Raw genomic sequence first — 121,896 nt, forward strand, 5'->3', positions numbered from 1 at the left:
GTATTCTGCAAGAATTAGGAAGCTGATTCACTCTTCAGGTGTTTAGTTATTAATCAGAGATCATGTTATCAAATATACACTGTATGAGTTGATTTATCTAAATAGTAATATCATATTATGCACAACTATTAAAATATTCAGACAATTACAAGATAAATGCAGGAAGTCTAACTTGATAGATGACACAGTACCTGGTGTTCAGCTCAGTATTCCTCCTTGGCCTTACTGGTAGCGAGACCTGGCCAGTCAGAAACGGAGAAGATGCATGTGCTGCGTTAATGGATCATCATGCTGAAGTGTGTCCTTCAAATTCACTTTAGAAAACAGGTTGAAGTATGTAAGGTGCAATAAGGAAGTAATCGTGTAATATTGACTGATGTTGAAGGGCTTAAATGCATCGAATTTGCAATTCTACATGGCATAATAGAAATCAAGCAAAAATAGTATGACAAAGAGAGACCTAAGAGGGTACTGCCCTCACAGTTTCCAGCCCACAGAATTCGTGTCAGTGTCATAGAGTTTATCATGAAGTGAGCTCACCCAGGCAGGAGTACTAACAACGTGGTACTCTTGTCGACAGCTGCAATGTCAGTCTAAGTAATGCCACCAAATGTTGTCTCCATCAAGAAGTGAGAAGAAAAGCTGTAGTTGTTAGACCCTGTCATCCTTTCTAATCGCTTCAAGCACTTAGTTCAGAGGGCAGTTTTACTAAATTTACATAAATGTATCCTTGTATCTTAGTCCCATTTTAATGTCCTGGCTGATTTTTTTGTTGTGTTCTTGGAGATGGCAGGCAGCGTGCACACACCAGCAAGCCAGCTGTGCTGCATGGGGCACTCCAGAAGGTTTAGGAGGAGAAAGATCAGAGGAAGACGAGTGAGTGAGAAGCTGCAGTTCATTGCCAGTGATCTGTGTGGATGGAGAGGCTTCTGGGAGTTCATAACCACTGTTTTAAGTTCTGCCTAATGAAGCGAAAATTAGTTGTCTATATGTAAAGCCAGAGGTGCCTCCATGCAGCACAAGGCAGGTGTGGTGGGTCGGCCTTGGCTGAGGGCCAGGCACCCACCCATCTGCTCTCTCACTCTCCTTCCTCAACAGGACCAGGGGACAAAATAAGGGGAAAAAGCTCGTGGGTCAAGATAAATACAGGGAGATCACTGACCCGTCACCCTCACGGGAAAAACAGTCTCAACTTGTGGAAAATTAATTTAATTTATTGCTCAGGCACTGGGAGCGCCTCCTCCTCCTCTCCAGACCTGGGCACTCGCTGGGCTGTTTCTCACACATTTTTCCTCACTGCTCACCATCTCTGTGGCATTTTACTGTCTCCTAAATACATTTTCCCAGAGGCACCACGGGCATCACTGACAGGCTCAGCTGTGCCCTGCGGCAGGGCCGCGGCGGAGCTGGCTGGAGCCGGCTGGAACCGGCTGGAACTGGTGGGAACCGGCTGTGTCTGTCACAGCCCCGGGCTCTCCTCACAGCAGAGCCCCCACAACCAGCATCCAAACACACGCCCGGTGCAGCAGGACCTGGGTTTGTGGGTTGTGGTCTGGAGTCACTGCTGTGGTACGTTTCTGGAGGATTTTGGATGTTTCTGGAGGATTTTGGTGCCTGTGGAGAGGGAGCGCCAGCAGCTGCGCCTCGGCTGCCCAGCGCCGGGAAGGCCAGGTAAGCTCCAGAAGCTCCTGTCAGGGACCCACGTGTGTGGGCACGGGGGGTTTGTAGTGCTCTTTGGAGTTAAGAAGCTGGCTAAGCCATCGAATCGGTATCTGGCTCTGTTAGTTTATTCTTTCCCCATGAGGAAACATCTTTCCCCATGTCTTTCCATAACCTTGTCCTTCAGTGGCCTTGTAGTCACGACTGCACACCCACAGGTTCTCATGGACAAAGTGTTTTGCCTGTTGCCTAAATGACATGAAGTGGTTCTCAAGGATCTGCCAAAATATGGCCTTGAAATCATAATCGTATTAACATAAGCTCATATTGGTGCTGTTTCATTTTGATCTACTTATGTGGTCTCTACAGACTTGCTTTAACATTGTCTTTGTTTCGTCTGGACGTTACAGGGCGGCCTACATAAATGCCTACTAAATTTATTTTACCACTGGCATTAGTGGGATACACTACCACACAGCTCACATGCTGTGCTCACCAACATGATCATGTAAATAAACTCGGGAAAACATTACAGAAATTACTAGTGTGTTTACTTAGTATGTGTGTGCTTTCCTAGGCTGGGAGCTGTATTCCTCCCGTACGCCCTGCGGTGCCCTTGGCTTGGCGTGGTTTTGTTGCACTGGGGAGTCTGGAGGGATGTGCTTTCTTTGTGAAGTCTGAAAATTCACCCCCAGCAGCTATCGTCATGGTTGATGGCAGCACAGCTTTGCTTGGCTTGGTCAGGTGTTTGGTGGGCAGTGGATTGCTGGCAGGGTTGAGCTTGGCCCTGTGCTGGAAAGATCTTAAGGCTCAGGCTGAAAGTTGCAGGTAGAGAGATTGCCTTTGTTCCGAAACGCCTAAGTCTGAATCTGGGTTCAGTCAATAACACCTCACTGGGTTAAGTGCCTGCGCAGGGATGTAAGAGGAAAGGGGTTCCCTGGGTGAGGCATGCCCCGTCTGCTCCCTCCCTGGCAATCCAGCCTGAGGTCCAAAGAGCAGAGTCAAATGGATGACAGATCTTTCTCTGTCCTGCACAGTTGCTCCTACTCATGTTCTCTGACTGCCTGGGTAGAGCTCGGTTTCCCAAAGCATGCCTTTTATAACAGCATACAATGTATTTTTGTCTGCTGTGTTCTCTGATTTGAAATTTAATTTACAAATGTGTATTTAAAATTCAAAACCTCTTTCTCGTCCTTTCTTGCAGGACATTGTGTTGTCTTGCAAGGCAGCCCTGAGGTGACTGAACGTGATAGCATTTTGTAATTTTTGATTGAATAAGTAGACTCTGAAAGTGAAACAAACTTAATGGCTCCAGTGGATGGAATACATGATCCATGGATCATGATTTTCTGAGGAAGAAACCTTGGCTGCTTTGTCCAAATGCAGCAACTTTTTACTTCAGTAAAAAGTTTTGAAGATATAAAGGCGGGAATTAAAGGTCCTGAAATATAAAGTATTAAATACAAAATAATTCAGCAATAACATACATCTTTGTGTAGTCTTTTTTTATGAAGAAAGAACATGTCCATCATATATAATAGACTTTCAGATAGTATTAGCAGGAGCATAAACAGTGTAAACTGCTCTTCTGTATAAAAAAAGGAATTGAATTCAAACGGCCAGAGCTGTTGTTGCTCCAAAAATTATCAATCTTGAAAACTAAATAAAACAGACATACATAACAGAACAGCAAAATAAAAATTTCTTGTCTAGAGGTAATGCTCACTTGCAGCCTCACAGCTGAAGAATTATAGGAACAGCAGATAGTCTCAGCCACTCAGAGACTGCAAGTTTACATGAGAGCCAGGCTGCTTTAAACTGTTGCTTTTCAAAGCTTCTCTCCTGGCCCACATCTGCCAAAGACACAGGCTTAGCAGCCTAAGCCAGATTCTCATTAGAGAAAAAGGATAACAGCGAGAAGAGTAGTTTACAGAAGGAAAAGGATACACATCAGGGAGAGGACAATATCAGGAATTAAAAATCAATTTACGCGGTATGTGGGTTGCTCAAGCTGATGGAGATAACATTTCTGATTATTTCTTTTCTTCTGTGTCTGGTCAGGACTTCTTCAAATATCAGGTCGATGAGATCTGGATAGTGTCACACTATCTCAGGAGCTCTTGAGGATGACGTTAGGAGAAGCAGCAAATTGTTTTGAGTTCATCTTTAAATGGGTGCCTAACAAAAATCTTTTATAGCTACCCCAAAGGGATTCGTAAATAACTAACTACCACCACTATATTTTTTCAAGAATCTATTTTTAATCTTGGCATATCATCTTTGTTCCACTGATTTTTCTAGTTCATTCTCCTTTTGCTTTCTACTCATAGTCAGAACAGAGTTCTTGTTAATACTAGCAATATTTATTTGGATAAATTTAGACCTAATAGTCTTTTTATACTAAAAATTTGATGACATTCATCATAAGTGGTACCTGACCCTTTATGAGCTTTTATCCGTGCAAGAGCAGTGATGCTCAGGATCCCTTGAGCCCCAGTTGTGAAAACACACAAAGAATGAAATTATAACCTTACTGAAGCCAGTGGGAAAACACTTCCTTCAAAGGCAGGGATAAAAGATCACTATTTTGGGAAATGCTGGACATCCATAAATATAAGTGCATATATTGGGTCTCTTTTTATACATCGCCTTGAGAACTACAGTGCTATCTGTTAAAAGAGGCTACAGTACATGTTCTGTCCTCACGGGATTTCTCCCTTTCCAGCTCCCATTACAGTGCCTTTTAATAACTTTTGGAATCTGGGTAGATTTCTTCCTCTTAGAAGTAGTTTATATTTAAGACTTAGAAGCCTTAAATTTCTTACTCTTTGTAATGTATTCTGCAAAGGAGCCATATTCAGCTGACCTCCGTAGTATCGTTACTCCAAGTAAAAGTGTGGGCTAAATGAATTGTCAGGCATCAAACAACAAGCATGCACTTAAACACTGTGGATTTCATACAAATAAATGAGTGTGCACTATTCATTCTCGTACCGTGTGAACACAGCTTTCCTATATTTCTAAGATTTTTTACAAAGCTTCATGATAGTCTTAATTATTCAATACCTATTATGAGCCTCAAAGAGTGGAGCGAGAAGTGCAGTTCCTAGAAATGAAAGATGGAAGTGTTCTCTAAGCTATTTTAATGCTAATTCTTGTTCACTTTTTCGGAGCTTGAGCTTTAAACACCACAAATGTGAAAAGATCAGACCAAATTGAGAAATTTATTTTGGCCATAGACATGAAAATGTGAATTGGCATTTAATCGTGGAAAGTGATTCTGTAGCAGGTTGTTTTAGATTTTTTCCATTGGTGTGAGTCAGCGAGCTTTTATGGGAACAAAATTGCACAGTAGGCTTTAATTGTGCATAATTATTGCACTGCATGGTGCAGAGTACTATATTCTAGGCATTCAACTGCATTCTGTTAAATTTTTTTATTGAACTCTGTGAAGAAGTGTACCTGATGTTATTTGATACGTTTGTTTAATCTGCTCGTGCTTTTTTGTCTTAGGAAAATGAGAATAATTATAACAGAGTATTTTTTCCTTTTTATTTTTCCAGTTTCCAGGTGACTAATATTAGTATATGGGCTACCTGTGAGCATCTGCTAAAATTAACTGGAGTCTTATTTCTGATTTCAGCTGCAAGAATCTTATGAAAGGTCTTTGGGTTTAGGAGTGTAACTTTAAATAATACAGAGTTCAGGTTTTTTTTACATTCGTCCGTGTATTTTTAAGGCTGAATGATACTTGGTGGACTTTCATCTTGTTACTTCAGTAATCTGTAGCTGTTTCCAATTTACTATTTTTCATTTCTGAGTATTTTATGTCTGCTGGATCTGACCGGTGCATCCAGGTAGAACACAGCCTGTGATTCAGCATTAGGAAAATGTTATTTTCTCCTCTATAAGTAAGTAAAACATTTTTATCACTGTGGACCTAGTGATTTGTGAAATCCTGTTGTACTTTGTTTTTCCTCCTGCTAAGCTTTCAAGTTGTCAGGAGTGATCTGATTATTTCCCATCCTTTCACCAATAATGGAACCCAGGCCAGCACTCTGTTGCTCTCATGAATTCAGTATCACAGCTTTCAGTCATCAAAAAGCCTCTATGATGGTGCTGGGATGTGACATTTCTGTGGAAAAACAGCTTTGGATTCGGGAATGGGGTTTTTTGGGGGGATGAAAAAAAGAGAGTCTGATATTATTGTAATTACTCTGCCACAAGATTCTGTAGTTCTCTTTCCCTGCCAGGGATGAAAGTACTGTATAACAAACAGTAGCTCTAGCAGATCTTTTTCCTGTCTGTATTGATGAACTTGCTGCGGTTATAATGTAGATAACAAACCTTACAATAGTCCTCTTTCTTCTTAGCATCTTCCAGCACAGCAACTTCTGTAGCTGGCCTCAAAGAACAAACCCCAGGAAGAATGAATTTTGATTGCACCTCTGCAAAGGCTTTTTTATTCTTCTTGTTTGTATAGTAAAAATGAAGTAGCAGCAAGAAGCTTTATTTTTTTAATCATCTATTCTGTATTATTCCAAGACATTCTGAAGAATATTGTTACAGGTGGGGTGAAGCCAGGCAGGGATCTTTTCCCCCTTCCAGCCTATTTACCTACACTTGTACCTGGTGATCTATATAATTCAAAAGGAACACATGAAAACTTCTCTAATGGCTTTACAGTTCTTTCTGTAAGAACGTGTGCATTCGGGAACAATGCAGGATTGTTGGCATCCCACCCTACTCTGAATTGTTGAATTTTACCAGGGAGGTGAGCAGTGTCTCTAGCTTTTGTCATTTCTGCTTCACTACTTACATCAAGGGGAAGTAACTGTACAAACACAAAGTCCTGTCTGACGCCTGCCTTCCTACAGTGCTCTCAGGCAGGAGTGCAGAGAGAACAGACACCTCTGTGGGAGGGTGAGGGGTAACTGTTGATAGGAACTGTGAAAGGAAACATTTAAACACATTTTAAGATCTTTTGCTTTTTTACAGGCACGAGCTGTTAAGTGAGGTCTGATCCTCAGATAAATAAGGTCATTTTGCAATACGGCAGGTCTAAATGTTTATTTACTTCAAAAGCCATTGCATTTCCAGAGATAATAAAGTCTTTGACGAGGTGCCATAGAACTGCATCAACTGTGATACTTCAGTCTGGGGTTTTTGTTCTGTTTTTTTAAAAACAGTGTTGTGGGGCTTTTTTTTCTTTTACCTTGCTTTAGCTTGTAAGGGGACAGGAGGAGGAATGAGCAACAACAGAAAAGAAGAAATTCTTACTGATTATCTTATTGCCTTAGAAGACAATTTGGATGTCATCCCAGATTATACACCTGCCCCTCTAATGTACATCTGAAACAGTATTAACACCAAATCAGACATCTGTGTGCTAGATGTGTTCAGCTGCTTGCAAGTGTGCTGCTGCTGCATCTGCAGAGAACAGCCTGAGCTTCCTCCTGTGCTTAGCAAGGAATGGCAAGAGGAAAGAGCAGCCTTCCCACCCAGGCTCACCACCCAATTCAGAAAGGTCTGTTTGGCATTTCACTCTTCAGTTTTCATCCTGCTTGCTCTAACACCCATAATGTTCTCTAGCTCACATCCAGAGTCAGGTTATGCTTCAGAATTACAAAAGCAATTAAAATAAAAATGTTTTGTGGACGTACTGTTAGCTGGACAGATGCCAGCATCGAGGTCCTGATGGATCTCTGATGGGAGGTCAGGGCAGTTTTTCCATGCAGGGCTGAAGCCTGAAATGGAGAAGATCAGAATGGCCTGGCTGCAGCAGTTACTCAGACATACTCCTCTAATTGTTCTTAGCCAGTACGGTTAAATTAATTAAATTTACTTAAATACTTGCAGCCTTTCAAAGAGAGCTGAAGCTTTTTTGCAGTTCAGGTGAAATTACAGGCCAAGGCAGGATAGTGAAAAGGTTTACCGTCTTTATTTATTCATATAAATGTATTTATATTTTCGTATTTTGCTAATACTTCTAACTATAAACTAGTCCCAGAGTGGAAACACCCATTTATATTTGACATCTTTTGTGAGATAGCTTCATTTATAATGCAGAAAAAAGACTGATATTCAATAGGTCCCTCCTTTCAGGTTCCTTTTCCAAAGACTTCATTTATAGGTTGCCAGGTAACCAGAAGTCTTTGACTTTTAAATAATACTTCATACAGGTACAAAAAGTGAGATTCATTGCCATTCAGTGAGCTGAAATGGCAAGAACTATCTGAAATGAACAGTAGTCTTAGCAAACGCCTATGGAGCTGACCGCTGATACGCACGCACGCAAACGTGGAAGAAGCAATTTCAGTGGCTGTATGGATCAAATTTCAAGTACAGATAGTGTGTATTTTCCTAGCTGATTATTAAATTGAATCTGCATATTCTTACTTAAGGTCATGTTGGTGTTCAGTAGGTAAATCATATTCTTCATCTTCTCCAGGAAAACCAGGTGTGTGCTGCTCCCAGTCTGCTTTTGCTTCTCCACCAAGTTGGCTTGGGTTTCTGCAGTATGAAAGAGAGGGATAAAAAAGATAGGAGTAATTGAAATATTGTCAGCATTAACATAACCATCCAAATGTCCCTAGAGGACAGCAGCAGCTCTTCCTTCCTCCTCCTTCTACCTTCATCTTAGAAGAAGGAGCCCAGTGCTGTGCATTACCCAGGTTCACTCATGGAGCTGGGAGAAATGTGGAGTGCCCCAGAATGAGCTTAGTAACGGATCCGCCAGTTTTTCAGCCATCTACAAGGCTATGGCTCAGCTACCATTTAGGTAGCTACCTTATTCTAAGGATCTAATCCAATATAAGTCAAAGTTAAACACGTGCTTATTACTGCCCTATGCTAACTGGCATCAGTGAGAGGATGCAGTTGATTTTAGTGTAACTAAACCCTGTTTAACTAAAGCCCCCCAGTCCTGACTGTGAGTAGGGGCAGGAGAGGCCAAGCTGGGACTGGAGCCTGGGGAACAGGATCTTTATGTATCTCAAAAGTTGTTGGTGTGGCCGAAGACAGAATCAACTTTCACAGCAGTTAAAGTGGCAGCACGGAGCTAGCCTTGCCAGCAAGAAGCTCCTGCAATAGGATTGCTTGAAGACTCCACCTGCCCTAGCTGGTTTTGTGGTGAATCTTGCAAAAGAGCAGCTTTTAGTCTGCATCTTGCGGCGGTGAGCCCAAGGGGCAGTTTGCCTGCCTCGGAGTGATTGCCTCTGATTCTTGTGCCTCTCTGATGTTTACCACCAGGGCAGGAGCTGCGGTGCAGCCCTGTCAGCAGGGAGCTGCCCTGAGGCCAGTATCTTGTTTCATACAGTTCCCTGAGAGTCCCAATGTGGCAACGAATTTCAGTTCTTGCCCGAGTAGCTTTGAGTTTAAGCTCTCCATGCAACAACATCTTTCCTTTCCCTTTAGAGTCTGGCTTTTGAAAGTTTTCTTTTTCACAGTGTTTTTACTGTGGAGGTACTTCTGAGGTCATTGCGAAATATCTTACTTAAATGTTCAAACCAAATCAATTCTATTTCCAGAACTTTGTCGTAGCAGCAATGTATTAGGACAACTTAATAAAATGTTTATATCAATGTCTGAAGTTCACAGTAATCTGGGAGTGTGCAATGACATCTGTAGGATAAGTTATACAGCTCAGGACTGAAACATGACCATGGTACAAAGTATATTGTTTGGAAATCTACTGTCAGACATGAAATCCAGCTTTGCAATTTTTGCTTCAGAATTTACACTGATGACTTCTTTATTGTAAATGAGAGACACTTACATGCCATCCTTTGGGCATTCCAGTCCAATCTGAGTACTTTGGGATCAAAACTGGTGCAGAAAACACAGCCTGCGTACCAATAAAAACAGCCAGACTTCTCCTAGCAGTGTGCTTATGTTAGCTATTCAGATAAGGTAAAACTGATAACACATTTATCAGGTGTTTTGCTACATCTGTCCTTCTGATGAAGTGCTCTGAAATTATAGCATAAAGACTGCAGGTTTATTTCAGCAGAACCCAAAAGTCTTAATCCTTTATTGCTGCAAAAGCAAATAACTCTCCTTCTAATCAGCCTAAAACAGAACAGAACACAGAGAAGATGATTCCTTCCCCGCAGTCACTGCAGTTCTTGGGTAATGGGTTACCCATTTGTACCTCAGTATGTTTTTATTTATATATGTCAAACTAGGAGTAGTTTAGTAACATAAAGTAGAAATTTGGCATCCATGGCCTGCATTTCTCAGTTTGCACTCCTACCAAAACCCAGTAAAAACTCACAGATACACACCTCCCAAAAGTACCAAAAAGCCTACATCAAACCTAATACATCAATTTGCTAGAATTGCAAATGGAAGTGATTCATGTCTTCCAGATACTGGCTTCCTCCTATTAGTTCAGAAAGAGTAAGGAGATGTGGGGGAGCTGGAAAAGCTCGTTTCAACAGCTTGTTTTCATTCATAATTCAGTTGGGGTTGGACCCAAACCTGTCGAGGAATTATTGCAGTTGATTGCAGTAGGATTGTAGTATCCAGCCCTTTACTAAGCAGATAGAGAAAAGAAAAGCTTAGAAACTAAAGACAGCAATGTGATGCAATGGCATATTCCAGTCAAATCACAGCCAAATCCTTCACACCATACTCAAGTGTTAGGCTGTTTCCAGGTGAAGACAGCAAAATTGTTTGTAATGACTCAGAAATGTTCAGAGTTTCGTGGTCGATATCACAGAAAGATGACTAAAGTTTAAATAGGCAGACTTGGATGTCTTGCAGTCCACAACACTGAAAAGAGGATTTTTAAAAGGGCATCTCTAGCCCTGTGATGCTTTTTTTAAGTCGTGAAATGTGGGGTAAAATAGCTAATGTAAGAACATATTCCAAAGGCTTAAAAAACCTGACATGGGTAAGAAAGTATACTCTCAGCTTTATGTCAGTCCTGAGCAAAATAATGGAAAAGTTAATAAGGGTTTTAAATGGTAGAGATTCAAAGGACAGAAATATAATAAATGCTAATGAGCGCAGTTTTTCTGAAAAATATTGCTTATGCAGCAAACCTGATTTTGAATGAGATTATAAATGGGTTGATAATGGTGGTTGTGTAGATATTTTGATAATATTTTCCTTATATTCTGATGAAAAATTTTGCTTTCTACAGCATCAGTGAAACATGACGCATTACAAATGAGCTAATGGATAGATCTCAAAAATGAGATATCATTGCAAATTATTACAGAACTCTTAAAGTGCTCTAGGGAGATTGGTTCAGGGAATCTTAAACAAAATGTTGCAGATAGATAGACCGAGCAGCCAGGGCTAATCAAGGGTTGGAGCCAGGCATCCCCTCTGGGAATCCAAAAAACTTGGATGTATTTCAACCATCCGAAATTACTGGACATTTTCATCAAATCCAGCTGCAAATACACGAATTAAAGCCTGCGGCAGTGTTGTAGGATAAGGGGAGGGTATCCCAGTTTGCTGTATAGGTTATTTGATAATCTGAGCCCACACACAAAATGCAACCAATGCAAAAAGATAAGCTATAAAGGGCACATCTGCAGAAGAGAGAATTTCCTGGAAAACAGCAACTTTAAAGATGTTTTAGGAGATCAAGTGAAATTCAATGCAACTTGCCAATGTGATACTGTAGAAGAAAGGAGGAGGAGGAAGAAAGAAGCACAAGCTGAGGAACAGCTGATAGGACTAAGAAGGTATCTCCCAGGTGTACCATCCTGGTGACACTAAATGCAATAATGCTTTTTGATGTGAAACGCTGACTTAAAAGATGTAAAAAGCTGGATACCATGTAGAAAACAAACAAATATGACTAGAGGGCCAGAGGTAGCACCTTGATATAAATGGAAGAAATAATCAGAAAGACCACACACAGGTGACAATACATAGGTGACTGGAATAGACTGTAAGTACTTTTTCAAGGGCTGTTTAACTTAAATTAGTCACAACAAGAACTAGTGTCTGGAAGCAAAAGTCAAACAAATACAAATGAGAAACTGTACTCACATTTTTAAGGAACTACAAAAAGAAATGTAGGTGTCTTCATCTTCATCTCTTGAGGTCTTCAGGTTCAGAAGGGTATAGATACTTTAGCCAAACAGAAGCTACTGTACTCACTGAAGGAGGACTGGGTGATTGTCATGGGATCCACCTAACCTGTTCACTTCTGATCTTAAATGTAATGAACCTATGAACGAAAAAGCAGAGCTTTCATTGAAGACAGTTAAATTTTGCCTAGAGAAGTACTGCAGCATAATTCCAGGTTTTTGAAAATTGAACAAAGTTTTTGGTTCTGAATACAAATCCTGCCTTACAGTCTTGCTGTTTGCACACATCACAGAATTCTTGAGCTATTTAATACTCATTAGTGAAGCATTATTAATCCACAACACTGAAGGACAGGAGGTATAATTTAGAGAAATCCTTACGGGAAGGATCTCATGGGAGATAAAAAGGAATTACAGTGTTTCCATTTGACTAGAAAGACAAATCATGGCATTCTAATGCAGTTATTTTTTAGTGTTGCAAATTTAAAATTCTGCAGAAAACTTCGGTTTCCGATGGGTGCTATAGGGTTAGGGAGTACTTTTCATTTTTAACCTGTGTGTTATATCTACCCTTGGTCTACGGGATTCTCACCTTTTGTGTTCTATAAGGCTTTCCAGTACTGTAATGTGTTGGAGAATCACTGAACTGTTCAGCTCACTATCTTGGGATTATTTTCTTTTTTACTCACTAGCAGTTCAACCTGTCAAAACCAATTATTAAGCAATTTGTAACATAGTAGAGACATAAATGGTCTCAAAAATCTTATGCCTGAAAAAAAGAGCAATGGCTTGCTAGAGCTCCCATATCTGTAGAAATCCATAATAACTTGTTTCCCAAAGGTTAGTATACTTGAAAAGAATTTGGAAGGTTAGAATATTTGGCAATTATCCATCTGGCTTTTTTATAATCCCTCTACTGAGATAAACATTGCCATCTTGTGCAATGGCCACCTCCTCACTGTGGAGCAGGGGCGGCCTTCCTCAGACAGAAGGCCTTGCAAAGACAGTAGTGCCTTCAGCTGTGCAAACTGGTATCAAATGGAGTTGTCACTCCTGGTCAGCTCATGGCTGTATTAGACAGGTTTTCTTAGCAGAAACCTTCAAGTTTGCACTAACTGAGCCAGATCCACCATGAAAAATAATATGGCCATGTCAGTATGGCACTCCAGAAGCAGGGCTTTTTTCCTCCACTTTCTCTTAACATTTAAAAAGAGCTGACCCACCCCCCACCCCCCCCCCATCCACCCCATAACACATCCCAGGAGAAAGAGGGAAAAGCTTTATGGCCACCTGCTCAAGGAGAGAGAGAAATGCCTCTGTGCATGGGAGTCACTTCCTACATTTCTGGTAGGCATTGTAGAGAGAAGCATCTCTCAGGGACACATCCCAGCTCCCCTTGGAAGGACGTGCCTCCCCTCAGTTTGAGAAGCTGGACCTGTCATTTCTCACAGCTTAAAAGTAAGAGAAGCAATGCCTTGGAAACAGCAGTCTCCATGAGCAATGCTGCAATCAAAGTGGAAATGAAACAATGGTGCTTTACACAGCACAGTCACAGAAAGGGTACAGGCTGATACTATATTCCAAAATGTTTCAGTGTGGGAGGCAAATTATCTCAGTCAATAACAGCAAAGTGAGAAAATAAAAGAGCTTGTATTTTCACTTAACAAAAGGAAATGGATGTTTTGACCACATTTAGTGCTTCCTCTGCTGATTCTCACTGGATTCATTCCATAGTGGTGTTAAAGACATAAAGTATTTACATTTAATACTGACATTTATTTTTACTGCAGCACTACATAACTTCCAGAGCAGCAACCTCCAGTCTGGGGCTTCCTACAACCCCTGCAGTCAGGCTTGACCTCAGTGTTGGTAATACAAGACTTCACCATTTCAGGACACAAATACCAGGCGAAGCCCAAAACAGGAGAGAAACCTCAGCCTGTAGGAGTCTCTTACTGCAAATCTGTTGAGCCTGGTCTAAAATGGAAGATAACAATTATTCTCTGGCATCCCCCAAGCCTCAATGATTTGCTCACTTCTTATTTCCTTTCCTTTCCTAAGCTGTGTGTACATATACCTCACCTAGCAGAGGAGGAATTCATGAAACTCCACTATCCTACCCACTTCAGGTTTTCTGTGTGAAAAAGTGATCTTTGGCTCTGTTTCTCTAAGCATTGTCTTGGGTACAGATCCTCTGCCAAGGATTTCTTTTGGAGATGGGTGCTGAAAGTTGGAGTGTGGTTTGTTCTAAAAGTCCTGCACAGCCTCCAGAGCTACACTGCAGCTGCAGAGTCCCTGAGTCAATCATTCATTTGGAGACTCCTGTACATGTCTCACATAGATTTTGTAAATGCATTTTTAAGCTTAACTTACATGTAGACAAAACCCAAGACCAACTCTAAAACTTGCAACCACCTATATGCAAAACATTTCCTAGGGAACCTTCCTGCCTTAGCATCCTTTTAGGATTTTGATTGATGTTTTGCAGTTCCGAGTTTCTTTCTCCCTAGAGAGTCTTTTCTTCCTGTAGGTAGTATACAAGTCTGAGTTAAAACTTCGTATTTTTACAAATACCGGTTCCTTCCTCCCAGGTAGTATCTGGAGATAATATCTAGAGAGACTATCTTTCTAGGATAGTGTTTCCAGATAACTTCTACTCCTTGTCAAATGTTTATTTAGGAGCAAACCAGGCAAAGTCCATCCTGGAAGAATTATTTCCTTTGGCCTAGAGCCAAGCCTTTTATCTATTTGAATGGATGTGCTGTAAAACTAATGACTCTTGAGCGGTCTGTATTGCTAGCTCTTTTCTGTGTGCAATGATTCTTCCTGATAGCTCTTAAGTCAAAGAGAAGTTAAGACTGGAAGCTACAATAACAAAGAAAAGTCACCCAACAGTTGGGCAATCAAAGTAACATTCACGAAACATGGGGTATATCAGCTGATATATACACAAAGATTGGATTTGTCTCACCGCTTTACATGCTGTCTTTACAGTGTAGGTATTACAGCTGTTATTTGTGCTAGGAGCCCTTTTTGTCAACAGAAAGAAAGTGGTACTCCTGGGGCTGCAGGCGTATTTTACACATCTTCTTTAGAATGGCATCAGTCAGGCTGTTGTTCCACTGAGGAAGATCTTCACTGACATCAGGCAATCCTGGAGTGACAGTGTCAGATGTCAGAGCGGGCCTTGTGGCAGCAGGTTGGCGTTTACAGCTGTTTAAAGCACGTATTTTCTTAGTAGGAATAGTATGCCAAGGAACAAAGAGAGAAGCTATTGTCAAGAGAGGAGGGAATGAGGGGGAGGGAATTAGACATTCAGAGAGCAAAGAGAAAAAAGTGATAACGAAAATATTTTCCATAGAAGTGATAACTAAAATATTTTCACATGGACTTTATGTAATGCTTCAAAAATTATATAATAGCACTTGGTTTGCTCCAGACAAAGGAGTTTCTGTATTTTTCCAAAACAGAAGAGCTCTGCTTACCTGCTATGGGAAGTCATAACAATTTATTCATCATATATATATACTGATAGGTAGTCCTGTTTGTGCTTTAACAACCACTTGGACAGAATATGGTACCACATAAACGCAGGTGAAAACACCATTGAACAAATAGTTTGGGATCCCATTTCCTATTTATTTCCATGTTCAGTTTCAGGATTTGGATCTGTAAGACAGTGACAGGCACTTCCTTGTCAATGTTTAGTAGACGAATTTCAGAAGTAAAGGAAGCTACACAGATGAAGTAAGCCTAACGGCATGCCCAAAGCAAATGAGGAACCCCCACACACACACTGTCCAGGGACATCAGAAACAAGCATTGCAAGCAACGCAAACGTTAACTCCTAGGTAAAGTGTGTGCTCTAAATTTAGATTAGGTCATGTTCCCATTTGCTTGTTTTATATTTTCTCTGCTTGACTTACATTTACCAATATAGTACTAAATTGCCAGATAGTCCCATTACACTGTTAATATTTGCCTCTGCATTTCAGTGACAGCTAAAATGCAGTGAAGAAAAAATGCAGTCCTCCCATGAGTCAACACCGAGCTGGTGGGGAAATATGCCACTGCCACAGAGTTAATTCATTTACCAGTGTAAGTGGCGGGCAGGAGACACGCAGAGCTGCTGGGGACTGGTGGGGAGCAGTATTCCTGTGCCCACAGGGCCCTGACGCGAGGCAGTGTGCTTTGAGGAGCCTTTACTGCTTGTCCCTCCCCAGGCAGGATCTCCTTCCAGGGCTGGGCTATGCAGCACTGCAGGGAGGCACCAAAGCAGGCCAAGCCTGCCCCGCATCTCCATGCCATTCTGTCCTCAGGCTGTAATTCAAGGCTCTCTGGGCTCGCTTCCCCAGTCGCCTGCATGGCAATGCTTTTGCTGTGACTGGTGTGCATGGGACTTTGCATCAGACCCAGCGTGCTGCTGCTAGCCCAAGATGGCAGGCTGCTGACCTGGAGCAAGGCTGCAGTCTCCATCATTCAAGCACAGATTATCCTCCAAAGCTTTCTCAGATTTCCCTGGCTACCTGTGGGCTAGGGTGGAGGAACAGCCCAGCATGCAGCAGCATGGAACACCTGCCCCAAGAAGCCCTGGTGATACGCACTAGCCATGAGGACAGCAGGAATGAGAACAACTCAGGTCGGTAATTGGAGTCTGGTGGTTCAACTGGACAGTGACTGAAGGTTCAGTGCTTCCCAGAGCCTGTGGTGATGGCATATCCTGGAGCCAAAACTCCTGAAATTCACCCAGTGTTTTCCCTGAGAACAAGAACTGAAGTCCTGCATTCTGGCCAAATTTCAGCTCTGACAGATTTTACATGTTTTACTTAGAAACCTAGATATGGCTTTCCCTATACCTACAAATTACTATGTAATGTTAATTGTGCTGCTCTCCCCAGGGGTAGCTATACCATTGCAGCAACAGGTGAAGCACTCTGTCTTTTTTTACAGGCTATTTAAAATTGAATTTGTTGAAGTTCCTGCAAGGGAAGGAACTATATAATGCTAAAGTACATGTTCCTTAAACTGAGAAGTTGGATATTTTGAGCCTTGGCATTATGTATATATTGTAAATGAGAAAGAACAGGGTGGCAGAAGTGCTCTTGCTGTGGTGACACGCTGCTAGGACTCCTTAGAAGCAGGTCAGAAAGCTGTCATTAGCTTGCTTCAGGCTAAACCCCATCAGCTGAGTTTTGAAGAGAGTCAAAATGATTCTGTAATAGCTCAGCTGGGCATGAGTGCAAGTCCTGATGGTAATGAGATGGCAAGCACAAGAAGGAAGCAAGGAGATATTTTTTTGCTTCTCCTTGCAATAGTAAAGCTTAATATTGCTATAAAGAGATTTTTCAGGAGACTAAGAGTGAACCATCAAGATTATTTAGAAGATTGCCAGTTGGTTTGTTAGCAAAAAAAGAAGAGCATGTACTCTGAACTGCATGTGACAGCCATTTCCATAGATTATTGTCCTTGCAGATTCATAACAAAAATTAAGGAGAATTCAATTGTGAGAAGATGCATTTTTACAGAATTTCTTTCTATCTTGTAGCTTTAAGCAACTAGCTACATTCAGAGAAAGAAATCTGAAGTTCTTTTTGAGGGCAATAGCATAACAACATGCAAAAGTATGAACCTCTGTTAAAAGATGGGATAGAAAAGTATATGGCATAGAAGAGTTTTACTTGACAGCTTAAAAATATGGCATTAGAAACTAAGTATGCTCTTAAACAGGAGCTTTGAATTGTATTTTGAAGCCATTAACATCTATTTGATGACCTTAAAGGTCCTCTTCAACCAAAATGATTCTAGGATTCTATTTGGACAAGGCAGTTTAGAAGTTACACGGAGAAAAGTGAGATTTGATTCAGTGTGCTGGGGATTGTGCTACAAGGCTCACCGTGGTGATTTCTTGAACCAGGTGTTGTGCTTCGGTGCCACTGTGCTTCAAAGGGGAGTCTGAATGGATATTTCAGGAAGTGTGTTCAATACGGTTGATTCATGATTATTGAACAACCCCAGGTATGAGTACAAGTTGGGGACAGACCTGTTGGAGAGCAGTGTAGGGGAAAGGGACCTGGGGGTCCTAGTGGACAGCAGGATGTCCATGAGCCAGCAATGTGCCCTTGTGGCCAAGAAGGCCAATGGCATCCTGGGGTGTATTAGAAGGGGTGTGGCTAGCAGGTCAAGAGAGGTTCTCCTCCCCCTCTACTCTGCCCTGGTGAGGCTGCATCTGGAATATTGTGTCCAGTTCTGGGCCCCTCAGTTCAAGAAGGACAGGGAACTGCTAGAGAGAGTCCAGCGCAGAGCCACGAAGATGATTAAGGGAGTGGAACATCTCCCTTATGAGGAGAGGCTGAGGGAGCTGGGTCTTTTCAGCTTAGAGAAGAGGAGACTGAGGGGTGACCTCATTAATGTTTATAAATATGTAAAGGGCAAGTGTCAAGAGGATGGAGCCAGGCTCTTCTCAGTGACATCCCTTGACAGGACAAGGGGCAATGGGTGCAAGCTGGAGCACAGGAGGTTCCACTTAAATTTGAGGAAAAACTTCTTTACTGTAAGGGTGACCGAACACTGGAACAGGCTGCCCAGAGAGGTTGTGAAGTCTCCTTCTCTGGAGACATTCAAAACCCGCCTGGACGCGTTCCTGTGTGATATGGTCTAGGCAATCCTGCCCCGGCAGGGGGATTGGACTAGATGATCTTTCGAGGTCCCTTCCAATCCCTAACATTCTGTGATTCTGTGATTCTATGATTGAGACCTGGGCTTAGTGTATGTGTTCATTTTAAGTTACAGCTCCTTTGGCAGGTCTGGGACATAAATAAAGTCATTTCCTTTGGTGCCTCATTCCCAAAGGATGCAAAAAGGACCATCTCGTTTCAGGAGGAGACTTGCTTTACTTACTTTTTCCAGCCTGTCTAATCAGGCTTCTCTCCATTTGGGGCCACAGATGCTGGCCTTTTTTTTGGCCTCTCTAACAGCCACTGCAGTGTCAAGGGACAGAGAGAAGTGCATCTCTTTCCTCACTTCAAGAGTGGAAAATTAACTCTTTCACTTTCTTGCCAGGCAAAGTGCACTCCTACCTAGTCACAGCAATCCACAGACCTCCTAGTGCATTTGGTTTACTTCAGACAATGCTGTAACTGAGTGAAGGCTTTGAACAGCTTTAGTGTCTTTAATTTACTAAGGTGATCAGAAAGCAGGTGGTGTATTGTTCAACAATTCCAGATATGACTAAGTACGATAATTATGTGTTTTGGTGCTGTAAATTATTATGAATTAACATCAGTTAAAATCACCAGAGCAACTACTGAAGAGCTGTGTAAATGCGTGTCTTGCTCTGTAGTCTGTGTGCTGCAGGTCCTGTGAGGAAGTTAGCTGAAATCCAGCGTATTGGTGAGGAGGCTCAGGTGTTGCACAGATTTTTCTGTATCTTGGATAAACCATTTAGTCTCACTGTCCCCATTTTCTTCTCATGTTGCTTGCCAATTTGTAAAATACACTGGAAGTAGTGAAGTGCTTTGATCTATTTATTTAGACGGAATGATGTGGAGCAGAGATCGCTTTTTATTGTGTATCATGGAAACACATTTGAAATCCCCTTCTCTATCCTTCAGATAAGCAAACACTCGCAATATGATATTCCAAGAGGATGGTATTTCAGCAGGTAACGCTGCACATTGTTAAATAAAAGATGGCAGCTTTCCATATGTCACCTTTCTAGAGGTAATGTAATTAGATTAGAATTCATTACGGATATGCAGGTTACACAGCACATCCATTGCCCAGATTGCATAACCCAGTCTCTCATGCTGCCAGAAGAAAAGGAGCCAAGCAGTTAACAGCACGGGGGTTGTTAGACTGTGTTGCCTAAAACCAAACTCTTAGGGAAATAAAGAAGAAACACATTTCACACATGACTTGTACTTATTTATGTTATTAACTATCATCATAATCTGCCAAAGAAGAAAAATATAATTCAAGCATAACTCACCAGAAGAATACAAAGGGATCTTAACAGTAAAGAAGAGGCTTATTAGATTTCAGAAAACAGAAAGAAACCTTAAGTTATCTGAATGCAGTCCTTAATTATTTAAATTTTTAATGAAAAATAATTTTGGAAGCTAACATGAGCTGTCTCACACAAATTGATTTCTTAAAGCATTTAAAATCATTTGGATGCTTCACTTTTGTCTGTGTTGTTTCTTCCTTTTATTCCCACAGCACCTTCCCCTCTGCCTGTGCAGATCAGAGTAGCTGCCTTCTGCAGAACAGCAATCTTGTTTTGTTTACCTTGTGTTTCAAAGAGAATTGAACAAGCGCAGGATTTGCTTTCTCTAAACAAATACTGGCAAGACAAAGGTATCACAGCTATTCTAGGGACAAGAGGTTTGTTGAGATGGAGAACAGTAAAGACGGGCAAGAAAAAAAAGTCAATGTGTTTTTATCTGAAAAAAAAGTTAATCCTTTTCACAGCCTCATTTTCTTTGCTTTTGAGATAGCTCTCCTTTTTCATTTAAGTTTTAGAGTTTTTCAGCTAAAGGAAGCAAGAAACCAAGCTATTTTCTTTGTTCCTGTCAAATAGCTTGAACAGTTTGAGAACAGAAACCAGTCAGAGCAGTGTGATTAGTGTAGCCAATTAGGGTGGATTTGCATATTCACAACACAGCTATCGAGAAATAATTCTGCAGAGATAATGCAAGCGTGGCAATGCCTGTCTGCTAATCAGAGCACTCTGGCTCCCGTGCTATATGGTAATTGAGAAATAACCATGGAGTGATTCTGCAGATTTGGGACCCCAACCCAATCCACGTGCTGGCACTACACAGCTGGGGAAGAAAGTGCATTTGTAAGGCAGTAGCAATACGATACCCCTACACACTGGAAAAGGTTAATCTACAATCCATTTACCTTAAATGCAACAGCATCTGTCAAATGAGTTTGTTCTTCCAAAATTCATTCCAGCTACAACTTGTGCTAACTGCCACTTTCGGGGACCCAACCTCATCAGGAGTTTGGGGGACTTGGCTTTTGATGAGATGGCAGTTGGCCAAGGCCTGAGTGCCATGCAGCCCCTCCTGCCCTTCAGCTCAGCCAGTGGTCCATGGGCATGGCGTGGTGCTAGACGGCGCACTACACAAGATGCAGAAGGTGAGCTTTGCGCAACGGCCTAAAGGATGGGCGATAAATCTCTGCCGCCTTCTGCCCCAAGAGGCCTTTCACCAGGGTGTTATCCAAGGACCAGGCAAGAAAGCAAACAGCCCTTCAGGAAACTTTGTAGACTCTGTTGGATAACAAACTGCGGCAGATGATCACAGCAGCTTTATTATATGTGAAAGTGAAAAATCACCTTATATACTACAGCGCCAACAATCCGTGCTCCATCTCAGTGTTTTTCTGGCTCCCACCACCTGTCATCTCTTACCGACAACTGCATCGCTGTAAGCTTTCAGGTGAGCATGACTGTGGCCAAGCGAGTGGTGCGCAGAGCCAGCTGACACCCTGTGCCCATGTAATCTGCATCTTCAGGATGCTCTGTTTTCTCACCAAGGGGCTGTCTCCCTCCAGGAAGATATATTTTTATAATCATCTGTGATAGGGATTTTATACCTATCTCTGGAATACTCACTGCTGATTTATCTAGTCCAGTAACCTATGTAAGATTTTTTTTTTAATGGTCTCAGTCTATGAATATCCAAAATTGTCTCTTTCCTTCCTATCCCCTTTGTGGCACCAGCTCTTTATTAGAAAGTTAATAAACTTTGTGTATGTTCTAAAGATACTATTGAAAACTGCAAAATTGTGTTCTGCATTTTATAATTGGTGTGGAAAAAAGGGGGAGATCTAATCCTATTGGGCCTTCTCTCTCTTTTGCTCTCTCTTTCCCTTTTTCCCTTTCGATGGTAAGCAGCAAATTTTAATTAGCTTCATTTCCACAATTCAGTCATGCATATGTAATCTTTGTTCACACTTTTATAAAGTAAAATTAAGTGAAAGAAATTGGGTAATAATAGAAAGCTTGTCTGAGCAGAACAAATGTGAATTATCAAACATAAGCAAAGATGACTGGGACTACAGGGCTTGAAGTTGTGCAAGGTTTGAGGTGATTTTTCTGAAACAGGAATGCATAAATAATGCATAGAAACAGGTGCTGATTATCCTGTTTTGGGCATCTTTTGTTCATTACATACTTGGGCTGCTGAGGTACAGTGATAACCACTGAATGTGAGGAGACTGCTTAATAACAGCTTTCTAATGTTTCTCTTTTATCATGAGCTGAAAGTGTCACATGAGCTTGTCTAGTTAATAAAAATCACTTTGTGAACCCACTGTTCTTAGATTTGGTATTGGAGCAGATCACTGTACTGGGCCTCCCTCTTGATTATAGCTGCAAAAGCTGTTCTGCTGTTTTGCATTGCAATTTAAAGATTTCCTAATCCATATACACACCCTCTAATTAAATGTTTCCAGGGGTTACCTTGGGAGCCTTCAGTGCTATGGTTTGAAACTAAAACTAAAGAGTGCATTAAATTCATTCCCCCTGGGGTGAGACACAGGAGGGAGGAAGTACGTTTTCATCCCCTGCTACTCTAGATTATTTGAAAGCATGAACATGATCGGGATTACTAACTTTACTGGTTTTGTTATCTAACATGAGAAGATGGAAATTTAAAGGGAGACAATCGATGTGTCTAAATCTAGAGTTCAGCTTGTTTTATAACTTTTGAGAAGACTCTTCACAGTCTAAACAGTTATTTTAAGAAGCTACCGGTTCATCAGCAGCAACTAAAAACCAGAATCTCCTGTTGATGTAAATCAGTCTGTGGCTGCACAAGCTGACACAAACACTGCTGCAGCAGATGCCGAGGTCTTCATTAAAGCAAATGTAAAGTAGTGATGCATGTTGGCATTAGTGCATACAGAAGTAAAGTCTGAAGCCCAGTTAATGTTCAGCTTATGAGCAGATACTTTCTCTTCAGTGCCTGTTCACACATTCAGCCTGACCCCACCAACCTGACAGCTTTAGGAGAAACACCTCTTTTTGTCCCTGAGAAGGATCTCCTATTACAGGAAGTGAATTTCAGATTTGGGTTGTTTTCTTTTTTTTTTTTTCCTAAACCTGCTTTGCTGACAGTGAGGAGGGATAGCCAAGATTTAGGTTAATGGTTAACAGAGTAGCTATAACCACACAGAAACTCTGACTTCCTCCTGCTGGGGCCGGGACTAAAAGCTGCCTTTTCTTGCAGAAGGAAGAGGCAAGCGTTGAAAGGAGAGCAGGTCACACTGCAAAGGGCTGGAGAACGGCAGCTTCACTCAGTAGAGAAAAGAGGACGAAAATCCAAAAGGAGCAAGAGGTGTTTGCCACAAAGATAGGTAAGAGCTGAAAGACTTTCCTGCTCGGCTTATTGACTCGGTGGCTGTTTCTAACAAAACTCACAGGTGTGGCTATTTGAGACGCGTTCCTTGTACGTGACTGCTCTGACCTGTGCGTCTCGGTCAGAGGGGCAAAGCGAGAAAGGATCTATTTGCTGTGAATTTGAACATTGGAGAGGGCAGGAAGGCTCTTCCTCTATCCCCCTCCCGCTAGGGGCTGCTCATGGCAGGACAGACATCCTCTTCAGACTGTTCTCATCTCATTGACCACAGCCACATCCCTGAGTTTGAAGTGTCTCTTTGGATCAAGATCACTTTGGCCTCAGTATATGTCTGCATCTTTGTTGCGGGCATCTTGGGCAACAGCATTACCATCAAGGCCACCAGGATCCTGCAGAAGAAAGGCTACCTGCAGAAGGAGGTCACAGACCACATGGTGAGCCTGGCCTGCTCTGACCTGCTGGTCATCCTGCTGGGCATGCCCATGGAGTTCTTCAGTGCCATCTGGAGCCCCTTTTCGACCCCCAATGGCAACGTGGCTTGCAAGCTCTACTACTTCCTCTTTGAAGCCTGCAGTTATGCCACTGTGCTGCATGTGGCCACCCTCAGCTTTGAGAGGTATGTGGCTATCTGCCACCCCTTCAAGTTCAAGGCAGTCTCTGGACCCCGCAAGGTGAAGCTGCTCATCACCTTTGTCTGGGGGACATCTGTCATAGTGGCTCTGCCCCTGCTCTTTGCCATGGGCACAGAATATCCCCTGGAAACCATCGAGGGCTACCAAGGTATGACTGCCTGTGTCAAGCCTACGGCCAGACACCAGCTCCCTGAGCTGAAGCACAATATGACCATCTGTACCAGCCTCTCCTCCAAGTGGTCTGTCTTTCAGGCCAGCATCTTCAGCGCCTTTGTTGTGTACATCATAGTGCTGGGATCTGTCACCTTCATGTGCCGCAGCATGATGAAAACCCTGATGATCCACAAGGAAGGAACTGTGGCAGTGAAGGGTGGACTAAGACACCAGGAGCAGTACCTAAGGAAAAGTGAGAGCTCAGAGGGCAAGAGCTCCAGGAGACAGATCATTTTATTCCTGGGTAAGAACCCTGTCCTACTCTGCCTCCCCTCCCCTGCCCCCTTTCCACATGGGAAAGAAACCCAGAAGCCTCCATTTTATCTCACCAAGTTCCCTCAAATGGGGGATGTATGGTTTGAAATCGGTGCAAAATGAGGGAGAGGGATACTTTTGGTTGCGATGATATATTTTAAGAAACCTGATTTCCCTGCATGTTTTTGACTCACTCTTTTTGTCTTTAGAACAGGTGGGAGGGAAGAAGAAGGAAAAATCCATTTACTGTCTGCTATTTATGTTGTTTGATTATACTGCATGCCTACATGCAGCAATATGCATAACAGGGTGTTGCTCCTTGACCTTTGGGATAGCAATAGGCAATGGTTGCCTGGCTATAAAGTAGCTCTACTTGCATGTTTTCCCATTAAATTACAAATACGTGCATGTTTAGTAAGGCTCTTGATGAGAGGGAAGGCTGTCTTGCAAGATCTGAAGCTTGTCCCACTCGCTAGGCATGTCCCTGTTAATTCAGGATGCTCCCTGGAGGGTACTTATTTAGCCTCAGCAGTTATGGCTGTGTTGCATCCGAGCATTAAGAAAGCTGGGCTGGAGAGCTGATTTGGTCTGGCAAATTGCTGTTGCCCTCTTTGAACTTTTTTTCCTGGTTTTATTTGAAGGCCTATAACCTTGGAATTATGTTTGATTCTGATCTCTCTCGCCACATTTGTCAGACAAAAACTAATCAAGCTGTCATTTCACCAACTTGGAATCTTTCCGGGCTGTGATCCATGTAGTCTCCACATTTGTTGATGCTCTTAGAGGCACCCTTAATCATGTCCTGGCTGAATTACTGCTAGTTCTTGTTTTGTTGGGTTGCTTAATATGAGACTGGATATAATAAATGAAGCATATAGAGTATGAATGCATAGTAGACCTAGTGTTCTGTGTTGCTTTTTGGTGCTCTGCTTGATAGTGCAGAGGGGGAATTGAAAACTCATGGTTCTGTCCACTTCTACAGCTTTAAATACTTTTTTTTATTATTATTTTGGAGCATTCTCTGCTTCCTTATCTAGTCCTGTGTTTGCCATGGTCTATGGTTGGGACATGAAGCTGCAGGGTAAGGAGCCCAGGGTGCACCCAGCTCCTTTTCCGCTGCATCTGTATTAGAGTTGGGAACATGGTGAAAACCTGTCATACAGCCAAGGCGTATGACTCACAGGTTTGGGGAAAGGGTGGAGCTGCACGCTGTACCAGCAGAGAGGGTGGCAAAGGCTTCAAATGGGAGACGTGACACTCCTGGATGTACAGAGCTCTTCCTCATGCTCAGGGTGTACATCTAACAAAGAGATCATCTCCTCGCACAAGGTGTCTGTTAGTCTGGGACAAGAGGCCCCACATCTGGGTGATTAAAAGGGCTCTCGGTATCCTTACTCCACCAAAAGTACTATTTCTAGGGTAGAGGCTTAGCAGCTAATGCTAAATACAGCATGTTGCACAAAGCAGAAAAATAGATAAGGCTCTGCTCTTTGACTGCTACTGTGGGATCCTTAAATGTCTGTGGATCTCTCTCCCCTTGTAAATTATCATCCACAGCTACATTAAAGCCCAGTCTAAGATCTAAATCCTGTAGCAAGTTCTAGCTAGGTTGAGAGTTGAAGGTAAATTGCCACAGCTTTTCTTCCCCTCCTTGATTATTGTTCTTGCTTGGTGATGGTCTAGTGTTGAATAGGGCAGACCTAGTGCTCCTTGCAGAAGTGTTGAAAAGCTAAATGAAAGTGGTTGGCTTGCCCTTTATCTTAAGAGAATTTGCTGCCAACATCTGACGTTTTCTCTGTGCTCTCAGCTTTCTGGAGCCAGTAGATACTACCGTGAATTCCCCAAAATGATTTCAGTGGCAAGACTCTTAATATGAGTCTTGCTAATTTACTTGGGTTGGGTAATAAATTAATAAACTGAGGAGGAAGAAACTGTGGCCTGCATCCCTGAGAACAATGCAAAGCAATTTAATTTGGAGATTTCATAAGAGTGATGCTTTAGGGCAGTTTTAACCCAGAAGAAATGAACATATAAATTGTTTACAAATCGCTGAATTTAAATATAGTGATTTAGAAGAACTCTTTGTTTTTCATTTAACAGATGGGTCAAATTAAAACAAATACTTGTGCATTCCCAACATATTTCACTTTTAATGGGAAATGTAAATGACAGTAGATAGCATGATGTCTTTGAACATCTTAACAGCAATAAAAACAATTTAGCATTTTCTTCTTCTAGTTGTTAAAAGTGGTAAGTTCTATAAAACAGAGATTAAATTAATAAATCTCCTGATGATGAGAAAAAGTTAAGTAGAAGGAGACACAGGAAGGAACTGACACTTTTTTAGTGTCACATTATTCTGTGGCACTTGAGAAAATTAATGAAAATGAAATGTAAATGTTCAAAGTGAAAGACTACTTGCTGTAGGTAGTATTGACGCTTGCAGGATGGACTCCAGATGGGGTGACATCACTGCTGTGATGGAGGAGGAAGGTGACAAGGGGCCAAGTGAGGAGAGCACCACTGTGCTGGGCGGGCTGAGCTCACGTGGGGAAGAGCTTTTGTCCAAGGTTGCAAGGTTCAAATCTTTCTGCCTAAAGGCCAGACAGTCTGGTTGGGGATTTGAAGTCCTTGATGATGTCAGTTCCTTCTGTTTCTGGCTACCGTGCTACACTCATGGTAGACAGGAGGGACTGGCCCAACAGCTGCAATAATAACTCTATGCCTGGTGTTGGGGAGGAGATACTTCCAGGGGCTCTTCAGCTTGAATTTTGGTAGATTTGCCCCAGTGGAGGAATGCAAATTTGTCCCAGTATTATTGGAGAAAATCAATTCTGTCCTTATAAAGTAGGCTGTGCAGTGCTAGTCCTTCCAACTTCCTTCCCACTATTGTGGTTGGCTTCAAGAAAAACATGGGAGCACATGTAAGTCTCTGCTTAATGCATTCTGTGCTTTTGGATAGACTGGGGCATACTTCCTGCATCTCTGTGTGTGTGATTTAGTTAATCATCTTCTGAGTCATGTGGTAAAACTCCACTGCCTCCAGTGGGTCACAGAATCACAGAATGTTAGGGATTGGAAGGGATCTCGAAAGATCATCTAGTCCAATCCCCCTGCCGGGGCAGGATTGCCTAGACCATATCACAGAGGAATGCGTCCAGGTGGGTTTTGAATGTCTCCAGAGAAGGAGACTCCACAACCTCTCTGGGCAGCCTGTTCCAGTGTTCAGTCACCCTCACCGTAAAGAAGTTTTTCCTCAAATTTAAGTGGAACCTCCTGTGTTCCAGCTTGCACCCATTGCCCCTTGTCCTGTCAAGGGATGTCACTGAGAAGAGCCTGGCTCCATCCTCTTGACACTTGCCCTTTACATATTTATAAACATTAATGAGGTCACCCCTCAGTCTCCTCTTCTCTAAGCTAAAGAGACCCAGCTCCCTCAGCCTCTCCTCATAAGGGAGATGTTCCACCCCCTTAATCATCTTCGTGGCTCTGCGCTGGACTCTCTCTAGCAGTTCCCTGTCCTTCTTGAACTGAGGGGCCCAGAACTGGACACAATACTCCAGATGCGGCCTCACCAGGGCAGAGTAGAGGGGGAGGAGAACCTCTCTCGACCTGCTGACCACACCCCTTCTAATACACCCCAGGATGCCATTGGCCTTCTTGGCCACAAGGGCACACTGCTGGCTCATGGTCATCCTGTTGTCCACTAGGACCCCCAGGTCCCTTTCCCCTACGCTGCTCTCCAACAGGTCTGTCCCCAACTTGTACTCATACATGGGGTTGTTCTTGCCCAGATGCAGGACTCTACACTTGCCCTTGTTATATTTCATTAAATTTCTCCCCGCCCAACTCTCCAGCCTGTCCAGGTCTCTCTGAATGGCTGCGCAGCCTTCTGGCACATCAGCCACTCCTCCCAGTTTTGTGTCATCAGCGAACTTGCTGACAGCGCACTCTAATCCCTCATCCAAGTCATTAATGAATATATTGAATAGAACTGGTCCCAGAACCGATCCTTGAGGGACTCCGCTAGACACAGACCTCCAACTGGACTCTGTCCCACTGACCACTACTCTCTGGCTTCTTTCCTTCAGCCAGTTCACAATCCACCTCACTGCCCGATCATCCAGACCACACTTCCCCAGTTTAGCTGCGAGGATGCTGTGGGAGACTGTGTCAAACACTTTACTGAAATCTAGATAGAGCACATCCACAGCTTTACCATCATCTATCCACCGGGTAACATCCTCATAAAAGGCTATCAAGTTGGTTGAGCAAGACTTCCCGTTGGTGAAGCCATGCTGAGTGCCCCTAATGATCCCCCTATCCTTGATGTGCCTAGAGACAGCCCCAAGAACAAGTTGCTCCATCACCTTTCCGGGGATGGAGGTGAGGCTGACCGGTCTGTAGTTACCCGGGTCCTCCTTCTTGCCCTTTTTGAAGACTGGAGTGACATTCGCTTTCCTCCAGTCCTCAGGCACCTCTCCCGTTGCCCACGACTTAGCAAAGATGATGGAGAGTGGCCTAGCAATGACTTCCGCCAGCTCCCTCAGCACCTGCGGGTGCTTCCCATCAGGGCCCATGGATTTATGGACGTCCAGGTTACTTAATTGGTCCCTGACCCAGCCCTCATCAACCAAGACAGATTCCTCCTCTATCCTGACTGCAGCTCATCCATTTGAGCAGCGTAGATCAGGCTAGTCGATACTGTGTGGGTTACCTATGTTTGTTGTCATTAAAGCAGCTTTGTTCATGTTGGGGCAGCAGATCTTTGTTCTAGTGAAGGGCTACATGGGTCTGGATGGGTGTGGCCTGTCATGAATAGCAGGGAAAATATAGCTGAACTTAATTTTTTAAGTGGTTAATGGCAGTATTAGTTAATAAAATCTTCTCCGCTCCCAGCAGCGGAAACTGGATAGCTATAGTGCTGATGGAAGTACTTGGCTGATGGCACTTTGAAGAAATGTAAGCTTTTAACAGTATTTAAAACCTCATAATACTTGACCCATCCCGACAGGCATTGAGTCAGTCTTTGTGGCTACTCAATCTCGTCTTTCTCCTGCAGCTATAAAGGGCAGGGCAGTGATCAGAGGGCTACCTAAATGGTCATGAGGTGCTGCTGGGGACCTCTTGCTGCTCCAACACCTGAGCAGCTGGTGGGGTGGGCTTTGGCACCAGCAGCTCCATGCCAGCAGTGCCTGCTCGCTGGCCATCGCTACATCCTTCTTAATCTAGTCAATAATATAAAGCCACATTTATACAAAAGCAGCTGTATGGTTTGTCATCAGACTAGATCTGGCTGACCTGAACTTGTACTCTGAAACAAAGTGAGTTTTGACTATCCCAGATGAAAAATTTATTGCTTCTAAAGCTTCTGTAATATTTCCCTTGGCAGCTTCAGTTTTGTGCTTCTGCTAAAAGCCTTAATTATTTTGTATAAAGCAGCCTCAAGCCTACCACAGTAAATGCATTGAAATAAAAAAAGTTCTTTAGTGTTGCTACATCCTCTGCTTTTCTCTGTATACAAGTCCAGTTTGCCCTTTGGAGCATACTCTCCCGTTTGCACAGCAGAGGGTCCCACTGCATGGGGCTACTAGGCCCTGTGGGTTCTTTGCTGTTTGCCAGCCAGCATCTGGGCAGCGCTTTTCTGTCTCCTGACTGTGATGAAATGTCCATCCATCCCAAGCTCTTCCTTCCGGAAAAGAGAAATATCAAAGTAATCTGTCTGCTACGCAAGTGTTGAGGTAGATGCATGAAAGCACTGCTGTAGCTGCAGCATTTGGCAAGAGCCAGAGCTGCAGCTGGACCTACCTAACTGGAGACCCTGCTGCTACCAGCCTGGCTCCACAGCTCCCCCATGCCAAGCGGGGCAGATAATTCTCTCTGCTATCTCTTTCCCATCACTACAGAACTGCAGCTTTTCTGCTTTGGGACCTCTGATGTAAGATGAATTTTACCTACATGCCTGGACAGCAAATAGCCTACAGCTTCTTTAATGAGCAGGGAAGGGAATTGCTTAGCACAATCCATGGCAGTGCCTCCATCTGAGAAAGGCAGTGTGGTGGTGTTTGGGCTTTTTTTATTTTGCTTTGGTCTAACGCTTAAGTATGTCAAATACACTGAGTGTCAGCCTGAAGACAGCAGCAGTGGTGGTTTCGTGTGATGTGGTATGATACAGGTAGCTTCAAGTCTGGTCTGCTTTATAGAGCAATAGCAGCTCGAGGCTTTACTGAGACTCTGGTAAGTGCCATAGAAAGAAAGAGAGTCCCTGTCTTTAAATCCAAATAAAACAGGCAAAACAGAAGGGCTGGAAAAGCTAGACAGAAAGAAGTCAGTGACCTGACCAAGGCCACAAACACTATGGAGAGTCACGAATGCATTTGCTGGATGTTGTCCTACTGCCCCGTCTCCTGGGCTGCCTGGCCTCTCTCCTGCCACTTTTTTGGTAGTGATAGTTGAAATGATGCCAGGCTATTCTATGAGAATACCAAATACCACTGTAAACACCATGGACACAACTGTACCCGGCCATAAACTAAATCTAGATAAACTTTGAGTCAGAAATTAAAAAGACCTCTTAGAACTTAAGCTGGAGCACCATTTTTTCCCCCATATACTAGTGCTGGAGATTAATGCTTTACTCAGAATAAAGGTATTGTGTGTAGAAATAGCCTTTCCAAAGATCACTAAGGAAATTTATTTCGTAAGGTACTTGGCAAATGGGTTTTCAGGAGGCAGATTACTTCAAGTAGTTGTGAAAAATATGTGGTTGTCATCTAGAGATGACTCAGGCACAGTATAACTTGACAATGGTAGGACTTCTGTTACAGGAAAATTAGATGCTTCTTCACAGGCTGGAAATTGGCTGGGTTTTTCCTTACTGAAAAAGGTAAAGCTTGGGGATAGAACAAAAATTGAAAGAATAACCTAACTGATTAGATTCCAGAACACAGCTCCAGCCCATGTTCTTTAAACTAGGCTTCACTGACTCCTCTTGGTTCATTTCTTTAATCCTTCCACTCAGCCGCCTTTCTTCAGAGGCTTTGTTGGAGAGGTGCCTGAAGTTAAATACGTTGTAGGCTGGGTATGATTTTCATGTCTGTGTTTTATATGGTGTCTCCATCCGTGTATTTTCCTGAGCAGGGCTTCAAATTACACAAGACAAGTAGGAGACTGAATGCACTGAAACGGGTAGCGGGGGCTGAGCAGGGAATGTGAAACACTTAGACCAACAGATGGGGGTCTGGCAATTCGACTGAATGGGACACCCACCCTCTGTCACTAGTAAGATTTTTCTTTTTGATGCTGCTTTCTGGAAAAGAGAAAAAGCAAAGGATTTACATACTAGTGTTCGGTAAAATTTGCTTTCCTCTTCTCTGCAAAAGTATTAACCTGGTTTCAACAGCAAACCCGATCAATGCTTCTGAATGCTGGTAGCACAAAACCGAAGCTCAGCTATTCAACGGATGACAACGGAAAGGCTACATTCAGGGATTGCTTCTCAGGGCAATTGTGTACAAACAACCTCCTCAGAAGACCTGTGGGACTTCTGTTGTTTTTAAAAAAAATACATAGCCACAGTAAAATAGAGTCAAGGAAAACTTCCAAAATTCAGATATCTGTATGTTAAGTTTTCCCACACTGTAATTTAAAAATGAACATAACCAGAAACCAGCATAATTTTCCTCCCTATTGTACAGAAAGCAATTTATCCACTGCTGCTTTTAACTGGACTTATGTAATAGAAGATTGTGCTTTTGGCTTAAGTAGACAGTCTTCCTTTCCTCCTACGCCGAGGGATGGCAAAATGGTACAGAGAGAAAAAGAATGGAAGAATAGGGACTAATTGAGGCCAGGACCCCCAGGGTATTTAAGACCTTTGTAGTTTTAATGGAAAAATCAATGTGTGATTACACTTTGCTTTAGAGTACTTAAAAATTGCTTCAACATGAAAAGTTTGCAGCTTTAAAAACAACCTAACCCTGCAAATACTGTAGTCAGAGAACCAAATTACCACTAGTGTAATCCACATAATTCTCCATATGTGATACCCTGGCAGATGCAGTCTCTGTGGACACGTGACTACTGTCTTTGCTTCTGTGCACGAGAAGCCCACGAGGACAATAAGTGCTTTACTGGTGTTTAGTGAAAATTATGGCCATGCTTCTGTCTTTCAGCGTATGCCTACAAGTAAAGTGGTATTTCACCTGGTCTGATGGTGAGCTATAGGTGTTGGCATGCTGCTTCAGCCTAGCTCATCCTGTGGCACAGGAAGCACAAGTATCTTTCCAGTTCTCTATGCTCTACCATTTGTGTTGTCCAGAAATGAAGTGGACAGCTGAGATTTCTTAAGTACTTCTGCCCTATACTTGCCTCTGCCCAAAGTCTTTAAGCCTCATTAAAGACTGTTACCAGTGTTGGCCTTAAACTTAGTATTATTAATCTCTCTCTCTCTCTCTCTCTTACAAGCTGTAGATAATACACCTATCGGCCCTTGGTTCTTCCAGCACCCCTAGGTATATGCTAAGGAAAGGAAGGAGGGAAGTGCAGGCAACATCCCTCACTGTGGCAGCATGAGCCAAGAAACAGGCAGCTGGCTGCTACCTTTGGGGAGCTGAGGTCTGTCTGTGTCACCTCAGCTTTTGAAAAACACAATCTATGTAATGGCAAACCCTCTCTAGGGCATGTTTTCTTACAAGTAGAAGCCTTGGAAGCTGTCTCTTTCTTCAAAGAGTGGATAAGAAAGCAGGAAGACTTATTTCCACCAAAGTGGAGAAACACAGATGTAGCTCCAGGTATGAAATGAGTTGAGGGAGATAGCCCTCAGACAGAATACAGCAGCCCTACATTAAGTAACCCTGTCCCATCACTTTTGGTCTACTGCCCTCATTCTTTGGTCAAGAGACTATTGTCTTAAGCATTAATTTTCCAATTTCTCTCTGTTTTCTTGCTATCTCTTCTGAGCCAGACACCATCTCAAATGCAGATTGCTCTTGCAACTCCCCAGTTTCAGTAAATAGAACTCATTTGTGGGGAGTTCGCAGATGATTTATTGAAGTCTTCACCTGTGAAAACTGAATGCTTTATCTATTCCTCTATTGTTTCAGATTCCAATTATACTGCATTTCACAAAATTAAATCTTTTGTTTTCCTAGCTGATGTTAAGATCATTATCTTTAAACAATGACTGCTAGCCTGTGAATTTTAATGGAAGAGCGCTTTAATACCTGAGCATTTATTAGTAATGTGAAGCTTTCCGTTTTATCCTACATAACTTCTTGGTTCCCCAAAGGCAACATTTGTGTTAGAAACTGAGAACCAACCAACTGCCAACCATTAGGTTAAAGATTATTTTTTCCATTTCATTGTTGTGAGTTCCTAAACCTATAATTTTACTGGATAGGTTGTACAGTTGAAAAACTAGTAAGAAGGAATTTTAAAATTATGTTTTCCACTGAAGATAAGATTTCAACTTACATTTGGCACAATGTGCTGTAGCACTATTTTAGCCTTTTTTAAGGGCATCGTAAGCATGTTTATGCTGCTAGATGCCAGCCTTAGACTTAAGAGAGAAAGCAGTTATCCTTCTGATCTCTGTTGTAGATGCGTAAGTAATATCAAGGTCAAAATATTATGGATTAAAAGAGTCTGCCAAGAACTTCTTAATCGTATAAATAGTGACTTACAAGGAAAGGTGAAACTGAGAAAGAGGTCTGGTATTGTTATGAGCTAACTTTTCCTTGTTTCCCCTTAAGCTGTTTTTAGGGCTGTGGTTGTTGCATTTAATTCTCTCTTAAAAGCACTTACTGTGTTTGTTTTTATGAATTTTTAAAAGAAGGTATTTAAGTTGAAAGTGCAGCTTATGGGGTTAGAGTTGGGCATCTATCTGACAGCAAGTGTTTGCTTGTTACGGAAACATGTAGAGAGAGTTCTGTGAGCAGTCAAAAAACACTTGACATCCACCTGTAAACAGGTGCACATATGTAATAATTACCAGGAATTAAACTTTACTCATGAGTATGAAGAAGCACAGACGCAGAGGTGCATTAGAGAAGATAACATTGCTTGGCTATCCATCCTTGTCCTCACTCAGCAGAATTGGCTTTCTTTTCTCCTGTTTGCTTTGCTCCTCTGTATAATAATATTGCCAGCTTACTTTTGGTTGAATGTAATGATTGTGTTACGTAGCTAAAGGAGGGGCCGCCTCGTGCTCCGTCTTTTGTTTTAGTGGTATATCTAGCATGGTGCTGCTGAAGGTGATTTTGATTTGAGGAAATATTAGAAGACTGTCCTGATTACTCCTTCCTAGAAAAATCCCTGGAGTTCAGTATATGTGTACCTCTTCTATTAAATTGCAGTACCTACAATTATTCTAGAACTTATTCCATAAAGTGTAAAATTTAAATTGTGGAACTTATTGTTGTGAAGCCCAAATATAAAAGTGGGCTCCAAAAGAGATTACATGTAACCTTGAAGGATAGTGCTGTCAAGAACAAGACATAATCTCCACTTTAGAAAGTCCTGATATTGCTGAGTGCCAGAAACTCGGTGTGAATAGTACAGGAAAATCCCTCTATGATTGTTCCTTCTCCTGCAGATGTCTACGTGGGTTCATCATGGAGAGAAATTAATGGACAGATGAGTCCTAGATCTGTCCCAGTATGTCTGCTCTTAATCTGAAACTTTCTGTACATGCCAAAAGAGGCAAGTAATCAGAGTCTGCCTCCAGCCAGGTACAGGAACATGAGCTTTTTAAGACAGTAGAACAAAAAGGCGGATTGGACAAGAAAAAAAATTGATAAAAATGCGCTCCCTCAAATTGTGGTTAATTTTTTCCCACACCTCCCTGCCCCCCCCAACATAAACTTTTCAAGAAAAAAATACATTCATTACTGGGTGTGTTTTTTATCTGTGTGTGTGTGAAAATGTGTCTTGTTTAATCAGCTCTGGTATTTGTTGATTTTTTTCTTCCTGTGCCTCACATTCTGTCTCTCCAATAAAGACAACTTTTGAGCTCCCTGATTTTGAAAATAAAACTTAACTAAAATTTGTCCCTTAAAGGCATTAAGAATGAAGGTCCTTACCAACTGAGTCTCTTAGTAATGCTTAAGAATATCTGTAGAAGAGAAATTCTTGAAACTGCTATGACTGAGCCAACAATCAGAATTAAACTTTTAAGGTAACTAAAGATTGCAGTACCTCAGCCATAAGGTACACAGAGATTCAAAGAGTCTTTATTGCGGACATGACTTTAACGTGTCAGCTTTTTATCCATTAGATAAGAACTAACGTGGTATGGTGGAGGACAAACAGAAGTCAAAAGCAAGCACGCTGGTCAAGTTTGCCCTTGTCCTTCAGACAGTGAAACTGCTAAAAGCCTTCTGACTTTCTGTCACAAGTTTATTCAACAGATCTTTCTGATCAGTTGAAAGAAATGCAGGTCTAAAATGGATGTAATGGGTTGTGTCACAGGTGTTCAAAAGATGATATTTAAGTGATCTTTTTGTCTTGAAAGCCGAAATACCTGAGTTCTAGTGGTACTAATGATGACATCAAATCCCGCCCAAATGTGTAAAAGCATGTCGTGGTATTTGCAGATGTACACATACCTTTGAAAATCTTGGACAATGATTCTAGGGGGGTAACTTAGCTACTGAAGTGTAATGGATTAAAATATATCTTTTTTTTAAACTTGAACTTCTGAAAAAATGCAATGTCTAATTTCCCATGTTCACGCTGGAGAAAAGGGCTACTAAGATGACTGCAGAATGGGGAGACAAACCTTTAACAGGAGCTAAAACGAGGTTGTATTGTTTAATGGAGCAGAATGAAGAATACGGCTGGCTTTGAGTTGTCTGTAAATACATTGGGGCAGTGAGTACCAGGGGAAGAGGAAGATCTAGTTTGTACCCTGGGTTGAAAATCTTGCAAAACTGATTCAGTAACAGCCATATGCAGAGTGTGACACCAGGTATAATCAATCTGATCTCATTGTGAATGAGTTAAGCTTAGCAGTCTTGCTGTGCATCTTTAGAAACTGCAGGCCTTACGTCAAGAAGTTTGCAATTGCCTTTGTTTCAGTTGTAGGGCCAAGGACCTTCCCTCCAGCATGCACAAATACTCCTCTTCAGCTTAGAGACTCGAGTCTGAAAGTTATAGTACCCTTGATTAACTCTGAATTTACAGCGCTTTAAATCCGTGCTGAGTATGGATTTGCTAATTTGGTCTATAAAAAAACAAACCAGCAACAGAAGAGCAAAATGAGAGAGTTCTGAAACTGCTATCTGCTGGTCTGGTGGGTATGAAGGGCTATCACCCCTCAGCTGGAGCTGTCTCTGAGCAAAGCCAGAGCAGATCTGATCTCTGTGCCTGTGGAGGTTTGTGAGTGTATACCTCTTCTGTCTTTCAGTGCTTCTCTTGTGCCCTTTCTTAAAAGACTTTTCCCACCTAGTGTACTTGGAGGCAGCCTTGGGAGTTCATAGTTAAAAGTTAATGTCTGGAGATTGAAACTTTTCATTGTCTTGATTCCCTTCCGTTTTCCTGTTCCTGCTCATATACACGTCTACTGAATTCTAAAAAGCTTTTTGATAGCGACTTGAAATTCAAATGTCCGCTTTCTATTTGTCTTATGGTCCAAGCCAACATTTAAATGCATTCTTTTCTATTATAAAGAGCATATTGACAATTTAGGAAACATTGTCCTGCAGTGCAAATGCTCTGATATTACAAAATATTGCCATGTTCTCTGCATTGATCTAAATTATGGCATTGGCACAAGAACTAATAGGTCTATAGGGACCATGAATGAGTACAGACAGAAATGAGAAAATTTCTAATCATGAGAAGGACATGTTCGGGGACAGCCTTCCAAATGGAGAGCTGGACTGAACTAGTTCAGTTTCTGGGGTAGAGAACGTGATCATTTCTGCAAGTCCATGATGTAGCTGCCCATGGTGGGAGTGGAGGCGTGTCTCTGGTCATAAAGCGCAGATCTCCACTGGGTTGGAAGGAAGAGGTTATGTTTATTGCTCCTTGGTGTGGCACTGCATGACTCTCTATCCTTCTTTGGGAGGGTGCTGAACTTGCAAAGAAGGTCCAGCAAGCTTACCCAAGCTGAACGTTTTCTTGGCAAATACCTGTTGCCAAAAGGAGTCTCTCAGAAAGCTGGCCTGGGACCACACAGCTTGGTGCACACATGAGTCTCTGCCTGTAAATGAAGGATCCATTTCCTGTGTGTTTTGGTCTCTGAATCAAGGGCAAGATGCCGCCTGTGCTGCTCCTCCTCTTGCTGCTCCAGATCCACTCTGCCAGCTTGCCATGATACCCTCCTTCACAACCTACGTGGCCGTCAATCTCCCTGTGCCCAATGACTAGCATTGAAAAGCCTGCCTCTGAGTCCCTATCTCCAAGAGAGACCTGCTTTAACCTTATCAAATGGAAGTGAAATTTAAAATGACTTAATGTTTATATGCTGACAAACAGGAACATCGTCTAAATTGAATGTCACAGCTCGAACGCAGTGCTGTAGGACCAAATCATAACCTCTTGATGGCCTTCAATGAAACAGTGTTAAGTTTGAGGAGTGAAGATATTATTTTGGCCTCCCTGTATGTATGGATAGCGATCTCATTTTGAAGTTTTATACAATGAAGCTATATTTGATATTTGCATAATTCAAATAGATGAAATCCTCAAACAGGCACAGAAGACTTGATTTTATTAACTTGGGATGCAGCCATTCCCATCTCTCATGCAAATGGCAGATACCTTTCCTGTAAGTATACTTTAAAGATTCATTTCTTTCTCTAATCAAGTGGTGAAATTCTACCCACGGGAACTAGAATTGATTTCTTTTCCCTTCAGACTGAACAGCATAGACCTCATTTGGGTTAACTTTTGTCATGAAATGTAAGGTTAACCCTTCTGTGTGCTGCGAATCAGCTAAATGTGTTCTGTTTGCTGCTCCAACACACTGAAAATGTACGCGGTGCAGTCATCCTGCAAATGTAGCCGTCAGCTCTGCTAAGCTCAGGAAAGCTCTGCTGATTGTCAACGAGATCTATTTCCACTGAAACCCTGACCTTGAAAGCTGTTTTTTAAATTTCCCCCTGGGCCTTGAACGCTGTAATTGATTATGGTTGTTTTGGTTTTAGTCTTTAACAATCAAGGTGAAGAATTGCTTCCAAATTTGTTAAAATGTCAGGAGGAAGGCAGTTTCCCCACATCACATGGACAGTGTCAAGGAGCCCCAATGGACTCTTGCAAGCCTTCCACTAAGCACTGAGGTTTCTGGTTGGAAATGGAAATCAGACAGAAATGCTCCTCTCTCGGAGTTGGCACCTGTGCCTTGCTCTCTACGGGGGACCTCTTGGGGCATGAGAGAGCTCCACTGCATTAATACAATTTAATAGGCATTGGTGGAGAATTAAAGGTATCTGTTGTTGGTCCAAGCAGTCTTAGGGAATAGTCCCTCACACTATGTAGTCTGAGCCCATGGCTGGGACTCCTGTCCATAGCAGCGCTTAGGCGAATTTCCCCCTCTCCTTACTACTGAATTGTCCACATATCTTGTATGCTATTTTCTCGTTCACCTTCGTGGTAATAGAGCTCTGCATTTATTTTCTGTTTTTCAGATATATCACTTTTCACTTCAGTTGTCTTATATTAGTTGAAACTGATAGCCTGACCCCTTGGACACCGTGTTTCTCTGAAACGTTTCCCAGTGCTTTCATGGAAAGCAGCATGCTCTGCTACATTCTAATGATGAACTGCTTTAAAAACAAACAAACAAAAACAAAAACAAAAAAAGAGGAAAAAAAGGTATTTTTCTCGGTAATTTGGGATGCTTAGTTTTCTGGTTCTCTTTGTCTTAGAGCACAAAGTAGTCATTGGGAAGAGTTTTCTTCTCTACAGTGGAAGTGGATTTATGGTGTGCTCTCTGCCTCTCCTGCCCACTAGGCTGCCCTGCAGAAGAAAGCAGTAGGAGGTCAGCTGCATTGAACGGCTCAAAAAAAGGCAAGATGTCCTGGGTTTTCCTCTTGTATTAAAGGAAGATTTTCTCTGTAACTGGCACTAATTAGTAAACCCTCCCTTAAGTGTATACATATTGTGGTATTTGACCTCTAAAATTCCTAGTGTGGGGATGCACACTGGGTAGCAAGCACTGAGCTCACTCTGGTGTTTTGGTTCCATCATCAAATGTCAGCTGCCTTTCATGAATGAGTCTAAAAGTTCAGCACTGTGGTTCCCAAGAGCTACTGATCAGTTTGGCTTTACTGCTTCATTTAGTTAAACCTTGCACTGCCCTTTCAAACCTCTGAGTTGCCTGCACTGCTGGGGGACGCAAGGCCCAATACCTGATATCGGCTCAAACAAAAGAAGCAGTAGACTGAAATATACTCTGTCTCTGCTTTTCTAGGGGCTCATGTGACACCAAAATTGTGGCTTTTTGACACCAGGGAAATGGTCTATATCTATATACACCCACAGACATGTGTGTATGTGTATATATACATACATATAGGAGTATGGGCTAATTAGGAGTAGCCATTCTCATTAAACCATTTGTCATACCTCAAGGCACGTTCCTCATGCTGAGAAGCTTCCTCACACTTTGGAGTTACAGCAGCCCAGAGCACTCTCGGTTGGCAACATGTTGCATTTTACAAGCAAAGCAGCCCAAAATAATGGGGCCTGAAACAATTCCTTCATCTTTGTGTATCGGGAAAATTTGGAGGTTTCTCAGTTTTAGGGTGGGTTTTTGGTTTGTTGGTTTGTTAGTCTTCAAGCAGACTCAGCTCAGAGGGCCCCAGCTCCCATCCTGAGCAGCCACATTTTGGAAAAAGCCTCATTCAGCAAAAACCCCAAGAGCCTAGAGAGTGAGGTAAACACCATGCTTGTTGGGGTGCACCGGAGATCAATGCACTAAATTCAGTAGGAGCTAGAAGCATTTCAGACTTTTGGTGACTAAAATCTTGTTGACTGAACTGTACTGAACTCTACTTTCAAGCCATTTCAGGTCAGGAGTAATTGCCATCTTTACATCACCATTTTCAGATTCTTTATCCCTTGAAGCAACACTGAGAAAGTCAGTGTCCCTAAGGTTCAAATCTTCTTTATTTTATTTTCCTACTATTTTAATATATCAATGGTTCTGATCATTTTTGCTCAATATGGTTTTGAGGAGAAAATTCTGAGGCATGAAAAAATCTGTTTAAAGTAAGACATCATGCTTTTGATCCAAGGACTGATGTTCTATAGGAGGAACAGAAACAAAAATCTCATGATAACCCCTCTACCTTCCTAAAATAGAAAACCTGCCTAGTTAATGAATATAAATGAATGTACATTCACTTCCTTTTTTGAGGTGACTAAAGCTGATTAACATTAGGTACCACAATTTATTTAAAGCAGTTGAGTAATTATTCTGCTTCCTATCCCATGAACATGCAACTTATTTATTACTGAGGGTTTGGTTTTTTAAGGTGTATCCTTGAAGTCACATTGGGGACATATCTTTGTCATCATCAGAGTTTTAAAATACGTATTTTACAACAGGTAATTCTGGTATACAAGCAAAGAAGAAAAATTGGGCAATGCTATAGAAATTCAATAAACTGTGATGCATCATCTTACAGGAAAGGACCTGAAATCCTTAGAAGTGAAATAATGTATTGACAATTTGGGGTTGCACAAGTAGAATTCAATATTAATCATAATTAAATTAGAAATTGATAACTTCAGCAAAACAAAACAGTTTTTCATATAAAATTTAAATCAGGTGAAGCTACTTCACTTTATTGTGACAGTGGGTGGATCAAGGTGTTTTGGCTGAGAGTTATTTTCCAGCAGATCATCATAAAGTGACTTGTATGTGTTGGCCTTTCCTGTGTTGTTAGTCTAATGAGAATTTATTCTCTGCTTGATAGTAGAGGCTGACATAGCTTCTCCTGTGTTGTTAGTTATGCCAAGCAGGTTAAGTTACTCTGCCTAGGTCTATCTTTGCTAAAATTGCATCTTTCCTTCTCTCCAACCATCCATCCTCAGGACTGAGAACGACAGACAGAGAAGTGAGCAGATACTGGCAGCAGTCGGAGGTGGCCAGGAGCTGTGCAATTGTGGGGATTTTGCAGGCTTATTCCTTGTTGTCCCTTTTGTTAACTTTAACAAGCTGGCTGTTGAACAGAAATCCCTTTAACCTGGTTAAAAGTTATTCTCTAATTTTGCATAGTTTAAGATATTATCAGAGTCTTCTTTGGGCTGGGAGCACTTTAATTCCTCATGCTTGGTAATTGTCTGTAAGAGCATGTAAAATTGTGTGTGAAGGAAAAGAAACACTGAGATTGTTAAACACATTATTATTGTTTTAAATGTAGTAACACTCTTTTATATTAACTATCACTCCAGTATGAAAATTCTATTTCAGGATTAATGACTAAATCGTAGGCACCTCTAGCCAAAATAAATGAAACTCTTAGGTATTAGGTCTGCCTTCCCACAGGAACCCATGCATAGCTCTCACTAATATTTGCAAGTTCTGTGTGTGTACCCATAGAGGAACATACACCACTTAATAGCTGGGGAAAAATCAGAAAGATTCTGCTCTGGAAGTTTCTCCACCAAAGCACTTGAACCTCATCAAAGGAGTATCATGGGACAGAAAAAGTTCTGCAGCTGGTGAACTTTATGGCAAAATTGCATTTCATCCTCAGACCATCTGTAAGAAGAAAAGTTAGAATAAATCATCTACATTCTGCAGATGTGTAGACAATTCATGAATAAAATGTAATTCTGCAAGCAACCTATTATGGCTTTAATAAGTTAAAAAAATTCAAAGCAGCTAGATGCTGCTCTTTTAGAATCACCAGCTTCTGAAAACAATGGTATCTGGTAGCCTATCCTGACTTGGCAGAAGCAGTACTGATTTATACAAATGTAGGTACTTCAGTGATGTATCTTGTAATTTATCTATTACATGGTAGTACTTTGGAGCCCAATCTGAGACCAGGGGCCTACTGTATTATGCACTGTACAGACAAGAAGAAAGAATCTTTATGTCAAAACATACAGTCTATGTAGTTAGAACCAGAAAGAACGGTAAAAAGGAAATTTGACATATAGAGTTGATCTTCTCTAGCTGTTATTAACATAGCTGTTGCATATTAAGTGCATGCATTAAATATTTTTAAATTAGATAAGAAATGTTTATTTACTGAAAAAAAGTGGCCCAGCTACTTCTGAGAACTACAGGCATGTAGTGCTACACGTGACAACTGTGTAGCATGTTTTAGATAATTCAGTTTTGCAGTTCCTGAAAGGCACATCAAGAATCTGCATTGTAAAAACAATTATTTTAGTTTGAGGAGTCCACCGTTAACAAGAGCTCCAACATGTGTTGCATTTTTAAGGTGTTCATCATGGGTTAGTAGATGAAAATGAACTGCAGTCAGCTGTCAAGGGGAGATGGATTTGAGCAGCAAGAAATGCGGCTACTAGACTTTCATTGTCAGCCACCTCTGATGCTGCTGTTGGAAGATGAAGAGGATTATTTGCACCAGCTTGTAGCTGCTCAGAGGAAAAATAATTTCTGTGTATTTGCAGATTAGACTAGACATAGGCTTTGTTTCTCTGAAGAAAACTCCTTAATATAACTCGCATTGAGGCTCTGAAATGCAGCCTGTTTGTATTTCTCCCTTGGCAGTGTTAGAACACCTCATCTCTCCCTGATCTGCGTTTGAGCAGTCTTCATTTTTTCCTCTTTTAGATAAGGGACTTCTCTGCTTTAAACACTTCCTCTCTTTCTTTCTCATTTGAGCGTGGAGATCTTGGGAGGTTTTTTTTTCATCTTGAGCCTGTGCAATAGTCGAGCTATTTGCTTTACACTGTCTCTGGTTTGTCATTGAGGGGCGGTCATATTTCCAAATGGACTGACTACAGCTCTCCTGGGTGAGTCTGGTTTGTCTGATTGTGCCTTGGAGTAACACAGGGACAGCCTTCAGGCTTGTTTGTTCATAGTCCTGCACATTCAGACACATTGGTGCATTACATGTCTGTGCTTTATGCATTTAGGATGGCAGGCTTCCCATGACACGTAGGGCGTAGGCTTATGATTTCTAATAAATCTGCAGTTTCATATGCAGAAGAATTATATGGAGTGTAGAAAAATTAAGAGAGCAATGGAACTGTACAGTTTAATTACAGCACATATCACTCCACAGGAACAGCCATTTGTGTGAGTGATGTGGGTGTCACTTTAATGCTTGCTGCACAACCAAATATTTTGGACTTTTGAAAAGACCAACATCTGATGCTAATAGTCCAGGTTTCCTGAGCCCATGATACCAAGATGTGAAGAAATGAAGCTGAAAACCCTCCTTCCTTTCCCCTTCTTTACATCTTCCACCCATATGCTGGTTCTAGGTCAATCAGCAATGAACAAACGTGCAGGATCTCTAAATGGGGTAAGTGTATACAGTTTACTACTGGCACTTGATTTGAGACCAAACATGAGTAATTAATCAGCTTTTGGAGACTAATCTTCCTTTTTGCCCTACCTGCAATCCCTTTCTCTTCAGCTGGAAGAACTTTCTCTTCAGCTGGCTGATGTCTGTGAGCATGTACCTGCAGATAATACAAGAAATTGCTTTGAAGCCTTCGCTCCCTGAGTATCTTCCCTGCCTTTAATTTGGTAGTTTGTATGTGGAAAATATGATTATATAGGCTGTGATTTGACAGAGGGTGTTTTCCCCTTGAATGCCCATAAGACCAAAAGTGATTGTGAAGTGTCCACCACTTTATGCTTCAAAGGCAACTTCCTCTTTGTAGCTTATAAAATCCTATAAGCCAGGAATGTCTCATGATCATAAAATCTATGGCACTCTCTTACACCGTAGCCATAATAGTTTTTTTTACAGCTCTTGTGCATCTTGCTCAAGCAGGCAAGACGGTTGCCTGAAAACAAGCACCAAATCTGTTGACCAGAGGTATATGCATAGTCTGATTGAAGAAGAGCTAATATTGTCTGCTCTCTTGTTTTGGAGCCTAGCCTAAGAGGACTTTTTAATTCTCTGGTTGGAGAAAGAGGTGGCAGCTTCATAAAGCCATATTACTCGTTAACTGTTACAGATGAAGATAATCTGAAACACAGGAACTATTAATAACAGAAAGCACTGGACAGAAGAAGATTTTCTATATGGGAAATTGCCCATCCACAGCATACTAAAGATTTTATTCCTTTCATAAGTCAGGATTCTGACTTCAACTAAAGCTTTTACAGCTTCAAGTTTATATCCTACTGTCCAGCTGCCTCTCTGTTTCTTTTGGAGAACCAGTTAAGACTTTTCTTTTTAGAACACCTTTTCCATGTCCCAGCATCATACACCAAAGTATATGCATATACATTACTTACAGTCTGGCCAGGGTTATTTATTATTTAATCTGCTTGCAATTAGGGCTCTAAAACAGAAACTAGTTTTACCCCTTCACAGTCATGGAGCAAACAGCAATTTTCTCAGTGCTCAGTAGTAGCAAACTCTCTCCCTCATTCTCCTCTTCCTACCCCAAATCGAAAGTAAATAGGATTTAATGTCATTCCTCCAGTTCCTACCTTAAGTTGCTCTGTCTCAATGGCATCATCACTGTGATTTTATTTAACAAATTTCATTCTTTACACCTTTTGAAATAAACATGTTTACTAACAATAACTTTGCTAAATTTGTAACCCTTACACTCAGGGATTATGCCTTAAGGTCTTCTGTGTTTTTGCGATAGAAAGATTGGACAAGAACTTCAAATGGTGTAGCTGGAAGAAGAAGAACCTTTCCAGCATTTTTTTCTTTCCTTTTAAAAAGCAGCAGAAATTATTTCAATGACACACAAAAAGATTTGTGTTGCAGAATAGCTGGAAAGAGGGTTTCCCTCCATTTGTATTCATGACAGCTTCTACATATCCAACTATCAAAACCTATTATGAAGAGCTGTATTGTAGTGTAGATAGATTTTTATGCTTGTCATAATACAGATCTATAGGTAAATTTGACAATGATACATCCACTGTCATATTGCCACATTTCTTGTAGAAAATATTCTTAATGATAGCTACCAAGTTAAATATCCTTACTGTGTAAGTCTCAGTTTATTTGCTCGGTTTTAAGAAGAACATTTTAAATTATCAGTTTTTTTTCAGTTTGGAGCAAATTTAGAAACACAACATTTAAACCCAAAGTAATTTACTGGGCTAGTTACTTTCTACATCCTGTTTTTTTAGTAAGTTATGCACAGTCCGACAAGATTCTTTCTATGACTTCCCATGCTAGATTTTTCCTTCTTCCCATTTATACAAGACTTGTCCAGCCCATGTTAGCAGCTTATTCTGGAATGAATTTTGACAGGTTGATGAAAAATCACATCCGTGGTGACACTCGCTAACGCCCACTAATGCACACTAACCTCACTTCTCACATGCACAAGCCCAGAGGCGTACCAGAAATTACTGCTGTTATCCTGGAGCTCTGACTAATTTCCTTTCCAAACATAAAAATGACATCAACCATCGAATGACAAACTAGGTAATGCCAAGAGGAAAAAGAAATCCAAGTTAAAAGATGCCCCCCTGCAAGGAAAGTCCAGGAGAGTGCTGGGAGTGCTGGGTGTGCCCTGTTACAGGTGCCCTGGGGAGGTGACGGGGCCCAGCCACGCCAGGATAACTTGGTACGTGGGAACGGGACAGCTCAGCCAGCACAGGCAGTTACTGTATGTTGACTTGTCCTGTGAGAGGTTGGGGAGCCACCCAAAAAGTGCCTCTGTGTGAGGTGTGAGACAAAGGACAAGTGCTATTGCCCTCACATGGTGCTTTCCCAGAGTCAGGAGCCGAGCAGCATGACCTTTCTCTGCAGTGATTTCCAAGGCCTGGTTTTCAAACTGACACGTATTTATCTGCTTGAAACCAAAGCTTATGTATGGGCACTGCACGTTGCACGTACAAACAGCCAGTGAGGTACCTACACAATGTGGTTTGGCCGTACTGAGTTGGATCTGCCCACAACTATAAACCTACTGCATGTGAGATTTCTGTTCCATCTCTGCATCTGTTTCTGAGTTCATTCACCTTTCCCAAACACTCCCTGTCTTTCCAGGCTCTGTCATAGCTTCTGGTTTGGGTTGTGAGCACATGCAAAAATCTGCAAATTAGCTAATTGCTGAGACACAATGCATAGTTTCCATGCTGAGGGACTTACACTCTAAAGAAAAAGGTATAAATCTAGTCAGGGGAGCCTTTCTGACTCCATTTTACCAGCCTTCTTATGTGTTTCTCTTCCCAAATTGCCTTGCAGGTTAAACTACTACTCCATGTTCCCTGTCCTTCAGCCCCAAGTACAGTACATCCTATGGCAACAGTGTTCAAATGAACCCAAATTAGGTCTATGTCTGTGAGGGAGGCAAAATGAAAAGAGTAAACTAGTTTAATTACTCCCCATTCAGATGTAATTCAGTTGCATTGCACTAAGAAAAATAAATGCTGCTGGGATGTTATGAGACAATTAGTAAGATAATGGGAAATAGTTAATACCCTCATGTCTGTGAAAGAATCTTCTCCCCTCTGCTTCAGAGTAGTCTTGAAAGGATTTTCTGAATTGTATTTCCAAGCAAGACCATCTTTTCCTTTTGGAAATATAACAAAATCCTGTCGCAGTCCAAAATGGTTATTTACAGTCTGGAAATCATACAGTTCAAAGAAATCATTTGGTCCTGAGCCAGCCACAGGGCGCAGATCCAGGCGCTGTTCCTTGGGGAACGAGGAGTGATAGGTACACTTTCTCACCCGGCAGTTTTGATTGTGCCCTGAGTTTCCAAGCTGGCACATCTAAATGCATCCTTGGGCCTTTCACAGTAGCCATTCGAAACATTTCACGAATATCTCAGGCACTCAAAATGTGTCACAAGTATCTTCCTTTATTGTGTTCAAGATGGAGGACTTTTTCCTCTTCCACTGTGACAGCAAAGTTAGAACAGCAGATTTGCCAATAACTTGTCAGCTTATCTGACCAGCACCCATCAGCCGTAAAAGCACTTGCCCCCCGGCCATGGGGTCTGAGACTCGGGCTCTGATCCTGGCTCCTCTATGGATGCACTGAGTGACTTTGTTCAAGCTGTACGGTCTCCCTGTGCCTCAGACACTTCTGCACTGTAGGGATAATGATTTCTTGACTCCTTTGTAAGCGTGCCTTATTTGCTACAGTAGAGTCCCAATTATCCTGGCTTTTGTCACTGCATGAATTACCAGCTACCAGCACCCGTGGGCACAGCAGGGTGAGCTTGAGCACACGTGTAAGCATTAACGCAGATTTCCTCACTTCTCTTGTTTAGAAGTTCTTCCCTAGGGGTGAGGAGTTTGGGGATTTTTTTTCTGTGTGTTAGTCTCTCAGCTGCACAACTCCCATTAAAAGTCAACCTCCCTGTGCAACTTGATTGAAAAAAAAATCCTGTTTCATGTGAGATTAGTTTAGGCTTTTGTACTTGGTTTCCTTGGGACTCTAATGGCAGTCTGAAAAAGAAAATCACCCCTGAGAACGTCTAGCACTTTGAGTTTCACATAAATGTAATCCAATTACCCTGGTCTAGGCCATGCAGAACTATTTGGTCTGAGGTACACATCAATCTAGGAGAAGTACAATATACTGAACTGAAAAGAAGGCAGATTGGGCATATTTCTTAATAGCATAACACAATGCAATTGCCAAAGGAAAGTCATATGCTTCTGTCCTGCATTACTCAGTGCCTGAACTGAGTAATTGGGGGTGGGGAGAAGGAGTGAAGTCCTTGCAGGGAGGGATTTTAGAGGTATCTTCCCTGGAGGGTGGTTTTGTAAAGCCATACCATCTGGTGCATTCAAAATGCAAAAAGATTTGTTCTTCAGAAGTCTGAGCCAGGGATAAAAGTCCATCCCTGCCAGGGATGGCTTAGTGGTATCCAGAGAGAGGGATGAGTTTTATCACAAACAGCAAAATTCTCCTTTTCCTCCGCCTTTAACCTCTAATTCAAACATCAAATAGACTGATCTTACTGTAGCTGCTGGTTTCTGTAATGAAAGTTTCTGATGTCCTTGCTTAGTGTGAACTGAGCAACGAACTGTTTCATTACTATTTCTGCCTTGCTTCCAGGCACCTTCATTTTACACAGAGGTCAGAAAGGGGTTAAACACAAATACTGACTTTATCCCAGGCCAAGCCTGTACTGGGACTCAAACTGTCTACTCCCTCGCATGCCTTCAGCCACAGCCAGGCGACCACTGTGGTGCAGAAGCTTATGGCTGCTCTCAGTATCAGCCTCAATATTGGCATCTCTCAGGCCAGATCTGTAATGACTGAGTCCCTTTGCAGAATTAAGCATTTTTTGCCCCATGCCTTGCAGGGCAGGTTTTGAATTGCCCTTTAGAGGAACGGTTAGACATTTATCTTGCCTTGGAGACATCGCTGGCTCTGGTGACGGAAGCCCTCAGTGCACCACTGTCACAACTGAAGCTCTCTGCTGTGGCTGGAGGCCTGCAGGAGGCAGCCGCTGGCTCATGCTTGCTCCAAGCACAAGCTATTTGGGGCTTATCGGATGGGCTTAGGCTGTCCACAAGCTGACCAACAGAATATGCTGTCTAAGTAGAAGTTAAGAGTTCACAACAAAAGATGGTGAAACGACTGGATAAGAAGACATTATTGCATCCTGCCTGAATACTGAGGAATGTGATCACAGCCCCGAAGCTCCTGGCATAGCTCATGGCTGCGGGGTGAGTTTCCCTCTGGAAGCTGTCTCTGGGATCCATAAGTCAGGAATCTTGAAATACTGAGAAATTATGCTAGCTATTAATCTCTAGCTATTAGTGCCATGGATATCTGCACCTGCACAAAAGTAGCAGGACAAGCACTGTGGGCTGTGCCTGCTTTAGCTCAGCAGAGCTTAACTCTCCTGTGGCTCCCCAGGTCTCAGGTATGCTGCGTGTACCGTGACGTGGTCCCGTGGACTGCTCTCCCATAGCTGGTGTCCTGGCAGCTCAGCTCCTGGCTGTTCATGTCTGCAGAGCTTCAAACTTGTCTTTATTTTGTTAACGTGAACTTCTCTTTAAAGTGCAGCAAAACAATGTACTAGTGAGATGCAAGTGCTGCCAAACCTCTTTCAGATGTGGCTTTTTGGTCTATAATATAGATATAGATACAAAAGAAAAGCTAACCTTAATCAATTATTTTATTTAAAAACATGTCTTTCACTGGCTTTTCTTGTACTAGGAAAAAAAATCCTGTCTGCCAAGTAGAAGAAGCCTGTACAACCTCATCTTCCACAGGTACTTCTGCAAGTGAGAAGCTCGTAGAAAATAACTTCTGGTCTATTCCTTTTAATTTCTACTGCTCTTCCTCCAGATTTGTGGGTAGACTTTCCTGGGTCTTTGAAACTTGATAGCTTTAATCTCATTCCAGCCTTCCTTCAATTTGGGCACCTAATGTGTAATATCATGGACCTCAGAGGGCAGTAACTTGCTGGAAAGTTATTGGGCATCTTCCTGATGCCCTGTAATTAATGGATCCTTCAGCCTTGAGGAAGTGAGCTGGGTCCTAGTGGTGATGCTTTGCTTTGTGTTCCCTTTATTTGTTCCTTACTGATCTCTGAAATCCATTTGATGCAATATTATTGACTTCTAACAACTCACACATGAAATATGCTTTTTGTCACTAATTTTATGGCACTTGCTTGGTTAAGCGCTTACCTGGGTATAACTACATCTTTTAACATTGGCCACAGCTGCCCTGCCCATCTTATTCCTGTCAATCAAAGGAGAAGAGACAGAACCAGAGCAAGATCTGTTTTCTTATTATGATAACTTATGTGATCAGGCAAATTCATGCAAAATAGATGTGTTATGGGGGAGCAGTGATAACAGAGCCCTTGCATTGTCCTTTGTGCAGCCGTCGTAGGGCTGGCTATTATGAATAAATAAGATTATTTAAACTGGGGCTTTTTCTTGGTAAGTCATCCTTTCCTACCTTCTCTGTCTGTCCCTTCTCTTGCATGGAGGATCTTTGTGGACTTGACAGAGCTTGAGAGCTGAGGAAAGCTTGTTCAAATGTAACTTGTACAGTAGGGTTAAACACTGCTCTTTGCTTTCCCCATGTATATGTTCCCCGTAACACCTACGTCAACTGATAAAGCACCGTGTCAGTAAGGCCAAAGGAGCGTAGTCACTATCAAACTTGGGAGAATGTATTAAAGCCTCTGAAAACCTATTAAAGGTCAAGTTAGAAGCAGTGTTATTCTTCACCTGCCTATTCCTTTTAAGCTCTTTTCTAACCATCCATGTTGTAAACATCTCTGACCCAGAAGAGTGTTTCAGGCGGAAGCCAGAGCAAAACAAAAAATGTGGCTTAATTTAAAAGTCTTCCTGGGAAAAGATGTGTTGACCGTTACAGCAAAATGCCAAAGCATCATTAAATGCAGTAAATATCCTATTAATAAAACACGGTTATTTAGAGTGGTTAGCCCTAATTTGCCATGCTGTGCAAAGGTTGTGTGATTTAAAACTTTTTTCCCCCTGTCACCTTGAGTAAGGAGGACCTTGCGGATTAATGGTGAGATGGTGAAGAGGAGAACCGGTGAGAAAGGCTGTTGCTAGAATAAATTACCCTGAACTTCCCACTTTAAAAGTCAGTACTGCTGCTCTTCATCTTCCGTTTGTGGCACCCTTTCATCCTTAGCACTAAGACACTCTCCAGAGACTCGTTGAGGGCTCAGCCAGAAGGGTAAGCTCCTTTCTGCTCTTTATGTGCCTGGGCTCCTTTTGTGCGATACGGGGCCTTGAGTCATTTCAGCTGTGAGGGTCAAATTTCCCGTCTGTCTCCAGGGGCATAACACTTCTAGAAGTCACTGAACTGTTGTTGGCAATGAGCAGGAAAGGTGTATGATGTTGACGTGAGTAAATGCCAAGGCTGTAATGATACAGCTTTCCTTCTGTCTTGAGGCAGGCAGGACATTTTAAGCGTCTGTAATTGAAGGCATCAAGGTTTTACTCGGCTCTGCTTAAATCGGTGGTCTCAAGCATATAGTCCACCACAATTATATATTGCTCCATGCTTGATTTTATGGTTCTGCTCACATAAACTTTTGCTGGAGCTTTTTCAGGCATAAGTAAATCTGAAATGTACAGATCATTAGAGGAAGTATTGAACCATTTACTTGTAGAATAGACATAGATTAACTGGGAATGGATCAGTGCGCTTTTATCACATAGCATCAATAGTAAGACTGAAAATTTCTTTAGGATAAAAAAAATAATTGTTTGCAGTTACAAGGATATGCGGGACAGCGTGAGAGAGCATGGTGTGAGATGCACGGCAGCCTGCGTCCTCTAAATGGAAGTAAATATTTGAAAGCAGACTTCAGTCCTAGGTTAAGTGAAATTTCAGAAGTGAAAAAAAAAATACTGAGGGGGTACACAGGGAAGAGACTGGCACTGAGCCGTGCTTTCTCCCCTCACCTGCCCAGGTGCTGGTAACTTGTTCTCCATCAGCGAGTCTTTACCCACCAGTGTGGTGTGGGGAAGCGTTGCTCTCCCCTCCTTCCTCCGTGCTGCAATGGCAGCAGGGATCGATTCAGAGGGAGAGTCCTATGGCCTGTGTTGATTGAACGGGTCAGACTAGGAGATTATAGTGGTTCACTGTGCCTTTCTAATCTAATAACCTGCTTTTATCCAGTTACCCTCTGGACTTTAATTTGAGCTACTATTCGATCAGAGCACAAACAAATGATAGAAACCTTCAATGACAGCATGCCAGAGGAAATGCTACAAAACCAGAATTAATTGAAAATATATATTCCACGAGTGAGATGTGGACCCTTTTTCTAATAGACTTAGACTTGGATATTATTACTGAAACACTGGCAAATTCACACATCAATGTAAATTGTCTTGCTGCATCTGTCAACAGGCACCTAAAGCAGTAATAAAGGCAGAATAGCTCCTCATAAATATCCAATATCCTAATTATCAGAGCTTGACTTAACCAATGGCAGGGTAATAAAAAATGAGATTTTTTTGATCTTTTGCCATGAAAAATGCATACTTTATTCTTTGAAGACTGACTGCAGTGTCACAACTTTTGTGGCAAATAGAGCATGAAGCATATTGTCAAAAATATGGTTAGGGAATATGAAGCCACTAAATATTTTATCTTCCTGGCAATGTACTAGGAGAAAAGTATAAACCTTAAATCTATCAGGTTCCTCTTCCCACCTCCCAAACTGTTTTAATAATATAGAAATTCAAGTTCCTGAGAGAAAAGCAACACATCCATTTTCCAGTGTGCTTTGATATAGTGAGTATCATGAATTATGTAGTGTTTGCATTGGGGTTTAAAATGTCATCAGTGTATATCTCTAAGAGTTGTTTAGCAGTCACGCGTTATGAATGCCCATTTTTTTCCTTTTTACTGATCAATCAAGATGTGCTGGTTGGATGCAAACCTCTTCTGACTGGGTGTCCCAGGGGCAGTGGGAGATGGGGGGCAGGAGGGACCCCAGGGAGGGACAGGCGGTCACATCTGCTATCAGAAAGTGTCGTCCCTCCAGGCAGGGTGAGGCCTCCGCATGCCGTCCTTCTCACACAGCCGCTGCCAGCCGATTTGTCACTGAATCTCCTCCCTGAAAACCTGGCAGGACGTCCTGCCTGCCTGGCTGCAGCAGAGCCAGCGCTGGCCCAGCGGGACGGATGTCCCAGCTCCGCAGCACACTGACCTGCGGGTCAGGCAGCCCTACGGTATGACACTGACTTGCGATGCTCCTCCGGGGGTTTTTGCATGGTGCTTGCCTGTGCCCCAAGTTGAACTTCAGCCATGAAATTAACCCTATGGTAAGGAACAAGCCACGTTCTTCTCTGTAACTTACATCTCTCAAAGGGTAAGTGTGGCTAAGTTAGCCTTCCCCCTTCCTCATCACTGTGTTATGAAAATGGCATGATGCGAGACTTTACTCAGAGACCCTGTTTTTGATGGCCAGCATGGCCTTTGACTTTGCATGAGCAAGGAGATGATCTACTCTGCCTCATTTCTCATTAGTAACCCTGTCTTACCTTGCGCTGACACCTGATTTTGTCATTAATGAGTAATTGTCTGCAGGTGCTGTTAGGAAGAGGGTAGGAACTGTGACGCTGGTGGAAGCAGTAGTCCCCTGGATGTCTGCTCAAAGATTCCTTCAGCAAAACAGCTGGATAATATAGAGTTACACTTCGAAGGGAAATGGATGGAGAAGCTCCAGGAGTAACAGGATCCATCCCATTTTTTTCTTCCTGTGGCCATTGCTGTGGTCTGGAACACATGACTTGCTCAGTGAATTGGTGAAAATCAGTACTAAACCCATGAAATCTATGCAGAGCACCTGGGTAGATGCTGTAGTTCACATTTTAATTTATTAAAAGAAAACACCTTTTTACAGTGTAATCAGTCAATTCCTGCTTTATATAGGGATCTCTACACTGAAATGCTGCCTTTTCTCTCCTTGGATTCCTTGAAAGAGCCAAATGGAGGTTTCCCAGACTTTCCCCACACGTGGCTGCAGTCACAGCCTGTATCAGCACGATGGGGAGGAGAGCTGGCCTTCCTCCTGGGGAGGATGTGTGAGGCTCACATCCACCTTGAAGTCTCAGTGAAAACTCTGGTGTTCGTTCAAAGTGTCAAAATCCTGTGCATCAAATTATTTCTTGAGGAGATCTGGAAACAGGAATACGTTATATACAGATCTTATTGGTGAACTCTTCTCTTCTGGTGGAGGAATTTAAGTGCTTTGTACGATGGTGCTGGCATAAAAATGTTGCATTCACTACACTCCACGTGGTTTGAAATGAAAAGGACTTTGAGCATATAGTAATGTTTTGACAACAGTGCTTTTTGGGAGGCTTTATAACAGGGACTGTTGCTTTTTTGATGACAAAAGCTTACAGATGACTGTGTGTAAAACAGAGGAGTCCAATTTTTCACAACCTGGGAAAAAAAAGCTTCTTTTTATAACACATCGCTCGTGCTCCACGTGTGCTCACCTCTCTATTTTAAAGCATGAGAATGCGTAACAGCTAGGACAGCGCTGAGAGTACATCCTTTAGAAGGGATAGTCTATCACCTTGTCTCCGCCTTTATACTCCCTGTTGAACAAATCTGCCAACATGACACGGGATACTGATGCGCAATTTGTATGGTTATAAAAATATTGGCAGAACTCCAATGTTTTGCTATTTAATTCTTAATTTACATTTTTAATGTGCTGTGTCCTCATTCATGTTACAGGTTTTACTCTTCTATAAGTCTATAATACAATGTGTACATCTATAATAGTATGACTTTTTTTTTCCTAAAAAATACTTATGAATACTAAAGAGCTGTTACAATTGCACTGTGCTTGAATTAAGGGCTGTGCCTGTCTTTTAAAGATATGCTTCCTTAGGAAGGGAGTATGTTTGCAAAGGACAGGGGAGAGCAGAGTAGGTGTATGTTATAGAATAGGTATATTTTTAAGTGTTCTGCCTGAGCTACAGATTGCCTTCCAGTAATCAGACTGGCAAAAAAAATGTATTAAATGATGGGACTGGAGACCCAACCTCTGAACGGTCTCTCAATGTATTTATTAGTGTTCCCTCCCTCCTCCTCAACCCCCAGTTTTTGATGAGAAGCGTGACATGTTTTTTGCCAACCCACAGAAATAAGGGCTTAGCAACAGTACCTTCACTCTCTGTATCCAAGCTGTGTTTTTAAATTGCTTCATCCAGTAAACTTTTTTACTGGACTATGATTTGTGCTAGAACTAAACTGCTGGTAATTGGTTTGGTTTTCACCTCCAGAACAACTCACCCACAGAAAGCATCCTAATATGAGCGTATGTTTGTGCTGTATTCACACAAATCTTGAGCTGTTAGGGGAGACAGAGAAATGCTACGTCCATTGGGTGAAACGGGCTGAGCAGAGCGATCTGTAGCCACCCAGGTCCTGCTCTGTCCTGCCTGTCCCCCATGGGGAGCTGGGGGTGAGCAGCCCTGCTGAAGGCTCACTGCAGCCGCGAGCAGCAACAGGTACCACCTCCTGCATGGAGAAACCAGAGGCATAAGCTGCCGTAGAGGGAACTGTCTGTGAGCATTTTATTCCATTAAACAGACCGTCATTCCCAGTGATTAATGACTTATTACTTTTAGTCTACTATTAGGTAGACTTATGACTACCTAATGACAGTAGGTTTAAAGTGTAGTTTAAGGACTCTGAACCCAGAGAAATAACAGCAAACAACTTTACGTGGCACAGGCTTATAAACTTGCTGCTATGAGAAACTAGTGTAAAACACAGGAAGAGAACATGGATGTGTTCCTGAGAGCAGTGTCCGCGCAGGACACCTCAGTGCTCCCGTGCCAGTACTGTGGTTCCTATGTCCTGCAAACGCATTGGGGAAGACTTCTTATTTACAATGCTTTGCTCCAGCAGAGAGCTTTAAAGTTGCCATGAAACGTGGCAACTTTAGGGCCCCTTTCATTAGCGCACGCTTTCCCCCAGGAGGGACCATGTGTGTGCCTGTGCCGAGAGCGGGCGGCAGCCCGTCAGGGTGCAGCAAAAGCAATTTTTGCTGCGTTGTCACAGAGGGACTTGCAGGAAGACTTGGAGCAATTCACTGAGAGTAGGAATTAGACTGGAAACAAGTTTTTACATATGCATGCAGACCCATGCATTTTTATGAGGACTCATTAAGTTGTGGTCGAGATAAAAGGGCTATGGGGAATGGGAACCAAGTTGTTCAATGGAAGAAATAGGATATTGATTTGATTTAGGGCATATAATGAACAGTGTTGAACCAACCAACTCCTCTTTGGGAGGGGCTCCTGGGAGAACTTTCTTGAAGTTTAAAGCACGGATTTTGTTCAGGGAACCTGGAAAATATAGAAATACTTCTAGTGAGGCTCCTCACTGCTGCTGAGGAGCTGGAGACCCCACAGGGCACAAGCAGAGGAAGGGGAGAGAGTGAGCAGAGGGGGATCTTTAAGGAGAGAAGCCCACAGCCCTGCAGTCTGGTTCAGCTCTCACTGAATCCCAGGGTTACCTGTTCATCCATATCTGTCTCCTCCCTTTAAAATCTCTTAAAATCTCTGTGTGCAGATTACAGGGTCTATGGGCCCGTGAGAGGGGTGGGAGCTGGGAGCAGAAGCCCTCTCAAGTGTGGGGGGAGCAGAGGCGAACCGGCCCTGGGATGGCTGCCACTCGCCCATTCCCCATGGGGAGAGGGATGACACGAAGCGATGCTTTGGGGCAGGAATGAAAGGGGATCCAGGTGCCCAACCAGACCCCAGGGCTTTTGTTGTTGTTGCTATCAAAGCGCAACTCCCAGGGCACACAGAGCACTTGCATGTACTGGAGACAGAAATGCTCAGTGAAGCTTGGACATCTTTGGAAGTAAGACAAATCTGATCAACCCAGTCCCCTCATGTGGCACTTACGTGCCAAAGTTAGACCAAGCCTTGCAGTGTAGGGGAGACGCACAGATGCATGTTTAAAATGAAATAAAGGCATTCAGGAGAGCGCTATTGTGAGCATTGTGACTAATTTGTGCAGTCAACAAAACACACCTGCACCCTCTACATTAACGTATCTCTCACTGAGCTTTCAAGGCAGAAAAATGTCTGCAGAAACTTGTTTGACCCCTGGGTTATTCTGTATTTGAATGTAATATTTTATGGTCACAAAAATCTGTGATGAGCCAGTGTACTCTGTGGGCTTGTTTCATGAGCCTTTTTCTCAAACATGCTAAAGTTTGGAAGAAAGTGTTACTGTGTCATTTGGGGGCATTTTGCTGCTAAATGTTGTGTATGTGAGAATTGTAAAGTAAAGCTCTTGGTAAGTCTCTTGTTCTGAACAAATATTAAAAGCTGAAGTATGATTTAGGAGCCCAGGCAACTGGTTTCTTTTACTGAAAGATATTGATGTTGGGTGTTTGCAAACAGGAATAATGCTTGCTCTTGCAAGTAGTCCCACTGGTTCCTTAGTAGGAAGCTCTTTGCGGGGCTCTAAACGTTTTCTAGGATGAGGAGCTTACCAAGCAGCTCTTCGAAATGAGACTGCTGTCTCTAGATCTGTCTCTAAGATACCTGCATGTTTTTAAGCTGATGTGTTTACCTAAGAGGCACATAAAAAAAGTAATTAATCTACTCCATTTTGAATTCGTAAGACTGTGCATTCTGGACAACTTTGCTTGGATCACTAGGGATCTGTGATGTGTATCTTGGACCCTAAATGCTCATTGAATGGATTTATATTCCTAACTAATCATTTAATGCTTTCTTTTACAATGAGTAGTCACAATACTGCTAAAACAAAATGTGCGTGGAGGTTTTATGTCCTGATTTGGACTTCTCTTGAATCTACCAGCCTTTCAAAGGCATTGGTGGGGAAGGAATTGGGGCATCCTCTAACTCACAAGAAAGAGGAGTTTGCCATCTTGGTGGCACTTCGTGTTTTTGTTCTACACGTATGAGATGTTTATGAAAAGAAAAACCATTATGCAAGAGAAATTACCCAAGCCCCAATGAAAGCCTGTTCTCTCCTGTGTGATTTCATATAGTCACACTTTCTTCAGAAATACTAGTAGATTGTTTGGGAATTCTTTAAAAAGTGTCCCTTGCAATGGTTTTCCTCTTAAAAGCAGGGTGAGAGCGCACAGCAGCACACGGAAGAACTGCGAGTGAGATGCTGGAGAAGAGCTCTCTGCAGACCCGCTGGTTTAGAGCACCCCCAGCACTGCTGGGGGGGGTCCTTGTCTGGTGTGGGACACCCCACCCCGCAGCGCCCCGCGTCTCGCCTTCTTCCCGGCGTGAGAGTTCCTAAAACGTGGGGTAGGTGGGGAAGCACAGCAAGCACAGCCCCTGCAAAGGACGCTGCTGTCCCTGCTCCGCCTGGTCAGGCCCTGGCGAGGGCTCCGCGGCGTGCGGCCGGGCAGGGGCCGGCTGCCAGCCCGGCGCTCGGCAGCGCATAGAGGGACCGGGTGCTCACCCGGCGGCCGCCCGGGGAGCGTTCGGGGCGGAGGGGGATGCGCTGGGCAGGGCTTATACCTGCTCCTTGTGCCTTCTCCGAGAAACTAGATGGGAAATGCCACCCTCGGCTCCCGGGATAAACGCTCTGTTGCTTCCTCAGAGCTGCCTAGGGTGTAATAAACTGCTACTGCAGGGAGTCCACCGAGCGCTTTAGTTTTAATTCAAAAGATGTCTTTAATCTTCCTGTTGCTTTGTGAAAGTTGTAAATTACACAACCCTGCAGAAAATTATATGTAAAGTAGGATTATGGTCCTCATTTTTATTATGAAACTGGCTCTGTATGGTAAAAACAGATGCTCACCATGACTTAATTTTTCATTTACTTTCCGATTTACATTTCACGTATTAAATTCCTTAAAATCCGGGTGGATTATTGTAATTTGGATATTCCAAATTTATTTATAAACAAACTAGCTAAACAGATGCTTTAGACACCAACTATAAACGACCATGATAGTTGGGGCTGCCGTGTACGTGGAGCAGCCTCAGCGTGCCGGAGGCTGTTCCCACGCACGCGGCTGTACACAGCACGGGCTGCTGGGGCAGAGGCTACAGGGAGACAGCCACAGAGGTGTGGGGCAGCAGGGTGCTGGGTGCTACAGCCACACCGCAGCAAGTGGTATCCCCACAGCTCCTGCTGCCCAGCCCTCAGGGAGCTGGGACGGGATTCAGGGAAGGTCAGAGTCAGATTTTGAAGCAGCGCTGCGGACTTTTATGGGAAGGCTGTACTGGGGGTGAAGAGGGCACAGCGAGACCATCTCAGAAACCTGTAGCTGGCTGTAACGCCTGCTGGTGGTGGCAATGCTGGGGTAGGGCAGTGCCTTGATAATGTTTAGACTTCTACTGTGTTCTTACTGAGTTCTGCATTTCTCTGCACCCTCAGCGTTTACTGCTTTGGGGTTTGCGGTAGCTCTGACAGGGGAAGGAGGGTGCGATAGGTGAGCTGAGGGGCAGCGGAGCAGGCCTTCCTGAGGGGTGAACTTGAGGTGGGAGTGGGAACAGAACATCAAGGGGAGGGGAAGGAAAATTGAAAATCCTGACAGGACTTTCTCTGTTTCCCTGATGCTCCAGATCCCTGCAGGCAGCAGCGGGTGGTTTGGGTGGCATGGATGCTGCACTGGCCAGTAGACACTTCCCTCTGGGAAGTTCAGCCTCTCCCTGCTGTTGCTGTCCAGCTAGCGTTGGACTTATGACACTAATTTGATCTTTGGTTTAGAATGAAAGTGAAAAAAACACGTCCAAGTACTGTGCAATGCCATTTGCTTGCTAGCTTTGTGGGGCTGCAAACTGGGTGCCATGGTGCTGCAAGGAGAGAGGAAGGGGGAAGAGGCTCAGTGAGGACATAGGGATAACTCCCCGCAGCACAGTGGAGGAGGAGGGATGCCCTTCCCTGTGGAATGTCCTGGGTGAGACCCAGTGAGTACTCACATGCTGTGCCCACAGCTGCCCACAGCACTGCCCTGTACCCAGCCCATGCTGGGGCCAGGCTGCACAGGATCCCCATCATTTCTCCCTTGCACAGCATGCTTTCCCCCTACTTTCTGTTCCCTGTCCTGTATTGTAACACCATCTCCTGTGCCCTGAGGCTTACAGCTCCTGCCTCTGAAAAGCACAGAGAAGATGATCAGGTTTAGGTGATGGAGGAAGTGTAGCTGCAAATCATGAGCAATGGTGAAATCCTTGGCAGTCTCTGAGCCAGAGGGTCCCAAATGGCACCTGCAAAATCTGCCAGAGACCGTTGCTGTGATGGGGATGGATGAGGCTGGATCTGCCTCAAGTGGCGAGTGGAGAGCTGACTTATGTATCTGTGTCCCATGAATAGAGAGTCATATGAACAGCAAGGAGAAACAGAGGAGCTAGACAGAAGTGAGGAGGCTCAGTAGGACAGGAGAGGAAGCGGGGGAAATGAGGAGGAAATAACTAAATGCAAGAATAGGGGAAGATTTAGTATAGCACATCAGGCACTAGCTCAAGTAATGTGAAGATTCTCAATGACACTCTGAGATTTTAATCCTAAAATAAAATAATATAAAGTGGTGCATTATTTCACTGCGAATGTTGAGGGCTCAAATGTTTCCTGACTGTTAGGGATTTTGGGTTTTTCCCCCCCCTAGGTTGAAGTTTTTGTATTTAGCCTTTCCCTTCTTTCCTCTCACTTTCTCCCTCCCTTCCTCACCCCTACTTCCTCTCTCTCTCTCTAATTTAAGCAAAATTGGTTCAGCTGTTTTTGATTTATGCAAGCATGGGGAAAATATGTTTTTCCCATATCTTCAGAATAAAATATGTGCACACTCATAAGTCTAAGCTGGCTGGAACTAGCAATGTCAAATTAGCTTGTTTATAGCCCTCACTGGGGAGTTCCAAGTTTTGGAGAAAATTGGTTCCATGTGTTTAAGTTCTGAAGGTGCTGGAAGTCAGCATTTTCATGTACACACATTAGGTGGGGTTTGTTTGGGTTTTTTTCTCCTTCCTTTAATGCTTTTAACCTGAATCAGCTTTGAGCATTTAAGGATGCATTGCTAGGAGACTTACATTCAGTTCAAGTTGTCTTGCTAAAGCACTTTGGTCACACATGGGTGCAGAAAGTAGCACACTTTCCTTCCTTCTAAATAAATGTATGTGAGAACCAAAATGCAATGGGGAATCTTGAATAATGCAAGCCTGGTGTTTCTAATGCAATGTTAACCATGGGAAATACTTTGTTTTCAGAATGGTTGGAGTTGTTTCAAAGACCTCTGTCACAACGTTTACGGCAGCTGCTGAATGATACGCTCTGTAGCACATGGTATCAAACAGGTGTACAGTAATCTATAAGTGCTTTAAATGCACCCATGCGTACCACCTCGTTGTGCCTGCGTGCTCTTGGGGAAGCCTCGTGGGTACCAGCCTCCTACCTCTCTCTGGGGTTGAATTTGTCCCTGCAGTCCCAGCCACGGCCTCAGCAGCCCAGGCAGAGTTCAGACCCTGCTACACTCCGCTTCAAGTCTTGGACTCACTGTTAATACAGATCCTGCTTTAGACCAGTAGTGGCTGATGTTAACTCTGGGAATAGAGTGCTAAGAGCCAAGGGCTGAAAATCACAAGCAAATTAACCTAACCTTAAAGTCCTTACCCAGCCTTTTAGCAGTTCCTGGCCTACGTGCTTAGAAAGGGCTTTGCTGGGTGAAGACCTGCTTCCTCCCATGGCCATGCTGCCAGCGTGCGAATGCTGCTGTCCCCTCCCAGCCAGCACTGCCTCTCTCCAGCCGGAGCGCTTGGGCTTTAGGACCACAACCTTTTGAATGTTAGCATTTCCTTATTTTTGTCTGCACGCATTATTTTTTTTCCTCTCCTGTTAAAGCTGATCCCTGTCTGCCTTCCAGTGCCAGCAGGTAGTCATACAAAATTTAACAGGGACCCCTATTTGCACAAAATAATTCACACCTCAGAGCTGTTTTCACTGGAGAGGAGGAAAGAAGAGGAGTTGGAGGCTCTCTCTCTTCCTCACCACACTACCCTTCTCTAGCCATTGAGTGGAGCCCCTGATGCCTGCCCCTGCCCTTTCCCTCCCCACAGTCACCCAGGAGAGATGAGGAAAGTGGGGAGGATCACTGCTGGCACACGAAAGGAAATGCCAGGCTTCAGGTATCTGGTGAAAACCCCTGTAAAAGCAAAGACAAGTCCCAGGAAGGATGGGGTTCAGGATCTGAGGGGCACAGAAGACATGCAGCGGATGCTGGGCAGGACAGGGTGTCCCCATCCACGCACACTTCAGCGCCTGCTCCCAGGCCCTGGGGAAACACCTTTATGCTGCAGTGTTTAACCCAAGTGGCTGCATTTGCGTCTCTGGGAAAGTGATCCAATTCTGTGCTGTATTAACGTACCACACCTCTAATGTAAAATCTGATAGTTAAACTGTGCCTTGGAAGGACAGCTCTTTAAGTCCTGGTTGGATGTATTTGACTCATACATAACAGCGGTTAGCCCTTCGGCATAACCCGCTTCTGAGCAAATGTATCCAAAATCCCTCTCTATCATTGTTAACATTTATCATTGTTAATGAAATTACTTACTTAATCATCTTAACCTTGATGCTACCCTGGATAAAAGACCTATGATATATCTGTAAAGGAATAACTACACATTTGATACAGTTGAAAAGATAGCATTAATTTATTTTGGTCTGATTTATGATTGGTACTGCACAGCATGAAGCACTCTGTGCTGCTCTGTTCATCACTTAGGGTCCACAGGGTAAATAACTGCTGTACTCGCCATCCCAGAAGCTGTGTGTGTGGCACAGTGTGTGGTGTTGCGATTTTGGTTTCCCAAAAATATGTGTGTGTGAGCAATGAAAAGGCAGCTGTGTTTGCAGCCACAGGTGTTTGCGTAATTGCCCCTGCGGAGTGTGTGTGCGTAACAGCTGCCGTGGGTATCGGTGTGCTCCTCGCGTGGGGAGACGCTGAGCCGAGATCGGTCTGAGAGGGTGTGCAGCAGCGGGGAGAAGAGCCCGAGGGCCTTCTGGAGCACCAGGTATCGACTCCATCAGAACGACAGTAAATGTTTAATCAGGGTTTTACGCACTTCTTTTCTTTTAAGAGAAGTCACCTCTGAAGTCTTTCCCCTTTGGCCAACAGAACGACTGTTCAGGGCCCAGATTTCCCCCATGAAGATGCCCATATTTAAAAGCTGCTGTAATTGTGCTGGGCAGTCTGACAGTGAAGCAAGATACACTGTATTATTTTTGGTTCTTAATTTTAATTTGACTTTTTCAGCCATACCTTAATCACGTTGTGCATCTCCAATCTACAGAGAGGACTGGATCATTAGGATAATTAGAAGCCGTTAAGAGTATAGGATAGTATCACTATAAACCCATACAGATGTTCTGTATTCTTCAGGTCTCTGTCAAAGGAGGAAATTTAACGTATGTCAAATCCTATCAGTGATGTCTACTGTATTCCTGTAGTGTATAGGAAGCTTGGAGGGAGTTGTCATGCTAGACTTAGAATATTTTTTCCTTCCTTGTTTTCCAGTAAAAAAGTGTTTCCTTCTTAAAATCAGTAAAGATACTTTTCTCTCGCTCCATTACCCCCTCCCAGTATTTGGACTCAGAGGTATAAAACCAGGAGCTCTTGCCAGTTGTTATTTCTCTCTGAATTCCAACTTGCCTTTTTGTCTCCTGCACTTATTCAGCCTGTGATCATCAATTCTGCATTACACGAACCTGTCTAACCTGTCATATTTTACTCCAGTAAATGGAAGGGATGGCTCTGTGTAACCGTTCCCATCTGTGATAGCTCTGGCACGGGGACTGAACCTTCTACACCCACACGTCCAGGCTGGGACAACTGTCCCCACAATATGGTCACACTTTGAATGAGACTTATACCTGGGTGACCCCTGATATATCCACATTTATTCTGTGGATAAATCCAGGTCTTGGTGATTTTATACACCATTTTCAATGAAAATTTTTGTTATTTTTTGAGAGAAACATGGTTGCTTTGTCATGTTGCAATAAATAATTCTAGACTGCACTGTTTAGATTTTGCCTCCTTCTCTCTAATGTGTATTTTAAGGTTGTTGTCATTTTAGATAGCATCTCTGAAATAGATTTCCAGATGATCTGAATGGATACCAAAAGGTATTTTAAGTCTTAATGTTAGATTTGGTTCATATCTTTCACTCACTCTCTCTTGCTTGAAAGATGCTTTCAAAATCAGAGCTCTGGTCCTATATCTGAATGACTGGCACAAAGATTTAATAATCTCTTTTGTCTTTATGGCAGTTCCATTTGTAGCAATTTAAGCATCAGTCTCCAGTGAGCCTGAGTCAAAAACTTTATTTAATATGAGGCAGCTAAATATAATTTCCCATTTCTTTGATCTCCCCTGTTTTAATTTGCTTCTTATCAGGTACCTGTAGGGCTAATAGATACAGTTGATGGTTTGCTGCTTACGGAAAGATCTCGTTTAAGCTGCATGGATTATTGTTGGTGAGATATTGCAGTATTCTTCTCATTACGGATATGGTAGTATAGGTTAGAGATGTTGTTGCTAACAAACACCCTGCAGCTGTTGTGGGTAAGTGTTTTGATTCTGAATCTCCTTCCAGAAAGTTCAGTAAAATACAGGGTAAGGATCTGATGAACAACATCTGAAGTAAGTGCCTGTTGGTTAACACCAGGGTTCCTACCTCAGTCACCTTAATGGGGCCGTGGAGGGGTGCTGAGTAACCAGAGGCACGCCAAGCTGTCCTGATGACTAGGAAGATGTGAACACAAGCACAACATTTGCCTTTTGCTCCGCAGAAGGGCAGGGTTAGGATCGAGCTTCTCAGGCTCCCACACCCTCTGCCTGGCCCAAGGTGCTGGTGTGCTGCTCCGCGGTGGAGGCTGATGCCCCCGGTGTTACGCTCTGGGAACATTCATGGTCTGTAGTATTAGCTGTGAAGTTGCAGAGAGGGCCCCCTTTCTTGAACAGTGTCAAATTTGGGTGTAAGCAAGGCAAGGATGAAAGAAACTCAAAGAACTGAGCTGGGTGTCCCAGCTGCCTGCACTCACCTGCGTGTCTCCTCAGCCAGGACCAACTTTGCAAGCAAATTGCATCCTGAAATGCCTTTTGTGGAGTTAGCTGTGGGAGAGAGGAACATCCAAGCCTGTGATTTTTCTTCTGCATCACTGGTTACTCTAGAGCAGCAAGAGGCAAATAGTGCCTCAAAATCCCAGGAGGAAAGCATCTCGGGAACAAGTGTGAAATGCAGGAAGGACGAGCCAGGCTCAGCTGATGTTTTGTGCTATTGCCTGTGCCCACTAGAGATTTAATGTGCTGTTTGCATTTCCCTTTGCCTGAAGATGAGTGCTGAGAATTGGTGATGGTAGCCCAGTCCCTTTGTCCTCCTCACCTGTGGAGACCACCTGAGCTTGTATTTGTAGAAGAAAAAAGCAGCCAGTCTTTCATCTTGTGGATTTTGGTGCTTCTGTTCAATAGTCTGATAAGGACCTTGGTGCTTGTGAAGTAAAGACCAGGTGTGCGCATGCACGCACAAGTACATTATACTAATTAGAGGCAATTTAAAAACCAAACTCTTCTGCACTATTTAAAACACAATAAACAGCTTTGCTCCCTAAGTGTTAATCATCTCCTGCTGTTCACTCTCTGAAGTTAAAACCCTCTACTCACTTCAAAACGCTCTCTCAGTAACTGTGTGTGACTTCGCAAAAAGGGTTTTGAGGACTTCAGTCTGAGAAAAAGCAGATGTGTTTAGGAGAATAAAATCACTAAGGTCTTTGGATCTACAAAGAAACTCCAGGCAAGAGAAGGAGAAGAAATGAAAAAAACCCTAGTCAGCGTAAGTGGAAGTGCTCTAAAATTAGGTTTCTCAAGTTTCCCTGGAATACAGCGCAGGTGCCTTGTGGGTGCCCACACGCCTGGGAGGAGTGCAGCAGAGGAGGGAGAGGAGGTGTTGGTCTGTGTGTGCTTTGAGGATCCCCAGCACTCGGGGAGGAGAGGGCTGTCGCTTTACCTCAAGTCCCAGTGTGAGAGCAGGCACATCATGCTCTAGGTCAATTATGTGAAAGCTGTACACTCCCAACACGTTTCATCATTGGGAGGCAATGGATTATCTGCTGTACAGATGCATGTACCCATCTCCCTGCAGAGAGGAGCCATGCAGCTGGGGGTGTGGGGTACTGCTGGGGGCCTTGAACCTTGTGTGGGGTGAGGCTTGCAGGTGGCTCCTGCCAGGCAGAGGGAGCCAGTCCCTCCCAGCCTGGCTCTGTTGCTTCCTGCTTTCTCAACCACTCCGAGGATCGGATCCTGCCACACCATCACCGCTGTGAGATGGAGTGTGTTATTAAGCTGAACCTAGAAATAAAGAAGGGGTTGAGAAATTGCTACAATCACTGACCCATGCATTTATTATAATTGAGTCCATTAGCCTTAATTTTATAATTTCTAAATTAACTTTGCACATTTACAAATGGCCTTAATTGCTTGATGGAAGGAGTTAGGCTTTAACAAAGCTAAATGCATAAAAACTGTATCAGTTACATCAGTATCAGTGGATTCATTTGTGATATAATGCTGCCAATTTAGATAGAGCAAATTGTTTAGAAAACGCATTGTTGAAGCATCAAAGTTACTTTAAGTCATTCAAGCTAGTAAGAAAAAAAAACAGAACTCAACTGGGTATTTCCACATGCAGGTTCCTCCCTATGCTGAAGCCTTTGTGCATGTTAAGCAGCTATTTTAAACACTATTTTAGTGCTTACAAAAGGTGTTAGTGTGCAAACATCAAACCTGAAATTACCTCTCTTGACTAACAGTAGCCTCTCTATATCAAAGTCCTCATCCAGAATTTGGGGTCATTCTCTGGAATTTTGATGCCAATCTGTGAAGAAAGTTCAATTTTTGTATTATAATCTTCAGTGTGGCTTTCTTTTGGACAGGCTGGAAGGATGTTCCAGTTTCTAGTCCCATAGGCTGGTGAGGGAATGACACTTAGATAGGAGCTATTTAACCTACAGATGCATATTAGAGGTTTTGGAAACCATGTTTTTACGGGAAAGTGCTGGAGAGCAACCAAATCCCTAATCTTTCTTTATTTGTAGCAAATCTAGTGAATAAAAGAAGGTTCCTCCAGTCCGTTAAGAGATGTGAAGTGACGAGTGGTTTCAGGGGGCTTATATGCTCTGCCTACTGGAGACAGCTGTAAGGAAGTAGATGATAAAAAATCGGTTGTCTTTCAACTTGTGTTTGGATTTTTATTAATTCACATAAATGCAAAAAACCTCCACCCCTCTTAAAAACCTTACTTTCCTTTTGAGTATGATGCTGAGACTTGAATTCATTCCAACTGGCACGTTACCCCAAACAGCTGTTGCTGGTGTCCATCTCCTGACATGAATCTTTTCAGAATGTTTTCCTCATTATTGAGAAATGCCAAACTCTAACACTGAAATGCCTTTGTTGCCAATGACTGCAAGGTGAATAGTTTAATATTTTCCCTGAAACTTTGACGTTTGGTCTTCTTCACAGGTAGCATTTCCTGAAGGCACTGTGAAGTGTAACCAACTGTATGAAGGATCAGGTACTATGGTCACAAAATTGCTGCTGTACTAAACTTCTGAGCGCAAGATGTTAAGGCTGAAATTTTACTTTTGAATACTTTTATTCCAAGTAAGAAGGGATATGAGTTAGAAGTTGTAGTTCTCTCATCTTTATCTAGAGGAAGTAAATTGAGGGGAGTAGAAAAACAAGGGCTGGAAAGTAATTTATTCAAAAGAGAAGAGAATTTTATATATTTGGGGCTATTAATATGCAGCAGTGGCATCTGTGCTTGAGAAGAAAGTGAATATAGAGACTTCAGCAGACAGCTCTGGTACAACGTGGGATGTTATGGTATGTTTGATTGTCAGTAGTACTCCGTGACTGACATCGAACTGGGACAGGCAAGACCAATTTACACATGTTTTTATTTGAAGATGGCAAATGTTTCTTTGCAGATGTGGATGCTTTGACTGAAGCTTAGAAATGGAAGGCTCTTAATAAAGTAGGCAGCATCAAGAGGTATAGCTAGATTAAGTACTTTTTTCCCTTCCATCTTCCATTTCAAAATATCAGTGCTTTCCTCCTCTTCTGCACTAGGATGAACTCCCTCCACCTTTCCTCCCCTTACTCTCTCAAAAGAAACCCACCTCTACCAGTAATTTGATGGTAGGGTGTTGTTGAAGGAAAGCAGCAGAACCAAGGCTGTGACCTAGTCTGAATTTCCAGATTATTGGCTATTTTGAGATTGGGTCTCTGTGGCTACGTCAGAAATTTCCCCTGTGACTGGACTATCTTTTCCTGGGGAAAGTTTTGTTTAAAACTATACATGTATTTCTATAAAAACTTAGGTTTAATACATATTTTTTCCAAGGTCGGGAGTGGAGAAAACAAACCCCAGATAGAGAATCCTCTGGAGTTCTGGTCCCAGTGGGACCTAGGTTATTTTCAGAAAATATGGACCTGTTTAATGTGATTTTTATTATTGTACTTTAAACAACTTACTTTGTTGCTTACTCAGTTGGTTATGAATCTGAAATACCTCTGAGAAAAGGGGGAAAATAAAAAAAAATAACCTCAAAGAACCAGTGTATGGGGAATAGAAAATATTTCAGATGGTGGTGATTTTAAAGATGTCACCCGTGAATTGTAGCATTCAGGTGCAGGTGAGCTCTGGTGCCCTTCACATTTATGGTGCTACATTACTAATAACAGGAGTCAGAGAGGGAGCTGAGGAAACCTTTACAGAAGTAGCTCGCTCTGCTGTCACTGTACCAATTTCCACCGTCTAACCTTTCACCTCCATGGCCTCCCCTAGATGCTACAGTCCTCTTATGTGCAGGATGGCAAATATTTCCCAGCATGCAAGGATGTATCCCAAGCCCATTAAATCTTTCAGCTCAATTCTTTTGTTGGAGTACCTGGCCTGGAGGTTACAGCATTAATTTTTTCTAAGGCCACTGAAGGCCTCTTCAGTTACAAGTACTGGAAGGAGTCTAAGAGTCCATTTAAACTGTGCATGACCCTTTTGTCTCGATCACTGTCTGACTTCATCTGACTTGGGTTTTCCTGTATTTTTGTTAAAGATTGCAATGTTAAAGGCTACAAATATTAAAAGTTTAGAGAAAAGGGAAAGTGACAGGTTGCAAAGGGTCTTGTTGAGGATCTGTAAAATCCAGAAAGGCAGTTTCTTCCTTTTTTTTTTTTCCTTAGAGGTAAATGAGCAATAAGAGATAAATTAGATGGACTTTTTGAAGTTTTATTGTACTCCTCCATTGAATAAAAAGCATATGCAGAATTACAGGAATCTGGGCTCTCTGAACAAGACCTATGGAGAGCTGTCATGTGAAGACGGTGTAGAAATGAATATAGGTGGTAGTCATGACCTAACTGAAAGCTACCTTTTTGATTTGCAAGAGGTTGCAGTAGAGATGATAATGTTCAGGCATTAATGGGAGATTTGTACTGCATCCTTTGATGTTTGATAACAGTCAACATCCTTTTATGTCTAATAATATAGAAACAGCAGCCACAAGCTGTGACTGAATCCTGGTAAGGCCTGAGCCATAGGGCTGAGCCCATCCTCCTCCACCCTGCAGCTGTCCTGCCCTACTGAATCTCCTCTGCCTGATGCCTGGTTCATGCAGAGGTTTGTTAGCTCAGAAGAGCCCATGGGTGTGTAAGTTTGGTCTCCCCATGGCAGTGATGTGAGCTGGAAACCCCACAATTAAATGAGGGAATTTTGTACCCCAGCCAGACCTAGAACCACCTAGAACCACTACCACACAGAGAAGAAATGCCATTCTCTTCAGTGAGGCTTGGAAAAAGCTGGTACTGTGTTTTGTGAGGCACTGGAGGTGAGGTGCTTTCTGGAATTCACCTCCTTAGGGGATTTTGGGGGAAAATAAAAGCCCCTTCCTGGATCCCCAAGGGACTGAGTCCATGGATATGAACCCAGTTCATTTCAGACTGAGGAGTCAAGGTAACCTCATGGTGCCCCGTGTCCTCCCATGCCCGTGACATCCCAGAGTAACCCACTGTGCTAGGGTTGGGCACCAGAGCTTGGCGGGGCTTTGCAGCTCCTGTGTGACACCAGCAGTGAGTGTTCCAGGCATGAGAGGCCTTCATATCCTCTATCCCATAAGACCTATCCCAGGTCTTTTCAGATAAGAGTCTGCCAACCATAATCTTTGTGATTTAAAAATTTGGATTTTAATAGAGCACTTGGTTCTCATGCCGAGAAAACAGAGGGGTCCATGACAAGTATGTCTGCTGTAACCTCATGACTTGTTGTTCTGGTTTCGTGAGGATAAAATTTATAGAACCACTTTTCTGTTCCATTTTGTTTCAGTTTGTGGCCAGCTGTGGGATGGTGATCAAGGCCATTAGCAGTGAAAGCCAGGGCAGCTGCCCCAGGCTGGCCCACAGGTGTATTCTGTGACATTAACGTCAGGGTCACTATAACATGGGAAAGCTGCTGGGGAGGGGTGGGCTTCTCCTCCTTGCCATCACTCTATGAGCAGAGTATAATTTTGTGTCTTTTGTAGTAGTCTTGTTATTGGTTTTTTTTTTTTTTTTTTTTATTAACTATGTTTAAATTTCAATCCACAAGTCTCCCTCCTTTTCCCAATTCTCTTTCTCAGTTGGGGAGGGGAGATTGGGTGATAGAACAATGGGTTATTGTTTAGCCCTGGGTGTGAGCTAAAAGGAGACACTTGTAGAGGGCAGAACTGGAGATGAGCTACCTACAGCTACAGGGGTTTCCTTCAGGCCTCTTAGCAATGAGGCCAATGTGATCCAAGATTAGCATTCCTGAGAAGTTGCGGTAATGGATGCTTTTTGTGGCAGTGGGGTTTCCTCTGGAATATGGTGGGGACTTTGGGGGCATTCAAGAAAGGGACTCCCATGGCAATGATGTCAGGATGAACACAGAGATGGTGCGGTTTGGTTGCATGAGGGTATCAGAATAGCCTCCTTATTTATCCCAGCATAATGAAAGTCGAGAGGGGATGTGAATTGCTGTCTATAAATACATCGGAGAAGTAAACACCAGGGAGAGAAAGGAGCTAGTTCAGCTAGAGGACAGTGCTGGCACAAGAACAAATTGGTAATAAACTGGCTGTGAATAAATTTCAGATGGAAATTAGAAGCAGCTTTTTAATCAGTAAAAAGGTGAGGTTCTGGAAAAGCCTTTCACTGGGATTTTGGGGGCAGATGGATCTTAATCAGTTTATTAAAGGGATTGTGTGATGTGCTTGTCTCCAATATCAAGGGACTGGGCTCCTTGACCTATACATCCCTTTAGTGCTATGTTCCTACATATTATATTTAGTAATTCTCTCTGAATTGCTGAAGTGCACTGAGGACAGAAGTGCTGTATTCTTCTGATGCAATGTTATTTTTCAAAAGTATATCAAACTGTAAATGTGCAGGGATAAGGGTAGTGCTGGGCACCTTTTTATTTAACCTACTTTAAAATGAAACCTGGGGACTAAATGGCTTTAGTCACTCAGAGGACATTGGCCATATCTCTCCCCACTCTATAACTAATTTCATTTCTGAAGCTTGCGCTTCCAAAAAATATTGGCTGCTTAGAATTGGAAGTGTTAGAGGATGTATAATATTCAAGGTTACTATATGATTAAGGACAGCAAGCTGCCATCGCACACACAAGGTGTTAGCACAGCCTTGTCCACAAAAAGACCAGAAACTAATCATTACTGCTTGCTACTTCCCATAGTGGTAGACACTTCAAGCAATAGAGAAAGCAATTTCTTACCTAGAAATTGTTTTACCCTTTTTCCTTTGAACATCTAGAACCATCACTCTCAGGTCCCTCCCTTCTGACTGATTGATTGACAGTTGCAATGGGAAAAGCAGTTGTTGGCTAAAAAAAGCCCAGACCCCTCTCTAGTTTTGTGCTTGGGAATGTGAGTTTTAAAATGAATCCTGTGAGACTAATTGAATGTGATTGGCATCTGCCACTGGTACAGTGAGGAGAGGAAAGACCTCCACTCCTGACTGGGAGAAAGCCAGCACCTTGCAAAAAGCTATTCTTTTTTCCATCATTCATCTTCTCTGTGAGTTGACACAACAGCTAAATAACAGAAAACAAATTCTAGATTCTGAGTCTGCTTTTTGAAATGCTAAAACCAAAATCAACAGCCTAGTTCTTCCTAGGCTAAAAGGTCTCAGCAATTAAGTCAAACTATGATGAATGTACGATAATGCTGAAATTCCAGCAATGATTACTGTGTAAACATTATAAACAACTAGTCTGAGGGAATAATTTGTTTTGCATTGAAGGGAGTGCTCTAGTTGTGACTGTCAGCAGAATCTAATACTGGTCCCAAAACTCATTTTTATTTTAAAAAAGGTGTAATAAGAAGATCAAAGAATGTGAGAGAAGAAAGAAATCTAAATACAACTGCATATAAGCTCAGAAAATATCCTCTGCATGAAGGATGTGCAATCATAAAGTGCAATTTGTTTATGTAGGTTTTAAAAGATTTTGTGCATCTTATTGACTGTTGTGTGTAACAAAGCGTTTTGTATTTGAGCACTGAATTCTGCTTTGCACCCCAGTGCAGGGAGAAGCATGGTGTGGTGCAGGGTTGCTCATGTTGGCAAGTGTAAAAGTGGAGGGTCTTGTTCACGCAAGTTGGATCTACTTTGTGTCCCCAGTCAATAATTGCCTCAAATTTTGATGGAGCTCCGATACATCAGATTTGTGACATGTGCCAGTTGCCTCTGCAACACATACAGTGCAGCTGCTCCGCACATGTGGAAAGGTCTCTCAAACCTTAAATATTTTTTCTAATGTAGGTACAACTCATTTCATTACCTACTAGACCAAATTCATGTGTTTTGAGCATTTTTATTTGGTGATGCTGGTAACACTCTTGAGTCCTTTACTATCTGCTCTGTGCCCTTAGCAGCCTGACCATGCAGCAACAGTAAACTGAGCTGGTATAAGAGCCCAGCTGAGGGATTTTGACACAAGAAGTTATTTCTGAAAAACATGACGTTGGAGTAATCTACCATGGAGCAATCTCCTGCTGCAATGGATTTTCCCTGTCCCTTGGCAGAGGCTTTTTAGGAAAAGGGAGTGAGTGGGTTTCAAAGTGTTGCTTTGAGGGCGCTATGGGAGAGGTGCTGCTGCAGGAGGGGATGGAGAGAGGGTACCGCAGGGACCACAGCTCCCACCACGTGAGCTGCTCTGCCCCACATGTGTAAATTCCCAAGGCAGGAGTTCATCCTGGAAAATCACGAATGATGGTTGAGGCTTTATTGGGCTTTTGATTTTCAGAGGGAGAAGGATCAGAGAGGAGCTGAGATTTCACCTGGGCACAGGGCCCTGGAAATGAATGCTCGAGGATGGTCAGCAAATGCTGTGAAGCTCACTGCTCTTGGAGACACTGTCCTCTGGGTTGCTGTTGCTCTAGTTAACCCCTACTTCCTTGAAGTATATTTATTCTGTTTTCATTTCAGTGGTAAAGAGTGGCAGTATTATGAATGTGCAGGACTGAAGCTTATTCATAGCAGCTCTGGTCATGTAACAAGGTGCCATGTTGTAGGTACAACAAGGAATTTGAAAAAGGAATGTAAGCAGCCGAATACTGCAGAAATTTCTATAGGGATTTGAAAGGTTTCTGGAGTAAGCTGGCTTCAGTTTTGCAGATGTTCACAGTGTGAGGAGGCACCTGGGACAGAGCACAAATTGCTAATTAAAACCAAGAAGAATATAAGAAAGCGTGATGCTCTGAGCAGAGGAGATGTGGACACCAATGTCTCATCTGCTAGTGAGGAGCCAATGTTGAGTAAGAACAGGCTGCAAACTATGTCCCAACTTGGCATCCCTTCTCTTATTTGGTGTAAGGGAGAGAGAAGCAGGAGGGTGAGGTGTTCATCTCAGCAGCCTGGGAAAAAGGTCTGTTGAGCACTTTGTGTGGATGCAAGCAAAGCAGAGCAATGTTTGCTAAGGCTGAAGAACAAAAGAGCAGTGTGTGCTGTATACTGAGAGCTCAGGTCAGTCCCAGGCATTCAGTGAGGATGAAGCCCAGGTTGGCCAGCCACGCTGGAGGCAGGACAGGAGGCTGAGCTGTGTGCCAGGGAGATGGGCAGTGAGGCGGCAGGGTCTGGAAGAGATCAGGAAAAGAGGTGGTGGTGAGAGGGGGACTTCAAGTTTTGCTCTAGCCAAACTGCTTGCAAGCTGACAGCTGGACATCCAGGGGTACGTCAGGGAGACAGGCTGAGCCTCTCGCTGTGACACATTGAGACAGGTCTGTAACGGAGAGGCAGATCTGAGTTGTCAGCATGGAAATGGCAGCTGAATTTGTGCTGGCAGCAGAGGGGGGACCCAGCACCAATCTGTGCGATCCTATAGGAAGGAGAGTGAGGAATTAATTGTTCCGGTGATTAAATGAAGCAGGAAAAAAAATCATAGAGGCTGAGCTGCTTGGGGGTGTGGAATATTTTCCATTTAGCAGAACACTGTAAGATTGAAAATATTAATTTTGCATTTTAAAAGGCCTTTTTGGGAAATGCATGCTCCAGATAACCAACAGCCTCACACTTGCTAGGACACAGCATCCAAAAGGACTGTCCTAACCTGAAAATCCACCCTGCTACCAAAGAGCTCTTTCCCATCATCAGCAAAACCAATATGGCACAGCTAGAAGTGCTGTGGACAAAACTTCAAAACAGAACTGCAGAACAAATGTTTTCAACACGCCGACTTGTTGGGACCAGCTCTGATGATCGTTTATCTTCAGCTCACCTGTGCAAGGCTGCCCGCAGCAAACTTGGTGGGCTGTTTATGCCCTTGCAATAATGGAGATTTTATTTTCATATAGCAGGAGCTAAAAAAGTGGAGAAGAGAAAAATTGCATGGTTGGTAAAACACCCAGCCATCGCTCTGCTGCAAGTACTGCAGTCAAACACCAAAGCCTACGGATGTATTAACGGGGAGGCAAAGATCAAGGAGTACTGGCAGAGCAAATAGTGTGGTGGCAGCTGTACACAAGAAGGCAGGCTGCTCCTCTCAAACTGTAATCTAAAAACAGAAGAAATGCCCCTGCATTGACAGCAGGTGTGTTTGTCACCATTCAGTAGCATGACGTGGCTTTTAGCAGTGGCATGTTGTGCTTGCAGCTCTTCAAAATCCTATACCTTGTCTTGCCCTAGGTTATATCTCCCCGTGCCTGTACCCACAGATCCCTGTTACTTTTGGCAAGTGGAACGATGGCCAGGAGCTGGCACGTGCTGAGCTTCTGCACATGCCGGCTGGGTACTAAACCCTGTGCTCGGCTGTCAGACTCGTACGCTGTAGAGATCTACAGCAAACCGACACACGCAATAAGGAGAGGGAGTGCTCTGGTGTCTGGGCAGGGTCCTGCCAGTGCACCAAAATTCCCAGCTAAACAGGGGAAATGGGTGGCCAGGTGCCCTGGGCCAAGCAGGGCTGTGGGCAGGATTCCTTGCTGAGCTGTAGCATCTGGATGCTGGGAGGAAATTTGCCTCGTGTATCTTCTTGTGACGCTTGGCTTTGGATTTTTTTTTAACTTTTTGAGTAACTTATGATAGCTGTGTAAATTATTAAAGCCAATTAATGCAGAGGGCTTGCTTGTGAGATGGCAGCATGGTGGTGTGCTTTGGAAGATGCACGAGTCTGGCAGTAGAAGGTGAGTTCCCCAGCCGTGGCCAGCAGGAAGTAGCAAGGGATTAAATGGGTACTGCTGCTTCCTTCTTTATGGCACTAGGACCTGCCTTTGGCTTCAGTATCTTGGTGTGAAACAAACCACAGAGGAAGGGACACTGAGCTGAATGCAATCTGTCCCCCAAACCTGCTGAATCCATCAAAGGTGGAGCAACTGAGACCAAGAGCAGCCAGAGGCTGCAAGAGAGTTTTAAGGCCAAATCCTATGACTTTGGGAGCATCATTATTGTTTCAAAGCTATTTCTTAGAAGAAGGAATTCACAGAAACCCAGATGTTTGCATGCAAATCAGTCTGTCAGAGGAAATCAACAGGAAATAAAAGGCTCCTTTAGCATTTTCCCCTCTGACCCTGTTCTTCTGTCCTGGCACGATCTATCGCTTGGAAAGGCTGCAGAGTGCTTAGGTCTCCCTTGCCACAAAACCCAACGCGGTTGCCATATAATCAAACAGAAGTGCAGCAAAAATGTTGCCGAACTACCTTGTGATGGTGTCGTTTACTGGGGAGGGAGCAGAGAAAAACCTGTGAAAAGCAGTCACTTCAGCAGTGGCGAGAACTGTGCGTACAGTAAAGGGATGAAACTGTCATTATTAACCTAATGGTTGCATTGCTGGAAGATTGCAGGATTTTTTTCTATAGCAATGCCAGCTGCTGGTTTTATTTACACTATCTTAATTTTTTAATACCTCTTGTTACGTTCTCTTTTATAAAGACACATGTGAGGCTCCCAGCAGCATTAGCTCAGGGACTGTCTTTTTATATTTCCCATGTGCGGTTGCAGACTGCCATGGAAACAATTCCTGGTCCAATTGGAAGACCTTTTTTTTCATTAAAAATAACTTTCTCCTGAGTCCCCAGTTATTTTTATTTTTAAATATTTTGATGTGTGGGAGAAATTTTTATAAAAAGTATCAGCAACTGACTTATGGAATGCAGTTTTAATTAAATTGCAGAAACAATATCTGCTGCAGTACTAACAAACTATGTTATTAAAGTAATAAAAGTGAAAGAAACAATTTATTGAGCACAAACTAGAGGAAAGCGAGAGCAGAAAGATGGCTAATGAAAGGCAAGTAAGGGTTTGGCAGCCCTCTACAGGGCAGAGTGGAGCTGGCAAAAGTCCAGCTGGAATACGTTTCCTAATTAACTTTAATTCTCCTCTTTTAAATTCAGACCGGTTTGCAATATTGTAGTTTCTCTGTCCTGTGCGTTTCTCTTCCTGAATTCTTCTCCTGAGCAGGAATTTTACACTGAATGGTGAGCGAGTAAATAAATAAATAAAATCAATAGCCATGAGCCATTTCGGTTTTCAAGACTACAGGATACGCTTTTAATGCCCCTCTCGGAGCTCGGCGCTCAACTGCGGGAACTTCATTAACACGCTCATTAGCGCTATCTGATTCACTGCTGCAGCCTCTCACTGGGAGCTGCGAGCAGCAGCTGGGAGAGCGGATCAGCTTGAGCTAATGCATATGTTAATAACACTAATGTTGTAGCATTTGGTGCTGCTGAGAGAGAGAGACAGTAAAATATCTGCGCTGTCTCCTGCTACACTTAAAAAGAAAAAAAGACCAGTGCAACATAAAATAAAGCTATCTGCTAGGAATGTTTATAGTCAGTATTTATAGATTAGTGCAGTATGTTGGAAAATCAAGCGCTACAATGCACGTATGAAGACCCATTCAATGAATTATTCAGGAAGATCTATTGTGAAGTGCTCCACTCACAAGGAAAGCAAACGAATGTTTCGGAAAGTTGAACTGAATCCGCCACCTCTGACCCACCAGCCTTGCTCTGTCAATAGACCTCTGCTAGTGTAAACTCAGTTTTCCAGCTGCTCTCTGCTCATTGCTGGTGGTGGCACGAAGGAGGTGCCGCTGCCGCAGCTGAACCCTGGGGTCATGCTGGAGGTCCTGAGAGGAGTCAGACAAATCAGCAGCTCCGTGGTCAGTGGGGAGATGAGCCAGGTTGCTGTGCGCCCTGTGCTTTCGCTGTGCTGGGTGAAATGACCAAAGCAGGCAGAGAAAGTCAGCTGTTCGTATCTCAGCAGCGTTGTAGGCTTTCCGGGTTTGTGGATGTGTGTTGGCCTGTTTGAGTCCAGTTTGCTGTGCATTTCAGTGTCTCCATCATGGAAGGTGAAACTGGGATCCAAGGTTAAGGGTCTTTTTGATTCACACCTGCGACGCTTCTTGGCTTGTGTCCTTTTCGTGTGGCCCTAATTAGTAGGTCGACACGGGGATCAATGACTAGTGTCTGGTGTCAGGGGAGTTTCTCCGCTCCTGTTTCCCACTCATTAAAATCATATCAATGTTGTGTTAGCAAATTGTGCCCTTGGACAGCGTGGGAGAGCTCTGTCGACAGTAAATGCTTATGAAGGGGACAGGATTAACCATGATGAATAGCTTAAAAAGGTGGGTTGGCTTTTTAATAAAAAGATCTTGTACATGCTGCCTTATAAATGTAATTTAATTCTGGTATGAAAGGTGGTCTCAGTGCCTCTGTACATTCACCAGGGCTAAGATACTGTGTAATGTGCACCTCAACTCATAAATAAGTGAAACATTAATTTTGCATTAACTGCTTAAAGCTAAAATAGGTTTTCACCCCTCTTCACCTGACTGCAGTATTGCCACCTGGTTCCTCTTATTCACATGGGATAATTTTCACTTCTGGCCTTCAGTGTATGCTTGAACATGTGGATTTTCCATGCTATTTACTGTGGTTTTGTTTTCCTGCACATAGTCTCTGTTAAATGCTGATACATTTTCAATTATTTTTTTAATCTGATAAAGCTTTCACCTAATTTTATTTGAGCTAATAAGCAATTCACCCTTCCGAACTGTGTTTTCAGATCTTTTATCTGGAATCCTGATCTCCATTGCAAACACTGCTTTCTGCTCACCCGCTGAGGCTTTGCACACTGAGATGATGTACAGCACGCTTGAGTGACTCCGTGATTGTAGACTTGAAAAGTAGTTGGTCCAGCACTGTGTGTTTTTTTTCCCCCTCCATATCTTTACATTCCACATTTGAATGATCAGAGTGCTGTATTGATATTACAGTGATACTGCCTTTGTACCCACAAAGTCTTTTATTGCTGTAAACGAAGGATGCCCTTCAAGTTGCAGTGTGGTGACAAACCCCCAGATATTCTGTAGAGCTGCGGTATGTGAGGAGCTCTATGTATGACTGAATAAGGGGGATGTAGAAAGCCTGAGCTCCTTGCTTCTAATAATTCACACCTGGTCTGAGCGTCATTTTGGTTATAACCTGTCAGGAGAAGGCTTGGCCAGTGGTAACTCTAAGTCAACAGCAAATTCCCTGGTGACCTGGATATGCTTGTACTGGTACAGAGTGAATGAGTTGTGTTTAATGGAAATTATGGGGGATTTCCTATTTTCTTTACAAAGTGCTCTGATCTTCCTCATCATTCTTACATGGACAACTTGCCTCGTGCTTTAACTGCAAGCCCAGTTTGTGTGCTGCACAGGTGGGATCTCTCTCTCTCAAACTGTTGATATTTTCAATTTTCTTTTCCGTGCTCTGTAATTACTAAGTTACAATGAGAGCCAGGACGCCCCCCCCGGAGCAGTGAGAATATTCATGGCACGAGGGTGTATATTGCATGCGCTGACCTTTGCTATCGAGAGGACCCGCACGGAAGGTCAGAGTTGCAGAGCTGGGTGCTGCCGCTCCCACCCATCAGAAGGTCACTGCAGTGTGTGCTGCGAGCCCTGCATCCGAGCCACCAAGCTGGGGTCGGTTCACTGGGGTTTTTGTTATGCCCCATCCTACACATACAGCACCGCTGTTACAGCCAGCGTGACTGTAGCATGTTACAAATTACCTACTGTTTCTGACACTTATGGGGACCTTGCATACAAAGTAACATCACGGAGCCAATTTTTACTGTTGAATCAAATCCCTTAGAAACTACTTTCTAATGGAAATGATAATGAAACTTTAATTATAACTGTACTACTTGGTTCCCTGAGCGTACACATCCCATTAGATAGTTTCTGCTAAAATAGTGACATCTTTCAAGCTCATTTCCAAGCATATTAGGAAAAAAAAAAAAGGATGATATTTTACCTGTGACATGTTACAACTGTTGGTATTTTTTCTGGGTTCATCAAAATCTCATTAGCATTAATCAGAGATGTGACCAGAGAATAATATAGTTCCTTGGGTTGTAGACTGAACAGAAATATTTGCATGAGCCAGAAACATATTTTTTGATGAAGTTTTAGATTTTTAATTTTTAAAGAATTTTTCAGTACAGCAGAAGGGCTTGTACAGATAGTTGTTTGGGCAGTGTGCAATACAGGTTTTAGTCAGGCGATTAAGCATATTGTTCCCATGTGACTAGTAAAGGAAAAATATGGTGCAGCCTTTTCTTTCCTCACTTATAGCTGTATAATTTTGCAAAAAGGGATATTTAACTTATTTTTAACAAATGAGCCATTCCATTAGCTTCAGTTGCAGGATCTGTGGGTAGGACTAGCCATTGTTGCAATTCAGAAACGTGCAGCGGGAACTAGACTACATTAACCTGTTTATTAATGAGATTATTTGTAGAGTAGCTGCAAAACCCCAGATCTTTTCTGCGTGAGAAGCACCAGGCAGTTTAATGGTTTGTGGATTAAATGCAGATGGCCATGTGTCTCTGGTAAGAAATAATCCAGGATTATTCCAGAGGTCGGAGTGTGCTGGAATCTGATCCCTCCTGGCACAAACGGCTTGTGCTCGGCTGGGGTGTCCCCTCAGGCCACCTTCTCCTTGGTGGCTCGGCACATTGAAGGGCTGCGTGCATGGAGGCAAGAGCTGGCAGAGAGATAAACAGGTCTTGAAAGGGGTTCGTCTCTCAGCCTCAGGACTTTGGGGTGTAACCAATTCATGTAACATCACCAGCAACAATCAGCAGCTTTCATACAGGCACCTCTGCATACTGGTGCTGGGATGCAAACAGGCAGGTTAGCCCAAGGCACTGCCTGCTCTTGGGTGGTCTGTCCAGGGTGGCGGATGGCGGAGTCCAGGTTTTAGAACCCAAGTCTTTGTCCTTTTCTATGTGGACTTGAAAAAGAAGAAGAAGAAAAAAAAGTGGTGCAATCTTTCTGATAGTGCTGGCTAACAAGGACGGGGAGAGGCCTTTGCAGCATTACAACACTGGAAAGTTAGGAGAGATTTTTCACTGTTGATTTTTGAAAAGGGGAAGAAAAAAGGCAGCCGCTGCAGTGCAGGAGAGTGTAAGAAAGACCAATGTTCTTAGTTTAAAATAGCCCCAGAAAGCAATTACTCTTCTTGTGGGAAGTGCAGGATTCCTGGGTACTTCTTAAGCCTGTCCTGCAGGTACAAATGTGCCTTTTAAAGTTTAACCTGCTCTGTGAATCCTGTTGGGAACTCTGTTTTCTCTCCTTGGCTTTGTTGCTGTATCTCCAGTTTGTCTGTGTGAGCAACGCCAGATTGCAGTAAAGAAAAGTTGAAGTTACAACTTGGAATAAAGCCTTCTTCCCTTTGTGAAGCAAGGGGCTTGCTTTTTAGAGATAAGGTTAGCACCTTCGGCTCCAGCAGTACCCTCAAGTTAACAATTAACATATCTCAAACACAGAACTAGGGGAATGAGGATGGTGCTGGTAAAGGGAAAGGTACTGGAGGGATGCCCTGATATATGCTTTGACATGACAGCATATATCAGCTGTGAGCTGAGGGCCTGATCTGTTATTTAGTGCCTACAGTAACTGGGTGTTACTTGAGTGCTTTCCCTCTGCTTTCATTTCAGCTTTGTATCCCAGCTATTAATTTATATAAGATGCCAGGGTCAGGAGCAGCAAGGGAAGATAATTAAGCCTAAATACCTTACTATGGGGTCAGGCCTTTGCTCCTTGCTGCTAAGCAAAGTGACAGAGGAGTTAACGCATGAGCTGTGGGACAAGGTAGAGGCAGTGTTTCCAGATGTGTATTACTTGTTCTGTGTGTACCAAACCCAGCCAGTGAACAGTCCAATCTTTCCATATTTGAAAAAAAGACAAGACAAAAAAAGAGAAAATAAAAAACCCCTGTGTATGCTGCTCAGGTGAATATTTTAACATCTGGAATAGCAAACCTGTGTAGATCTGGTTCATCATCTTCCTAATAGGAACCTTCCTTGATGAGCTAATTGGTTGCAACACAAAGTGGCTACATGAAATCGGTGTAGCAGGTTGCTGCACAGTGGCTGCATGAACATCACAGCTGTAACTGCTTCAATCATCTCACTTCACAGTGTTGCATCTTCGCGGGGTCTCAGAGCCCCTGGACCACTCCCTGTCTGTCGTTATGCCCCCCCTGGCTCCAGAAGGGGCCCTCTCCCCTGAGGAGCGTGCGGGGCAGCAGTGTGGCCTCGCTCCTCGCTGCCCTGGCCCTAGAAACAGGCAGCTGTCTACCCTCAATGCCTCTCGTTTGCACAGGCAAGATATGAGTCTATGTACTGTCCTTTTAGACAGAAAAAAAATCTCTGCATGTGCAATGGATTTTATGTCTGCATCATCTCAGGAGTATGGGGTTAGTCATCTCTGTTGTGCCTCTATGTGTAGAGAGATCGGCACACAAAGACCAGGAGTTCAGGGAGAAGGGGCAGCTATGGGCTCTCACTGGGGTGCAGGAAAAGGTGGGGAGGTGCAAAGCAGAATTGCACACACTGCGATCCTTCTTTCATCGCTTGTGCAGAACCAAACCTGGAGAGGAATGATGTCTAAATGATACCAGGTAGGTCCAGAAAGGAGCGAGACAAAATCAGAGGGGGGATCAGAAAGGAAGAGGTGCAAATTCCCCCTGCCTGGACGTGGGGGAGTTGGGTGCCCAGTATGGTGTGCACCCAGGGCGGCATGCACCCCGCACAGTGTGCCAGGTGGGGAAGATGAAGAAACAGGAGCACTCCCAGAAGAATCAGCGACCAACTTTGCGAGCTGTCAGGGCCCTTGATCCTCCCCTGCCATATGTTACAGGGACAGCCCGTCACCCACGGAGCGGTGGCATGTTGCAGTGGGGATGTCCCTGTGCGATGCAGTACTTGGTACGGAGCCTGTCCTCTGCTTTGCCACCACAGAGACTTTCCTCTGGGAACAGAGACTGATCCCGAATGAAGGCGCTTTGTTACTTTATATATATTGGAGGATTTCTCATTTAATAATTTTGTCCTTAACATGGTACTGTTCATCTGTGCTTCATGATCTCCGAATTTCAAATGAACACGCCCTACGGAGCGCCAATTTGCATGGAAATCCTTACAGATCTGGAAGTGCTCTTTGAGTCTGCAGTTTGACTTTCTACTCCAGAGACTTCCTTCAAACATAACTCTGTACAATTCCAGTAAAAAACCCAATACTATGACATTTTGTTTTAAATTAGACTCTAAGGCCCAAGCTTTAGAACTGAGTCAGGCCAAGATCTTTAAGGTCTCTGTACCTGATGTTATGAGCCTAAATCCACGCTTACAGATTTACCCCCGTGCCCCTTCCTGCCCCACATGCAGGCACCAGCAGCTGAAAAGCCCCAGCACCAGCAGCCTCCCTCCTCTTCAGGTAACAGCCTGGAATACAGAAAATCGCTGCAAAACAAAGCACACAATTTATTATACAACCTCTAGATTGCAATTTAGAAAACAAAGTGAAGGCCACCTTCTTTTCTGGCTCCCTAAAGCTACTGTGAAGAGAGATATACTTTGTCTTAACAAAATATCTAATCTTACCTACAGTGTCCCTGTTTTTAATTGCTGTGATAGTATGGGAATAACGGAGAAGAATACCCACCTGTAGGTTAGGGACGAATCAAGGCAAACCCACACAGCTTTCCAGGGAGGCTCTACAGAGGCTGCAGGAGCTGATTTCAGAAGTACTGTGAAAGTGAAACCTGATGAACTGGAAGGACAACCTGGTTACAATGCCAACAGGACCAAGATTTTTGAGTTAAAAGAAAAGTGTGTATTGGTGCACAAGCAGATACAAATAACCAAAGCCTCTTCATTTGAAAGCCTGCAGAGGAATATCTTTCTAAGGTTCACTTTTATAAGCATTAAACAGTTTTTGGCACTTGTGATAATCGCAAGGTCCAAAAAACCAAAGGTAGAAAATTGCCTTTTTCTGGGAAAGAGCACTGTTAATATTGAAATCATTAAAGCAGCCAAACTGTGTGAAGGGCATCTGTATTCCCTTTGGCACATCATGACTACACTTCGATCAATGCAAGCTACGTCTCCAGGTTTTCTTTGTCTAAACCAGCTTTGATCAACTCAATTGCACAAATTTCTTCAGGCTGCCTCCGTAGTAAGGATGTGTGTGCTAGGCTGGTCGCTGGTGACCTGTCATTATCCATATGACTCTTATGATGAAGAAATAAGATTTAGAAATGAGGTTTTTGGATGAAGAAATAACATTTAGCTCTCAGTGGATTCAGCAAAAGGACACAATTGAATCGTTGCCTGTCACTGGAGCTGCTGGGATTTATTCCAGCCAACGGCACGGGGTACCTGCTCCTTCATGTGGCCACTGGCAAAATGTGGAAACTTCATCCCTTTTCAAGAGGGGAACCATAAATGAAAGACTGATGGTTAAATGGAAATGCCTCCTGCAGTCATGGGCTGAGCAGGCTGGGTCCAGCCAGGTTTGGCAGCCCGGGGCAGGAGGGGAGGTTTCAGGGGCTGCAGGTTTGGCAGGGGCAGTGGGTCCCTGCAGCACCAGGAAAGGGGGAGAGGGGCCTGTAAAGTGTGGGAGAAGGAGAGGATTCAACAGGCAGAAAAAAACATCTGCTTTTAAGGGGAGGTTCATCTGATGAAATGCTTTTGGCTTTAATCTTCTGCTTGAACTGGTGACTTCTTTTCTCTCCCTCGTTGCTCTCCCCAGTGGGAGCAGGGTGCTTCACAGCCGGGCGGCCGAGCCTTTCCCTCTCACCTGCCCCAGGCAAAGCAGAAGAGAAGAAGTGGGGAAGGACACAGGAGATGTACAAAACTCTGGCATGCACGGGGAGTAAATCAGGGCGTTAAACAAAACCTCTGCTCTCAGCTGGCTAATGTTTCAAAGGAAAGCATTTCAAACGCCGAGAGAGATGGTGCAGTTAGCCGGTGATGCAATTACATGGCTGTAAGCTGTAGAAACTCTTTCAATGTGGCACATATTAAACCTTTCAGAGGTAGTGCTTTGATTTTTAATTTTACGCTGTTGGCAGGCAATCAGGGTCTTTAATAGTATGGAGGCCAGAGGGAAAATGTTTCAAAACAGCAAGGATCTTATCATAGTGTGCAATTAATGAATAATTATTAAAAACCAGAAATAGCTGGAAGAGCAGGCAAGAGCTGGCAATGCAATTCTCTGGTTTCAGGCCTATAATGAAATCTCAAGAGAGGGAAGTATGATATGCAGCTTCGTGCAATTAAAGCTGGGATTTTTTCCCCCTAGTTGAAAGATCAGTGATCTTGAAAAAATATACCTGTCACTTGGTTTTGTTTTCAAGTCATTTAATTGTCAGAGTAAAGCATGTAACATCTAACAAGCACGGACACATTCTTCTGTAAATTATGGAATTTTGGGGTTCTTTTTTCTTAAATACTAAATTATGATTTTGGTTTTTTTTTTGAGATGTTTGAAAAGAAGGCTGTCAGCACAGTCTGAACGTGTTAACCATGGGAAAGGGCTGCAGCAATGCTTTCCCACTGCTCTGGCTTGTAAGTTTGTCCAGGAAGACATCAGAGCTGAGGACAGACTTCATGTGGACATCCAGGTCTGTTTGATGCTTTGCCACAGGCTGGTGCTTTCTCTGTGATGTTGGGGAAATTTCTTAACACCTGTGGTGTCTTCCTATTTCCAATCTGTCAAAAAAAAAGAAAGAAAGAAAAAGTACCTGTTGCATTCTCTCATGCAGGTCTCTACAGTTTACCTGGGCGTTTGCCCGTTTCACCTGTTTTCCTGTGTTCAGGCCGGAATTACCTTTCTGCCTTGGGTCTGTATCGTACCCAGCACAGCACAGCTCTGATCTCACGGAGATAAAGCAGCTCGTTGTCCTTGGTGCCACTGCTAGGGAGTCCTAATTGTACACGTTTGGATGCGAGTCACTTGTTCACCCGGGGACACATGCATCCCCAGCCTGGTGCAATGTCCTGGTCCTGACGACTCAAACTATATGTGAATTAGGAGGCAAGGACTGGTGTCTAAAGAGCCTTGTTGCTCTACCAAGCCAGGGAGTGCTGACACACATTGTGCTTAGCTTTGGCATGATGTAAGAGCCCTTCAAACCAAAAACTAGCTTATGGCCTAACGAAAATAACAAATGTTAAACTCCTCCACCAAGGAGGCTTTGGAAGGAGCAACCATGACCTTCAAATTCAAGGCTTTACGTTTTTTTTTCCTAAAGTGCAGCTGTGGCACTGTGTGTTATCACTGGCCTTGTTTTCCTAATCAAAAGTGAACTTACGGTTTGCATTTTCACTTGGAGAGAATAGGACCTTCCTGCTTGGAAGTGGGAACAACTGTTTTGCTTTTAAAGCTGCGTAACAAATCTAATAGTTAAAGGTATAACACTTGTGTTTTGTCACTGAAATCCATTAGTCTGTGGCACAGTGAGAGTGGCTCTGGCACGCAGGCTTGAAGATGCATTTGCTTGAGCAGCCTCTTCTTTTGAGTACTGAACCACATTTACTCACCGCTGTTTCATTATATATGAACTAAACACAGAAAAAGTTATTTACAACTATCAGGCATTTCTACATGCAATATTAAGAGAGGTTTTCCATTAGCTATGAGACAGAACAGCTTAAATTGTCTGTGTGCAAGTGTGAGTGTGTGTTTCTTGGCTGCTAATATCTTGCATTCACGTCTCTGGTGTTACTCCTGTTGTATGGGCACACTGCAAGAGTGTAAGATGTTGCACCCTTCTGTACCGGTACGCTCTAGTGCATGGCTGGTATTGACAGGAACAAACCGTGGACTGCTTGGTTCTGCACGGAATGGGGAAAAAACTCTCTTGGTTCCTTGGAAGGCTTTCTGACTTGAGCACACTTTTGCATATTTATTCAGACACTTTGATTGCCATGGTGCATGGCAGCTCTAAAGAACTTCACGAGCTAGAATGTGCTTCAAGAAACAATTAGGTTTCCCAGACACATTACAGTGAAAACCAATGGCACACTGTTGGGGAGGATGCCAAATTGTCTGGTGGGGTGCGAGCAAAACCCAGAGTGGATCAGCATAAACAAACTGTGGCATTTTCTTGAAACTGTTTCTAGGAGACAGAAGTCAATCTTCACCACTGTGCCTGGTTTCTCTGTGCTAGTGTTTTGTTTTCTGGCCTCGGGGTTTTTTCTGTTTCTCTTTTCTCCCAAACCTGATGCCTCATCTTTGCTCCAGGGCGCTGGTAATATGGCATAAATGTTTGCTGGCTTGTGAGAGAGGCTCCCCAGACCCCTGTCCTGGCTCGGCACAGGGACTTCCCAAGGAGATGTGGGAGCGGGGAGCCTCGCTGAGCTTTGCCAGCCACTGGTGCAGGGAAGCTGCTCCTCTGAATGGACAGCTGCAGGCATTAGGAAATGGGCCTGTTTTGGTAGAGGTTTTGCTGTCCCTGACCCTATTTCCAGGCAGGGCAGGTGGGTGCAGCAGTGTCCCAGACAGTGTTGCGTGCCCATTAGTGCTGTGGTACCAAACAGGAGCGGTGTGTGCTCCGCTCTGCACATCACACTGGTTTTGGGGATGGTCCCCGCAATGTTTGGCTGCTGCCTTGGCCCTGCAGCCTGTCAGCCTGGGGAAGTGCTTTAAGCCTTGCTTCCAGTTCTCACCAGGTCATGAGGGTGGAGACCATAACTCTTCTCCGGGTATTTGTCTCAGGTATAAGAGGTACCTGTGGCTCTGGGGCTTGCAGGAAATATTCTTTACCACAAGGCGTGCTTAGTGCTCATGAAAAGCAGGTTGCTAAAGTTCATTTGTTCCTGAAAGACCCTCTGAAGGCAGTAGCTTTTCTCTTTCTTCTCTCTTAAAAACATCGAGGCAGAATGTGCACCAATGGAGTTCGTTACAGTGTCGTAACTGGCTTCAGCTCCTGTCATTAATTGATAATCTTGCCGGATCTGCTATAATGCAGTGCCAGCTCAGCAAGCTCCAAGGAACTCTTGGGTAAAGTGCTCTCCATTTTGAGACCGTTGTCGGCAGCGTATCCCTTGATTTATCTCCTATTTCCAGGTGTGGAACTAAATGTAAACTGTCGTTGTAAATCACTAATTCAAGCAGAGTGAGAGAACAGTGCACAGTTTGCATATTTCAATACCACTTAATTAGGAAAAAAACATCCCTTGTTCCGTACAAATGTACAGTGCAAACCCTTTCTCTTAATGCTTCAGATGGGTAAAATGTCCTTTTGAGTCCCACATGTCTAATGCTGCTGCTTGTCTTGTTACAACAGACTTTTAATTTTGCCCCTGGGACCAGATGGGGAAGTAGCATTCTTTAAAGCCCAACCCAGTGTGTGTCAGTCTGGGAAAGCATGCCTGCCTGCTGCTGGCACGTACACCAGCACTGACACCTCGTAACCCAGCCTTGAGCCTGCTGACCTTACTTATTTATTTTTTAATGAAAAAAGCTTTTTGTGCTTGCTAATTGTGTAACTGCTATTTCGCATCCTAGTATTCCAGATGAGGTTGAGCTATGTGTCTTCTCTAAAGGTGTTTTCGTCTGACTCTTGTTCAAAATCAGCTTCCTACTGTGAATTGTGCTTCTGCATGACTAGACTTTCTTCTCCACCAGCCTCTTATTTCCTTGAAGCCACCTCCATGGAAAACAGAGTCATTTACTGGATCAGTGGGAATAACATTTTCTTGTGGCACGCCGCTTTGGAAAAATAAGTGATTTTTGATACAATCACTGCCTGCAACCCTCCTCTCTTACCATTCCCCTCTCCCCTTCTTCCATTACCCTTTACGCTCCTGCTGCGCTGCTGGATGACTGCACCTCCAGCATTTGCATCTTGTCCCTCCCTCTGCTCTTCGTCTTGGCAGTATAAATTGCTCCAGCAACCCCATAATTTTGATCTGCAATCATTTTCTCCACTAGTTTATGGCAATGCATCCGCTTTCTTTTTAGACTGGGCTGACTACTGGGGTACTGGTCCCGGAGTATCTTTGGAGCTGAGAGATTTGTGAGCTGCCAGGTGCACCAAAATGTGGATTTAAAAATTAAAGCCAGAAGAGAGAACATCCCTTTTAAGAAAACATCCAACTTTTCCATTCCTGGTTTTTTTTTTCCTTTCAGCACTTGCCAGTTGCTATTTACACACAAACTTATACACGCACTGTCCTTTTATAAAATGAAATATCCTGCTTTAGAAAAATGAGCGAACAAACAATAACACCATCTTTTGATTTATTGGTGTGATTTTTTTTTTCCAAAGGTGATCTCTAGCAGGCTTTTCTATTGTGGCTAAAAATATTGCATTGTACATAAGATTTTCTTGTTCAGATCAATTTGCTAAATTTTCATTTAGTTTCAAAGTGGTTCATTTCGTTGAGGCTTCATTTTGTTCAGACTAGCAACTCGAGAGGTTTCCTGTAGCTTAGAGAAGATTGCTTTTGAATTGGTACATTATTCAGTCATGAATTGTTTCTTTAGTACACAAGCAGCTGAGCGGGGTTTTTATTACAAATAGGAGTTTGAGTGCAGAACAACCACTATTTTGGCCAAATAAAGAATGTAAAATTAAGCACAAGTCTTCATAGTACACTGTGATGCTTTTCTACACTGTGTGCATCGGGGAGTTTTTTAAGTACTTAGCAAAACCCTCCTGCAGGGCATGGTAATATGATTGACTGCACACAGGATTTAAAAAATAATACAGTATATTGTAGAAATATGGCTACACTAGTAAGAACTGAAACCGTTTTCCTATTATCAGAAGAGGCAAGTGAGTAAATTTTGGTGTTTGTGATCAGCTACTAATTCAATGGGTCTTCAGCTGCATTCAGCATCTGATCCTATTGCGATGTTCTGCGTGAGTGTAACAGGATTTCTGCAGTCACGGAGGTAATGAGGTGGTGTAGGGTAGCAGAGCAAGTGCAGTCCCAGTGTTATGCACCAGCCTTTTAAAATATGGTTTTCCTCCGTGTTGTTTCTTGTTTACCAGTGTACATGATTGCTTTTACCTACCTTGAATTAGTTTCCACCTCCACAGGATTTTTTTGTCTGATAAAGTTAACGTGGGTAAATGGAAAGCAGTAGGAAAGAAATGTCTGGTTTTTGAAGATTCTGTCTCTGGGTTTAGGGAGAGTCTGTAGATGGAAGATTCTTGTAGCAAATCAGGTGACATTAATGGCTTAGTGTGTGGCAGCAAATTAGAGGACCTTGCATGGTCCAGCTGCCTTAGTAAAGAGATCGAGGATCCCATCAGTGCCCCAAAGCAGATCTCCTGATGGGTTTTGCTGTGCAGTCTTTACTGGTGCTGTCACCAAAAATCGTTTTCCCTGACTTCAGAGGTGGAAGACAGAGTTTGTAAGGGCAGCTGCCCTGGGTTCACTGTAGCACGAAGTCTAAGCCCTTGGCTCTCTGACTTCAAGGAGGTAAGAGTCCATTTTTGCTCTGGTATCTTAGGAGAGAACTGCTTGTCTTTTGCTACATGACTTACTGGTTAAAGAAGCTTATTGCCACGTGAGAAGATGATTTAGACTTTTTGTTTTAATCTCTTAATCTTGAATATTTTAAGAAAAATTAGTTCTGTTAGCTCTTGGGAGTTATGGGTTTCACTCATTAGTAGGTGAAAACCTTACAAAGCTCAAGAAGAAGGTATCTAAAAATCTCTCTTCTCAAGACGTCTTAGTCCATTGGTCTGAGTAGAAAAACTTATTTCCAAGTAAGAGACCATTCTGGAAAGAGGATGAGAAATGAAAGTCTAGTGGATATAGCTATGTTAAAGGGGGCAGAGCCGCTATTTAATTATGTAGCAATGTCAGAAGCAGTAGGATTATCTATTTCTGTCATGGTATGGGTCAAACTGAAGACCAGCAGTTGAATTTAAGGTGCTATATAAATGCATAGGGAAGTTCCCAAATGCTTATAATTGCCCTCTCAGTTGCTATGAATACTGATATTTAGTGATCTTCTTTCTCTCTTTCATAGTCATATATTTATTATATGTGAAAGGGTTATTGTAAAAGTCTTTTCTCCATCACTGTGGTCCTGTGTGCCCAAAGTTGGAGGCAGCTGCATGAGGCTGGAAGAAGAAATGTGTTTTGTAATTTACAGTAGGGGAGATTTAGTCCTTGCTAAAATCCCCTGCAGCTTCACTGTGCTCCAGAAAACATCGTATTTATCACCAGATTCCGGAATTTACATTAAAAATGACATAATTGAATCAAATGCATTGCCACATCTTGATTCTTCTTTGTTTATAGGATTTCCTCTAAAAAGTACTGTTTTGTTCATGTATTTTCTAGGAGAGAGGGAGAGAGTAAGCTGTCAGGTAGTTGGAGCTCTGGCTTAATTAGTTTTCTCAGGTCTGCAGTAATATCTTACAGTTCTTAGTGTTTCTTGGAAAGGTGCTACAGAAGATAGAGCGAGCTGCATTCTCCAATTCCACCTGGAATACTCTAGTTAGCTGTGGATTCACCTCAAGGAAATAAAAGAGAGTTAAAAGGCCAGCAAAAATGTACCCTGTACGGCTTGGATAAAGAAAGGAATGTGCATTAGTGTTTTTTCTGAAGGTAAAAATCATTGTAAGGGGGTTTACTTCAGATGAATTATATCTAATAAAATGAGCTGACATCTTTTACTGGTACTGAGATACAAGATTGAGATCGCACTTGTGGCGGAGAGGGAGAAACGCTGTCTGACGTTTGCTGTGACCTATTGCTGTATGCTGGTGAGCTGAGACATTTTGGAAGTCCCCAGCGGCTATCTGAAAGCAAAGTGCAAATATCACAGACCGACACAAGGCTCCCAAACCAAACGGTGTCCACGTGCTCGGCGAATCCATGTGCAGGTGTTTATTTGAATGCCATTTCGCAGAGCACATTCGCCGTCTCACCTGATATGGGGAGACTTGGAGTCTCACAGGCTCTGAATTAGGCTGCTGCCAAGGTTGAGGCGAGGGGGAGGAACACTCCTTATCTTGTATATATATTCCTTGAAAAGGTTTGAGACGGGAGGTTTTGACATGTTTGCACTCATTACGATTCTCTGGACAGCTCTGAAATGTAAATAAAAGGAGATTCAGGTGTTAGCAGAGAAGAGACTCTGCTGAAATGGAAATACTACTGCTCCCTGAATAGCCTTCTCGGAGGGACGCTGTGAACAAGGAGTGTTTGGCCAGGACATTTTTCTTAGTGTGATTTCGAGTAGCTTCACCACTACCCAAGGCTTTGATCCAAATTATCAAACGTTAGGCCTAATTTAAGGAATAAACCTGCCTTGTGGTGTAATAGTTCCTCTATATTTCCCCCATTAACATGATAACCAGGACATGCTTCAAGGAGTCAGACTGGAATTCAGTCTTCGTTTACCTGCAGCATTGGAATTGCTGGTACTGGGGGTGGCTGAATGAGAGACTCCCCCTCTCCCCACCCTTCCAAAAGACAGCTGTCTGCTGCCCCAGAACACCTCATTTCATTTCTCACGACACTGTTGCCAGGCAAGAAAGTCTTCCTCGCTCTCCTGCAGATTATGATCTTCCTTAAACCTCAAAACAAACTGGTTCTGAAGATTTGTGAAACTTCAGCTTTCATTTTGACTGCATTCATTTATTGTTTTCCTTCCAAAAAGAAGAGGAATCTGTTCAGAGCAGAAAAAGGCTCGCTGTTGTCAGAAAGAGCAGGCTGTCGGTGTGTTTAGAACGTCGGAGTCCTGCAGGCAGCTTTTCACCTGCCCATGCCAGATTTGTAGTGGCTGAAAATAAATATTTGTACTGTGTAGGTGCTTTCCTGGATGATTTTACCTAAGGATTAGCTCCTGGGGACTAGCAGCTCCCACGTGCTGGTTTGGGGTGAGACCTGTTTGTACCCACAGTTTGCTGCAACAGCCCCGTGCCCCCCACTGCTCTCTTATACCTCACTGTGCCCCCGCTCTGCAGCATCCACCTGCCTTTCCTTCGGCAGAAACACACCTTCTGATCCAGACGGCCTCACCCACATCAATAAATACATAAAATATATTGCATTGTGATAGAAGAGTTGTGAAGGCAAGCCCTACGCAGTGGGGTTAGCTCCAGAAACAATTCGGGTGGCGCACGTAACCATTATGGGGAGACTGTAAATCAGGGTGGGGGAAGAAATGGGAGGTTTGATCCAACGCAGCCCTCTCACTCTTTTTCCTTCCATCAAGGGAAAGTGAGGTATCAGTATCTTACTGGACTGACACAGTCACTTTCCTTGGGGACAGAGGAGAACAATAAATTGGCTTTCAGTCCCAAAGCTGTCGGCCTTAGTGCCACTGGTTCCACATCTGCCTTGGTGCATTTCTGCTCTTCCACTCCCTGGGTCCTGCTTCCTGCTGCGGGTTTTGGTGCAGAATTTGGATAACTGCACGTAATTTTTATGGCAATTTGCTTTGGTTTCTCTTCTCACTGAGGGTGCTGAACATAAACTCCACAGCTGGCAAGCATGATCTTCCTACCATTTGTGCATCAATAATTCCATTTTCGTCTCACTTGCTACAAAACAGCAAGTTTTCTTTGTTTGAGGGGTTTTGGTACAAAAATCTGACTTGGAGATTGATAAGATCTCTCTCTCATTTAGGAAGAGCTTTGCTGATTCCCCCATGATAATCCATTCCATATAACATATAGCTCAAGCTTGTCTTTCTAGCGGAGCTCACGAGCATCTTATGTATCTGCCAAGCTAATATCTCGTCTTTCTGTATTTGTATTCTGCAGTTGATTGTTCAATGATTTCTCCTGCTGAATTGCAATAGATGAGCTGTTTAATGTTGCAATGGCTGATTTCATAATGTAAAAACAAAAAACCTCTCAATTCCAAATTGTGTTTGCTAGTTAGAACGCAGGATTTAAATGAGATTTATATCGAAGATGTATTTTTCCCATTGCTTCACCAATGCAGAAAGAAAACAAGTCTTCACTCTTTCTAAAAGAAAAATCAAAGCAACCATGGCAAGAACTTGTTTTGCAAGGATGGAGCATCGATAAAAACTAAACTTGTTCCCTTTTACACATTTGTGTTCATATTAGTGTTTTTTAAAAATACTTTCTCAATGCAGAAATAACAATTTCCAATAAGCATGGCTTTTCTGACAGCTGGAATGTTAAAATTTCTAAAAATGAGCAGTTCAACATACATTTATTTTACCATGGTATGTCTTCTGGCGCTGAGTCTGTGTATATTTCCACAATATTCTTGATCTTCTTTTTGCAAAGTGGCCCTGATTTAAAACTTCTTTTATGTTTTTACCGGAGAATTGTTGTAGTGAATGGAAATGAACGACTCAAAAGCAGATGCTGGATTTTGTAGCTTTTATTGACAAACTGCATGAGATGATGGGCACCTAAATGAACACTCGGCTGTTGCTTCAAATGCCAAGTTGGTATTTACTGTAAGGCGCAACGATTTCATGGCAGTTTACCCACCTGCGTGAGGGAAAGCACCAAAGAGCACAGGGGAGTATATGAAATTCTTCTATTAGCTTTTACGTGTCGCGGCAGCCTTGGCTGTGCAGTGACCAGTTTGCTTTGACCACAGAGTTGGGGTCCCCAGAAAAGCGTTGCAGTCTGTTGGCACAGTGACCCCAAAGGCTGACCCTTTGATCCCTGCTCAGCACGGTGTGGGGTTGCTGCTTCACACTCCACTTCAAAATGAATTATCCAGTTACAGTATCACGGACTAAACCATCTTTCTGTGTGAAGTTGTGCACATTTAAGACTGAATGATAGCTGATGAAGTTTGAGATCAGAAGATTAAAGCTGAAGAGCAAGATAAACTCGTATTTGAAGAACAATTTTTAACATAATGAACGGAAGAAATAAATGACCATTAAAGGTAGGAACTTGTGTAGGGAAGATTTTCAAAGGTGCTATTGTTGCTGCGTAAGAGTGGCTATAAATGTGTTACGCTCTCCATAATAATTTTTAAGTATGTGATGGGTTGACCCTGGCTGGAGGCCATGTGCCCACCCAAGCTTCTCTGTCACTCTCCTCCTCAGCTGGACATGGGGAGAGAAAATATAATGAAAGGCTCATGGGTCGAGATAAGGACAGGGAGATCACTCAGCAATTACTGTCACGGGCAAAACAGACTCGACTTGGGGAAAATGAATTTGTTACCAATCAAATCAGAGTAGGATAATGAGAAATAAAACCTAAATCTTAAAACACCTTCCCCACACCCCCACACCCCTCCCTTCTTCCCAGGTTTAACTTCACTCCCGGTTTTCTCTACCTCCTCCCCCCAAGTGATGCAGGGGGACGGTGAATGGGGTTGCGGTCAGTTCATCACACACTGTCTCTGCTGCTCCTTCCTCCTCAGGGGGAGGACTCCTCACACTGCCCCTGCTCCAGCGTGGGTCCCCCTGTAGGGCCACAAGTCCTGCCAGAAGCCTGCTCCAGCGTGAGCTTCCCAGGGGGTCACAGCCTTCTTTGGGCATCCCCCTGCTCCGGCATGGGGTCCTCCCCAGGCTGCAGGTGGGCATCTGCTCCACTGTTAACCTCCATGGGCTGTGGGGGCACAACCTGCCTTATCATGGTCTTCACCACGGGCTGCAGGGGAATCTCTGCTCCGGTGCCTGGAGCACCTCCTCCCTCTCCTTCTTCACTGACCTGTGTGTCTGCAGAGTTGTTTCTTTTGCATATTCTCAATTCTCTCTCGCAGCTGCTGCTGCACAGCAGTTTGTTTTGTTTTGTTTTGTTTTTTTTCTTTTTTTTCCCCTTCTTTACTATGTTATGCCAGAGGCGCTACCACCATCACTAATGGGCTTGGCCCTGGCCAGCAGCTGGTCCATCTTGGTGCTGGCTGGCATTGTCTCTGTCGGACATGGGGGAAGCTTCTGGCATCTTCTCACAGAAGCCACCCCTGTAGCCCCTCCACTACCAAAACCTTGCCACACAAATCCAGTACAAGGTATTAAAACTACCATGATTTCTGCTGGTAATGTATGAGCGTGTATGGCCTTTAAAAGTGTATCATGACTAATCACTGTTTTGCAAAAAGACTTCCCATGTTCAGTAATGATACTTCTGTCATGAAACTTCCTTGAGTATTTTTAGCTTTTTCTAGTGTTTGCACTGTGAAATGGCAGTATTTAAAAATATTAGAGAAGCAAAACTTGACCCTGCTAAGAACTGAAGATAATTGTCAGGTATTTTAAATTGCTAAGAAGTAAAACTGTTAACACTTGTGTCCTCACTAATTATATTCTGCATAGCTGCGTTCCCCTGACAACTGATGCATCCAGTATCACTCTACCTAATGGCTGAGGGCTGTGAAGTGACAGTGCAAAGCAAAAATAGCTCATTCCTCTGAAGAGCTCTGTTTGCCATTGCTTGTGGAGAAGTGTGTGATGGGATCACCAGAAGCTGTTACGTTTTAATGCTGCAGAGTCAGAAAAGATTTTACTGTAGTGCCCTGTCAGTCCCAGCTGGATGGATCAATGGTACGCAGCCTTGAAACTTTGGTTCAGCTCCATGTAAGTCTCTCACAGTCTTCTTGTTTAACGAGAATATTCGTGTTTCTCAACCCAATACACAGTTTATCAATCAGTTGTAGAGGACTGAAGTACAACGGAGACTGAAGCATCATCGCTCTGCAGGAAAGTGCAGGTATTCTTCTGGGCAGGTTCCTTCAGCATTAGTTTCTGTTAGAGATCAGGTTGCTGGAAACACAAAATTCACCTCACCCTTTGCCACAGAGTAGCTGACATGATATTGCTGTGCTGCGTCCAGCCTCAAGCAGCTCTTTTTTGCCAGTCAAGGAGAAGAAATGTGTGCAGCAGAGCAGGGAGGACCTGAACTGAGCAAACCGTTGGGTGATGCAGGGATTTCAACCAGAGAGAGGAGCTGTGGGCACGCTGTTGTTCTGTTGTGTCGTTGATTTGACCCAATGACACAACACTGGGCCAAAACCTCTGACAAGCCAATCTGGTCTCAATGGTCTCGTAGAACCCTTAAGGGTATCTGAGGTGGGGAGAGTGTAGTCTAATCCAAGTGAGATGTACGCTTCAGATTCTGTTGACATCTCCTGGGTCTTAGTGATGAGTTACATTGGCTTATAGTCACCTGTGAAATGAAGTATCCAAGGCAGCTGCAGGTGGTTTTCTCATGCCAGGGGTGGCAAATGCTTGTGTGAAATTCTTCTCAATACACCTGACAACCCCAGTTATCTATGGAAGCTTTTAATAAGGAAAAAAGTAAATTCCCCATGTTGTCCCTGCCCCACACTTGAACATATCGCTGTTTCGAGGAAAGAGTGCTGTTTATGGGAAGAATACATGCATTGCTTTAGCATTTGTGATTTAGCAAGACCATTAATGGTGTCTTCAGTTGGAAGAAAGATGACTTTATGTGCAACAGAAGAGCAACATATCTATTAAAACCTTATAGGTTTGGTTCATTTATTGCACCAAGAGGCAGTTCTGCTCAGTGCCTTTCATGTATTGCACCACTTCGTGGGCCAGCACTGTCCTACCACCCAGCTGTGCTCAGTGATGAGATGCGGCCTCATTGTACAGCACCCTTGAGGCAGGGAGGAGCATCATGAGCACTAGATGGACCCAAATCCCTCTGAAGGCTACAGGAATGGCTGGTCCATTGGGTTTTTTTGCTGGAAGCTGTGGACAGGATCAGATGTACATGGAGCTGGTTTTCAACTGTTTGTCCCAGCCCATATGCTTAATCCCTCCTTCCAGCGGTATTTATAAAGCTAACTAGTTCGTTACTGGCCTCTGTTCAGTTTAAACCCATTCAGAGAAGGGCTGAGGGTGTTTGCCAGCCTCTCCGTGAGCGCTTGGAGATTTGCCTGCTTGTGCTGGTGACAAAAATGCTGTCTCGCTGCCTCCTTTGTCCTTGTTATCCCTGCAGCCTCAGCACAGGGGCTGGGTTTTAGCTCAGTTTTGCTTTGCCAGTGGAAGGCCTGTGTGGGTGGTCTCTAAGTGAGGTGGCTCCACAGCAAAGGCAACGAGTCACTGATGTGCAGCGATGAGGATACTCCTGTTCTCTGCAGAGGCTGCACACCTAGCAGCCAGGCCAGCTCCAGTGTCAGGTCCCAAAGTGAGCCTGCACGTCTCTCTGGTGGTTAGAAAAACTCTGATGGGGAAATCACTGGGAGATACACACCCGCCATGTCTTCTCCCTGTAATTACTGCCTGGGTAGGGACAGTTCCTTATTGCCTCCATCCCTTCCAGAGAAGCATTTTTGAAAGGCAAATCTGTGATTCTGAAAGTTAAGGATAAAGGATCAGAGTTGCTGAATAACTTGAGCTTATACAAAATGTATGTAGCAATGCACGTATTGACTTGTTTCACTGAGTATCAAAATTTATTGTCCCTTGAACTAAATATTGACACAGACAAAGTAGTATCAATATTTATCTCTCAGGTTAATACATTTTTATATTCACCTCATCATACATCAATATGTGCTTATTATTATGATGATGTTTGTCCTTCAGCAGAAGAAACTTGCATGTGGGTGAGAAGGAAAAAAAGAGGTTTATATTAGTATTCTTGTCCCGTTTTAAACTTCATTGGATGCTTTACCCTGCACATGGAGCCCACCTCAGCCCTCTTTCAAGCAAACCCCTTATTGATGGCTGTGACACTCTATGCACTGAATATAGGATTGAGCAATGATTGATTTTTTGGGAAATGTGAAGTTAACTGTCACTAGCAGAAGTGGCAGCAAACCCACCGCTTCTGTGTTATAGACTAGTTGTTTGGTGGTGCTCCCTGCAGTAACTCTGTAGTAAGAGCGAGCTACTTAACAGCTCAGAGAAACAGAGCACAGCGCAGGCTGCAGGACACAAGACTTTGATCAGAGATCCAGCTGTGAATCACTGCCTATGAAATGATGCTGTCAATGTTGACTGGCGGACAAGGAACCTTGTGGTAAGCTTAGCTCATGCCTGTGTTACATGTGGCACTGTGTCTGCACGCCAGCTGGAACTTTATTTATGGGCTCCAATACCATAGAGAACGCAGTGGCCTATTTGGGCCTCCTGCATTTCTTCCAAGGAGAAGTGTGTGGGCAAAAAGAGTATGGCCACTTCACTGTGTCTGAAGGATTATCCTTCTGACCTGTCCCATCACCTCTTTTTCCTAATTCTAGATCTTAGAGAACAAGAAGACAGAGGTTCCCTAGCCAGACAATGAGGGCAGACTGCACAAAAAAAGGATGCAGGCATGATGGCACTGAATATAACAAGACTTGTTTGGGCTCTACAAAGGCCTTTTAGCACATGATTTATGCTATATATGTGGTGATACAAGCTCTGGCAGTTAGGCAGAAACATTGTAAGTTCCACAGAAGCACTGGAGAAATTCCACTGGTCCCCTCTGGGTCTTGCTTTTAAACCTGCTGACCTTAAACACAAGGGAGATGAAGGGGTAGGCAATAACCAGACTGGGAGCAGCATTAAAATATGTGTGTTCGTCTCTCCCACACCCTGTGCACCTTCTGCTCATCAACAGCTAGTTGCTGTTGGTCAGCGACAGAGAGGGGTTTGAGGCACATGTTGATCTGGACAGTGGCTGAACACCATGTATTCATCAAAAGCTGTGAAAAGCTGAAAGTTTGGATCTGAAATTCTGCCCAGCTGCTGGTAGACCAGAGAAACTTCTCCAAACTCTTGCCTGCCAGAAGCAGCACTGGTAGGAAATCCTTGAGGCTGGAGAGCAGAGAAGATGACAGTCCTCTCCTTGAGATGCTCCAGTCTTCCTCAGTTTAACACCACTGAGGAAGTGCAGTCTGCATTGCTCCTGCTGCCAACAGCCACTCGGTATCATTCTGGTTGGTTTCTTTGCCACGCTTACAAGTCAGTAGCAGCTGCTTGTAAACTGACATTTAAATGACAATTGTCAGTAGACAAGAAGCATATGGCAGCTGACTTCTCACATGCAGACAACTGCAGCAGCAGCAGCACGGAGCAGCTGTGCGTGCTGGAAAACACCACCACATTGATCTGCAGTTGGGAAGGTCATCCTGGTGATTGAAGACTGCGTTTTGTGGCTTGACTTTTTTCTTAAAAGATAGAGAGAGACAATAAACTAAGGACTGATGTCCCTATTTCTAACCAAAAGCAAGGTTTTTGAGTCCTGGTTAAAATAATAACCATAACATAAATACATGCCAAAACCCTGCCTCCTGCAAGTCACATTGTGAGGACTGGAGTCTTTGCTTTCCTCCTTCTCCCAGGTTAGCAGTGCCTGGTGTTACGACCATCAAGAACCTGATTAGCGAGGAGATGCATTTGCTTGTGTTTTCAAAGCCATTTGTAGCAGAATCAAACAGGGACCAAGTGCTTCCCTCGTGATTAGTATTGCTTTATGATGGCAAATTTGTAAGGCACAGGGCGTTAATGTCATGTCATACCTTTGAGTACAGTCAGACCGAGTATGCAAATGTGAAATGAGCCCTTAAAAAAAGTCTCCCTCTGAACTGACTGCATCGCTGCCTGCACTTGACTCATAACGCAGTAACCATATGCTTATATTCCGCTGACAATTGCCATTTAAATGTCAGTTTACAGGCAGATGTTGAGAACCCGCCTTTGTGCCATTAATTAAATCACAGAAAAGCAAAGTTTGAGGTTTAATGCTGCGCAGGCTAACTGTGATGAGAGTAGCAGCAGATCCGGCAGACCCTGATGGACCAGGGGGTCAGGGTGAAGGGGCACGGGCAAAGGAGCACGTGCATGAAGTCACCACAGCAGCCTTGGATAATGGGCTACAGCACCCAAATAAAGCGTGCTGTTGGCAATTCCCCCTGACAATTACAGTTTTGTACCCAATTCCCAGTTTTGTGGGCTGGCTGGCAGCAGCCAGGAGAGAGGGGAAATGTTGGGACTATAAAAGGAGGCAGATGTAAGTGCTCAGGTGCAGAAAAAAAGACAAAAATCTATTCAATAGAAGAACAAGCAAAATCTGGGAGGGTGGAGAAGGGAGCCCTCTCTCATCTACCAGACATTTGCATGTATTTAAAATCCTTCCCAATAAAGTTCATAATGAATTTAATACAGTCCCCTACGGCCCAGAGCAATGTTCTGAGTAATAAAAAAGTATTGCTAAGGGACAGATGACTGCCAAACTCCGACTCTCTGCCAGCAATGCATATTTATATTATTGGCACTTAAACGCTAGGTTTATTTTACTACATAAATGATCCTTTGTCACATATTAAGAATTAATACTGTAAGATCCACTTTTGGAAAGTTACAGTAACAATTCCCAAATTTAAATCATTGTTAAATTTGTATGAGTTATTTTTAAAGAGGTTTGGGGTAGTGTTTTTTTCAAGTAGTAATTCCTATTTTGGGTAAACTCTTTTGTGGCTGGTTTATGCCTTAGGATTTTAAAATGGTTTTAGTCAAGGAGCTTTTAATATCTTTTTGTTGTCGTTGTTACCTTGAAATATCTACATCAATGTTAAATGAATTATAAGCTCAAACACTTACTTAAAGGTTGAGAGTTACTCAGTTACACATAGTGAACTAGATAACACAAGGGCTCCTGGCTTCTCTTGGCATGGTCTAGTGCACTTCTGATGATTAAACCAAGTGACTCAAATGTGTGCTGGAAATTTCAAGCACCAGCGATGGAGGTCGCGGGCCCACAGCATTGCTTTGTTTATAAACATCATTATTCCATGGAAGATAAATCTCTGCTCTCTAGTGTGTCACTTCAGCACAGTAGTCAGGAAAATGCGAAAAAAAACCAACCCCTGAGCTACTGATTTTCTTCACTTTAATAAGGACGAGTGGAAGGGAAAGGTGGATATGAGGTAAAAATGTGAAGTTTAATTCCTAGCAGGCAGCGAGCTCTAAGGAAAAATGCATCAGTACTGGTGTGAGATGCAGTCAGGTTTACCTTCAAGCTGATACAGCATTATTTAAGCACCTTCTGCACACTACAGTACAACACAAACTTCTACAGCCTGTGTACAAGTTCAAACTGATGGCAGCAATGATTCAGTCAAAATATCTAATATGCTCAGGTCTGAACACAAGCTTTTCTTCTGACACACTTCAGTTTACTCCATACCGCCACGTCAAGTGTGAACAGTTGGAAAAAATATTGTGGGTTTGTTAGCACGTTTATTTACATGGTGCATCTCCTTGGAATCAACAAGCATTTTTTTCAAGTGTAAAAATGTACAGTTACTCATCCTGGGAAAACAACGTTACAGACATCTCCCCCCACCCCCCAAAAGTCTAACCTCACCACCCTGTGCAAGGGCACAAGCAGCTCGTTTTTTCACTTGCCCTACACACAAGGAAATATTCAGTTCCCCAGAACACAAGTGTCCGAAGAATATAAGGGGATCCTTAAGCATTTGGCTGTTTGCACTAAAAAGAAAGGTCAGTGGCAAAGACTTCAGATACAAGCGAAAACTCAGCCATCTCGGAGCACTGCGTTTGAGCTTGAAAACTGAATGCACGCATTGTTTGCCCACAGTTCTTCACAGCAGCATTCATAATTTAGGAAACTATTAATCAGCATGATGAAGTATCGTGTTTCTAACTAAAGAACAAAAAAAAATTACACTAGAGAGCGTATTTTCCCTTGAAAGAGATCATCGGGTAAGATGTGACGAGACTTCTGCAGACCTGGGTTTGTGGGGTTTGTGTTTAAGTTGCACAGGAGCAAACGCCTCAACGGAGCAGGAGAAGCCCTTCGCTGCCTTATAAGGCCTGTCACAAGTCACTGCTCATGGCTCCTTATTTTCTCTCAGTCCCTGCCAGGACCACTACCCCTGTATTTGTTATGCTGACAGCCAAGAAAAAAAGCACTGAAGGCTAGAAAATATGCAGGACTAATAGAAAATTCAGATCAGCTTTTGACAGAGACACAACAGGTACTGAAAAATGAGGCAAGGCAGCAGGGAAAGAGTTACGCAGCCAAGCAAAGGGCATGGGATTGTGTAGGAATGGGAATGAGACTAAAGAGGCTGTGGCTGAGGAGAGTTATGGTGGTTAAAGAACAGAAAATGGCAAAGGTAGCGGCATTTGTCTACTAAGAACAGCCTTCCAGGGCTCTTAATCCAGTGCTGTAAGTTTAAGCTACGCTACTTCCCATCCTACCGAAATTGTTGTGACATTAAGTGATTACAGAAGCAAATGATCAAAAAGACAACTTTTATTTGGTAGCTCATTCAGTAAGATCATAAATTTCTTAAAGTAATTATAGCTGTCACTAACAAAATTAATTTCTTTAAAAAAAAAAAAGACATTTCATACCTTTTCTTTGCTTGGGGGGTGGTGGAGAGAACTTGGACATACCCTGTTTAAGCCCTGGCAGTTTCACAGTTATGAAAAACCTTTCTTCTCTTTTCTGCCCCCCTTCCCCATTACATTCATGTCTTCCCACTAGTGAAGTATCATTTTCCTGGCTTGGGAACTCAGCGTGCACTGTGTCAGAATTGCGTTCCTATGCAGAACGTGATCTGTTCAACGGGGGCAATCTGCCTTCGCCTGGGCACGAGAGAATGACAACATTGCTGTGCTTCTGTTGTGAAAGGAGGCTGGACGTTGGAGGAGATTAACACTAGAACAGAAGTCCACTGGAAGCGAAAACTGCACCAGCAGGACTCTGTGCTGTCTGTGCCTCTGCAGCTGGGAAGCCAACCTGCAGCTTCTGCTCCCTCTAAGTGTTCCTATAAGGCACGTTTCCTGCAAAGAGAAATACGAAGTGGAAACAGTAAACTGGCGGCTGTGTTGTGTTTCAGAAGTAATGCCTGGTGCAGGGAGCGCTGGGAGGAATTGTTTTGTGTACCTGGTACTTCATGCAAGGCGTCAGGGTTTCCAGCGTTTACGTGCACCAGAGGCAGTGGATGCCAGCGAGGACTGGAGCGCCTTTCCCCTGCTCCATCTCCTGCCCGGGAACGGAGCCTGCTCAAGCTCACCCACACGTGTCTTCATGGCTGCTGTTCTGAAGGCGGCATCACTGCTGCAACCCTACTGAACGCCGGTCCACACAGGCAGAGGTTCAGACATCCAACACTTAAGTCACCCCCTTTTTAATGCCATTAGTGATGCAGCAACATGTATTTATATTTACATATAAATACAAAATGGTCAAATACCACATTTTTAAGCATAATTTATAATCTGAAACTGCTTACACTCACGACTAGGCTTGGGTTTTTCTCATTTACATTCATAATTTAATTCCACTGGAATTTGATTTTTAAGAAAGCCCAACATATCTTAATTACCATAAAAAGATCCATACATATTTTACTTAAAAATATCTTCTGTAAGAGGAAATTTACCAAAAATAACATGAAATATATTATTATGCATACTTATATTTTTTTTTTTGGAAAGTACAAACAAGGATCTGATCTCGTCGGGGTATTGCCTGGTCTAATATGGCTATAGGTTCTATTTATTTTGTTTGATTTTCAAAGTAAAGGGAAAGACGTAAGAAATGTCAGAACACAAACCAAAATAAAAAGGCATTCTTTCCAAAGATACAGATACCAATGAAGGAACACTTTGAAAACTAATAAATGCCAATAGGTACAAAGAAACACTATCCAAGCACTATGCAGTCCTTCGTCAGAGCATGTGTTGCAATGACCTTGCAACAGTTATTAAAACCAACAAATAAAAAAATGCTACTGGCAGAAAAAGTTGTCAAGCAAAACATTGAAAAATTGGTACTATTTCCGAACAAGTAAGTGCAGAACTGATACTAAGTATTTTATGGTTTTTTTCCCCCACTTATGAACACTTCTTTCTTCCTCTTTCTGTTCGCAGGACTGATTGTTGCAACTCTGGCAATATGCTGGATGCCAAACCAGGTTAGAAGGATCATGGCTGCTGCTAAACCAAAGCAGGACTGGACTGTCCCCTACTTCAGAGCGTACATCACTCTTCTTCCCATCGCCGACATCTTCTTCTACCTCAGCTCGGTGGTGAACCCCCTGCTGTACAACGTCTCTTCGCGGCAGTTCCGCAGCGTGTTTCTGCAGGTCCTCCGCTGCCACCTGACCATAGAGCATGCCAACAAGGAGAAGTTTCTCAGAGCCAACCTGAGCTCCACAGCAAGGAGCAGCCGGTCTCTGCGCCCACTGCTCTTCTTTTCATCTAGGCGCAACTCTTCTACAAGGGGCAGTAACAAAGTTTTCTTAAGTACTTTTCAGAATGAGACCAAGCCTGACTGCAGTCCCCAGAAACCACGTCTTGAACCGCTGGAGCCCAGCTTGGAAGTAGCGCCACTAGAGACAAGCTCAGAGCCCAGGCCGGATGCGCAAAATGGCCTTTGTGAACATCAAGTATGACTTCATAAGGCAAAGTTAATGATTAGCAATGAACTTAAAAACATGGAAATTAAAATGACTGAGGAATTGACTACATCTTAAATGGAACAACAGAGATGGATTTGTTTCCAGTTATGCAAAATGAGCAGGAGTTCTGTATCCTGCTGCTGGGATTTTTTAAGTGCACACTGGAAAATCAATCTCCTAACTGAATTCATTAGCTGCCAAAAATATCAGCCCCTCTCTCTCCATGACCACCAAACTTCCCTCGCTGTTGACAGAGATTTGGAAACAAACAGAAAATAATTGCAGTGTCTTCGAAGAAAGGAGACAGAACAAACTGTGTCAGGGCAAAAAACTTGCTTGAGGTTTAGCAATACAAAACCAAAAGAGCCAATTTAAGGAGCAGAACGGTGGTTATCACGTGTGCCCTCGGCATCATGCCGGAATTCCCCCTCTTTTTCGGCCGGGGTCCGTTGCAGAGTGGAGTGTTGCAGCAGCTGATACAAACAGAGTTCACCTTCCCTGGAGAACAGAAGGACTGGTACCCAGCAGAGGCGATCAGACACGCTGCTGAAGATGCGCAGGACTTGCGATACATGATTCCTGTGACACAGAGCAAAGTTACTTAGTTTGATATGAACACGGTTTTGCTTTACAACACGATTCAAGCTTGAGAACTGTTGCAAAACCAGTTTACATCTCCAAAGTGATGCTGGTGATTAAGCCAGACACCTCAGCTGTGACAGGGCTAACGGCTCTGCACTGCAGGAGAGTCACAGTCCCTCTGGTTTGGATTTTTCTTTTATTCGATTCTGGTTGGAACCAAAAATATTACAAACTTGATTTACATAATGGATATCAAATGATGCATTTTATAACCAGAATTCTTCATCTTTTGGAATAAGCTGTTTAAATAGCTATAACTGAAATGCAGTTAGTTTGAAAATGACCTTTGTTTCTGTTGCTGAACATGCCTGAATTGTTTAAGGTGTCTTAGTTTTCTATGCTGTTAATTTGTCTTTTGAACATTTTATTTCCATTTCTTGTTCATTTGCCACACAGAGACAAGTAACCACGAGTAAAAGGAGAATGACTGTCTGCAAAACTTTCATGTCCTCCCCCGCCCTTTTATTTTTTTTAAAGAAAAACTAGTACTTTTCCAGGTAATCTCAGTTCTTGATGTCTTTGAAGCATCTGAACAACAAAAAAGTTCCATTTGTACAGAAATGGCTTTTCTGAAAGTCTTCCTTTTCTTAATGTAATTTAATTTAACCTAATTTTAATTAATAATCTAATTAAGTTTATAATTTCTCAGATTGTTTGTACCTGAAAAAAGTACATTCTGATGCACATAGCATCAGATGTTATTGTAAAATGGTTTATAAAAGCTTTAACTACATAGTTGCATTTCCGCCTGTCACAGTAGAAAATGGTTGCGGCAGTTCTACCTCTCATTACTCTAAAGTTTTTGTGCAAGCGATACAGTAGAAATTGTGTGCTGGAAAAACATAGACCTAACACATAAACAAATAACGGAGGTTTGCTTGTATTGCCTTGCTGTTACAAAAAGAGGTGAATATTTCTAAGGATAATAAAGTCACTACTCCGTTTGAATATGGGATTCTCAAAAGTTTTTTTTCTTCTGAAGGGAACAAGAACAGGATTCCCACGGAGAACGGTGCCTCTGCATCCTGCAGCACGGTCCCATAATGTTTTTAAATACACAGAGATCGAGACTCTTTTGGAAGGAGTGCAGCAGGAATATGACCTGTAGGTACTGATCTTACAGTACCTGCAGATACTAGTTCAGTCCCCGGGGACTTTGGAAATAAGCACTCCAGCACCTACACAGCCCAGCAGACACCTCTGCAGCAGTGACTGCCACTGCGCTACTGAGCACTGTGTATAGCAGCAAAACACTGTTTGGGTTCTGCTTAGAAAGGAGGATTTCCTGTCTTCTGAGGATTTTAATTAAAGCAATTCTTTTATACTGTCATAACATTGCTGCTATCCCAGCAATGCAGGGGTTTCCCTGTTTTGTGTTCTCCCTCTGCAAATCTAAACTCTGAAACGTGTTTTAAGGTTAAACGTATGAAGAGAAGCCCTCAGGTCAGCATTGAATCTTCGTCTGTCTCCAGTGAGCTTCAATCAATCAACACAGCAGGTAGAGCCTTTTCTCAAGAAGGAAGAGGAGCTACAGGCTGTCGTAGCTGTAGCAGCAAAGACACACAGATCAGGAGGCACAATCTTTATTACTATAGTTTGCAAAAAGAAGAGAGCTCTGTCTCTGTTGACAAACCACTGCTGTCAAGGAGCCTCAAGTGTGCTGCCACTGATCGGCTTACAATGCTGAAATCTCAGCTCATGCTTCACACAAAAACCTGGTGCTTTGTCCATGTTCCTCCTGCAGTCTTGCAAGAGCTGAGGCAGACGTGACCCTTCCCATGGCTACTATTAACTTTTTCCCTTCCCCTTCCCTCTTGAGAAAGCAATCCTGTATTCAATGGAACTAGGCACAGCGATTGTTCTTCCATCTCCAATCCCGCATCTCCTCATCACGGATTCCTCCCCTGCACCTACAGCCACCCACCAAAGCCGGCCGTTCCTCAGTCTGCCCTACGAACAGCAGTGAATCTCAACTTTCCCCTCAAATATCAAGCTTCTAAAAAGCTTTTGACATTGGCAGATTTCCTGTTCTCATTGTTTTATAGATCACTCTCTTCCTGCCATTTCCTTTTCACAGGATGACTGCAAAGCCCTGTTCACAATTTGAACTAGTGATTTATTATTCTAGGTCCCTGAAATATCATATCATTTGCAATTTTCCTGTAGACAAGGAGGCTAGAATTGTTCAGTGCTGTGAACAACGAGATAATGCCTTCTGAGGCACGGTTTTCACCAGCCAACTCTAGGAGACCTCTCCTGCAAAAAATCAAAGTCCTGCAGTTTAACTCCGTGTGTTTACAACAGCTCTGTTCTCCAGGATAAATTCCACAGAATAACCTTGAGCTCCTTTTGAAGTCAAAACACAGTATTCCTGCACAGATGGACAATGTTCATGCCTAAATAGAGAGAATAATGTAACTAGTAGTAAAATCCCATTGTAACACCTCCTGTGGCTGTAAATATGTCTTACAGTAGGAAATTCCACTCCCAAACGATTATTTATTCCCATTCCCAGCCCTAGTAATCTGAATTGTAACATGATTCTTTACATAATTAAAAAAAGTCAGCACTTCTAACACGTTTTCAATACCTACGTGGCTAAAGACATGCCCTTCACATCCAAGTGGTTTTTCTTTAAGTACTGATAGATTCTTTCGAGCTCACAAATCAGCTGCTATCATACACTAACTGTGCTTTTTACGAAGCATCAGATATGAACTAAACTTGATCAGCAGAGAAAGGCTGTGCTTTTTCTCTAATTCTGCAGTGTCCTTATAGCAAGATACAATGAAGACGGGCATAGAAGATTGATGGAAAAAAAGAACATTAGCACTATAGGAATGACATTTTAAATAGTACGAATTAAAGAAAGGCGGGAAAAAAGACTCTTAAACCTTCTTCCTATCATATTGTGATTCCAGTTTAACTGTGGTAGGAAATAAATTAGTACAACTGACTTCCATGGTTTGATGGGAAGGCTGGGGGAAGAGTGGTTAGAAAGCGGCCCGGCAGAAAGAGACCTGGGGGTGCTGATCGACAGCCGGCTAAACATGAGCCAGCAGTGTGCCCAGGTGGCCAAGAAGGCCAATGGCATCCTGGCCTCTATTAGGAATAGTGTAGCCAGCCGGTCTAGGGAAGTGATCGTCCCTCTGTACTCGGCACTGGTGAGGCCGCATCTTGAGTACTGTGTCCAGTTCTGGGCCCCGCACTTCAAGAAAGACATTGAGGTGTTGGAGCGAGTCCAGAGGAGGGCGACCAAGCTGGTGAAGGGTCTGGAGGGTCTGACCTACGAGGAACGGCTGAGGGAGCTGGGGTTGTTTAGCCTGGAGAAGAGGAGGCTCCAATGTGACCTTATTGCAGTCTACAACTACCTGAAGGGAGGTTGTAGCGAAGTGGGAGTTGGCCTCTTCTCCTGGGCAACTAGTGATAGGACAAGAGGACACAGCCTCAGGCTTCGCCGGGGAGGTTCAGGTTGGACATTAGGAAGCATTTCTTCTCAGAAAGGGTTATTAGACATTGGAATGGGCTGCCCAGGGAGGTGGTGGAGTCACCATCTCTGGATGTGTTTAAGAAAAGACTGGACATGGCACTTAGTGCTATGGTCTAGTTGACAGGGTGGTGTCAGGGCAACGGTTGGACTCGATGATCCCTGAGGTCTCTTCCAACCTGGTTGATTCTGTGATTCTGTGATGCCAGGGACACTACACTCCTTGCTCCAGTAAACAGGTTCATGTACCCCACTTGCTGCAGTTCACCCGCGGACTTCAGACGGGACACCGGCATCCTTTCCGGATTATCTCTACAGATTAATTGCTTTTATATCTCAAGGATGTCTTTCCTCAGACTCCTCTCTTGCAGTGGTTTATTGTACTGTTGAGCCAGGTCTGAAACTATTTCCTCACTCGATCACCACCAGCTGGCTGAACTGCAGACAGTTTTTCAAAATGGTTTTCATCTGCCTCATAAGACTCATACCACAGACATAACTGGTAATTACCGGATATTCTTGCCTGAGCAATCAGCTTGATACATTCATTAACACATCACCTAGAAATATAATTGCAAACCTTTCTGGGAGCTACCTCAGATTGTTGAGAGTTGCTGCCTAGGCAAGGATACTACACGTTTTACACTCTGCTTTTACTGGGAAGGGATCATTCCCAGCTACCTACCCTCAACAGCTTACACCAGTGCTCAATTAATATATTTACTAATACACCATTAGTATATTTACTGCCCAGTCTCTTGATGGATGAGTACCAAATAACTCATCCTTTCTCATGGATTCAGCAGCCCCCCGACAGCAGTGTAGGTGATGTATATGCATAGGTACTATAATGATGTTTTACTATGAAGTACCTACTACTGACCAACTGATTTTCCTTCGTTTTGCCTTCAAGGTTTGTGGAGTTGGCTGAGGATGTAGTTCAAATACAAATACTTTTAAGAAGAGAGAGCAGTACACAAAGCTAGAATATCTGCGTGATAATGCAGTAATATTCACACCCTCTCCTTCCACATACACCTACTAAAACTACTTTTTTTTTAAAAAAAAAGCTTTGGGCTTAAATTGGGCATTGAAAATTTAGTCCTAGACTAAACAACTTGCCCATTGTTACACCTTTCTCTGCCTCCCACGCAATCATACATTTAGATAGTGTCAAGGCCCAAACTACTATTTCTGCAGGATTTCTGCAATGGAGTGATGGAGGTGTAAATGTCAAGGCTTGTCTATAGCTCCTGCTTGCAATATTGATTTTTCTCATCTAGATCCATTCTACGCACACCTCCCCACAACTGCCAAGCTCAACCCCCCTGGTTAGCTGCAGTCTAGTCCTGTGTATCTGCACCCTGGTGCTGTTTAGGCCGCATGCAGGTGCATTCAGTCTTGACAGCAACAAACAATTCATGCTACAATTTATTCAAATCCAAAAGTGAGAGTTCTTCCACCTACCCTGTCTGCAGAGCCCAGTACATGTTCTCTTGAATAACAGCTTAACTTGTTACTAGGACAACCAAAAAAGGTGACATCACACCTACTTCTTACACTCTGTGTTTGCAGAAGGCACCAGAAGATCCAAGCTTTTTCTCGTACTGCTTGAAAAGGATCTTATTAGGCACCTCCGATTCTTCTGTTATAGCAGGTACAGACAAAAAAGAGCAAGTGTAAGCATGACTCTCCAACTTAAGATCCAACCATAATCCTAGCAGTGCGTAAATTTAGTTTGCACCGGTGCTCTCAAGACTGTCCTTCAGCAAAATACAGAATGTCTCTGAAGCCAAACTAGGCAACCAGGATACCACCTCCGAGATCAGTGACCTAATCTCCAAAAGACAGTCCCCTTCCCACTCAGTGACCCAACTGCTCCAAAACTGCGTTCTGCAAGGGCACACCTTGACAGGAAATGCATCCCTCTGCTTCACCCCAGGACACTCGTGGCCACAAAACTCTTAGCTGTAAGTTTGACTCCCGTCAAGAAGACGATGTTGCTTCACCCAATGCTAGCTTCTAAGCCAAATGCTCTATCTCACGGGCTATGACTGACACTCCTCATTTTTAAAGAAAGCTTTTGCTACAGTGGTTTATACATATCCAATTTTGTAGGCATACATAAAGTCAGATTTGTCTTCTGGAACTCAAGCCACAAATACTGCGTTAGCAAAATGTTCTGCACATGCTCTGACTATGTCTGCTGCATGAAACCTTTCGGAGCATTAGAAAACAGTCTATGCCCAACTAGGGTCCAGGAACAAGGCATCCTTGAGCAGTCACAAAACTGCCTTTTCAAGACTGGACCAGGAGTTGGAGGCATATATAGAGCCATAGCTTCAGGCATGTAGAAAAGTTTCATATCTTAAGATAAATAACTCGGAAAGTCAGCAGGCAGATCAAGGCAAGTTTTGGGGCATGCCATTAAGACACTGACAGAATTTCTCCACTCAACTCTTTTAGATTCGGTGCTTAATCTTGCCCATCTCCTCCAAGCAAAAGGCAGAACACTGGCCAACAGTGGACAATTCATATTGTGGCACACACAACCCGTGTGAAGGTCCCAGAAGCTGTCCTAGCTCTAGCATTAGCATGCTTTCATGATTTGCATGCGATTTGTTTTGGGTGTTCTCTTGATGTTGTTGTTCATAAAGAGAAGCACGAGGACCATGTATATGAACTGATACTCCCCCCTTGTTTTAGTATCTTGAATAGTTCCAGTTATCTTATTTCACTGAAACTTTCAATTTTCTGGTCTTGGTGAATCTGCAAGTTTTCCTGCTTTTTGTGCTTAGTCTTGATGCCTTGTCTGCCTATCCATGCCTGCTTTGTGATTTCCATTATATATTTCACCCTTTATTTCTTGTCCTAAACTGTCACTTACTTACCCTCCACTTGAGTGAATTTCAGTACCCAGCAGGAGTTATAAAAGATCTTTTTGTGATGTATGCTGAAATCTAAAATGAGAACTTATTCTAGCGCAAGAACAACACGTAAACATTTAATATCCCTTTCTGAGGTACATAAAATATATAGTGACTATTTCTGGATTTTAATATATCAGTAATGTTCAAAATTGGCTCAAACAGTACACAAATAGGTTTCTAAATTATGGTTTCTAGTTTTCATATTAGGTTTTATGCCCATCTTTTTACGCCTTCAATAGTTTTGGTATAATAATTGTCTATTCCTTAGCTAGTACCTCTTCACATACATCATACAGTGACAGACTGCAAGAGGTCCTATTGCAATTTGCTCTGTTTTCTAGAGAAAGTGATTATAAATATTTTCTCTAATAAGGTTCTAAATATGTTAGAAGGTGACTGAATGTTGAAAAGCAATTGTTCTTCTGACATTGTACTTCCCCAAACAGTTGTGGGTTTAGTTAGATATGTTTTTATTGGTTTAAAATATGAATTAAGCTTCCCCAACACAAATATTTTCATCTATGATTGTAAATGCACTGTAAAAAACAGTTTAAGCCACTGTAAAGTATAACCATATCCAACCATGTCCTCTGTGTTTCACTTTACACTAACTCTTCCTGTCCTTGTCTTCTCAACTTTCTCTCTGGAGCTCACAAGTGGTTTAAATAATTTGCACCTTGACAGAAATTTTATCATGAAATTCACTAATTGCCTTATAAACAGCTAATTAAATACTGTAAGCAACCATGATCAGTGTTTTCCAGCTGAAAAAACAGAGGCACTGAAATTAAGTGACTTGAAATCTATTGCAAAGCTACATCACACACTTCCTGATTTTTAATCCTGTGTTTTAGGACTGCAGCTATTTCATCCCAGCCCCTCCCTTTGATGCATTCAGTAGACAAGATAAAAGCATGTTGATGCCATTAGGCTCTTACAGAGCATACAATTCCGTAAAAAAAAAAAAAAAAATAAATAAAACACCCCCCACCAAACTCTACCTGGTTGAATTAGCATATTTTCATCATAATTTTCTGTGAAAACTTACTCAATATCACCACAACTCCTCCATATATTTGGCACTATTTAAAAGTTGCATTTTTTTTGCAGAAACTAATAGGAGAATTTTGACAGTGAAAGACTGGCCTCCTCATTCTCCTTCTGACCCTAAATGACATGACATCTTGCAGAAATTAAATCATCTTAGAAGAAAACTGGACAATTGCTGACCGACAGAGGACAAGGGTTTGGATTACCATGATATCTCTTTTCAGGTCAGGCCTTCTAATTCTGGTACTGGAAATATGACTCAAAACTGCCTTGTTAATAGCATAAATAACAGCACAAAGTAGTCTTTGTCACCGCTTGCAGCATCACAAGGCAGAAGCAAGGCATTAAAGTGCTTAAAAATGCATAGGCTGAGAAAGTTAAGTACAGCTGCTAATGGTGGTATTATCAAATATTTTTTTAAAGCCACAGGAGGCTACAAACCAGAAGTGAAAGCTCAGCTTTCACCTGCATATCTAATTCTTTTGTTTTCTACTGTCCTTGTTCATTTCTCTGCTCGCTAATGTCGACTTACAGTCAAGCACTAAAACAATCTTTCAAACAAAGTTGGCTCACAGCCTTCCATCATCAGTGCTTTCCTGATACAAAGGTATCAAGATCTAAATGGCCTTGGATATTGAGACTGAAATATACTCGAGCTTCTAGTGAGAGAGGTAAACTTCTTGACAATCCTTATCTGCTGAAATGAACTGGGAAGCCACAGTCCTCATGCCTTTACAAATGTTAAAATGCTCTATACTCCTGTAATAAGTCCCATAAATAATTTTACACATGAATAGTCTTGTGGCATCCTACTAATGAATGTCCTTACCAGTTTCAATGGAATGGCTCACCTGTTCACACTTGCACACCAGTACCTTTCAAATCCATTCCGCTTTTATATCCTTAGCTATTTTCATGCTTACAGTTTTGCAGTCTGTTCAACTTCAGAGTAGGATTTGCCTGGGTTTTATATTACTTTTTCTACATTCAAAGACTCATTGGTAATTTGGCAAAATAGGTTATATCAAGTTTTCAAAAAAAAATATCCAGACTACAAAGGAAAAATGGAAATGAAAACAGTTTGGATTAATGAAAATGCTTGCCAATGTTTTGATGAGGTCACTGGGAGCTAAGACAAGTGATAGAGTCAGGCCACAAGAAATTTTTGGAAACACAGACTCATTTGTGTGTGAAATGCAATAGGAAACTCTTAAAGGAGGTTTAAGAGACACCAGGTTGTGGGCACTGTATCCTCACAAAATTCATTTGTATAGCTTTCATACAAGCCTGAGAAATAAAGTAACATAAAAAGCTATTGTCCATGTCCTGTGAAAAATGAAATTCACTGGACCAGATACCACAACTTCCTTAAAATAATACAGCCCTTCATCACTTCTGCACTTGGTTCTTTGTCGTGACTTTCAAGCCATAAACTGCTTGAACTGTTAACTCCACTGTTGCTTTTCTATACGTAAAGGCAGTCAGATCAGCGATCTACTACATACTGTCTGTAATTTCTCCTTAGCTGACGCACTTAGGTCAGTTCATCCCATGTGTGACTGGAAGTTTTCTGAGCAACCCAAAGACTGGAAGGAATCTACCAGCAACAAAACAGCTTTGGCATCTAAAAAAGTGTTTCTGAATACAATATATCCACAGCTCCCAGTTCTCAGCAGACAGTACAAATTAACAACATAGATTGTAAGTCTTTTATTCAGTATCAAAAATGAACTGCATGTTTCCAGTATTGGTTACTATGTCATCATTTCATTGGGCACCAGGTAGCATGAGACACAATGTTATAGGTAACAACAGTCACATGCCAAGTTTTTGCCTTTTTTTTTTTAATTGGCAGTAAAGATTTATTATATTATACTTTGATTTAAAAAAAAAAAAAATCAAAAGTTCTTTGGACTTATGTGGATCTGCTTTGACCAAAAGAGACAGTGCAGAAGAAAATAAAAATTAAAAAAAAGTCCACCGCCAGCTCAATGGATGTTTCTTAGAATTTCCAAATGGATACTGGGAATGCAGCCATTACCTATAAAACTTTAATGCCTACAGTGATTCTGAAGACATTAAACTTTGTTTGCTGTTTTAATCATTTTGTCAATAAATGTACACCAGAGTATAATTTCCCCTTGATACAAGTATGCAATTAGTACTAATGGATGCTATACATGAAAACAGAAAAAAGTCTGTGCTTCTGTAATCCTGAACAGCCACACATGAAGTAACTTAATCATGGCAGCAGCACTGTAAGATTAAAAAAAAAGTAATAACCACAGGTAAAGAATTTACCGTAGGCCAACTCATCACACAACTTAGACACCGGCTCTCCTCTGCCTGGTAAAACAAATGACTGGGAAACCAATACTGAGAAGAGTTAAATAAATAATCAAACAAACAATATTATAGTTCAACAGTGAGATGATGATCTCATTCATGATGTTCATATGCACTACTTTTAAGCGCACAATTACAGCAATTGCTTTAATTACACTGCAGGATTATATACTATGTAAATATATTAAAAAGATCATTGTAAACCAAACAAATAAGAGAAGTTTCTTATTGCAGAGTAATAGAAATAACGAGGTGGTTTCCCAATTCACTTGCAAAGGAAAATTCATAAACAATCTTAGTTTTATATAGACAGACATTTAAAAATAGCAGTCTTGCTACTGTGGATCATCTTTTTTTCTCCTTGCAAAAGTAAGTGTGTAAAAGTACGTCACAACTACATTAGAGCACAAGGTACATTGTTTAAAACATACACCTGAGCAGGTTTACTTGCAATGAGTTCTGAGGAATTTACACTGGCTACCTTTCTGGGCTGACTGGTTTGTCTCAAGCTTTATTCCTTTCTGGTCTATTCCCATTGCAAGTTTCATTTTGCCTTCAGTAGGTTTTAGCTCAGCCTTAACACTCAGAAAGCTCTTGCCTTCAGTAAAAGCTAAACTTCATTATCAGTACGTTTTCTATGATAGATGTATAAAAGCATCTATACATTATATACTCATCTATGTATCATCAAGATGTTTCATCTGATCCCAATATACTGTGGGATTTCTTTGTTCCTATATATATTCTAAAAACGAAGGAGCACTGGCATGTCTATGTTAAAAGTTCATAGACAGGAAGGAGAGGCAAGTGGGAGGGGGGAATCTGCCATGGGTGTTTCCACAAAGTATCTGCAAGTGGAATTATTATAAGCAAGAACTCTGATCCTTTGTCAAACATTTCATTTATACAGTTTTCAAACACCCGCTCATCCAGCTGAAGAACGCACTAGAAATGTATCCCTTATGTTAATTTCTGTGGCACAAAATTACTTGGTGTAGTCTTCAGTGCCACTGCCCATTCTCACCATTCTTCCCTCTAAAGGAAGAAAGCACTGATTTTTTTTTTAAAAAAGATTAAATTAACAAATCCATTTGTAAGATTTTGTATCACAGGCAAAATACTGTCCTATCCTTCTGTCTCTCCCACTGGAACAGAATGTTAACATAACTGCATAAAACTTGTTCTAGCAAAATTTTTAAATCAACTCTGCTTGAAGTGAGAAAAATATTTTGTCATTTACTTGACGAAGTCTCCAATTCTGGGCACTGACAGATCCCCAAAGTGCAACTGCAATATAAACTGCCACAGCAAAGCGTGTGTTTGCAGGGGAGGCAGAATTACACCAGTTCCACATAACCACTTAATCAGAAACATGCTTACCTACTGCTCAGTTCTAAGTTCATTTTAAGTTGTGAAATGGAGCAAATTTCTACTTGATACTACAAACAGCTGGGGTAACATGCCTGCCAATCTAATTCAAAGTATTGGTGATTCCTACCTGCGTTCTTAGCTACTCACATCAGAGGCAGCCACAGTAACAGCCACTTTGTAAGCTCTGGGTTAGGAACATGCCTATGCTACTGTTATTTCTCACCTGAAGCCAAAAAGTATTTCCTAAGATTGGTTCTCCAGAAATTGAAATAATGTTCTGAGAGAACATAGTGACATTTAAAGCACTAACCCTAATTTTATAGCAACTGAAGAGGAGTGGTATGATCAGGCACAAGGAACTGTTTACAACATAAATGAGAAAACCTGCACAGAGTTGTAGCTCTCCGCTGTGTTGCTTATAGAAAGTTTAATACAGAAATGAAGTTGAACCATAGAGCTGTCATTGCACAACTCGATGAACACCAACAAATATGTAAGAAAAAAAGTCACTGGCTACAAGCTGGGGACTATACTGTAGGCACACCACAGAATGTAAGGCAGCGACCCCCTTGATAGCAAAACAAACACAGAGGTTAGTGCACACTGCAAAGGAAGGGTGACTACATCAATAGGTTACTGATTCACACCATGAACTTTATCTCAAAATACTGCATTTAACTTTTAAATAAGGTTTAGGAGAACTTGTAACATTTTGCTCACTGACACAGCTATATTTTATTAAGGACAAAAATGGGTTAGTCTATAAAAATTAAATTATACTCCTTTGACTGTATCTAGTCAAGAGGAAAAACCTCTAATTATGAGATTGTGCTGTCAAATAAATGAAAGTTCACATCTTTCATATTCTGGGTTAAAAATTCAGACTCAAGTCTATTATAAATTAAAATCAATATTTGAAACATTTCAGCTTTCAGTGATAAGCAAAAACTTATGAGTCAAGTTATGAAATAAGCTGGTAGAAGTAGAATGAATTATTAAGTAAAACTTGGGAGAATAAAGCATTTATATTACACACATTTAAATATCAATTAGGAAAAAAAACCAATAAAGGATGATGAACTGAATCATCTCTGTTTTACAACCAATCCTCTCTAGAATTGACTGGGGATAACAGAGAAGCTAAGCTTGCAATGTAAATTTCACTCAGTTTGAAATAGGTTAAAAATATACATTTATTCACTAGCTGAAATTTACAATCTCTAAGCTTAAAATGAATAAGAACTGCATTTATAGAAGCAAATTAAATAAAATAGAAAAGTGGTACCTGCTATGCACAGCATGCTAGTTACCTCCTAAAGGGAAAATCCAAGGATCTGCTCAGAGACAATATAAAATTGCACAGAAAAAACCCCCACCCACAAGTTTCTTTTAAGAGCTCCTTATTTACTATATCGCAAACCAATTTCCTCATAGGAGTAAGGACAAGTTATGCATCAATGTATGTCTAAAATCTATGAAAACAGTTCTAATTTGCATTTTCAATGTGCCACAGTCACACTGGCCAGACTGCAGTCTTGCCGGCTGGTCCGAGAGAAGACGCGTGACTGACTACCCCACCCCACACGTGCAGCACACCAGCGGCTGTCTCGTAATGTATCCGCAGGGGTGCGTACGCACACGTGCGAGCCCACTGATCCAAAAGAGTTGCACTTTAATCTGTGAGGGGTTTACTTGACTGAAAACACTTTTCCAACATTCACCTGAAGCGAAGATTACAGATACGTTGTTTCTGGAAGGCTGATACAGTCTGAGGTTGTATTGAAATGAAAACATGAAGGAACCAGGGAAGCTACTTTTATAAAAAAGCAGCAAACAAGAAACACCAAACAACTGTTAAGAATTAAATGAGAACTGACTTCCTTGCCTGTGTCTATATACCATGTTGATAGCCCTTTGAATCGCCACAGCATCCATTCAAACCTATTATAAACACTATAAAAGCTGTGGTGTGCAGAGAGCAAAGCCTTCAAACATTCATTTAGAGGTACTCAGACTTTAAAAGTACCTTGCAAGCCATAACTATCTCCCATCCCCACCACCCTTTCTAAGTAAACGTGAAATAAAATACTCCAATAATATATAGCTTGAAAGAGACTAATCTTCCTTTAAACATATAGCTTTCTTCTCTACGCTGGGGAGCTTCTAAGTGTTTTACAGAAATACAGTCACTGTGGATGGTGTTACCCAGGATGAAACAAAAGTGCCAGCCGTTCAGCTACTGTTGGTAGGTAACAGCAATTGTTTATCTACGATTCCTAATGTAGTGACCTGAAACTACCAGCACAAGCGGAATGGCTGATTGACAAGTACTTTGAAATACTAATAATTAGTTTCCTAATGCAAAGGTCCAACGTTACTGTTCAAGGCATAGGCTGCACACATTTGCTAGGTAGAGAGGGATTCTGCTGTTGTTGAAGGACTCACTGAGAAAAGACAGACTACAGCTTGATTTGTATCAACAGCACAACAGTCCTTTACATCAGTAAGTTCCGCGCTCTAAAGCCTTGTCCTCAGTTGCAAGATGCGCAATCCCAGAGAGCAGCTTCCCCTTAAATCTGGGTTCTGAAGCTCCAACCTGCCCTCTGCTCCCCCTGTCCCTACTGCTTGGTACAGAGGTCACAGCTACCTTGAGCCACCAGTGAGGTGCTGCTGGCTTGCCCTTTTTAATGCCAGTGCTTAACGGCTGCCTGCAGTCAGAGCAGGATGCTGCATGAACTCCAGCTCCCACAGACACACTTCCTTGCCACCCACCCAGCCCTGAAGTCCCCAATAAAGCTGTAGTCTTCTACTCGCGTAGATAGCTACAGAGCAACGTGGTGGTCTAAAAATCAAGACAGTTCTCTCTAAATCTCAAGTGCCTTCCATGATGCTGAATTAAAAAAGGAATTTATAGCACAGCTCAAAAGACAATGAAGGTGATACACAGAATCACATCTAGTTTCCTCTTGAATGCATTTATCTCCAAATATGCTAACTTAATATTAATTACAGTACAGGAAAAGCCCCTCATATGTAGGAAATGAGTATGGCAAATATATCCATTTGCACCCTCCTCTCCCTCCCCAAACTCCCCAAAATGTTCTTTTTATCCTTCTCTCCCTTTTGCTTGATGTTTACTTTTATGGATGACAGCAAAGATGACTACAGTTTCCTTCCCTTAAGATGAACCCTCAGAGTATATGAATTGCTAGAGTAAATAAAAGAAAGAAGGGAATTACTAATTTAATGCTCTTCCATCTCTTGGGGAAAAAGCCCATGTAATTAACTGTAATGAGATTAAACTAACTTGTTGTTATTAATTTCCCAGTGAGGGAAACTAAATCTGAGACCCATAAGGCTGTGTATTAACATCTTTATCAACATTTGGCTTGCATCCTTCAGTTTTTACACCAATTTGAAAGGAAAGTCATTAACTTTATTGAGTTGCAAAGTCACTCAGCAGTATAAGAAATTGAATTTGGTCCCTCTAGGTAGGAACGCCAGGTTCATCTGTAGCTGAAGACTGTGAATGGGTGGAGCCAAAAGCAACAAATTGTATCCAATGCTAATAAACAGAAGTATAATTATTAAATTCTTACCAAAACTTTTTTCCATCACTTCTTTCTGACACATATCTTGAACATTCACTGTACAATTCACGATGAACTCTGGAGCAGAGCAGTCATTATTTAGCTGGAACTCCTCACACTGGTAGCACTGTATTTGCAAACCCAAACCTGGAACAGATACATAGAATTTTGCTCAGAATAATAGTAATAATATTAAAAAAAAACACCACCACCGGATGCCAGAAACCTTCCTTATCTTTCCCTCATCGCATTTTGCTGTTCCTGACTACCCAGCAGCTCAGCAAAGTACGGCTTTGACACAAATAACGTAAAATAAACGCGTCGCCCCCTTGGCTGAGGCGATGCCTTACCTGCTCAGCACTGGTTCACAAGCGGGCTCCGTTGACTCCGGGGCGGACAGGCTGCTGCACCGCCGCTCCGGCCCTGCCTCCCCCGGCGCGCCGCTGGGCACGGGGCCGCCAGCAGGCGGCGGGACCGGCACGGCGCGGGACCGGCACCCGCTGCCCCTCGCCCGCCCGGCCCCGGGGCTGCCCTCAGCGTAGCGGGCTAAAAACTATCCGCGCTCCGGAGAGAGCAACGCGGCTAATAGACACGCTTCGGCTCTTACCTGTGCGGACGGGTTTACTTAGCTACCAATTAATTACAAATGATTTAATTACTATTTGGCCATGCACAATTACAGCTGCGGAGCATCCTTCACCCGCCTCCTTTATCACGCAAACGAGGTGCCCCGCACAGCTCGCCACCAGCCGCTCCTCCCGCCCTCCGCTGGGCCCCGCGCCGCAGCGCGGCGGCTCCCGGACCCCCGTGGAGGAGCAGCGAGCGCCTCGTCCCGCAGCCGGGACCCCCAGCCCGCTTCTCCCCTCCGCTGGGCGCGCTGCGGCGGCGGGACCGAGCCTGCTCCCCCCCGGGGCTGACCGCCAACCCACGGCCCGCGGGAGGCGTGCGCGGCGCGGCCGGTCAGCAGGCGGCATCCTCCGAGTCCGGTGCCGGCTGCTGCGTGAGGAGCGCGCCGCGCGTCGCCCGCCCCGGGGGCGGCCAGCGCCGGGGCCAGCGGGCCGGGCTGCGCCCTCGCCGGCGGCGGGGAGCTCTCCGGGCCGCGGGCAGGACGGCGGGCTCTGCTGGCCCCTTCCCGGTGAACGCCTGGCGCCAGCTCCGTCGAGGGGCTGCGAGGGGACGAAGCCTCCCCGCGGCCGCTGCGGGCAGCGCCGAGCAGCGCGGGCTGCGGGGCAGCGGCGCGGAGCGCTTACCTGGAGCCAGGCACAATCCCCAGAAAGTTGCAGCGAGGAGGAAGAGTCGCATCCTCCCGGAGCCGCGGCCGCCGGGCTGGCGTGCGGTCGCGAAGGGGCATCAGAAGGAGGCAGCGGAGGCGCCGCGCACTTGTGCCGCTTCCCCGCCGCCTCCGCTGCCGAGAGGCGCCCCGGGCGCAGGCGGCGGAGCCCGCCCGGCCCCCGCCCTGCCCAGCCCTGCGCCGCGCTCCAGCCCCGCCGGAGTTCAGCGCTGAGACTGAAGAAACTGTACGAGAAGCGAG

The 121,896-nt window shown here is 43.1% G+C and overlaps 2 protein-coding genes across 2 annotated transcripts; one reads left to right on the forward strand and one right to left on the reverse strand.

Annotated features, from left to right (window-relative positions):
* The first annotated feature begins 23,301 nt into the window (after window positions 1-23,301).
* GPR39 (G protein-coupled receptor 39) lies at window positions 23,302-104,943 on the forward strand. The gene is made up of 2 exons (XM_068408227.1): window positions 23,302-24,169; window positions 104,420-104,943. Exons 1-2 carry the CDS (start codon window positions 23,302-23,304, stop codon window positions 104,941-104,943), a joined length of 1,392 nt encoding a protein of 463 aa, XP_068264328.1.
* Window positions 104,944-105,292: 349 nt separating this feature from the next.
* LYPD1 (LY6/PLAUR domain containing 1) lies at window positions 105,293-121,667 on the reverse strand. The gene is made up of 3 exons (XM_068408221.1): window positions 121,616-121,667; window positions 120,375-120,512; window positions 105,293-105,528 (listed from the first exon to the last, which is right to left on the reverse strand). Exons 1-3 carry the CDS (start codon window positions 121,665-121,667, stop codon window positions 105,293-105,295), a joined length of 426 nt encoding a protein of 141 aa, XP_068264322.1.
* Between the last annotated feature and the right edge of the window lie 229 nt (window positions 121,668-121,896).

This window comes from Nyctibius grandis, chromosome 9, assembly GCF_013368605.1.
Source record: "Nyctibius grandis isolate bNycGra1 chromosome 9, bNycGra1.pri, whole genome shotgun sequence".
NCBI classification, from domain to species: domain Eukaryota; kingdom Metazoa; phylum Chordata; class Aves; order Nyctibiiformes; family Nyctibiidae; genus Nyctibius; species Nyctibius grandis.

Excerpts from the sequence above, each read along its gene's own strand:
- GPR39 (XM_068408227.1), top strand. The coding sequence starts at position 23,302 with ATGGCAGGACAGACATCCTCTTCAGACTGTTCTCATCTCATTGACCAC. Across the intron at positions 24,170-104,419 it reads ACAGATCATTTTATTCCTGG|GACTGATTGTTGCAACTCTG; the intron begins GTAAGAACCCTG and ends TTCTGTTCGCAG.
- LYPD1 (XM_068408221.1), bottom strand. The coding sequence starts at position 121,667 with ATGCGACTCTTCCTCCTCGCTGCAACTTTCTGGGGATTGTGCCTGGCT. Across the intron at positions 120,513-121,615 it reads GGGATTGTGCCTGGCTCCAG|GTTTGGGTTTGCAAATACAG; the intron begins GTAAGCGCTCCG and ends TATCTGTTCCAG. Across the intron at positions 105,529-120,374 it reads AGTGATGGAAAAAAGTTTTG|GAATCATGTATCGCAAGTCC; the intron begins GTAAGAATTTAA and ends TCTGTGTCACAG.